Consider the following 122,295-nt stretch of genomic DNA (forward strand, 5'->3'; position numbering starts at 1 on the left):
CGTGTGCGTGACGTGCACGTGCGCGTGCAGCGTTGTAGTATACTAATCTTTATGAGTGACGGCACACCGCTTGCGTAACGTGTGCGTGTGCGGCTCCAACATTTTAGCGCACGCGCACGTGCACGTCACGCACACGCAAGCCGGTGTGCATAGGCCTTAATCAATCACTACTCCGCGAAAGCCTGTGCCCATCAGCGGGCTTAGCATGGTTCCATATTTATCGCCTGTCACTATGCCCGTCACTTTCATACATACTTGTTAGATGGTTCAAACGTGACAGAAGGCTTACCGCGAACCACGTTCGACGTGCTGCCTCCCTGTAACACTTACGTACGAATACACTCTAGCATGGTGACAACCGATAAAAATGCGACCGTGCTACCGCCGCAGGTACCTATCTAAATGCTAAGCTCATAATCAACTCAATTTATTTCAATTTAGCATTCAAGTAATAACAAAACCACTGTTAGACATCCTGTGTTCTGCAATTTCATTTTTCCGCTCAGCTGCGGAAGCTAACCTCTCCTGGGCAAAACATCTCTTTTCTAGAGCTTCCATTTTCCTCTCCTCTAAAGCGACTCTCCTCTCCTCCATTTTTAAGCGCCTTTCCTCTATTTTCACTCTCTTTTCTTCAAGAATGGCCCTCCTTTCGTGCGCGCTTGCCACTCTTAATTCGCTTCTCGCTCTGTCTTTCTGAACAGACACTAATTCCCTAAGATGATTTCGTATATCTGTTAAAACGTCAGTACTGTCATAGTCATTTGTGTTTAGATTAATATCATTATTTTTAACCTTAACGTTGTTTATTACACTTCCTTCCTCTGGCGCGTCTTGTTTGGATTCCGCGTTGGAATTTGACTCGTTCAAAATGGTTTCTATCAAGAAGTGATCTCGATCTAGAAGGTCCAGTGTTTGACCTGAAAATTTAAAGTCAACATTTTAATGTTATGTTTTATTTAACCGGTTAACCCCGGGTTAGTGGAATGGTGCAAGTGGCCCTAAGGGGTTATCCACATTACGTTACGTCAAAGCAAGATGCTGGGAAGATGATCTCAAAAAAAGTGGCCGGCCCAGGATGGATTACACTTGCAAGAGATAGGGAGAAATGGCAACCTTTAGAGGAGGCCTTTGTCGAAAGACAAGCTGTTGCTACAAAACCCAATCGTATGAAAAGACATTAGAAATATTGTTATTACTGTAGAACAGCAATAAAGGCTTATTTATTTATTATTTATAGTTACGTCAAAGCTACACGGGGCGGAGAGGTCATGCCAAATGTGACAGCACGTGTTAATGACTTTAATGAGACATACGACGTGTACAGTCGCCATCAGATATATCGGAGCGGCCGAGGTGCTCAAAAATATCTGAAGACACACTTTAACGCTCTGACAATAGAGGTGTGTTCAGATATTTGCGGGCACCTCGGCCGCTCCGATATATCTGATGGCGACTGTACGTGGAAAAAGCGTGACAAGGGGGGAGGGGGCTCTATTATAATAACTTACCATTTCTATCGACTAGTTCTGATTTCACACCATTGAGAGGGTCGTGAAGGCCGATATCGAAACTTGCTGATTCTATGTCCGTCATGTCCGTCATTTGCGTCTCGTCACATGACGTATCCTCCAGGTATTCTACCCTGAAAAGTGATAATAGTACCTATATTATTAAATGATTCATCCATTTGTTGCGATATGTAAAAATTTAAAAAAACCGGACAAGTGTGAGTCGGACTCGCCCATCGATTGTTCCGTACAATTGTTACCGTACACTTTTTTATTTTTGCAAATTTATAGTTTAGAGATATTGCCCTGTATTTGTAGTGTAAGACGATATTAATTGACAAATTTCATCGTTCTAGGTCAACGGGAAGTACCCTAAAAATTTTTATTCCGCTGAGTGTCGCATTATACGTTTTTTGCGGCATTATATACTTACGGCATACGTTAACGTAGCTGCAAGGGACTTTAGGGAGAGGTTTTAATTTCAACTCCATACGTCTACACATTCCCGAGATAAAGGGTCTTAACAGACAGAGAGAGGGACGGACGGACAACAAAGGTATCCTATAAGGGTTCCGTTTTTCTTTTTGAGGTACGGAACCCTTAGTGTCCGACCAAACACAAAAATCATGTTTCGGCCGAAAGTACAGTCAGCGTCAGAGAGACGTGACCCCCCTAATAGCAGCATAGAAACTGTACAATAATTTCGTCATCACACGTAATGTTTGCGTAGCTGTGTGGTTTCATAAGCGGACTAAATATCCCAAGAAACCGGGTTCGAGACCGATCAAAGTTTTAGAATCTTTTTGGTTTTTTCTTTGTTAGCATACCTGTGTTATTATGTTATTAAGTTCAGAACTATTGAAAACTGAATACGGGTAATATCAAATATTATAGTAGAAATAGGAAAAAATAAAATAATAACAATCTTAAAAACACTGTATTTTATTGGTATTTTATTAACGTTAAGCACAAGTCATAATCATAACACCAGTTTCTTTTTTCGAACTGTCAAAACGATTTGCCGCTGTGGAATTTATATGAAACATTATAAAACCTACTCTTTATTTTATAGTTCTATAAGTTTTATAAAATAGAAAGTGTGGCTAAAAATAACTTAAGTCTACGCTTCATAATTATTGTTCTGGTGCTTTATTTCATGCATGGTTGTGTAATAATTTATTTTAAAAACAGTCAACATCCCTATACTATACCGATATGCGTTTAGTTTGGCAGATATATGTTTGATACTTCTATTTTCCATTATATAAATTGAACATTTATTAACAATAACTTTGCATAAGAGCTGCATTGTAAGCATAATTGTCTTTTAATAGTAAATAAACAACAATATTATAGTGTAAGTTAATTAAAATTGTGGTATGTTACATGGGCTGCGATTAAGTATAGCTGTCTTAATAAGTAATAGCCAGTAATGCAGTTGCATAACAGATAACTATATGTAAATATTGGGTTTGATAAATAATGGTTATGTATAAAACGCGAAGATATTCTAACCTTGCGAGCCATGAACTACGTTTCAGAGAGAAACAGCATGTTATCGGCCAGCGATAACAATATTCATCTCCTGTCACGTTACCACAGTTTTAGGAAACACAACACTTACTACCTATACCTTGTTTTTAGCATTAGAAAAAGGGTTAACAATCTTGACAAATCTTGTTATGTAATAACGCTTCTAACAAAAAGTAACTATTACTTATGAAACCAAAATAATGTAATACCTATATGTCCTTGCTACATATCGTAACGTATTTACTATGACTTATTTTTCAAAAGTGTTTTAAATGTAAAGACACGTTAAGCTTCCTTTTAATGCTAAAAACACAAGGTATAATCTGGAACAATATCAGTAAAACTTTTGCATGCCCATCAAAGAACAATATATTAAAATATTACACTATATTTCACTAGCTGTATTTTTTTCCTAATATTACTGGAGAGGGTAACCGTTATTCTCTTCTATTTGTTTTAGCCTACTTTTCATGCTAGCTACCAAGTTTGAGCATATGTCAGTATTCCTCATATCATAAGTTCCCACGTGCTATAGACTTCTTCATTAAGGTTTCGTTTTGATTTGACCTGATCGGAGTCCCAGTTGAGCAACATTTGACCCCATAAATTTTCAATTGGGTTCAGGTCAGGGCTCTTAGATGGCCAGTCGAAAACTGTAATGTCTGGTTGAGATTCTAACCACTGTTGGACTATCCGTGAGCGATGCACTGCACTATTGTCTTGCACAAAAAAAATTGGCCTTCAGGATATGCGACACGAACTGATGGTAGCATCACGTCCCGTAATATTTCCAGGTATCGTTCAGCTGTTGAGCGAGTTGTAGTAAATGGAGCGTCGGTATGCATTTGCACAATACTACGGTGCCGCTGAGATTCCTCTGTGTAGGCAGAAGGACGAGGGCCTTGCCGATCTTCTTTACGTCACCCGTTCTTTCATACCGCCTTAGCCATTTACGAACCATGCTCCTCTGCAAATAAAAAAAAACACAATTTAAACTGAATAGGTCTACTAACAAAACATGGCCAATGAAATGGAGTAAACTCTAAGTAACTCACCGCTATATTCATTTCTCGTGCAATTTTTTAATACTCTGGTTTTGTTCCCAAAGCACTACAATTTTCGATCACATAAAAAAGTTTAATCGAACCATTTTAAAACTCAGTTGGCACGGTTTCGGACAAGTCGAGAATAAAATGTATAAAACAACGTTACTAATTCGGTACACCTAGAATAGACGTAACGATGACGGTAATGATTTGCGGCGGATGCGAATTATTACAAAGTTACCCTAAATCTCAATTGTAATTTAAAAAATACGAAACGGGATAATCATACCAAATTCAACCTAAACACATATTTAGTTAAAGATGTTGTTACTCACTTTCGGATTCGGATATGAGGGTAGAGAAATAATAATAAATAAAGACAAGACTATATTAAGTATCTATGACTAAGACAAGGACGCATCGACATACGAGTAAGTAACTTCCACCTTTATGATTTGACGATAGTGATTCATATTTTCGCAAGTAATAACATGTGTTCCGTGGCTCAATGGTATAAGTGACGGACTAATGTAAGAACATGTAGTCTCAATGACAGCCGTGAGGTCCGAGGATCGATTCCCAACAACGGTTGGGAGACAAAAGGGAAAAATGACTTTTTGAAATAATATGATGCTTGATACGGCTGTGGCGATGTTGAACTAATGTTTCGACGTTGCCGTGTGAGCTATAGTTTTAAAACCAGGGGGGTCACGTTTCTCTGACGCTGACTGTACATAGACAGCAGATACAAGCAAATTTCGTCCTTATGGTAACCGAAAATGTGGTACCTCTTGATTGAAATCGAGATATATGCTATTGCTTAAGTATATTGATAAGCAGTGGCATATTCATTTAATGAATTGTAAGAGCTGAGATAACAGCAAAGATTAAACAAGGACTCACTCGTATTGTTCCGGTTCATGATCAGAATCTGTTGGGATTTGGAGATAACTGCACTGAAACAAAAAAAAAAGATGCTGAAATGTAAATTCATATCTTTGCCATTATCATTCGTTTTTCTAGGACATGTTTGACATTTATTTTCAACTTTTTTTAAATAAAATCATATCTTATATGTGTATGTACTCTATAATATATTTAGGTATAAGAGCAATAATTTTTTTTTAGTGGAATGTTATACCCTGGATGCCAGCCCTTTAAGCCAAATCTCATAGAAAAAGGGGCAATTTATGATGGCGCCATCATCCAATCCTTTGACAGTTGCCAACCCCAGGAACAGGTGGGTGAGCTCCGGATTGAAGGTCGCACACTCTCACTGCTAGGCCGCCCGCGCTTCTTGTGTGCTATGTGTATCCCTAACTATAGTATTTTAAGTAATAAGATACTTACATCTTTTTCATCGGCAACAGCATTATTTTTGCTTCTATTATTACACAGGTTCTTATAAATGATTTGTTCAACATTGCTCAGAAAGGGTTTTGAACCGCCACTCTTTTTCATTGCTTGGACCTTTTTCTTGATACCACTTTTGAGGTCCTTCCAATACTGGAAATATTAGTTTCATGTAAATAAGCATGTATGTGTATTGTTTGTCTGTTTTTGATCTGTAAGTGTAAAAGTAAATAATGTGAGTCTTGAAACAAGTAAAGAGAAAAAATAAGTTAATACAAATTAAATGATAGGATAAGACCAGGTGGTTTGTGTAGTGTCTAGGTACAGGTGCGTATCCCTCCACATCATACCTGATAAACCACAGCAGCCTGATAAAGCAGGCAGGCAGTTGAAATAACTGATAATGCCTGTATCTAGAGTTATCAACCGAGTTTTCAGTGTTGAGTAGAGTTTGCATTGTGCTTGTCTAGTTTATTCTAGTTTGTTTATTATTTTACATTTATTACTTAAAATTTACCAGATGTTTCAGTACAAGTACAAAATTGTTGAAAACACAAATGGGTCAAAATTCTTTTCGTTGTCTTGTTTTATGTCCCCAAAAAAGTGACAGAATGAAGCTTTTAGTATGAAATGAAATTTAGTTTTTAATTTTTCTCGTGTAAAATAATCTACAGCTAGAAAGACATGCATTGACACTCGACTTTTTTTATTTGATAGAAGACGGAAATACAAGCATGACAGAGTGATCACTAGAGGGCGGAGTACCGGTGGCAAATTTCACACAAAAGGTATGGAGTCGTTTTTATAATTATTATTTTAGGCTTGAATAATAAAATTATTCATTTACCTAATGTACTTAGTATGGTACCTACTCGTAAATTGGAAGTAAGCACTTAACACTATGCACTAAAATTCCGATAAAAGAAAGTTTTCTGGTAATAGATATAGTTAGGAGTATTTTAAGCCTCCAAGGAAGTGAAACCGTGCGAAATAAACTCGAATTGGTTCTAGATAGAAACCCAGATGCTGACGAATTAAGGAATATGATTACAATGGAAAATTATAAACAAGTCCTTAAACATGCAACCATGACATCGGTAGATGTAGAGCGATCGTTTCCACTCATAAATGGATCTTCAATAAATTAAGAAACCGATTCACTCCGAAAAACCAGGAACATGTGGCCATAGTCCAGTCATTTTATAACATGGATACGCACTTAAGTGTAGATTGTGAGGAGGACCTCGAACACATAATTCCAGTCCTCAATTGTAATTGAATGGTCTTGAAAATAATATATCGTTTGGCAGGTATTAACTTCTTAGTCTAGTATTTAGTACCTAATGATAATGTTTTGATAAGAAAACATATTATTATGTATTATAGATATTAACAACATATTACATTATATTTGTATGCTCGTAAGATAATTTCTATAAGTTCCTAAAAATTATTATGCAAAATTAATCATTTATTCGTTATTTATTTAATCATAAGAATACTTAGGCGACTCCATTACATTTAGTGTGAAATTTGCCACCGGTACTCCGCCCTCTAGTGATCACAGTAACAAGACAACAAAAATAATTTTGACCCAAATAAGATAAAGGGACAAAAGATTTTTATTTGCGACGATCACAAAACATGTATACAGTCACCTACAATAATATATTACACAACGAAGGCCACAAATATCAGACACAATCTTATTTGTAGAGCCATAGGAGCATATCACATATTTTTGCGGCCTTTTGAGAGTATCATCATATTATTGCAGGTGACTGTACGAACATAAATAAGAGAATTTAAACCAAAATCTAAGAAAGACACAATGACATTGAACCAATATACCATTATACCGCCTTTAGCTATGGAGAAAAAAAAGTGTACATACCCTATTCCATTCCCTTGGTGATTTATTCATGCCGTTCTCCTGAGCATTCAGCAAATTCGCCAGCTCCTGCCACTTGGCGTCGTGATAATGTTTGCCAAAGGCGGTCCTGTAGTTGACGCCTTTCGCCAAGTTGGGATTGTCACTCATGAACTTCACAAGCAGGTTTAACTGCTTGTAAGTTGCTCTCATCCTTCGGCGGCGCGGTTCCATTGAGTTCTTAAAAAATAAACACTTATTATTTAATTAAATTTTCTACTTGGCGCCGTTCTGTGGAGCAAGAGCTGGGTGTAACAGAATGGAAAGAAGATTATTATTAACTCATGTCGAAAAGTGATCTTTTAACTTACCGAATTTTCAGGTTATTTACCGCGTAAATGTAGTGCACTTTAATATACTTTTTTGAGGTGGAATAATTTACAAGGTATCTAAAAATTGTTTAGTGCGTAAAAGTATTTTGTAATTTATAGTTAACTTTGAACTTAGTTAACTTTTGGCTAAGTTGAATTTACTTGCCTTGCAGTTTGTTTTGTTTGACACTAATGACATGACACAATAGTTGGTTTGTACGCGGAAAAGAAGCGTGAAACGTTGCAAAATGGCCGCGGTTCGCGCATGGTTCGCGCAACGCAATAATCGATCTTAATGTTGCTAGTAACATAAAATTGTTCAGGCAACAAACCATAGAAAGTTTAAAAAAAAGACAGGATCATTCATGGAACAAACTAACGGCATAATGGAGGTAATACAAAATAATCTGTACCTACATGTACAGCAAGCTTTAAAATTGTACAGGACCGCACCTTGGTCCTGTCAACCAAGGCACACCAAGGCCTGTCCGATCGTATGGATGGCGGTCCGCCGTACGTTCATTAAGAACGTAGATATAAGTGAAAGCGAGAAAGAGATATTCTGACCGGACCAAAGTTGCGGTTCGGTACGCCCGTCTGTTAGAGATTTTTTATTGCACACTGGCGGGTGGTTTCTTTCGACGTTTTTTTTTCTAACGAAAAAAAAACTTAGACGTTCCTCCAAAAATGTCGGTAAACTCAAAAATTATGGATTATTTTCTATTTTGGAAATAACTATAATATTAGTATAAGCGCTATTACGTAGAAGTGAATTTACAATTTTATTATGTACAGCCGTAGAAAGAAAATCCGCCAGCAAGATGTCGTATACGACAATCAAACAAGGGATTCTATTCCCAAACGGGGATATTATTCCGAACTCGTATCGGATTTAATAAAAGATGAGAATGAGAAGGGAATTTGTGGCAAAAAAAGGATGAAATTAATTTTACAGGTCAGTTTTCTCACAATTTTGTTTTATTCGTTTAGCTTGACCAACATTCGTGACGTGCCGTGGCAGCCTGCCCGAAACTGGCGACGGAAGATATGTCCGTCGGGCGGGTTTTCACCTTTTATCTCAATTACTTTTAATACTTAACTATGCTTCTGTTTAAAATTTAGGTCATCAGTTCTAGGCTACCTATATCATTTTATAATATATACTAAAATTATACTTCTATGATCCTATAGGTATGTATGATATGCAAAGTAACGATATACAGTGAGCAGCAATAGTTAGTTGCTAAGCGGGCGTGGTGTTCAAAATGATCTTGATGCGACTTTATTGTTAAGAAAATAAGAGCATGTCAAGGTAATTTTGAACACCTCGCCCGCTTAGCAACTTCTGCTGCTGACTTACATCTTCTTCTTCCTCGCGTTATCCCGGCATTTTGCCACGGCTCATAGGAGCCTGGGGTCCGCTTTACAACTAATCCCATGATTTGACGTAGGCACTAGTTTTTACGAAAGCGACTGCCATCTGGCCCCAATTTCACATCGGTGACAGGTGCGACGAATTGTAAAATCACTGTTGCTGACGTCAGAGGCATCCATGGCCTACGATTACCACTTACCATCGGGCGGGCCGTATTCCTGTTTGCCACCATCATCGTGTTATCTAAAAAAACTTTATTATATCGAAAAAAACAGATATTTCTCCTGCGAAGTTTCTGACAATTGTCAAAGATTTAGAAGAATTGTAGGTAATTCTTGACAGGTAATGAGTTAGTTATATGTCGGAATTTCGTGACAATTGTAGTGTTTCTTGTGACAATTGTCATAAACTTAGCAAGAGAAATATCTGTTTTTTTCCGATATCGTAAAGTTTTTTTTTTATAATACAATGATGGTGGCAAACAGGAATACGGCCCGCCCGATGGTAAGCGGTAACCGTAGTTCATGGATGCCTGTGACGTCAGCAACAGTGATTTTACAATTCGTCGCACCTGTCACGTTGGTGAAACAGGGGCCTGACCTTCCAACTCAGAGGGGAAACTAGGCCTTACTGGGATTAGTCCGGTTTCCTCACGATGTTTTCCTTCACCGAAAAGCGACTGGTAAAATATCAAATGATATTTACCAAAACCATAATTTTATTTTTTGATTTTATTTTGCTGACTTACATATGAAAATAAATAAAAAGAAGACATGACTGTTTTCGTGATTGTTTATCGAGACAACTTTAAGCAAGCTTTTAGTTAGAAGCTCATTTCTATATGGCAAAATTAAAGCGACTCAAACATACTACCTACGTCGCTAAAGGGTAATTTGGCCAAATCCCTAACTTCCGTTGATGGCAGGCTAAAACATCCGCTCTGGCGCCCATGTTGGTGTCCCTACCGAAACCACAAAAACCGAGGATGCTGCTGCCTCCAGGAAGGTGGACCACTTACCCAGGAGACGAGACTGTTGTAAGTAAACATAATTATGTAGGTACTCGTACAGTCAGCCAAGAAAGTGGTCTACCACTTTTCGACTCTATTATCTGATTTATATAGTCGAAAAGTGATATTTGTACACTGTACCAACTGTACCAAGATATTTGGCTTCTTTGACCATAAGTCTTAATATCTATACTCTGTCAAGTAATTTCCGTCATTAGAAAAGAGCAACAAATTTAAAAAATGTAGGCGTGAAGATTTGTCGTCCCATAGATGAATTTCGCGCCTTTTTCTACTGATTTTATGGTAGGTACTGCTTTATCCGGTAACTATATTGCTATTTAATTAGCGGTGCCTGACAAAACTATCATAGCAATATTATTGTTGTAATCTAATATTTCTTGTAGGCGCACTGACGCACTAGCTAGCTAGACCACAGCTAGAGCATGGTGTCGGTTCGTAAAGCGTTTAAAAATAATAACTTTGTTTGTATATTTCGTTTTAAATCTGTTTCCGGGCGTTCCTTTCGATTCCAAGCTGATTAGGTGTATATTTTGTAAAGCTTTTATGTAACCCATTCGAAGCCGGGGCGGGTTGCTAGGCATAGAAATAAGAATGTGTATAGGTAATTGAAAACTTAGACCGTTGCTATATATTTGACGCTGACTGTATACTGCGCTGCACGTAGTGATAATGATATATTTTTCTTTATTTTAGCAATTCCCGTTCTCAACATTTGTGCCGAAGCTGCAGTTTCTGAATATCGTACCGCCGAAAGAGATGCCACGATTGGTCAAAATCGAACGATTACGTAGAAAATTCTTGGCTGCTAATATAAAGGTGAGTCTGTTTATTTTCTTTAGTAGAACCATAGTAGAACTACGAGTTGTAATGTGGGTCTGTCTCAGAGCATTTAATAACCGGAGTCACCTTTAAGAGCTTACCCCTCTGCTGAAAACCTTGCACAATCGTGCATACTTACTGTTGTATGGACTGACGTTTGTCTGACATGGTTATTTGTACGTTATGTACAAATAGCCATACATTTGACGTGTCCCTCCCCCGCAAAAAGCTCTCTGTAGGGTAGTACTATTACTTATTCTGTGACCCTAATAGCTTAATGAAGAACGATATTATAAGCTTTTATTTAGTTTCACCTGTCTCGTTGTCGATCTGTAATCAAATCTTGCAAGTTTGATCCACTTCCCGATTTCCGTTTGAGCTGAAATTTTGCATATATACGTAAGTCGGGTGACAATGCAATATTATGCTGTCATCGAGCTGATCTGATGATGGAGACCGGAGGTGGCCATAGGAACTCTGTGATAAAACAAGGAAACCTAATTGTGTTTGAGGTTTTTAGAATTGTCTCGATTAGTTAGTTGCCTGTGGAAAGAAAAGCGATAAAAGCTTGTACCGAAAATGAAACTAATTATAGACTTATTTTTCAGAAAATGCTGCGAGAGCTAGGTATTCAGACATATTGGATGCTGCCGCCCTCAGTGTATCCGATCACTGATCAACAGCATTACGGCCTTCACAGTCCATTCCCGAAGCTACCTCTGGAAATATTTGATAACACTGAATTTGATTGCCGGTGAGACACCAGCCCCATCATTATTTAAGTACTATCTATTAGCTTTTGCCCGCGACTTCGTCAGCGTTATTCTGACTTTATTCTTAGGTGTTCAAAAGATCTTGACGCGTCAAGGTAATTTTGAATACCTCGCCCGCTTAGCAACTTCTGCTGCTGACTGATGTACATAAATTTATATCCTATAAAGAATAAATGGGACATGGCGGTCAGCTACGTCCAACAATCATCACCCAGACCAGGGCTTCAGTCACCACTTATAAACCTATCATAATAGCAATTAACCATACGTGTGGCAGACGCCATTTTCCACATATCAGGACGTATGCCGTTCTCCCGCTGCTGCTAGAGGGCCTACCGCAAACCACGTTCGACGTGTTGCCTCTCTGTCGCACTGGTAAATTCATACGTAAGTATGACAGGGGCAACACTCGGAGTAATTAACAATGGAGCCGCCATTAACAGGCGTTCCCCTCTGTCGAAAATAGGCGGCCAATGGTCAACCTCATGTCAACCATATGTATGGACTGACGTTTATCTGACATGACGTACCTATACATTTGATGTGCCCCTCCCCCGCAAAAAACGGCAGACTATTTTGTACCGAAAATTTTAGATATGGCGTCTCCGTTGGTTATATCCTCCAAGGGGGCAACATGTCGAACGGGGTTCGCGGTAGGTCCTCAGGAAGGAATATCGGCTCGTCTGCCGGTGTGGACTACGAGACATTTTTTGGCTCTCTCTTGACATAAAGTGCCAAAAATAGGTTCTTCACTGCTTTGACATATAATATCACAATGCGAGATCGAGACAAGGATAGGCTACAGTTGGTCAGTATCGTCAGCGAACTTTTGAGGATTTATCATAATGACATGCTCTAGGACTCCAGAGGAGTGGCTTGGTCTCGGACAAATAGAAGGCGAACAACATCCATGCCCGGGACTCGCGTTCATACCCAAAATAGAGGGGAAGGCGAGGACTGGAGGGGATATTATCCACGTGCTCAACAATGTGTATGATGTTAGTACCTTCGTACTTACTACTAGTTAAATTTGTCATTGAGTTATGCCCCAACAGCTTAAGTGAATATCATAATATAAACGGTTAGTTAATAAGTAAGTAAATATGTCATTCTCACTGTATTGCCTAACATCAACATGTACACATCCAATTTATGGCTTATGAATATATAAATTTAAAAAAACTTGGCTGGCGCGATGACCTAAAATGAGTCTTGGCCTCCAACGCAAGAGCACACCACTTTGCTCGGTCCAGAGCGATGTCACGCCTGCCACACACGCACGCACGCACGCACGCACGCACGCACGCACGCACGCATGCACGCACGCACGCGGAGGTGGAGGCAGGTCTCCGTGAGTAAAGCGGGCGTGATATCGCTCTGGACTTTTGAAGCTATTTGAAATACAGCTGTGCAACTTGCGGATGGTTTCCAAAAAATCGGGATTCATCTCAGACATTTTTTGGAACTTCACAAGAAGTTGGAAAGAATTCCGTTTTCCGAAACATTGCTGATGGAATGTTGAACTGGCGCGGTGATCCGCGTCAGCGATTTGGAATTATTGGTAGGTAGTGTTGGTACTTTTTATACTCCACTAGTTTTTACCCGAAACTTTAAATTAGCGCGAAAGCCCTATGCTTATTATGCAGGTTATTGTATAGTAACCGACCGCTTAATTCTGACTTCTTTTTTAAGAGTGTTTCAATGTAATTCACAATGCAGTCAATTTGGGTCATACCTATATTTTTTGCAGTGGGCTAACGTTGCAGTTTACAGTTATGATAAAAAAACGACGACATGGCATGTTATGGTGTTGGACGGAAGTAAACGAACATACGAGTAAGTATTTGCACTATCCGACTAGCATGCAATAGAGCGGGCTGTAAATAGTATATTACATACCTAGCAGTAAAGTAAGAAATGTTTCAGGTCACATTGAATTGCTACAGGCTTTTGAGACGATACAGTATGCCTAGCACGTAAGTGGCGCGACGGTATCTCTATAGCTCCCTCCAGACTATGCGCGTGAATCGCGGGCGAAGCCGCGAACGCGAGTGTGGAGTCGATTTCGCTGTCCGCGAAAATCGACGCCACACTCGCGTTCGCGGCTTCGCGCCGCGATTCGCGCACGAGTGTGGAGGAGGCTATAGTCTGGAGGGGGCTTATCTCGCCCGCAATATAGACTTCTATCTCACGGGCAAAATACTGTCGCGTCATTTCTGTGCCCTAGCAAAAAATATACATTACGCAAGTTCTGAAATATAAGAGGGTCTGTAGTCGGACTACCTACATTTCGTGACCACCTTGTTTATCGCATTCGCGTGTAATAAAATTTAAGTTCGAACTGATGTGTCATAGCTATATAACTATAGATGTAGTTGTAGTTCATACCTAATTGTTTTCCATTGTTTTTTCACGGAATCGCACCAACGTGTCATGCTATTTCAGTCGGTCTCGGTACAAAAAGTATTGAGGTTGACTGAATTAACATGACAAATACGAAAGTTTCCGAGAGAATACGATGGAAAACAATTATGCACTACATGTGTACGGTTGTTTTTCAGTATTCCTCGAATCCGACTGATGTTTAAGGCTGACGACCCCGAGACGTTTTCGATGAGGGTCAAATTCGCTATAGACCTGCGGAATGAGGTCGAAAACGATTTGAGGTTTGAGGAGCTACCGCGAAAACCGAAAATCGCAAATTGCGGGGATCTTTCTCTTTTACTCCAATGAAGGCGTAATTAGAGTGACAGAGAAAGATGCCCGCAATTTGCGAACTTCTATTTTCGCGGTTATAGTCTTGGTAGTTTGTTCTATGGGCAACAGTTAAGATGCTAGGCTGCTAGGTGCTAGCGATTTAGGTATCATCGCCCATATTATTTTTAACACGTTGGCTGCCCGCCATACTCAGTGGCGGATTTGCGGTCTTTGCCGCCTTAGGCCCCAGGTCCTATAGCCGCCCCAGCGAATTTTTGTCACAATTTGCCACCCCTAAATATCTTGCCGCCCTAGGCCGGGTGTACTGGGCTTAGGGAAAATCCGCCACTGACCATACTACTCATGCAGTATTGCTCCCACGCCCACTATACCCTAAAAATGAGCATCAGAGCGGCTAACGCGAAAACCGAAATTCGCAAATTGCGGGGTTCTTTCTCTTTTACTCTAATGAAGGCGTAATTAGAGTGACAGAGAAAAATCCCCGCAGTTTGCGAACTTCGATTTTCGCGGTTATAGCCCTGATCCTACCGGTGAAGGCCATGACCACACACAGAGATTACGTGATCCCACCGGTAATGCTCATGGCAGCCAACGTGCTAAGTTACAATTTGTAAACTTTATCACGAAGACACAGGTCCATCGGCGATGAGTGATGATGATGAGTTGCCAGTGGCGGATTTGCAGTCTTTGCCGCCCTAGGCCCTAGGCCCTGTAGCCGCCCCTTTCAAGGCACCCATAATATTGACTACATTTTGAGTTATTTCTTGTTACCATCAGAGAATTTTTTGTCACAATTTGCCGCCCCTAAATATCTTGCCGCCCTAGGCCCAGGCCTACTGTGCCTTAGGGCAAATCGGCCACTGTGAGTTACTCTTGAAGAGAAGACGTTGCTAATTACTACAACACTGTTAACGTCCACGGGTGGACCTTATGCCTTTTGTAATAAGGTCCACCGATGGACAGTTAACAGAGTGGGTGATGGTACCGAATTAAGGACATATTAGATAAGGGGATCAGCAGGGCGATACGAACTCTTACATGGAAAGATTTAAATACTATTCTTATACCCTAAAAGGAAACTTAAGCACGTGCCGTCTACACTTAAGGCATGGCCATAATGCTCTTTCACATGTGGCCTAAATCGGTTACGGATCTGAAATGCAGGATGTAGGTACAGTCAACGGCAGAGATATGTTTACATTTTTCGCCTTATTACAAAAGAATTTAAGATGCAAGAGTGTAAACATATCTTATACGTCGACTGTACACTTCGCGTAAATAAAAAGGGGTCTCTTATGCTGTCCGCTGTCCTCTACCAATGTATGCTCCATATGCTTTTCTCTCCGACTTAACACTTATAGTTTACTTCAGGTCATACTCTAATAAAACATGGTCTTCTCTTCCCAGAGTGACACAAGCCTACGTCACAATAACATGGCCGCTATAGCGCTATCGCATATTATCATATAGCGCTGTCGCATGATGACGTAGGCATGTGTCAGTCAGGTGACCTAGAAAAGACGGGAAGAGAGTACCAGGCCGCGTAGCCAAGATGTCAATCGCTTACGCTCCGTAGCGATCGAAACGCAACTGTCACTGTCGCGCTAATATAGAAGAGTGATAGAGAGACATAATGCTTTTCAATGTCGAAGCGATAGCGATTGTAACCTTGGCTAGGCCGGCAGGCGGAGTATATTGTTATCATGCTTCAGGTTCTATTTATATTTGGACTGTCTTGCGTTGGACGGGCTGCCGGCCATGCCGCTGGCCTTCATGCCGAAGATCATCAAACTGGTGAGGGTCCATAAGCAAGCCCGAGAGTTGGATGAGGTGCACTTGGAAGAGCTTAAAAATGAGGTAAACGTTTGCTGAACTTCCCAGCAGTGGCGTAGCTTAAACCAATCTAGCCAGGGGGAAGAACCACACCTGCGAAGCCCTTTTCAATATGTTTTTAGGGTTCCGTACCCAAAGGGTAAAACGGGACCCTATTACTAAGACTTCGCTGTCCGTCCGTCTGTCACCAGGCTGTATCTCACGAACCGTGATAGCTAGACAGTTGAAATTTTCACAGATGATGTATTTCTGTTGCCGCTATAACAACAAATACTAAAAACAGAATAAAACAAAGATTTAAATGGGGCTCCCATACAACAAACGTGATTTTTGACCAAAGTTAAGCAACCTCGGGAGTGGTCAGTACTTGGATGGGTGACCGTTATTTTTTTGCTTCTTTTTGTTTTTTTTTTGCATTATGGTACGGAACCCTTCGTGCGCGAGTCCGACTCGCACTTGCCCGGTTTTCTTTGTGTAAATGTTTGGCTTTGCGAGGCCCCCCTAAGTGCGAGGCCGTGACCGAAGGCCCCATTTGCCCACGCCTAGCTACGCCACTGCTTCTCAGTTGATATGTTACTCTTCGAAAGCCGCAAAAATATGTGACACGCTCCTATGGCTCTACAAATAAAATCGTGTCAGAAATTTGTGCGGCCTTCGTTGTGTAACATATTATTGCACGATACATTACATTCGCAAATATTTTAAGTCTAAGTACTTTCAATTTCATAGTGGGGTTAAGTCTGTTTGCCATCGACCATCAAAATGATTTAACAGAAATGCCTATTTTCTGAATAATCTCAAAAGGGTATCGTCTTGGGTCGTCCCATTCGTTTTTCGTCAAGTTCTTAAATTAGTCCTATTCTGCTTTCGTCACCCATTCTACATTCATCGCAATCGTCGGTGGCTTTCCATGTAGAATGCGTGACGAAAGCAGAATAGGACTAATTTATGAACTTGACGAAAAACGAATGGGACGACCCAAGACGATACCCTCAAAAGCTGTATACTTACCCCTCTAATCTTAAGATTGTATGTTCAATGTGCCTTTAGCTTAAGCCCCCTCCAGACTATGCGCGTGAATCGCGGGCGAAGCCGCGAACGCGAGTGTGGAGTCCTGAACGCAGACCTGCGAAATCGACTCCACACTCGCGTTCGCGGCTTCGCCCGCGATTCACGCGCATAGTCTGGAGGGGGCTTTACATTTGATAAATCTGATGGCGACTGCATGCTGGAAAACTATATTGCGCTTTTTGTTATTTCAGGCATTTCTAACGTACAAAAAGATGGAGGGAAAAATGAAAATCATCAACACGATAACGAAGTACAATGACTTGTATAGCTTCATAAATGTGCCGACAAAAGATTACGTAGCTCCTGTCCCTGATTACGGTATGTTAAGCCCCCTCCGGACTATGCGCGTGGGCGCTGTCTGCGAAAATCGACGCCACACTTACGTTCGCGGCTTCGCGGCGCGATTCGCGCACGAGTGTGGAGGAGGCTTTACAAGCTTTAAAGTGGTAACACACTATCGCACCGCACCGCGACCTTGATGCGTCGCACCCATGATTGAGAGCGAGAAACAGACATCTCTTCCTCGCTCTCACTTATGGGTGCGACGCATCAAGGTGGCGGTACGGTATGATAGTGTGTTACCACTATTACAGATGTACCTAGTGCATAATTGTTTTCCTTCGTATTTTCTCGGAAACGTTCGTATTTTCGTGCTACTTCGATCAACCGAAGTATTTTTTGTACAGAGCTAGACTCACTAGACTGACTGTAATAGAAAGACACGTTCGTACGTTTCCGTGAAAATACAAAGGAAATTAGTTATGTACTACATCTGTAATTTAGTTTCACCTGTCCTGTTGTCTGTGTGTGGATCTGTATTACAGAATCTGTAAGTAAAATTTCACCCATTTCCCGGTTTTCGATTGATCTCAAAATTTGCATAGGTACGTATGTAAGTCGACAATGCAATTTTATGGTACTATCGAGCTGATCTGGATCTGATGATGGAGACAGGAGGTGGCCTTGGGAACTCTGTGATAAAACAACGCAACCTAATTGTGAATGGCGTGGTTAGAGATGTCTCGATGAGTATTAGTTGCCTGTGAAAATAAAAGTACAGTCAGCTATAAAAGTTTGTACCAAGAATGAAATTTTATATAGGTAGGTAGTTTCCTTCTTGGTTTTAACATTTATCGGCGTTATATTTATTGTAGCATTGTATTTATATCGGATTATTGTTAGCAATGGCGTAAGCGCAATCGACAATAAGGGCCTTTTTCATAGAAAACGTCACATTTAGGCGCTCCTGCTGCTGACTTTACGCATCTGAATCACAATTTCAGGACGATATCCATGTGTGATGGACGATTTTGACGGCAGAATGAAATATAACCAGTGGTTCTCGCTCTACGTTCTCACGGAGAGTGTCTCCTGCATACATCTAGTCGTCGACGAATGCTTGAAGGTTATCCCTTTCTTACAAATACATTTAAATCAAAATGACAGTTAAGACTAAGTGAGGTTTTTAGCGCGTTTATGAACTAGGGGGTAAAGCGTTAAGGCTCAGCCTTCAACCTCAATTATGTACGTGGTGTGCTGTCCTGCCTAAAATGCGCTTGAATATTTATCAGTAAGATACGTAAGGTTCGCGATACCCTTAAAGGCGCATCAGAGCGTGGAACAGCTCTAATAATGCTAATTAAAAATGCCTAGGTACTCCAGAGCATACAGTCGCTGTTTTCGAAATCGGTCGGGAGTGTTTTCTGTGGGTAGATCTGATATATCTGATATACGCATGTAAGTAAATAAAGTACGAGTGAGTCTCAGCCCGAACTTGGTGTTTGATTTACATCATTAACATGGCGCAGTCGGTAGGTTAATCATTTTTATCATCATGTTGCTTAGTTCTACAGTTTTTACTTACCAGAGGGCACTTTACAGTTTTTATTGGATTGTTTCAAATATTAATTTTCGAGCCATTTCAGGTGGAATCAATGCTGTTCTTCACAAGTAACTATGGAAGAAACGCTAGTTTAGCGGAGTTTGACGCGGCGCAACAACATTGCACATCCATGGTAAAGTTTTAATAATTGTTTTCTGTGTGTGTGTCACTAACAAATAATTCAGTTGTCTTAATGCATGCGTTAGGGGTCATCCATTAATTACGTCACACGAATTTCTAGGTTTTTTGACCCCTCTCCCCCTCCCTGTCACACTTGGTCACATTTGGCAAACCCCTCCCCCTTAGTGTGACGTCACATTTTTTCTACGAAATCGCCAAATCGAATTAAGTAAGTACCTAAGTATTATTCATATTTTATCAAAATATTTTTGACGGTATAAATATTAGTAATTTTATAACCCAAAACTGCTTAGGAAAGAAAATTAAACGAATAAAAACGTTTATCGTTTTAAAAACTTGTTATTTAAATGTATAGCGTATAAAATAATTTAACTAAATTTTCGGTTACTGATGAAGTTAAAGTGACGTCACAAAGTTTGTGTCTCCCCCCTCCCCCATGTCACATTTTCTTGACCCTCTCCCTCCCCCTAAACGTGTGATGTAATTAATGGATGACCCCTTAGCTGCCATTTTAAAGTAAGGACAAATACTTTCATACATTACCCGTCCCTTTCTAATGATACATTCAGGAAAAGACGGGTAGTCTATCTCGCACACGAGGTAGGTCCTATCACGGTGCTAAGCATACATACTGCCACAAGCAGGCGTGGCTCACTCCGCGATTTCGTCGCTTTGCAACAGGTAGCTAAAGCAACTTTTTGGTGGCTAACCATAAGCCGCGCGTGGCGCTGTCGCCACCTAGCGGCCATATCTGTCCTGATCGTAACAGACGCGTTTTGTGAGAGAGTGAGTCTTCTGTACCTAGTACTATTATTTATTCTGTGGCACAAGTCACAACTCACAAACTTAGAGCGGGGGTCGGCCTTAATATTAAATGTTATTACTTGTTCTTAGATGCTGAAATATCTAAACATAACGTGGCTCAACAACACGGCGCATGCTATACGCATGTCATTCAGAGATGTCGGAAAAGGGTAACATTTCCTGTTATTTCGTCGGGTGACAAGCAAAAGTCACTAAGTACTATAAAAAAATTAAAGTAACAATGCACTTCATTACACTTGTAATACGGTTTATTGTCCAATAATTTCAATGGTGTTAGTTAGTGACTTTTGCTTGTCACCCGACGATTTGTTGATAGCGTTATTTTCTTTTGATCACTCGTGCTTGGAAAGGAACTTATGGATATTTTATAGGTGCAGTGTAACACGTGTTCATTACTTGTAGATGTATGTATAATTATTGTATGGGTTTTTCGCGTAAATGTGATAAAAAAGCATTGAGTAGGTATAACACGGGCGATACGGGTCACAAAACCGTGCGTATTTTAGAAAACCGGTTTTTCGGTTTTTGTGAAATTGCAAAACTGGGTTTCCGGTTTTTTCGATGATTTCGATTTTACGTATAATTTGTAAAATAAGCAATTATTTTTAGGTTCAATGTTTTGATATTACGTCTTCCACGACATTTCTATTTACTTTACCAAGACCATATCAATAAATCAATCCAAATCCATCAATAAAGTTTTTAACTATTAAGCAGTAATTCTAAACCGGAATGCCTAAGCAACCTAATCAACCTATTATATGACAACGGTGTTGACATAGTCCTCCTTCTGGAAATACACCACTGATGATGCCCAACTCGCTAAACGAGATAAAATACCGGGATTTGATTTGGTAGCGGCATTATAATACCATAAACAATTAATATAGAACTTCGACATGCGACCGGTCTTCTCTTACTGCCCTGGTCAATGTGATTTCAAATAACATCGATGGCAACAATATCGCCACAACGATTATTCAAATCGGCGGAACGCGGATATGCAGCATATATAAGCCTCCACGTAGCTGCTGGCCTACTCCACGCCTTCCTTACTTGGAACACCCATCCCTTTACATTTGAGACTTGAATAGCCACCATACCGGCTGGGGATAAAGGAAATCTGACGCCAACGAGAAGGCGATCATGGACTGGGCAGATAGGAACAAAACAACACTGTTTTAGGCGTTTCTCACAAAGGCAAAGGAACGTTCAAATCAGCTCGATGGAGAAGTGAACCCGGACCTAGTCTTCACAACAAGAGCAACAGACGGTACCCCAGTGGCCGCCGAGCTGTACATGCTAGCGGATTTTCCACACTCTCAACACCGCCTAGTATTATTTGTCATAGGTCTGAAAAGGTCTGAGTCGTATCCTGCCTAACACCACATCGCGGAAGTTTGCTTATGCTGATGATGCCCTTGTGACACAAAAAGACAGCTTGAAAATTGGAAAAGGACCTGGATCTATTAGATGACCATTTCTCTCAGTGGCGTTTGTGCCCCTGCCCTTCCAAGACCGAGGTGTTCTGCGTTCACCAGTGCATCAAACTAGCCAACAAGGAGCTAAGATTAAAATTCAGAGGCAATCTTCTCCGACACAACTTCCTTCCTAAATATCTCCAAAGCATCCTGGATTGAAGCCTTAATTAATTTCAAGGACCATCAAAGCACTATCTGGAGCATTCCACGAAATCGCCTACCGTTGTCCCGTACAAACGCGAAGTTTCTGAAGATTTAAAGGTATAAGAGTTTCCTTTTCTATGACAAATGGTCAAAAATATGCACAGAAAAATAATCGCCTGCTTTAAATGCCGAGAAAAAAGTCGCAACACTGGAAATAAAATGCGTTTGTACGGGACAGCCCGTGGAATGCTCCATCTGCAAAACTGGGCAAATAGATATAACGTTGGAGACTAAAAAGCTGTTCATTTATACAATTAGTGCGTATAATGTATTGTTTTTTTAATTTGCTCTTCAAAATAATTAAACTATGTTTACAAAAGTGTAAAATCGAAAAACTCGAAAAAGTCGGTTTTATTAAAGTAAAAACCCGGTTTTGACAATTGGCTGTAAACCCGGTTTTTCCGGTTTTTTCGATTTCGGTGAAACCGGGTTTGTGACGCCTAACGGGCGATATGAAAAATGTGTCGATAAAAATACACCGCAAGATTGTATATTTTTCTAATATTTAAAATAACGAAGTACCTATAATTACAAGTAAAGGTATTGAAAGGTTGTTTAAAAAAGTTAGTTATTTAGGTATCTTCCTACTAGTCCTACCACTTTTGAAGTCCTCAAAATTATATTACAGCTGGTTCAATATTTACGAGAAGAAATGGGATTTTTATGGAGTCAGCAAGCTTAGTAGGTTCATGCAACTTGTGAGGTTTCGCATGCAGGTGAGGAGTTGATATTTATTAAATACTTCGCAAACATAGGTTAGAGCTAATCTCTCTAGCTGAATTAGCTAAAGTCTATTTTTTTATTCGGTAGACTAAAATAACATTTCATAGTATGAAATAACACTTCAAGTTCATACTATGAAATGTCATTTTAGTCTACCGAATAAAAAAATAGACTTTAGTAGCATAATTTTTATCGTCATATAAGTCTGATCGAAGGGCTAAGATGACCGGCTCTTTATCATTTGTCACCATGCCTGTCACGTTCTAGCAATTATGTAAGTGCAAATGTCACGCATGACATGACAGGAGATAAAAATGCGACCATGATACCGCTGCAGTTTACGTTAAAATTTGCAGCAGCGGTAGGAATTCCTAGCGGAAGACCCATGTTTGCTTTTGGTTCAAATTAACGCTCAATGATCATGCCTGAATTAGCTATTAAGTTCCGCATCAAGGATAACCTAAATATTTATATCAGGGGTAACTAACCATTACATGGGTATCAGAGTTGGTAACTATAACTGAATTATATTTGCTTATACTTATAAATTTGGGGTAAAATCAGTCTCCTAGTATGTCACAGTGCCCTACAGGATCGCCGGGTTTTTTCTTCAAAGTTAGCCAGGCCTCCGCAGCCTTAAGTTTGGAAATGCAGACTTTTCTTGGTCTAACTCAAGAAGATTCGTTTGTTGCATGCCCCCAACAGTACGCACTCCGCTACAGCATCGAGCAATCAATGGCGATGTTCGTGTATATGTTGGAGACGCCCTGCCTCTGCACGTACTTCTGCGAGGACGACTGGGAGTGGGACTCCACGGACCTGATCAACACGCCGTTCCGGTCGCCGACCGTCACGCTGTTCTACTTCTTTCTGATGCTGAATGCCGATGGACCGTATTATACTACGCCTCCGCCGCAGTTTGAGGTCAGTATGCCCCCTTGCGAGACGCCCTGCCTCTGCACGTACTTCTGCGAGGACGACTGGGAGTGGGACTCGACGGACCTGATCAACACGCCGTTCCGGTCGCCCACCGTCACGCTGTTCTACTTCTTTCTGATGCTGAATGCCGATGGACCGTATTATACTACGCCTCCGCCGCAGTTTGAGGTCAGTATGCCCCCTTGCGAGACGCCCTGCCTCTGCACGTACTTCTGCGAGGACGACTGGGAGTGGGACTTCACGGACCTGATCAACACGCCGTTCCGGTCGCCCACCGTCACGCTGTTCTACTTCTTTCTGATGCTGAATGCCGATGGACCGTATTATACTACGCCTCCGCCGCAGTTTGAGGTTAGTATGCCCCCGTGCGAGACGCCCTGCCTCTGCACTTACTTCTGCGAGTACGACTGGGAGTGGGACTCCACGGACCTGATCAACACGCCGTTCCGGTCGCCCACCGTCACGCTTTTCTACTTCTTTCTGATGCTGAACGCCGATGGACCGTATTATACCACGCCCCCACCGCAGTTTGAGGTTAGTATGCCCCCATATTAATATCAACGTTAAGCTGCAGAAATAACTACATAGAAACTTCTTTGCAGGGGGTAAGTTATCTATACTTTACTTAATTTTCATCATTCTCTACTTTTTACTAAGCTTTTATTTATGTTGCCCTTTTTGTATGTTAGTGTGAGTCAAATTTCGGAAGTTAAATTTGACCCACTTCCCGATTTCCGATTAAGCTGAAATTTTGGCATACATATAAAAACCGGATGACCATGCAATACCCATTATGATGACATGGAGCTGATCTGATGATGGAGACAGGTGGTGGCCATGGGAACTCTGTGATAAAACAACGCAAACTCATTGTGTTTGGGGTTGTTAGAGTAGGTATCTATTAGTTGCCTGTGGAAAGAAAAGTACATAAAGTCAACGATAAAAAGCTTGTACTAAAAATGTTACTTTTACGGACTTAATCAACTATTATTAAAATGGGGATTTGGTTCAAATTAGCGAATTGAACTATTTTGTTTCCCAGATCGTGATCCAACGCTTGTTCCGTGAGATGCTGTACCGCTGTCACTTCATACCGCAAGTGCATCCCAGGATTATGACCGGACTGGTCTTCGATAAGGAGCTGTTCCTCACATCCATTGGTAAAAATATTTCTTTAACTACTTTACCTTAATAAAGATAATTGAATAAAATTCGCGATAGACCCTTCTATACCGTCTGTACCTTACCTTCTTTCATATAACATCGTTTCCTTATGCTTAAAATGCAAACGTACCTATCTTTTCATCAGAAAAGGACTCCATGTGCATAAGGACCCTTTTCTGATGGAAAGCCACCTATTGGGTGGACACTTTCAATTTCTAAATTAATTTTTAATAAGCAAAAACATCTGCAAACGATGCTATTAATAAGTTTAGAATAAATTTTAAAGTGGAAAAATTTAACTCACGGTCTCTGGATCGATACTTCAGCGCTCTGCCAACTGATCCACCAAGACCTCATCCATAGCCAACGAATCTTTCCATTCTTTCCACCATATGGGTCTATAGAACCCTAGCGACATCTACCGCAACTTACACTTCTTAAACCCAAGGCAGTAATTTTTCCACTTTTAGATTTATTGTAAGCTTAACTTTCAATTTCTATTAACTTCCTTCTAGGTTTATTGGAGCCGAATGTCGTAGACTACAGGGAACGCTTGCTGAAAGCTTATCGCAAGTCGATTATACCACTGAACGCCTACTTGCGCCAATATGAATGCTATACGGAATTGTTTAATTTGGATATCGAAGAATATGTTGAGTAAGTATTTTCGGCCCCAAATTCTTCAGTCTTTTTAGGGTTCCGTACCCAAAGGGTAAAACGGGACCCTATTACTAAGACTTCGCTATCCGTCCGTCCGTCCGTCCGTCTGTGACCAGGCGGTATCTCACGAACCGTGATAGCTAGACAGTTGAAATTTTCACAGATGATGTATTTCTGTTGCCGCTATAACAACAAATACTAAAAACAGAATAAAATAAAGATTTAAATGGGGCTCCCATACAACAAACGTGATTTTTGACCAAAGTAAAGAAACGTCGGGAGTGGTCAGTACTTGGACGGGTGACCGTTTTTTTTTTTGCTTTTTTTTTTGTTTTTTTTTTGCATTATGGTACGGAACCCTTCGTGCGGGAGTCCGACTCGCACTTGCCCGGTTTATTTCATTATTCTTTTTAATCATTTCTACGTCAAGGGCGCCAAAAGTTGCCGTAGGTATCATCACGCTCCACGATTGTTGTGCCATTTAGGGTCCTAGCTAAATTGGTGATCGCTATAGTTTTTCAATTTAGCATTAAGGACCCTAGTGTACAGGAGCCATTACCTACTATGGATATACTTCGACCGGCCATTGCTTAAATCCTAGCAAACCCTGTACAAAATGTTTTTTTTTTTATTTGTAGATAAAACGCTTTCTAATCTATTTAAGGTTCAGTTACTTGTCGGTCATCACTGTCATTTTTTTACGAAATAGTCTGTCAATTTTTGCGGGGGAGGGGACGTCAAATGTATTGCTATTTCTACATGATTTAATTGTACCTACGTAACGTACAAATAGCCATCTCAGTCCATACAAAAATTTGCACAATTGAGCAAGTTTTTCGGCAGAGGGGTAAGCTCTTAATGGCCACTCCAGTTATTAAATGCTCTAAGGTCAGTTGAGTTTAATCCTGCAGTTCTGCAATACGTGTTCTAGAAATTACCGGCAGGAGAAGCATTCAGCTTCAGAAATCCGTGAAGAGGTTCAAAGCCATTACGACGCAAAACAAGAATTGATCTGGAGGTTACCGCAATTCATCAACATCGGACCATTCGCTCTCAATGTTGATACATTGAAGGTTTTATAATTATTAATTATACCAGCGCCACATTTGTAGTCGGATTCGAAGTACGGATTTGTTTAGAGTTAGACTTCATGCATGCTCATACTTATTCAATAAATTTTACTCATTTAGTGTGTTTGTTTGTTGGTTGTTTAGTTGTTTGGTTTTTTTCATTAAGTTCTGCCAAAACTGTGTACCTATCATTTAACCGAATCTTTAAGGGAAGTATAGCACGTGATCGATACATACAAAAAAAGAAAACGTTTTTCCACTTCTAATATAATTATTTTCTATTGCCCACGATTTTTTAGAATGATGATGACACAATGTAATACGTACGTTTTCTCCCGAAATGGAAATTGTATGAAAAGAGTTACTTTTTCAGTAGCTATAACTGCTTCCCTCTTAACCTCTAGCCGCCCAGAGACCTATAAAAAGGTCTCCTGTTCCATTCTAATTTGAACTTTGTGTTCACAAAATCAAGATTTCATTTTGCTTGGCAAGGTTTGACGTATGGGCGGCTAGAGGTTATCTGACTCATGTCTTTGGGGTGCTTTGAGCTTGTTATGTTCACTGGAGTCCTAATATTATTACTATTTTTGCACAGCAAATATTAGTTACCAAGAGGTCAGATATAATGAAGGCCTTATTGGCCATGTGGGCGGAAGAGATAAGGTTGGTCGTGGACGACGTAATTCAGGCCTATAAGAACATCATGAGGAAGCTGGGTGAAAAACCGAATACCATTGAACACGTGTTCGAAATCAGGGAGTGGATGGAGGGCATACCGTTCGCTCTGAAGACTCAAGAGGATATTATGAAGAAAGTTCACACGGTAAGATGTGCAAATGTATAGGTGATGGTCATACTAGAAATGGACAATTCTATTTAACCTTCTAACCGCCGTAGACTGATACAAAGCCGGGCTCATTTCGCCGCGGTCTGTAAATAAGATGTGACTACGTATCAATGAAAATTCTATGGCTGTTAAAAAAAGCTTAATGTTGTACCCCAACTTGCATTTTAAATTTTGGAATTTTCATATTATTTCGTCTTAGAATCACGAGCTCTTTCGATCCTAATGCGGAAAAAATGTCTAACAAAAGCTGTCAAAAAGTGACATCCGCTTGTATTAGAATTAGAAGTTAAAAGCTTTTGAGGAACGGGCTCCTCATTCGTTGTTTCCATTGCAGGATTATGAAGTGTTAGACGCGTTTTACACGGCATTGGAAAATGAAGATTTCAGAGCCTTATGGGAAGCTATCGGCTGGCCTCTAAACATCACAAAACAGGTAACTTGCATCATCTCATGAAGCTGTCATTGCACTCTACTGCTATGAAAAGATTTATCTTTCCAAAAATCTGTGCAAGATCCATAGTTGTTCTCACCCGGAAGCAAATGAGGAGTGTCTTTTCAAAAGGACTTATTTCTCTATGGAAACCATGCATATGAAATCAAGCTCTTTTGAAACGACACTCAATTAATGTCGCCAAATACTGCTTCTCTAGTAATAATAGTTCTGCGTTTCTTCGTTTGATTACTTAGGTGGTAGCCACGACTGACTTTCTGGAAGAGGAACAGGAGAAGTTCTGGAAGCTCCACCAGCAGGACGAGCTGACCCTGCAAGATAAGATCGACTTGTTCACTGCCCAGTGTATGCAGCTCACTTTGCAGAATGACTTTTCCAGGGTACGTTTAACGTTTGTTGGAACTCCTGTCTAGTCTCAGAGCTGTTTCCCACTGACGTCCAATTTTTGCGGATACGGTTTTATGCAGGATCCAGTTTTTTGTAGTATGCATGCAGGATCCCGCAAACAGAATCCTCTTGTGAAGATTACTATATAAGCCCCTCTACTACTAAAACGGGATCCTGCAAAAAACCGTACCCGTCAAAAACTGGACGTCAATGGGAAACAGCACTTAGTAGAGAAAAGATCTCCATCACCGGTTGTATGGTGTAATTGTGGCGTTTTTGAAATGCTGAATTTTTTACGATACAGACATGCAGGGCCGTCTTTAACTATACTGGGGCCCTTAGGCACATAAGAATTTGGGGCCCTTTTGGAAAGTAAAGAAAGCGAATTAAACTAAAATTTTTCTACTATGATCTTCTATTTATTATGGGTTAATAAAATATACTGTTACTGTCTGTCCTTCGGGGCCTCTTGAGGATGGGGGCCCTGGGCACGGGCCCCGTGTGCCCTTGGTAAAGACGGTACTGCAGACATGACATGTCTGCGTGTGATATCTGAGAAATGGAAAAGCATCCTCGCTTATCCCTAAGCGCACAAGCGCGGCTCCGATCCTCTCACTTCCTCATCTCCTGAGGGTCTCCTGCGAACCACGTTCTACGTGTTGCCTCTCTGGCGCACTTGTAAATTCGTATGTAAGTGTGACCGGGAGGCAAAACGTTGAACGTGGTTTGCGGTAGGCCCTCTGATTCGCGGAGCATGCGAGGTCTGTAAATCGCAGCCTTTGTTAAGAAATGGTTCAGTTCCCAAGTAAAAGTAAATCGTCAGAAGTCATGAGGATATTATAAATCATAATATTGTACAGGTTCATGAGATTGCGAACGATATCAAGAAGGCTTGGAAGGCAATGAAGGACTCTCAGGACTGGGGTCGGATATTGAACCAGCGACAGAAGCTGTTTGGCGTACCGGTAGTGCCGTACACGGACCTCAACCGATTAGTCAAAGAATTCGAACCCTACAGAAATCTTTGGGTCACTGCTTCAGGTTTGTAATTATATCGTACTTATTACTTGTCTGCTTTATGATGTTAGGTTGGGTTACTTAGCGCCACTTGCACCATCCCACTAACCCGGGGTTAAACGGTTAAACTGTTAACTCAGTGCCAAATTGTACTGGTAACCATGGTAACTCCAGGTTTAACCGGTTAACCCCAGGTTAGTGGAATAGTGCAAGTGGCGCATAGTTAGATAAATACTTAAGGAATAAAGATTTACAAGGTATTTTTGCGAAAAAGCCTTAATAATTTTCTATGCAATTTGTTGTACAGTCAGCAGCAGAAGTTGCTAAGCGAGCGAGTTGTTCAAAATTACCTTGACGCGATCTTATTCCCTTGACAACAATAAAGTAGCGTCAAGATCATTTTGAACAACTCGCCTGCATAGCAACTATTGCTGCTGTCTGTGCATAAACTACTAAAGTAGGTATCTAAGTATCATAGTAATGTCGGTCTAAATTAATAGTTATTTACGATACAAGTGCGGAAAAAGTAGGAAATTCTCAACGAGTGGCTAGTACCTAAGTATTCGCATGTGTATTGTATAACGTTTTACAGTACATATGACCCTTTAAAATTTCGACGTAGTTACGTAATGTGCTTATTACAGCACTTAGTGTCATAATGGAGTACCAGATGTACTGTAATAGTACATTACTACAGAGGCCGGGACGAAAGGGGTTGCCGGCCGAAGACATATAGACGGCCGAGCGAAGCGAGGCCGGATAGGTCTGAGCGCGGGCAACCCCATTTCCCGCCGAGGTATGTATAGTGCTTTTCTCAAACATGCAATGAAATAAATAAAATAAAAAATCCACGAAACCCAAGTTTTATTTATAGAAAAAACTAAAAGTAAAGTACACCCAAAATATAACCAACACGTACCTATTATCATTATCACGCGTATGTTTTACACGAGTCGTGTATTTTTACTACCCGTATATTTTCATGTATCTTTGATTTTTTCGCCTTGTATCCGTCTGACTGTCGTTTTCGTCACATAAGTTTAAAGCCTAACAAGTTCCTTTTTAGCCCTCGCCACGTTGCGGATTTTCGATGGAACTAATTTATTTTAATGGCAATTATTTTGTTTGACATCCGACATTAAAAGTCATTGAATGTCACCGATGTAAACAAATCGAAAATGATTGTAAATATTTCAGGATAATAATAGATTTTGCAATCAAAATGCCCAAAAAAATTCACACCGATGCTAAACAAATAATTTTAAATACATTAAAATACTTGCGACAGAAAAAGGATACGGGATTCAGTAGCATTCCATTAAACAATGTTGTGAAATTATTTGTTGACATGACGGGTACTGATTTTCATAGTGAGTTTGTAATAAACTGGTTAGTTTTGTACTAAATATGAATATTAATTATTAAATTATTATTTTTCTCATTTAAGGCGTCTTTAGTGCTATAATCAAAAATATTTATTATAAGAATGAGCCATTACCACCACGAGTGACTGAATCTGGTAAATATATATACGGAGGTCGAATATTTAGAATCAAATTATGGCGGATAGGTAAATTATTCATACTTAATTATCAACTAAACATGCTCTTTCGATTGGGTTTCGATTGGGAAACATACTTCTACAACTCACATGTACATAATTGTATACCTCACTCGCTCTTGCACGATGCCAATACACACTGTCCCGACTATTCATGACGTACACGTATTGTTGCTATATGTAAGCTGTTTGTAGCGACATTATATCAGGGCTAAAAAAGAACTTGTCAGGCTATACATAGTCTTTCATATTGCTATCATGTTTCACATACATCGTTGCTTTATGCATGGAGTAAATAAGTATAATTTCCACAGTGTTTATTATTATTATTATTTATTTATTTTCAATCATACGAATACGTGTTGACGAATTTGTAGTTACATTCATTTAAAATATGCCACAAAACTGTTTCTAATAAACTGTAAGCCATTTTTCTTAGTTTCTCAAATAATAAAATTGCCATAAGCAACCATATACATACTTCGTCTTTGACTTGGCGGCAGAGGGCGCAAGTTATTTAAAATCAATTCTGCTTACGCTGCCAATTCCAACACCTACGATTACAATTAATATTAATTTCATTATTTCGTCGGAACTCATATTAAAGTCAAAAAATCAACAACGCACCATAAATCCAATAAAACAGAATGAATATTTTTCAACTTTACCTCCATAACAATTTAAAAAATATAACTACGCGTGTTTGAGTAGACCGTTTTACCGCTAACGTTTAGATGAAATATTTTAAATGTTTTTAATTGTGTAGTTAAATTTATAATTTAAAATTATAAAATTATAGAATGTATTATTTATTAAGTTTATGTTGATTTTATACAAATAAAACTGCAAATTATAGCAAACATTTTTTTTTTATAGGCTTAGTGGCAGAGTGTCATTACAAACCATAAAGCAAATACTGCCTCTAGTTTTTTTTAATGGATGAATGCCACGATGCTGTGTCACAAATATCTGTGAAATGAAAATTAAAAAAGAGGACTTTGCCGGCCTAGGCCTGCAAGATGTGTATGAAACTCCATTAACGACCTTTTGTCCTAGCCGCACCTGAAACGTCATACTTCGCAGCCTATTATAAGGAACATAACATCAATATTTCATTGCATGTTTGAGAAAAACCATTTATAGACCGACCGCTTAAATGAGTCCTCGCCTGCGCGGTACGGGGGCGACAGGAAGGACGACTAAGGGTGGCGGGGAAGGTGCGGGCGGCAAGTGTGCGGCGCCCGGTAAGCGGTCGGTCATCTACATAAGGTCACTGATTTAAACTTTCACGATTATTTAACATTATGAAACTACACAACGGGACTTAATCGCGTATTTAAGTTTTAAGATTTACCTCCGACGTTTCGAGGACGGCGGACGGCGGACGGCGTTGTCCCCGTGGTCTCGGAGAAGACTGGCTTAAGTTGACATCAACATCTTCTAGCCGCGCGAGTTTTTCGAACTACCCGCACTTGGTCTTGTTTATCAGTTTGAACGTTTTGCGCACTAGGGATGTCACTCTGTCGACACACAACACTAACGATATTCGATTTGTCGACTGTCGATATTCTTTTCCGCTTACATTTACTAATGACTGGATTCCATGTGGATGAGATCTCCGAGACCACGGGGACAACGCCGTCCTCGAAACGTCGGAAGTAAATCTTAAAACTTAAATACGCGATTAAGTCCCGTTGTGTAGTTTCATTACATAAGGTCACTTGAAAAGTTTCCACCGTGATTTTACAGACTTCCTTAAGGCCAAAGAAGTCTGGTTCGACAATCCGCTGATGTACGTCGACGCTGAATCCATCGAGCCGCTGATCAATGAGTATTATAAGACGATAGTCAAGTGCACTAAGACTTTCGCCGATATGCCCAAAGTTCAACACGTGGCCATTACAATACGGGTGCGTGCTCTGTATAAATTACTTCCCAAATTTCATAGTTCTACTTATAGGTCAACGGGAAGTACCCTATACATTTTGTATTTCTTGAGAGTGTCGACTGTCGAAATATAGATATATTTTTGCGGCATAGGGGCTGTCCATAAATTTACGCCATCGATTTTTGACGATTTTTGACCCCCCCCCCCGTATAATCACCGCCCCCCCCCCCTAATTTGAAATGACGTAATTTATGAATAGCCCCATACGAGTAAACGGTCGTAACTTTATTTTACGTTAACTTAGATGTTTGATTTTTCACAGCTTTAAGGGATCGAAAACCAGCATATGATTATATAACTCGACCTCCACGCGTTGCCTAGAAAAAGGGTCTTGATAGACAGACGGACGGACGGACGGATGGACGGATGGACGGATAGACGGATGAACGGATGGACGGATTGGCGGACGGATGGTTGGACGGACGGACGGACGGACAGCTACGATACTGACGTTATACCTATAAGGCGTAACGCGTGACGTTATACCACTGTACCATGTTTATTGCAAATAAATGAAATCTAATCTAATCTAATCTAATCTAAGGGTTACGTTTTTACCTTTTGAGGTATGGAACCCTAAAAAGGTGACCTATTCAATCCTAGAAGTACTCGTACCTATTTCCAAATGGGTGAATAAACTTTTCCTTGGCACTCGTTGCCATTACATCGATAAATTAATGTATTACAGGATGACATTGATGAATTTAGACCGCTTGTTCCTGTATTGCAAGCCGTGAGGAATCCCGGAATGAAGGAAAGGCATTGGAATGAATTTATGGAGAAAGCGGGTATGTATATATTATCTTTAGCTTGACAGTTCCTTCATTAACCCCTCGAAGGCCAGTGTCAGAAATTTGCTGCTGAATTAAAAACTTTTCAACTGTTTATTACAGTCCAAATTGTCTGGGACGGATACGGGACAAGGCAGTTGAGGGGTTAACCACATATGGCATTACACTTCCCTTTATGACTTTAACTTAGCTTGTTGTTAATCGTTTTAATCTTGGTTTACTTTGATCAAAAAAAAAATTGACCCACTAGGCCAGACCGGTCGTTGTCGATTAGTCCACACGTTATCCATTTTTTTTAAACCCGCGAAAATATGTGAGGTTTCTAAACACCGACCTACCGACTACCGACACCATACCGACAACATCCTACCGACTGCGCCAATGCAGTTAGATGAATAAAAGATCGAGATTCCTAGCCGACTGGTTTATTATTTTCAAAACGTGCATGTACCGACATATTTGTAAGTCTACGTAACAACGCACATTGTCGCTTGTTTATAAAGTCGATTTGAAATTGGATCTTTCCAGCAGTAGTGCCTTATTACATAATAGCATATGCTAGGCGTGACTCACTCCGCGATTAAGTCGCATTGCTACAAGTACAGTCGTCGTCAAAGATATGTTAACATTTTTCGCATTATTACAAAGGCATAAAAATAGTAGTTGCCGCGCACTGGTATGACGCCAGCTCGCGCTTGCGTCACCTTGCGGTCATATCTGTTGTAATAGACGCGTTGTTTTAGAGAGTGAAGTGAACCTTCTGTACCTAGTACTATTATTTATTCTGTGCTGCTATTCTACATCTAGCGATCTTCACCAAGGAGGAATTTTGGCCGAAGGGTGTCAAGTTTCGGCGGTTCCGCGGCCGGCTCCCTGACACTGCGGGTTGCGTAATGCATCGCAGCCATAATGTGTTTTGTAGTGTTTAGTTTTAAATATATTTTTATAATATGTATGCTAGTTTTACGGTATTTATGTATGGGCCACTAGTTGCCTGAAATAAAGATTTTCATTCATTCATTCATTGCCACAAACATGTTGTCTTTACCAGGTATCACGGTAACGATGAACGAGAAGCAAACGTTCTCGATGTGCCTGAGACAGGGCGTGGCCGCGCACGCGGAGCTGATCGCGGAGATCGGAGAGCTCGCCAGCAAGGAGTACGTGATCGAGCAGTCGCTGGATAAGATGCAGGCCGAGTGGGCCACTAAAATCATTGAACTGTCGCCGTATAAGAATACTGGTAGGTCCTTAGTTATTACCTTATTTTTTTATTTTTATTTTATTCAAAACATAATTACTTAAGTAACACACATCACACACACACACACACACACACACACACACACACACACACACACATACACATCGCACACATGAAAGAGATAAGACTCAAACCAAAACTAACAACATTCGCTTACATAATCAAAACCTACTACCGGTGGCAGGACACCAATTAAATAGTGTAAAAACAAAGAAAAAAAAACTGATAAACTTATCACAATCATCATCTTTCTTACCGACTTCCGACTCCTCGCATTGATAAATGAGCTCCTTGCCATCGATCAGACGTATAGGATGTTGGCCGTGTGGGCCTCAAGGGTCTTGCCAAATTCGCGGCGATATATCTGAGACGTCCTAATTGTATTGGCACATTTCTCCAGGAACACACATCATGAAAATTGCTGATGAGACGCTTCAGCTGTTGGATGAACACCAGTTGCAGACACAGCAACTCAGCTTCAGTCCCTTCAAGGCCGCTTTCGAGTTGAGGATTCAGGAGTGGGGTGATAAGCTCAGTCAGACGCAGAGATTCATTGACGAGTGGATTGAATGCCAGAAGTGAGTTGCTTTTCGTAAAGAAATTGTCCTTGAAGTAGCTGATGAGGCGTTTTCGGTGAGGGCGTCAATGTATTTGATTAATTCATAGATATCGTCATTTATACAGGAAAAAATGTAATTGTACTAAATGAAATGAGTTTTAATTGTTGTTGCTTCGTATTATTAACAAATAAATAGGGACGATGACAGCCTATATGCATAAATGCAATATTTCACTGACTTTATCGCAATTTTCTTGTTTTGGATTCTCAGTGACGTTCACTTATCATTTTTTTAGGAGCGTTTCGCGACTTTGACTATTATTTCTGTTTTTTTTTGTATTGCTTTATTGCAATGGGTTCCATACACGTCCCATAAAGACATTTGATACTAAAAAGAGACCTGATCGATTGATATCATCAATGAAAATTTGTCATCAAGCCTACTCTCTTGTTTTAAACAGGGAGTGGATGTATTTGGAGCCGATATTCACTTCAGAAGACATATCTCGCCAATTGCCAATGGAAGCGAAAAAATATAATACTATGGAGAGAATTTGGAGGCGCATCATGGCAGCGGCGCTTGCTTGTAATAAGGTAAGGTTGATTTTATTGACGTGCTGCGATTAAGTACTGTGTCTTAATCAAAATGGTTCACAAGGAGGCAAATCTCCAGAGATGTTTTTTGTGTATTGCGGATAATCAGCGGTATTGAGTGATGTCCAGAAACATGTTTACAGGAATTTCTGGTACAATGACAATGTATGCAGGGACGCTAAGCTACGTATACTAGGACCCGTCTCGGTCCCTGATACAATGCAGATGCATAGTAAAGTCAAAGATTTTTGTGAATTTGTTTACAGATTATGATAATTTGTCCGGACACGCGAATGTACGATAGCGTCGTTGAAGCCCGGCATCTTCTAGCGGTGGTGTCGCGAGGCCTCAACGAATACATGGAGCTGAAACGCGTCCGGTTCCCTCGCTTCTTCTTCCTTAGCGATGACGAGCTGTTGGAGATTCTGTCGCAGTCGCGGAATCCTAAGGCGGTGCAACCGCATTTGAGGAAGTGCTTCGAGAATATTGCCAGGGTCAGTAGTATGATATTGATAGGTTAGGCGATGTTAGTTCTAGACGTAGTAGAAGTAGGCGTGGCTTACTCCGCGATTACGTCGCTTTGCAACAGGTAGCTAAAATTACATCCGTTCTACACCAATTTTGGTGGCTAGCCATAAGCCGCGCGTGGCGCTGTCGCCACCTAGCGGCCATATTTGTCCTGATCGTGACAGATGCGTTTTGTTAGAGAGTGAGTCTTCTACACATAGTAGGTACTATTATTTATTCTGTGGTAGAAGAAACATTGAAGCCCGAAGCTTCAACAAGGGGTCGAATCGCGCTCTTATCCCCTCCGAAAAAAAAGCTTCTGCTTCTCTTCCGAAGGGAGAAAAACCGTATTTGAGGAAATGTTTTGGAATGGGAGCCTATCTGCAATAGTCTGTCCTATTATTTTCTGCCGATTCAATCATAATGTTTGCAGGTCACATTTGAATATGATCTGAAAATCACGCAAATGCACTCGAGTGAAGGCGAAATTGTGGATCTCAAGTATCAATTCTATCCAAGTTCTAATGTTGAGCAGTGGCTGCTGCTCCTTGAGGACACCATGAGGCATACCAGTAAGTGACATTAAGGGACTTGGTTATTTAATATTCTTGACTCTAGAGTTTTCGTAATTTATCACTATTTTGCAATATCATCATCAGCCCTGCCTTTGTACCGCTGCTGGTCATTTCTGATTTTTCAAGACTGTTTGGGCTATTAGTCAATATTAATTGCGCACTTTTCGCGTCAAATGATGGTCCTTACGGCAGTTACTTCAAGTCTCTTTTGGTTGGGCTTATTTTAAAAAGATGATAGGTAATTATTCGGTTTGGGTATCATTTTAGAAATAGAAATAGAGATAGGTACTTTAATTGTTGTAAAACATAAAACTTAAACTATACTACATCTTATTGTAATATATTCAACACCCAATGGATGCCACTCAGCATATGTCGATGACTAAGGTACTTAGCCATGGAGCTGGTTTTCAGGGCAACCAGAGGAAACACAATAAAAAAAAATAGAGCAAAACCAAGTACGTATTTTATTGTATTGATTGAGGTAACATTGAAATCCTTGTCCAGTCCGGTTAACCCTGATAGCCGGTATCGCGGAGCTGTGGACGCTCCCGCGCTCGGAATGGGTGCTGCGTTGGCCAGGACAGGTGGTGATAGCTGGCTCGCAAACCGCCTGGACGGCTGGGGTGGAAACTGCCATCAGCGAATACAGGATGGAACAGTTCTATGATGAGAATTTGAACATGGTAAGTAAATTTGATAATGATGATGATGATATCCTGTTATACCCCATCGAGGGACATAGGGCTCTCAGAAGGAATTTCCATTCTTCGCGGTCCAGCGCGGCCTCCTCCAGCTCCGCCCAGCTGAGGCTAACTGATGCAGCCTCATTTTCCACTGTGCGTCTCCAGGTGGTACGTGGGTGACATTGCCCTCTTTTCCGTGAATTGGAAGGTCAGCCCTTGCTTGGTAAGTAGATTTAGTAGATGATATCTTTTGGTGATACAAGTAAAGGCTAATCCTCCTGACAGCACTTTCCTTTTTAGGGTTTCGTACCCAAAGGGTAAAATCGGGACTCTATTACTAAGACTCTGCTGTCCGTCTGTCCGTCCGTCTGTCGGTCACCAGGCTAAGGGCCAGTTGCACCAACCACGTTTGACAGACTGATCAACGTCAGCCGGCGCGCCCCGGCGCTTTACTATGAAACTTTCCATACATACAAAAGCGAACTCTTTAACGATACGAACAGTTTGGTGCAACCGACCCTAACTCATGAACCGTGACAGTTGAAATTTTCACAGATGACGTATTCCTTCGTATGCGAGTCCGACTTGCACTTGGCCGGTTTTTTTTAAGACAGTCGAGGTGTAAATACCTCAACACGTTACCAGGAATCGCCGAACATTGCGACGTTGTCCATATATGTTGCACTTAGTAAAGGCTGATTTAGACGGCGCGCGAGATCGTATGCGATTTTAGTACTACATTGCGGCCTGTTGGTCACGTCCAATTCGACCGACCGATTAAAACGCACATGTAATGAAACTCACACGCGAGTTCTAGAATCGTCTAAATGAGCCCCTTTTTAGTGTTCCGTACAAAACATTGTTCACGGAACACTTATGGGATCACTTCGGTCTTGCAAATCAGTTAAATGCGTTTTTCTCAGAAGCCATTTGACGTAGATACCTAAAATTTGGAACAGTTATAGCAATTAGCACCACTCATATTGTAAATAAGTCAAAACTGCTTATTTCTTATTTTTAAGAGGGGAAATGCTTCACGCATACCACCCGGCGCGGGGACGGGCCGGGATGGTTATGTGGGACTCCCTGTTGTGGGCTAATGAGACCCCAGGTTTAGCCACTAAAACCCCTCTGGTGCCGCCCCGCTGCTATACGGCGAGGTCCCAGGACCGCCGAAGTACTCTTCCGTAACCTCGCCAGGTCTAAATGAGCCCTAACCTAACCCACAGCTGGACAGCCTCCGTGCCCTAGTCAAGGGCGAGCTGACGTACTTCCAACGAGAGGTGCTCTGCGCCCTGATCGTGATAGAGGTGCACGCCCGAGACGTGACGCGTATGCTCGTCGACGAAAACGTCAAGAATGTTACTGACTTCCAATGGATTTGCCAGCTCAGGTATTACGCTCCGCGATTGTTGTAGTGCCATGCCTTATGGGAAACGGTCGCAGAGATAGTTCAGAGCCGGAAACCGCTACCAACTTTTAGTATGTTGTTGGGCATGGCATTGGGTCTCCAAAACTGCCGGGAGACGGCGGCGCCGGCCATCTACTTCAGCGGAATGACGTCATCAAAATGACTCCCGCTTCGTTGCGAATATTGCATACTGCACCCAAATTATGCATAGCACATACACGTGTGGGGTATTAAATGAAAGCCAATTAAATAAACTATATTTTATTCATACAAAGTGTATCAAAATATGCAACAGTTTAAGAAAAATTTACAAAATAATAAAAATTACGTAAAAAAATATTCGATTATTTGGGTTTTACAACCAAACCAAAAGTCGGACGATAAAGCAATGTACTACAACATTAAAGATGACGTCTCAAGCCATACACTGATATCAATAAAATCAAAATTGAACCAAATATGTGGAAATTATGCATCAAAATGTAGATATTTGCCCATACAAATGCATAAAAGTTTATAAAATCAAAATTGGTCATTTTCAGGATAATCCGCATAAGCTTCTAGTATGTTATTAGCAATATGACCTGGATTCTAAAACTGCCGGGAGACCATCTCTGTTGTTCCTCAGTTACAAATAATGACGTCATATAAATAATCACTGCCGAATTTCGTAAAATGTAAATTATAGCTATACCACGAGTCTCACATACACGTGAGTTACATGTAATGAAAGGTTATTAAATGTATTATGATTCATTTAAACATTGTTTGTAAAAAAAATGTACGGTTTCAGAGCTAGAAACAACGAAATACCACTTTTTATGGAAAAAGTAGATATGTATCAATTTTATAGCTAAACTAAAACCGTCAAAAATTTTTTGCGTATAATATTTGAAAAACTAGTTATTCAACTATATATTACAATTTAAATTTTACATTTCCGACAAAAACTGTGGTAGGTGTGGAAAAAAAACTAAAGCGCCCCAACAATTCTACCTTAATGCGCTCATATTATGCAAGGAATAGTTCTATTTATCGAGTATTAAATGAATGAACATTACATAAAATACATGAAAACGAAATTTTCGAATGGAACCATAATTAAAAAAATAATAATTTACTTGATAAGTAAGCAATATACTGTTTCTTTAAGTACCTAATCTCCTCCTTTCAAAGTCGGTTAAAATGTAGCTTTTGTGACCTGGGCTACAAAAACAAATAAATTGACACCTCATTTATCAAAATCAGTTCAGTTGTTTCATGTAAAAAATACATAATTACATACGTAGATAGCAGCTCCTAAAGTGAAAGTAAAGTTACATGTCAGTAAGTAGGTACATGCCTAATACAAAATGCCTTATCGAGGTAAATGCCATATCAGTTCACTTAATGCGATACATAATTATATATTTAAGCCTCGATTAGCCTCGTACATACATACATCACTGGCTCAGTGACCCAAAGCAAAGAGGATCTTGGCCTCTGGCACAAAAGAGCGTCACTCAGCCCTATTCTGGGTAAGTTGGGTATTCTTATAAAAGTGGAATCTTGATTGGTGCAAGGGTTTCATGGCTGAGCTGAGAAGGCGGGCAGAATTTTCCCTCTGATCCTCCGAAATACAGGTCACCCCTCTGATTATTCGAAGCCTCCATAAGGCATCTTGCTAACTCATCGAGGCGACGCCCGCTAGGCCTGCTAACATCTACGGCCTGAGGGTTTCAACGTTAGATGCCAAGCCACGCCAGCCCATAATAGTAAAGGTCTAATTATTGAATTTTAATTTTTTGACCGACTACGGCAGAATTTGCTATCTATGCGTGCATGTGTAGGTACTGTTTGCATGAAACTACTGAACTGATTTTGATAAATTAGGTGTCAATTTATTTGTGTTTGTAGCTCAGGTCACAAAAGCTACATTTTAACCGACTTTGAAAGGAGGAGATTAGGTACTTAAAGAAACAGTATATTGCTTACTTATCAAGTAAATTATTATTTTTTTAATTATGGTTCCATTCGAAAATGTCGTTTTCATGTATTTTATGTAATGTTCATTCATTTAATACTCGATAAATAGAACTATTCTTTGCATAATATGAGCGCATTAAGGTAGAATTGTTGGGGCGCTTTAGTTTTTTTTCCACAGCTTCCACAGTTTTTGTCGGAAATGTAAAATTTAAATTGTGATATATAGTTGAATAACTAGTTTTTCAAATATTATATGCAAAAAATTTTTGACGGTTTTAGTTTAGCTATAAAATTGATACATATCTACTTTTTCCATAAAAAGTGGTATTTCGTTGTTTCTAGCTCTGAAACCGTACATTTTTTTTACAAACAATGTTTAAGTGAATCATAATACATTTAATAACCTTTCATTACATGTAACTCACGTGTATGTGAGACTCGTGGTATAGCTGTAATTTACATTTTACGAAATTCGGCAGTGATTATTTATATGACGTCATTATTTGTAACTGAGGAACAACAGAGATGGTCTCCCGGCAGTTTTAGAATCCAGGTCATATTGCTAATAACATACTAGAAGCTTATGCGGATTATCCTGAAAATTACCAATTTTGATTTTTTTAACTTTTATGCATTTGTATGGGCAAATATCTACATTTTGATGCATAATTTCCACATATTTGGTTCAATTTTGATTTTATTGATATCAGTGTATGGCTTGAGACGTCATCTTTAATGTTGTAGTACATTGCTTTATCGTCCGACTTTTGGTTTGGTTGCAAAACCCAAATAATCGAATATTTTTTTACGTAATTTTTATTATTTCGTAATTTTTTCTTAAACTGTTGCATATTTTGATACACTTTGTATGAATAAAATATAGTTTATTTAATTGGCTTTCATTTAATACCCCACACGTGTATGTGCTATGCATAATTTGGGTGCAGTATGCAATATTCGCAACGAAGCGGGAGTCATTTTGATGACGTCATTCCGCTGAAGTAGATGGCTGGCGCCGCCGTCTCCCGGCAGTTTTGGAGACCCAATGCTATGCCCAACAACATACTAAAAGTTGGTAGCGGTTTCCGGCTCTGAACTATATTCCCATAAGGCATATGACTATTGCGCTATTTAGAATCCTAGCTAAATTGGTTGTTCAATATTTACGCTATAGAATTTCCAAGAACCCTAAATAGCGTAAAAATCCCATGTACCTAAACATAAACTTGTTCATTAGAACCTAAAGCAGTGCAACGTCTTTTTGCTGCAAATTTGACAGCCGAAGTTGATGGCGTGGTATGGCCCTATACAGCGTCATAAATTCCCTGGGAGGTTTTGACTTGTGTACATGTATAGGAAGATTAAGATAACTTCCAAGTTTGATTTGACCATCACCGAAGTATTTATTATTTCACAGATATTATGAAATAGTAAAACCACCCTACGTATTAGAAGAGGGCGAGTCCACGGAGATCATTCAGGACGAGAATCATCTGAACACGTCACCATATTATCACCAGTTCAGCCAAAACCACGAGGATGTCCGCGCGCTCAACTCTTCGTTCGTCTACGCTAACGAATATCTAGGAAACAGGTTATTATCGGCGAGTTAGGGTCTCCCCAAATATATCAACGCGGATTCGGCAAAAGCCGATAGGAAAAAGCTTTATGTTCGCGCAATAAATAAGAGCGAAAAAGCCGTCGACGTATCGGTCGGCAGGCGCTGGCAGATGCGAGCTGAGCCGAACGACGACGGATAAGATGTAATGTTATTGCCGGTCCCATATTGCGATACCCTCCTCCAATTGAGGGGGGTTTTAAATCTCGAGGCAGAGGTGTAGGGTTGGAGCCGGTGTGGCTATATTTGACGTTCATAAGCGCATTGTAATATGCCTACTTGAATAACCTTTACGACCCATGCTTATATAGCTATATGGCTATTCCTTCTATAGACCGACCGCTTAAGTCCTCGCCTGCGCGGTACGGGGGCGGCGGGGTAGGACGACTAAGGGTGGCGGGGAAGGTGCGGGCGGCATGCGTACGGCGTCCTCGTACGGCGCTGGCGAGGACTCATTTAGGCGGTCGGTATAGACCGACCTATAGAGGTCGAGGTATAATGGAAATAAATATTAAATTTCTTGCTATGTTAATAAATTTGATGATTGTTATCAGTGGGCGTCTCGTGATCACGCCGTTGACTGACCGATGCTACCTGACGTTGATGTGCGCTATGCACTTGAAGTTCGGAGGGGCGCCGGCCGGGCCTGCTGGTACAGGAAAAACTGAGACCACTAAGGTAGGTACACGACAATAAAGACCGTGCGCGTTGGAGGGTCTGCCATCTGGTGGTTTGGATCGGATACATATGTGCACATGTACATTGTCAAAGCAAGTGCTACCGTCTACCGTTCTTGTCGGTACGTTTCCTTGTGCATAGTAGGTTCTGCCGTCTTGTGGGCTACATCGGAAGCATAAACGACACATTTACGCCTCGCGCCAGAAATCTGAGGGCTCCTAATATGCCCCACGTCACGGTCAACTCACCTACTTTTTACGGTTCCGTAGTCAACTTTTAGAAACCCTTGTAGTTTCGCTATGTCCGTCTGTCCGTTGATTTTGTTTTTTTCCACCTCTACGCGTGTTTTTCGTAAATTACAGACTGTTAAGCGTGATGTAGGCAGGCGTGGCCCACTCCGCGATTTCGTCGCGTCACTACAAGTAGGTACATGCGGCCCACACCAATTTTGGTGTCTAGCCATAGTAGTTGCCGCGCACCGCTACAGAACGGACGCCAGCTCGCGCTTACACCACCTTGCGGTCATATCTGTCGTAATAGATGTTTTGTTAGAGAGTGATCCTTCAGTACCTAGTACTATTATTTATTCTGTGATGTAGGTACCAAACATGTCTGCACCATGTTGTTTACAGGATCTGGCTAAAGCATTGGCTGTTCAATGCGTGGTGTTCAATTGTTCAGACCAGCTGGATTACATGGCTATGGGGAAGTTCTTCAAAGGACTGGCGGCGTGAGTAGAGTTGTGCCGTTTAGTTACGAGAACGTTCTCCCTTTTGTATAGGAAATCTTCTCGCTCGAGAATACTTCCGTAGTAAATTGACAACGTTCACGAGAACAGTCATGTCTTCTTTGTATTTATTTTCAGATTTAAGTCAGCAGCAAAAGTTGCTAAGCGGGCGAGGTGTTCAAAATTACCTTGACACGCTCTTATTCTCTTAACGATAAAATCGCGTGTAGGTCATTTTGAACACCTCATCCGCCTAGCAACTTCTGTTGCTGACTGTACAGTGCGTATTCTTAGTCAAAAGTTTATTGAATGGATAAGTTAATTTGTTAGTTTAATAATAGTTATTTGTACAACAAGAGATCAAAGTTTGATATTTCTTCGAGTGCTTATTTTGAGTCCCGTGCAAGCGAAAGATTCTATAATAGATTCACGAGCGTAGCGAGTGAATCTAATTTAGAATCTTGAGCGTAGTAAGGGATTCAAAAGCGCACGAGAAGTAAATAACTTTGATCTCGTGTAGTACACAAAATTTTTCACCCTAAGCAGTGAGAACATACCTAGAGGGACAGAGATAATAGAACCCAAGTATATCGAACTTGTATTAGACCCCGCATGTTGAAATGACATTTGACTATAAAAGTCACTTGAATGACATTTTGTCTCACTCAGCGATTTTGCTCACTCATACTGTCTCACTAAGTGAGCAAAATGCGATTTTGCTCACTGCGTGAGACAAAATGACTCAGTGAGCAAAATCGCATTTTGCTCACTGTTTTTAAGAAGCAAAGTACCCTTGTTCGAGCTGCTGAGGTGAAAAAATAATTTCATATTTCCAGATCTGGAGCTTGGGCTTGTTTTGACGAATTCAACCGTATTGACATCGAAGTGCTATCTGTTGTAGCGCAGCAGGTATTTTTAATATATTTAATTTTATTACATAAACAAAAAACAATCAGTAAACTGCAAAGGGAAACACGTAAAATAGATGGCGCTATATCCAGGGCCGGATTAAGGATGTCGGGGCCCCTAGGCAGTGCGAAGTTCGGGGCCCCCTACAGTCTATTCTGCACACAGCACATTCAGTACAGGGAAATAAAAGTTTGCGTTTTTAATTTCAATCTTCAGGCGTCGGCCGAGCCGATCCAAATCGAACGATGTCTTTTTCGCTCTTATTGCGTAGACATAAAGCTTTATTCTATCGGTTTTTGCCGATTCCGCTTCGCGTCAAGTGTGGGGAGAGCCCTTTAGGCTTCCAATTCCCAATGGAATACCAAAGATGAGAGCTTCAGCGTCACTTTCTTATCTACTTCTAATGGCCAATTTTAAGCGAGGCTAAAAGCTAAGCTCACTAGTGCCGCAAAGTTGATTTTCTCAATAGTTAATATTTTGAGAAGCTGAACAGCCATTGTCCGACCATAAGCCTGCAATAATATTGATAGTACTCGCAGTGTAAGTGTTATGTTAAACGTCAAAACTTCTATGAAATTATGACGTATAAATAACACTTGCACTGCGTATGCTATCAAAATCATTGCAGACTTTTCTTGGTCTAGGTACCTCTATTAATTTACCAGTCAAGCTAACATGTAGATACAGAGTCCGAATTTTTTTGACAATATCGCAAATTGTGAAACCGTGTTAAAAGGCCGGGTATCGATCTTCATCTGGGCCTAAAAGTCCGAAGTGCCCCAGTGAGGCGAGCTTTCATGCGAAGTCAAAGCCGTGCTTCATCAGGCTTCAGGATAAATAGTTCAGCACAGACACGAACCAATGTCCTTTGTATTAAAAAGTGAGACCGCAGGTCGAGCTTGGCGCAGCGACGCCAAAGGCTAAGCTGAAGTAGAGGAGATGTGGAACACAATAAAGAAAACCTCTATTATTACAACTTTACAACAGGTACCTACGCAGAATGCGCCTCGTAAACTTTTACGTATCGGTTCAATTTTATTACAGTATTTCATTAATTTAAAGAATGGATCGAAAAAAAAACAATAACAAAGCATATTCATTATTATAACATAAAAAAATGTACTCATGAATTCTGAGCCTTTTGAGAATTTTATTTGGTGCGCGCTGTGCCGCCGGGGCCCCCTAGCCGAGGCGGGGCCCCCAAGCCGAGGCGGGGCCCCTAGGCAGTTGCCTACTTTGACTTAGGGTTAATCCGGCCCTGGCTATATCACAAGCTATATTGTCCTGTAAGTAGGGGGGCGAGTTTTGAATTTCGATCGCTCGATTTCATCATTCAAAATGCAATAGAAATTTGGAATCTAGTGGTACTATTGATCACTTGTTTTCAATTCTTTTAGTAGAATTAAATGCCTAGTACTGGAGATATTATTGAACGAAATACACGAAATCGAGCGGCCGTAATTAATTAATTTTTTCGTTTCTCTAAATTTGACCATGAGTATATTTTCTGCACAACGCCACTTTAACAAGTAAACAGCTCTCTTAACATCGTAAAGGGGCCCACTGATTAACAGTCAGCGGGACGGTCGCGGCCTGTCAGTTAGAACAAAATTTTGACAGTTTCGAACAACTGACAGGCCGATACCGCGGACAGTTAATCAGTGGGCCCCTTAATAAGGCACCATACAATGTTTACCTATTTTAAATTTGAACCTTGTCGTATAGTAGATTAGGATGACTTTCGTTTGTTTTAGAATGACGCAAAAGAAATGCTACCTTATGTAGTTCCAGAAAGGTTTGAATTAGATTGAAACAGAGTGTACATTATAATGCACATTGGGCTTTACGAGGATGTAAATATGCTATTTCAGGTAATAACAATCCAGAAGGCTCAAATCGCAAAACAAGAGAAGTTCATGTTTGAAGGTGTAGAGCTGCCCCTCAAGATGTCTTGTTCAGTGTTTATAACTATGAACCCAGGCTATGCAGGTGCGATATTTTACTATACCTATGTGACGTTATCTATGAAAAGGGAACCTTATTGTCGATGGCGCATACGTAGTGTATTGAATCCAGAAATGATAGCGCACTTTAAGCACAATCTTAAATACTGGCCGCTTTTGGCTCCCCGATGAAAACAATAAAAATTGTGACACAACATTACAGTAAAAACCAAACTACTTACAAAGTAAGAATACAAGGAAACAAAAACAACTACATTGTTTATACGACAACGGTTTCACTCACTTGAATTTTTAGTCGCTATTAGCGACATGTTTCGGGCCCGTCGGGGGTCCTTCCTCAGGCTCGAGTGCTCGCGGCGACTGCAACTCGTGCACTGACTAAAAATACTATACGCGACTAAAAATTCAAGTCAGTGAAACCGTTGTCGTATAAACAATTTAAAATAAAGTGTGGACATGAAAAAATCTGGTCGGTTTGAATGCGATCTGTCGGCGTTCATTTGTTTTAAAAACAAAAAAAATTATGTCAAACCTTACTGTCAATACTCGATTCTATCAATCTGTTTCGGTATTTTTATAATATATGATGTAATTAAAAGAATGCCGTCCAAAGAACTTGCAATACGAAAAAAAATCGTGAACATGTTTCAAGAAAATCTAGGCATTTCACAAAACGACATTGCTAAGTGTCTGAAAATCAATAAATCGACGGTACAATCGGTACTTTCTAAGTTCAAAAAGGACTTGACTGTGGAACGGAAGCAAGGAAGCGGTAGAAAAAGTGGACCTGTGGACAAAAAAAAGGCAAAGAAGGTAGTCGAGTGTTTTACGAGAAATCCGGGCATATCTATCCGAGATGTTGCAAAAAAGTTGAAAGTGTCCAAATCGTATGTGCAGAAAATTAAACGTTACGAAGGTTTAAAGACATAAAGCTGTAGTCAGACCTAATAGGTCAGAAAAACAAGAAAATTCTGTCAAATCACGCTGTAGAAAATTGTACGACCAGTTTCTGACAAAATATGATTGCCTAGTCATGGATGACGAAACATACGTCAAGGCTGATTTTAATCAGTTACCTGGGCAACAGTTTTATGTGGCAAAAAATAAGGCAACTATTCCTGATGAATATAAAAAAATTAAATTATCAAAATTCCCAAAACGTCACATGATTTGGCAAGCGATATGCTCCTGCGGTAAGAGGAGCAAAGCTTTCGTGGCTTCTGGGACAATCAATGGAGAAGTTTACAAGAAGGAGTGTCTGCAAAAGAGATTGCTGCCTTTCATCCAACAACATACGGGTTCTGTACTGTTTTGGCCGGATTTGGCGACATGCCATTACAGTGCGGTTGTCATGGAGTGGTACAGAAATAATAACGTAACCGTAGTACCAAAACAAGCAAATCCCCCCAATTGCCCAGAACTGAGGCCCATTGAGAAATATTGGGCCATAGTGAAAAAAAATCTAAAAAAGTATAAAACGGATTGTAAAGACGTTAAAACTTTTAAGGCGAAGTGGCAAAAAGCTAGTAAAGAAGTTTCTGATTATGTTGTTCAGCGAATGATGACGAAGGTGAAGTCTAAAGTACGTAATGTCATACACACGCATAAACTTGAGTAACTTTTGTATTGTATTTTTATAGCCTCTGACATGTATTATTAGTAAAAAAAAAGTTACATTAAATTTCGTTTTATTGAGGAAATTACAAAAAAATATGTACGACCAAATTTTTTCGTGTCCACACTTTATGTCTCACGAAAGTTTAATATCGAAAAAAAACTACAATTAAAAACCAAAGACCAATTAGAGTTAGACCAAGAAAAGTCTGCAGCGGTTTTGAAAGCCCACGCGGTGCAAGTGTTATTTACACGTCATAATTTCATAGAGGTTTGACGTTTAAATTGACACTTGCACTTGCGTATATGTTTTAATGCTTAGCGAATCCTGATTTCTAGGCCGTACCGAGTTACCAGATAACCTGAAAGCGTTGTTCCGGCCCATATCCATGATGGTACCGGATTACGCGCTGATTGCGGAGATCTCCCTCTTTTCGTTCGGATTCTATGAAGCCAAGATCTTGGCGGGGAAAATCACAACCACGTTTAGATTGAGTTCTGAACAGCTGTCCGCTCAGGTATGTTATCACTCATCATCATCATCATCATCATCATCATCATGTTATCATTACACCTTCCTTATAAAACTAAGTCCCCCGCCGCGTCTGTCTGTTTGTGTTCATGTATGTTCGCGATAAACTCAAAAACTATTGAACGAACTTTTATAGGGTTTTCAACCAATAAATAGAGTTATTCTTGAGGAAGATTCAGGTGTATAATTGGTTAAGGTTTTGTGTAACGTGAGAAGCCTGGGCAGGCCTTAGTCTTTAAAAACCAATGCGGTCTAAGTAGGCATAATTTTTTTTATAGCCTTTTTTCCCAAAGTTCAAGTCATAATATTTAAGAATTTTTGAGTCCATTTGCTGTAAGCCGAAAAATCAGCAATCTCCTTGATTTGAAATCTTTATAAACCAAGTTTTGTTACGAGACACTAGTGAATTCCGTGGGCGGGGTCATTAAGCATCCTCGCAACTGCTAAGGCCCACTTGCACCATTCCACTAACCCGGGGTTACGCGGTTAAACCGTTAACCTAGTGTCAAATTGTACTGGTAACCATGGCAACTACAGGTTTAACCGGTTAACCCCGGGTTAGTGGAATGGTGCAAGTGGGCCTAAGTGCTAATTTTCAGGACCACTACGATTTCGGCATGCGAGCTGTGAAGACAGTGATCACTGTGGCCGGTAACCTGATCCGCCAGATGCCCAATGGGGACGAGCGGCAGATTGTCCTGCGTTCCTTGAGGGACGTCAACGTGCCTAAATTCCTTGCTGACGACCTGCTTTTGTTTAACGGTACACCTATTTCTCTAATCTGTTACAGAGTAGGTTTATAAGTTTAGGTTTTTTTTATTCGATGTGGCGCGCGCACAGCTCTAGTGAGCAAGGACCGCGCTAAGGATACGGGCGAGCCTTGCTCATATGCATATCTGTCGCCAGTTTTCCCTTAGTCGCCTTATACGACACCCACGGGACGAGATGGGGTGGTGCTATTCTTTTCTGGTGCCGGCACCACACGGCACTCAGTTTAGGTTCCTTTATAAACCTACTAGAGGTAAACACTGTACCTAGGTAATCACTGTGGCTGGTATCCCGATCCGACAAATGCCTTACGGGAAAGAGCAGCAAATCGTTCTTTGAGAGATGTCAACGAGCCCAAATTTCTTGCTAACGATCTGCCTTTGTATAACGGTATATCATACGCGTAAGAATAATGAAAAGCACATGTTAACCGATTCGTTGCGTGTTCCATTTTCGAAAACTTTTGGCTGTGGCGCGGACCAATCATTTCGTGACACGGCAGCCAAGCCATGCGCCATAGAATATGATGACACTCCTCCCGTGTCGTACGCCACACGTAAAAAACATTGATGACACGGCAGGCGTGTCATCAGTACCGAATCGGTTAACTAATAAACTGATCGATATGTTTCCTAGTAATATGAAAAGGACATGTTTCAACAGGCATAATATCGGATTTGTTCCCTCGTGTTGAAATCCCGGTTGTGGACTACGGTATCATGGAACACTCCATAAGGAGTATGCTGCTCAAAAGAGGCTACGATGATCTGTACAGTATGTATTTTGTATTTCTCTCTAAGTTACTGACAAAATAGTCAACAAAAATACATAATCCGATATGGTACCGTTTTTTCCGAAACTTTAAGATTCGAAAAAGACAGCTTAGTATTGGGAGATAAGTACGTAAAAGTTTGCAAGAGTTGCAGAGTTTTGCTAGATGAGATCAGAAAGGGACTTATTCTATGGTTAGTCCCAATAAGGAATGAATGAATGAATGATTGTTTATTTGCGGAATATGGGTTACAATAAGTTGTTACAATATTAGTTATATAGTCCATCATACTCTACTTAATTAAGCATGCAAATATAAAATCTAGATTTCGTGGCTGGAAGTCACACAAAATAAAGATGCCTTATTACTAAAATAAATGTAAATGCTTACATTAAACTACAACTAGCTCCTATTACTAAACTTAGCATTTAAAAACTCGCTTATAGAGTAAATACATAATTCACATAGCCACATATGCAATTTTTTCTTGAATTGCGTTAAAGGAAGATTTTTGACATCGCTAGGAATTTTATTAAATATTTTAACACACATAAAATAAGGCGTGCGAGTTGTTTGTTTCAGGCGTGCTTTAGGTACATTCAATAGGTTTTTTTGCCTTGACATCCGATTGTTGTATGTTATAACATCAACATTTTCATTAAAGTATTGCTTGTTTGTATGGACAAATACGGCAATCTCATAAATATATAGAGAGGGTAGAGACAAAAGCTTGTAGCGCTTAAAGACCGGTTTACACGAGTCAAGAGGCTTTAGTGAAAATATTGCTCTTACACATTTCTTCTGTTTGACAAATGCTTTTGTCATATCAGTGGAGTTTCCCCATATGATCAAACCATAACGAAGAATAGACATGATGTACCCATGGTATGCTACAAGTGCCGCCTCTCGCGATACAGTTTCACGTAGTCTTCGTAGTGGGAAAATGAATTTATTTAATTTCTTACAAACCTGTTCCACATGAGTTTTAAAATCGCCTAATTCATCTAAATGGATTCCCAAGAATTTGACACTTTTTTCTTGATCAACAGGGTCCCCCTTAAAATTAATGTCTAGTATTTTAGCCTTCCCTCTACGAGAAAGAAATTGTATGTGTTTAGTTTTAGTTATATTTATTGATAAGTTATTACTTTCTAACCACTGTATCGTCATATGTAATGTTTGATTAATTTCTTGCTCGTAGTTATTTTCATCTGTGCATGGTATGACAATAGACGTATCGTCTGCAAATAATACAGCCGGATGAGACGTTACTTTAGGGAGATCATTAATATAAAAACAGAACAATAACGGAGAGAGAACCCCCCCCTGCGGGACGCCAAAATTATTACATATATAGCTAGACTTATAGTTAACTAAGGTGTTCCCTTCCTGTTTCACAATTTCAGTACATTGCGTTCTGTGATTCAGATATGATTCCAGCCAGTGATTTACATTACCTCTCACACCGTAAAGATTCAATTTATCTAAGAGCTTTTTGTGTGATACTAGATCGAAGGCCCTGGACATATCCAGGAATAGAACGCTTACAGGTTGCCCTCTATCCACACTATCGAAAACATTTTTTATCAGTGAAAATGCAGCTGTCGACGTTGACTTGTTCCTTCTAAAACCATGTTGGTTTTGATGTAAGAGAGAGTGTTTATTCGCGAAATCGGTAAGTCTCTCCGCCATCACCTTTTCAAAAATTTTAGAAAGAACAGGAACCAGTGCGATTGGCCTGTAGTTGGCAACATCACTTTTCTTACCTTTTTTGTATAAAGGTTTGATGGTTGATTTTTTGAGACTATTTGGGAAAATACCTTCTTCTATCGAAAGGTTTACAATATACGCCAGAGGTTCAGATATTGAATGCGAGCAAAGCTTCAGAATTTTAGAATTTATTTCATCATAGCCTGATGAGTTCGTATTTTTGAGCTTCATTATTATTTTATATATTTCTAATGGGGTCGTGGGATAACAAAACATCGAGGCCGGATAGCGATTTAATTCCCCCATTGATGCTTTATAGTTTGTATGAAAATTATTTGATACATGTATATAATATTCGTTGAATATATTCGCAATATCATTTGGATTAGATATAACCTTTCCGTTGTTTAAAATATGTTTAATATGGTTAGATTGTTCGATTGGAAGACTGATGTCAAGCGTCTTTTATTTATAGACTGACCCCGCCGCCCTTAGTCGTCCTTCCCCGTCGCCCCCGTACCGCGCAGGCGAGGATTCATTTAAGCGTTCGGTCTATAATTATGAATATCCAATAGATCACAATACGAATAAATCTGTAGTGATGGCGGTATTGTTGTCAATCATTCGTAAATACGATTGTATTTGCAGCGTTCATCTTTAAGATAATCCAGTTGTACGAGACCACCGTGGTGCGACACGGGCTTATGTTAGTGGGGCCTGCCGGTGCTGGAAAAACTAAGGTTTGATACTCCTTTTGTACAGTCAATGTCAAATATCATACATACCTTTGTGTCAATTTAAATAAGGGCGTGTTCCGATATATATTATTACTTTGGCCGTCAGCATCACTATCTACGTATATGCCTTCACACACAGGGGAGAAAAACTATAAATTATATTTTTTTACAAAGGAAGTTTTGTAAAAATCCTAAATTATATTTTTTCTATTTCCATCAATATACCTGCTTTTAGGTGGTTAACCAGGCCGACAGTTCAAAAATGACAATCGAATGTCGGTCTTGATCGAAATTTGAACACAGTATGTTTGAAGAGCTACATGTGGGAAATACATCGTAACCCTTAGCCCGGTAAAGAGTTAACGTGCCGGATATGAGTTTGCGAAAATCTTAGTTCTCTAACTAGCCGCATGCATTACGTATAGTAGCGGGCGCTGATGACATTTCCTTAAATTAGGACTCACGGCAAGCCTCCACCGTTCTCGTTTTACTTCCAGTGCTATGAAATACTCCGGGACGCGTTGACTGCGATCAAAGGCAAGCTGGCGCCCGATGGTTTCCCATTCACCCCTGTACACACGTTCGTTGTTAACCCTAAATCCATCACTATGGGCCAGCTCTATGGGGAGTTTGATTTGAACACACATGAATGGTATGCCGATTGATCTACTGGACATATTTCATAAATCTGTAACTCTTCTTTGGTCTTTTGGTGGATCTTTGGTAGTTTGGTTTGGTTTGGTGGGTAGTCTGGTTATCCAAGACTATCCACTATCGTTGATGTGATAGCCTTTAAATGATAATATCTTAAGGCCATCAAATGCACATTCAGTTTTATGCAATAAAGTAAAGTAGTTTACCACACGGTGGATGATAAACGCTCGACGTCGAAGAGGGTACGTATAAACATTGTTTGTTTAAACCTCTACAGAATGTAAAATTGTTCCTACTAACCAGATTTGGTACCACTAGATAGAGTTTCGGGATCACCTACTTACTGTTTCCAGGACCGATGGGATCCTCTCGAGCTTGGTGCGAGCGGGCATAGCGGTGGAGGATATGGACAAGCGCTGGTACATCTTTGACGGTCCCGTTGACGCTGTGTGGATTGAAAACATGAATACCGTACGTAGTTTGAGATTTTTAAGTTTAATATTTGGCCTTTATTTTACCAAGCCAAGAATGTCATAATGTGCGTGTAATGGCGGTATTTTTCCCGTCTTTAAAGGTTCCCGTCATCTACTAAGGCTTCGGACTAGAACTTTCTTCTTTCAAATCCAAATATGTTTGATGAATTATGGCTGATGACGCAGCATGTTTTTTTCTTACTCTCCGTCGACCGTCATCTCATCATTTTCTTCTTGCCTTCAATATGATTCTACAGGTATTAGACGACAATAAAAAGCTCTGCCTCTCAAGCGGCGAGATAATGAAGATGACAGAGAGGCAACGAATGATCTTCGAAGTAGCGGACTTGGCTGTCGCGTCGCCGGCGACGGTGTCTAGGTGTGGCATGGTGTATTTGGACACCAGGGTGGTGGGGCTGCCGCCTTTGGTGAACGCTTGGATGAAGTCCAATCTTCCCCCTGTGAGTATCGTCTTTTGCTTCAGCTGTAATTTAAAAAGCGCATACGACCTCAATACTGATGTAAACTTTCCGAATTTGCTTGTAAAAACTCTTTACAACTTCTTAGAATTTCGTATGTGTTCCGAAATTTTCTCTTCGCAAAATGATAACGTCTAGGAATTTTTCTATAGCTTGAAATCTTTCCACAACTAACACGCGTGTAAACACACATACACAAGGTACGATTATTCCGCTAAAGTGAGATAAAAATAATACCATATTCAATCAAATCTGTCAATGCAAATATTTGACTGATTACCAAGAAGAATGTTGAAGGTCATTATGAATAAAACATTTGCTCTTCTTCAGATTGCCGAAAACATCCGAAAAATATTACCAGGTCTCATCACCACGTACCTGTATCCTTGCTTGGACCTTCTCCGCTCGAAGCTCGTCGAGATAGTAGTATCTATTGACTCTTCGCTGGTGCTGAAGTTTCTGGAGCTGTTGGACTATAGGCTGCGACCGTTGACTGGGAAGGACGACCGGCCGCCGCCGGCCGCGCCGTTCTTGGCCATGATGCGTTAGTTACAAATAAAGTTCTTTTCTAAGGTCTTGCGCTTGCGTAGCTGGAATTCGGTATTGGGTTTACTACTTAGCGCCACTTGCGTCATCCCACTAACCCGGGGTTAACCGGTTAACCGTGAACCCAGTGCCAAATTGTACTGGTAACCATGGTTTAACATTAATTGGTTAATCCCGGGATATTGAATGGTGCAAGTGGCCCTTAAGCACTTAAGCAGGTATACTTCCTTCGCACGAAGTTTTGCGCAAGTAGCTTTTGTCGACTGTTTCCTAGCGCTGAATTTCCTATACCTTGGCTTCTATAGGTACTAGGTTTTAGATTATAACCGTTGGTTAACAAACATGTCAGGCGACTTTTTGATATGAATAAAATAAAGTGCATCAGTGACAATCAAAGGCAGTTTTACTTTGTGATAGTATTAAGATCTTTTGTAACAAGGCCAGGAAACTATATTTTGTCACTTTAAGTACGTACTTACTTTTCAGCAAGACTGGCACCATGTTGGGTAGTATGGGCGGTTATCTGGTCCGTGGGTGCCACGTGTGATCATAATGGCCGCGCCGTGTTCTCGCAGTTCATGCGACAGCTGACGGAGACGAATAACCTGAAGCCACTGTTTCCCAATCAAGGGAGAGTTTATGATTATACGTGAGTATTGTCACTGATTAGATGACTCACTCAGTCATGCGAGCTGAGGACCTTGTGATCTAGCCTACCGAAAGCTGCAGCGGGAGCCCTGATTCTGCTGTTAACTTCAGCATCAATATTGCACTTGGAAGTTATCGTGCTCCCCAGGTAGCGGAACTTGTCAACCTGCTGCAGCTGGTCCTAGCCGAGTCTAATGACACCAGTGTCTGTTGACTGAGCACGTCCAGGGACACTTCAGTCTTCTTGACACTGATATTGAGCCCAAATTTGTGGCAAGACTCGTCGAAACTGGACATGAGGTGTTCCATGCCTGTGCCTTTTAGGTACCAACAAGATCGGCTAAATCAGCCACTTGCGAGCACACCAGCGATAGCAACGGAGTTGACAGCAGTCGCCCTGGCCGAAGTCGGCCGTGGAGTTATTATAATAGCTCACTGTACATGAGTCCTCCTTAGCCCCATCCATACATACGAACTCTGAGCACGGAGCAGGATGCTCAGTTAAAATCACAACTCGTGCTTGGCCTGTATACTTAGTTCTTACTCTAAGAAAATCGTGCTGTGAAAATTGTACTAGGTACAATTTGATGAGAACAAAACTGTAGTGAAAATTGTAGTACAATTTTAAATTTCTCTGATCTTCACTGGCCTGAACATCCAATGATGTTGTCAAGGCTTTGATTCGATTATCCTCTTGTTCCATTGCTGTGTAGTCAGGTGGTCACAGTGTACTTAAGCTTATTATTGTAATTTTAGATTGCACGACGGTGGTTTCACCGACTTAACGGAAGATGGTGAGCCGGCTAATCCTTACTGGTACAATTGGATGGCTAATATGGAGCCGTACGAAGTCGACCCCGAATGGCAGTATGCTGGTAAGTATACAATACAATACAATACAAATACTCTTTATTGCACACCACACACTACAGTATACTTTCTAGATATTGGTGATTCACATAACCCCGGTTAATTCCAGGTGGTCTAGCATAAGTTGCGTTCTCGCGCGCGAGTCCATACTTGACGTCGCTCTTGATGTATGGAGTAGCGCGCGAATGCAACTCATGCTAGATCGCCTGACGTTGTAAAATGTTTTGGAGCACAAAAACCGTGGGTTCAGGGTCCGAGGAAGCGGAAGGTTACGCGCTGCAGTTGATTATCTCCTCGGACCTCGTGTTCGACCTGTAGCCCATAATCAATTCCTGGTTAAAACTGAGATCTGGGAGCTCTCCACAGTAGGTATAGCCATTTATTGTTGACTCTTATTTTCTCCAGACATTGAAGTCCCGACTTTAGACAGTGTACGCAGCGCTGCGATTTTAGGCTACAAGGTAGCGAACTACAACCACGTTATTTGTGTCGGGCCGACCGGTACCGGCAAGACTGTCACCATAACCTCAAAGTTGTCACGGGGACTGCACAAGAAATTCATATGCGAGTTCCTCGTGTTCTCCGCTAGGACCTCTTCTAATCAGACACAGGTAAGAAACATAGATAGATAAGATAGATATAATTTCTTTATTGGAACCCAATCGATATTGAAGATAGAGGCATACAACTGGTGGTCTTAACGGTAAAGAGCGATCTCTTCCAGACAACCTTGGGTTTGCGGAAACAAGTCCAGGACTCCTCCCATCTAGCATTCTACTCACGAGACGTAGAACATTCCACACCGCACTATCACTACACCTTATAAAACGCTCCCACCGCGTCTATCTGCTTGTGTGTATGTATGTTCGCGATAAACTCGAAAACTCCTGAACGGATTTTCATGCGGTTTTCACCTATGAATAGAGTGATTCTTGAGGAAGGTTTAGGTGTATATTTTGTTGAGGTTTTGTGTAACCCCTGCGAAGTCGGGGCGGACCGCTAATGCTTTAGGTACTAACGCGGAATTCGCTAAAGAACTCTAAAAACTGTAGTTTTAGAGCAAAATCGATTAACCCTTTACCAGGCCCCGAAGAACCAGCGTGTCTTAATACGTACTTTATATGCTGTTGCAACCGTATTGAACGCCTTGTAAAAAATGTATTTATGAAAGTCGGAGATCTTCCTCTAAACCAGAAATAAAAATGTGGGTTACGGTTATCCCATCGCCTGTCTAAGTAATGAACTGTCATACTAGATTTTGTCTTATTATATTCTTGATCAGGCCAAGGGATATATTCCACCCACATCTTATATCGGTTATAATAGTCAAGGTTTAACTCCAAATCTCCTACGAACCATTATATCAATCACTGAAAACATTATTTTATGATCTTCATTCATGGCACGCTTCAAAATCCAATAATATATCTTTAGCAGCCATTTAAATCCACTTGACCAGTGATGTTAGTGGTTTGTTTACAAATTCGAACACTTTACTGAATTTAAGAAAAACACAAGCAGATATATAGAACCATTTTTTGTTATTTTCATGATTTTAATGATTGTAAGGTAATATAATCATATATTTTGCTAAATACTCCTGCGTCCTTGTGATATGACCAGAATTAGGATGTGGGATGACTCTATCCCATTGCCTGGCTAGAATTTGCCTGTGTGGGAACTATTCTTCCCATGACCCGATTAGATTTTGGGGCTCTTTGGTTTTTGTTATTTATTTTTAAGTATACAGGCTGTATCAAAAATACGAGTAGGTACCTAATTCGTTTAAGGGCATTCTCGGTACGTATTTATTTTTTGTAAGTATAATAAAATAACTACCGATAATATATCCTGAGGGACGGTACGGTCGACATTTGTCGGGTATGTCGCCGTCTTATATATTAAGCGGTGCCGCGACAGTTTTTAGTAAACATATTTCTTTCGTCACTTCCTGATTGGGATCTATACGAAAGTGACCTTCCGGATGAAGAAATCCACATCTGTCAGACTTCGTTTATAGAAGTCGATGGGAAAATGCTGGGCGGACTGTGCTGCAAAAGCTGTGGTGGTTTCCGCAGAATTTTCAGTGGGCTCATTCGGGTCAGACAGCTACAAGAATTGTACTGTCCATATTGTGGAGAACAATTATTTGATTAGAAAAAAAGGTTTAAGTTTGTTTGTAATGGAGGGCCCGAAGTTATGGTATCAATATTATTTTTTCCGTAGTAAAACTGTAAGCGTTTTTTTTTGTAATAACCTCAGCAACAAGCAATAAAATAATGTTCATGAAAAGAATGGTGTTTTTGTATTTGTCTAACTGCAAACATCGTTTATATTACAAGGCGATCAATCCAAATGGGTCAGTATGGAGATGTCAGAAACTTTGTGAGATAGCGAAATCTGTTCTTAGGAACCATGGCTTCGATTTAATAATAAGGGCATTCAAACGTTTTTTCAATCTTGACCCATTTGGATTGATCAGCCTGTATATATGTAACACAGTCTCACACCTAGACAGGCAATACAAAAATATGGGGATAAATACTTACCTCATTACTTTTTGGTTAAAAGCAACACAATTATTCAATTTTATGATACTATCTACAAGAAGAAATTCTTCAGGGAAAGCCTTTAAAAGGAGATTTTATAGCTAGGTACATGAATTCGCTCTAGGTTGAACACAAAAACTGTTTTATTACTTACGTGAGTTTTTATGACATGACAAGACAATTTACCGGGCCATGGGAAAAATAGCTCCCACACAGTTAAACTCTAATAAGGCCATGGGATAATGTCAACCCACATCCTAATTCTGGTCATACACAATAATGCATGAATATTTAGCAATGTTTACGATTACATTTGCTTTCAACACTCAAAATCTACAAAATATCAAAAAATTGTTCGATCTATGTACTTCTGTTTCATAGAAATTATGGAAAGTGTTCGAATTTCTCCGTAGTTTGCTGAAATTAGCGTTCAAGTGAATTGAAATGGCTGCCAAAGATATATTACGCAATTTAGAAGCGTGTTGTGAATGAAGATCATAAAATAATATTTTCAGGGATTGACAAAATATTTTGTAGGTGGTTTGGAGTTAAAACCTGACTACGGTAACCGATATAAGATGTGGGTGGAATATTTCCCTTGGCCTGGTAAAGGGTTAATCTTATACCTTTAAACAAGCAATTCTTGTTTATTTATTTATTCATATATATATTTCGGCGATCTCGGAAACGGCTCTAACGATTTCGATGAAATTTGCTATATGGGGGTTTTCGGGGGCGATAAATCGATCTAGCTAGGTCTTATCTCTGGGTAAACACGCATTGTTGAGTTTTTATATGTTTTCCGAGCAAAGCTCTGTCTCCCAGACATTAGGTATATATTGTTTGTTCAATTGTTTCCAAGGACGTAATCGACAGTAAACTAGACCGGCGTCGCCGCGGTGTCTACGGTCCACCGCCAACCAAGAGACAAGTATTCTTCATCGATGACCTCAACATGCCCGCACTAGAGGTCTACGGGGCCCAGCCGCCCATCGAATTGATCAGGCAATTCATGGACTTTTCAGGTGATCATTTTGTTCTGATCTTTTTCAGGACGTAATCATAACATAAGCCAACTAGGGCGCTTTCAAAGAATCCAATTTTTTTATCGAGGTGATCGCCGATGTGTAATCAATCTCGATATACCTAATATACGCTCTAAGTTGCCTACGGGGCCGTTCATGCTTAGAACTGACCCGTTTAGGTTGTTATTAGTACAGTCAGAAGCTGACGAGGTGTTCAAAATAATATTGACGCGACTTTATTGTTAAGAGAATGGCTTAGCATCTTCTGCTGCTGACTGTACTCCATCATTAGGAAACCTTCTAAAAATAAATGAGAATAAGAAGAGATTTTCATGTGGTAAATAAACTTGTGTTGCAAAGGCAGGTTCTTTTATTCATCTTCAACTCTTCCAACTCAAGTAACTATTACCCGTTTTGTTAACAGGCTGGTACGACCGCACCGACATCGGTGCGTTCAGGACCATAGTCGACGTGGGGATCGTCGCAGCCATGGGTCCTCCCGGCGGCGGCCGCAACCCCGTCACCATGCGACTGATGAGGCACTTCCACTACATCTCTTTTACAGAAATGGAGTATGAGAGCAAGGTACACTATATCTCTTTTACAGATATGGAGTATGAGAGCAAGGTACACAGTGACTGCTTTTGCTGACACCTCTATTCTTATTAGAGAGAATACTTACTAGAGATATTCTAACATAATCGGCTTACTACTTACATAGATACTGGAATTTCGTAGCATCACTGGGGATTACTAAAGACAGTAAAAGTAATATTTGGGCGAAATTGTTTCTAGAAATAGGTTTTAGTGCACGAATGATCGTCTACTTCACCTAGAAAATGTTATGGGATTATAAAGCGTCCAATGAAATAATCTTTCAAAACGGATTCTTAAAATACTAGGTAATCATTTACCTGGTTAACAAGTTTAATGAGTAGATGCCACGGCATCATGCACCAAACTTCATTCAAGTGAGATACCAATCAGGGTAATACCTAAATTACCATAATAATCGTGAAGTGTAGACCTTACACTCTAACAGGTAACCTGTTACGATTAGATCCAGGAATCACACACTGGACATTTAATTCCGTTAACCGTAGATTTATATTTCAGTACGGAATATTCAAAGTGATCCTAAGCTCTTGGACGTCGAACATCGCCAAAGACGTGGTAGTACGCGAAGCGCCCTTCCTCAAGAGCTCGTTGGACGTGTTTAATTCGCTGGTGGTGGAGCTGCTGCCAACTCCTACGAAGTCGCATTACACCTTCAATTTGAGAGATCTGAGCAAAGTGTTCCAGGGGATGCTTATGTTGGATTCGCGTAAAGTGAAGGTGGGATTTGGTGATTTTATACGCAATCTTATCGTTATCTATGGTAAGAATACCTAATTCATGTGTCGTCTCTAGGGGTAACAATTTTTTTACGTATCACAAAATATTTATATATATTTTATATCATCTTTCTCATTTCCTTTTCACCCTCTTTAGATGACTTCCGGCATAAAAAATATCCTATGTCCTTCTCCGGGCCTTAACCACTTGACCGTCCGACGATAGCATAGTATCCGAAAAAAATATGCTATTAACCGTCCGCGGGAACCTTACTATCCAAAAGGGTGGAAGAAAGAATTGATTTCAGAGCCATATAACGGAATATTTCGGCTTTATTTACTAATTCTCTTGATGCGACAACATAGCCTAACTAAATAGTTACCTCTAAAAAAATTTAGATGGCAGTGTAGTTATAATTTTTGTAGAAAATTGTGAATGCGCTGCGCGGGGCGTGCGTCGCTAAAAAACCCGGACGGTTGACAGGAAAACAGTCTCGCGGGCCGGACGGTTGAGTGGTTAAACTATCTCTATGCCAAATTTAACTAAATCTGTTCAGCGGTTTAAGCGTGCAGAAGAGGTAACAGAGAGACGGACATACTTTCGCATTTATAATATTAATAATATGGATTTTAGTATGGATTGATATTAAACTTTGGTATGCAGGGTGAAGACGAAGTGATAAGATTGTGGTATCACGAGCACCAGCGGGTGTATCAAGATCGGCTGGTGAATAACGAGGATCGCACATGGTTCACCAAGTAAGGCTGCGATTTATTTCACAATTTGACAAATTGTTACAAATTTTCAGTGTTTACGAATCGGGGTCCTTAGTTATTTATTGCTCCGTGACTGTGGCGCCACCCTATTGGGTGTGGGACATATTGCTTGGGGTGGTAATCCACCTACCAGATTTCTTTGTCTAATGTGCACCTTTTGCTTTAATGATAAAGTGAGATGCACTGACATTGGACAAAGAAACTGGATAAATGGAATACCATCCTAAGCAAGATGTTATTTGACAGTTGCCAGTTGCCGCATAGTATAAATAATTATTTTTCACCACGTCATGCGTTGGCCGCGGCGAGATACTCTCGCGCCTATCATGTGCTAGGCCTACAGTATTTTTATTTACTAACAGTTTGCTACAAAAGAAGATTCGTGAGGACTTTAAAAGGAAACCGGCCGAAATCCTCGGTGGAAGGCTGATGCTGTTCGGTGATTTCATGGACCCTGGCGCGGATGATAGGAAGTACGTCGAAATCAACGACCAGGAAGAGGTCAGTCAACTTTTTTACTCAAAACGATTTTACTAAATCAAACTAGGTATTTTATCACATATTTTGATTTGTGTTTTTTAAGGTACGAGTAGACAAGTACTAGTTGTATAAACGGCACCATCTCTCTTACTATATCGTTATCCCATAAGGATAGATCCCATAGGTCTCTAATAGGAGGTGCACGGCGCACTGCTTGCCCTTAGAATTGGTCAAAGATGCTTATAGTTCGTTTTTTTAGCATTAGTAAGAACTCCGCAGAAGCAAGCGTGCAGTTTTTATCAGGCTCGTTAATTGTTAATAATTATTGAATTATCTAATGTAGCATGGTCAATACATATAATTTACTTCAAATTGTTACCGCTAAAAGTGCCAGATTTAGAACCACAAGCGAACTTCTGCGAAGTTCTTTCTGATGCTAAAAAAACGGACTATAGTCTTTGTAAGTTTATAGGCATACTTTTATCATCGAGAAATTATGTCCGGTTGTGCCGTGACGGAGTGGCCTAGGGGTTTATGGCGTTAGCCGCGACAGCTAAAGATGCCGATTCGAATTCGGCCTCTGCCGCTGGATGGCCCCACCAGTAGTAGCGCGCAGACTATTATCATATTCCAAGTTTTGCATTTATTTTTGTTTCGGATCCCTAAAGGAGCCTAGCGTCCGCTCAGCAACTTTTTGAAATGCATTGAGGTTACCATGTTATTACTTATTACCGCTAATGCAAAAAAGGTTGGACGTCAAAATGGCGTTTGTTACGGAAATGCCTGTCCAAAATTTACAATGACATTACTACACAGCTTTTTTTAAAATTATGAATGGGCTTACTCATGGCCACAGACTAGCCGAGGCGTAGACGTGGCCTACGATGGAGCGAGCTCGCCCAGAAGGTGCCTTGTCACTCTTGATTTGAAGGTTGCCGGGTTATAAGAACACGGAAATATAGACGCCGGCAAGGAATTCCATTCCTTGGCAGTGCGCATAAGGAAAGTAGAAGCAAAGCGCTTCTACTTTCCTCGCTTTTTTCTACTTTCGAAGCTTATTTTTCACAGTTGGACGAAATATTATCTAACTACCTAATGGACTATAACCTGTCGACCACGGCTCCGCTGGACCTGGTACTGTTCGATGACGCCGTAGCTCACCTGTGCAGGCTATCCCGTATCATGCGACAACCCATGGCAAACGCTCTGTGCCTTGGTATGGGAGGGTCTGGTGAGTAAGCCTAGTAATATCACAGAATAAATAATAGAACTAAGGTACCTACAGAAGATTCACACTCTAACAAAATGCCTCTGTTACGATTAGGACAGATATGACCGCTAGATGGCGACAGCGCCACGCGCGGCTTAGGCTAGCTACCAAAATTGGTGTAGGACGGATATACTTGTAGCTACCTGTTGCAAAGAGACGAATATGCCTAAACGTACGTGGCCTGTAGGGCTTTCGTAAATCAATTTAAAATGAATTGGTATGAGTACCTCATTTCCAAAATTGAGTTGGTGGTTCGGTCGATGTCGACACACTCTCGGAAACCTCGAAATTGACATCACGCTATCACGCAAATTGCATTAGCCGCAATGTTAGATTTAAAATGGTCATCATAATTTCGAAACGTTTACATCCCCGAAAACTAAGAAAACGACCATACCATAACTAGTTTTATAAAATAGTACATGTCTGCCAATATGGTTTCCAAAATATTCTCCAGTTTCTAGTCTACCCAAATGACTACCTAACATTAGGTAAAATGTTACAAATAAATGATTTCTTCTAGGTCGTCAATCTCTGTCTCGGTTAGCAGCTTTTATGGGGGAACTTATGTGTATCCAGATTGAGATTACCAAGGCTTACGGACAGTCGGAGTGGCGTGAAGACTTGAAACAGACCATGATCAAGGCTGGGGCCGATAATAAAGGCGTCGTGTTTCTGTTCTCAGACGCACAGGTATTACGATACATACGACTCTAAAATGACAATCAGCGAATCACCCCAAATTTTGTATACTGTGTGTCAGTTTCTTAATATACTGTTTGCTACGTAACGCCGCTTCAGCGGACTTATATATTATGTTCCGGAAGGTACTTTAATAGTTACTGTAACTCAAAATTATCCATTTTTTCTTACATATGCTGTAGGTTTTGTTTGAAAGTTTCAGACTCTGTACACTATTCAGTATTGCATGATAACATGCGAAACATAACTACAAATGTTTATCATAATATTTGAAATGTTTTTACCTTCTTCTTCGTTGTCGGTCCCTCATTACTGAGGATCGTAAGCACTTGGTTTTGCAGTTTCTGTGTTTTTACCTTATTGGATATAACCTCTACACGATCATATATTCATACTTCCAGATAAAAATGGAATCCTTCTTAGAAGACCTAAACAACATCCTTAGTTCCGGCGACGTCCCCAACATCTACGAACCCGAGGACTTGGATAAGATCTTCATGTCCGTCCGTCACGCCGTGATGGAGATGAACCTTCCTGCCACCAAGACTAATCTCTTCACTTGCTATCAGAAGAGAGTTCGGAGCAACCTGCACATAGTCATCGTCATGAGTCCTGTCGGAGAGGTAAATCTTGAGTCTTCTGGAGCTAAATGAACAAATCTGTCCACTACCAGGAGGAATCTCTTCACTCGCTATCAGAAGAGAGTTCGGAGCAACCTGCATATAGTTATCGTCCTGAGTCCTGTCGGAGAGGTAAGTCCGAGGTAAGACCAGGAGGAATCTCTTCACTTCCTATCAGAAGAGAGTTCGGAGCAACCTGCATATTGTCATCGTCATGAGCCCTGTCGGAGAGGTAAAAATTAATGGTTGTCGAGCATAGTCGGTACTCGTTAGGGAGCCTGACATCTATTGCCATGGCCATGGCTAGTTGCCTAGCGGCAAACAACTTTAAATAGGGAAGCCATTTCCATAATGGGTCATCTACTAAGTAGGTATGTTAGTAAAATGGTACCTAGAACATTTCTTCTAACTTGTCTCTTGGACAACGGGGCAGAATGACATCAAAAAAGCAGTTGAGCCATTTTTATATTGTGAGACTAGGTCGACTTGGTCTGTGACAAAGTTGTCTGGAAGACTGACTATGCACTTATTTACCAGATATTCCGCGCTAGACTCCGCATGTTCCCGTCCCTAGTCAACTGCTGCACCATCGACTGGTTCAGCGAGTGGCCCAAGACCGCGCTCGAGTCCGTCGCCAATCATTTCTTCCGGAATATGCAGGAGCTGGAGACCACAGAGGAGGTGTACGTGGCTATGGTTGTAAGTATTTCATTATAGACAAATCGAATTTAAACTGTTGTGAGACATACTATTCATTGAATAATTTTACGGTTTGGAGTCACTTGTTTTCTCGGCGCGCGCGTAGTATGCGACGCGACGAGCCGCAGTACGCGATACACGGCCGTCGTTAACGCTGCTCGCACTGTCAGTGCTTGAGAAAGGAGACCTCTCCGAAACATGTCGCGCGAGTGACTAAAATCAAGTGAGTCTAAACCGTAAAATTATTCAATTATAGATAAACTTGAGCCCTCGCTACATTTTTTGCGTCAGTGTTTTTTTGCCACCTAAGCGTAGCGCGTAGGCCTAGCGGTAAGATCGTGCGGCTTGCAATCCGGAGGTCGCGGGTTCAAATTCCGGCTCGTACCAATGAGTTTTCCGCAACTTATGTACGAAATATCATTTGATTTTTACTAGTCGCTTTCGGTGAAGGAAAACATCGTGAGGAAACCGGCCTAATCCCAGTAAGGTTTCCCCTCTGGGTTGGAAGGTCAGATGGCAGTCGCTTTCGTGAAAACTAGTGCCTGCGTTCTTGGGATTAGTTGTCATGCGGACCTCAGGCTCTCAATGCCGGGATAACGCGAAGAAGAAGAAGAGTGGTTTTTTGCCCCATTAAAAATATTTATTGTTTTCAGTCTGTCTGCTGCTTCACTCATCAAAGCGTCGTAGAAGCTAGTGCTAAATTCCTAGCGCAGCTCAATCGACTCAACTACGTCACTCCCATGTCCTACATGGAAATGTTGGGCTGCTTCGCGGAGATGTTTAGGAAAAAACAAAATGATATATTGAAGGAGTCAAATGCTCTTAAAACGGGTAAGTTGTAAAATAATCTCTCAAATTACTTACGAGAGTCCGTTCGGTAAGGAAAAGTCGTGGAATATATGAGGCCCAATACATTCCACGATTCTTCTCTTTCCGAAGTTAGTTCACGATAGTTTGGCTCGATGACTCAAACTGAGTCTTGGCCTCCAATACAAGAGCACGCTATCTTACCCGGTTTCCCGGAGATCTGCCTCCACTTTATCCGCCCACATCGGTGGACGCCGCCCTGGTCATTCTACGTTATCGACTTAGGATGACCAGGATGGCATCCAGTCGGTCGGCCCAAGTTGCGGTCTTTACAGCACGATCTTCACCCATTCTTTCAAGGTGGCCCAGCCAACGGAGCTGCTATGGTCTCACCTATTATTATTCTTGAATAAGTATAGCATGGATTAAATATGCATATCCTCCTAAGGTCTGAACAAGCTGAACCAAACAGAGGTGGAAGTAAAGCAGCTTCAGATAGAGCTGGCAGAATTGAAACCACTCATGGAAATGGCGGCTGAAGAGACCAGAAAAGTCATTGAGCGGATTGCTATAGATACGGTGAGAATAATTTCCAAGTCTGGGTATTTTCTTTATTCATTAGAGTAAAACCGAGGATTTTTTCAAATGATTGGCAATGCTGAACGTTGTACTTGTATCTATTGGGATGTGTATGGTTTAAAACTAGAATCAGGTAAAACCAGGTAGGTAAGCAAGGTTTGATCGCATACCTATCTACTTGATATTTGGGTTAGTAATGGTACTAAAAGTCTAGTTTTGTGTCTCGAACATATTTGTATTGTTTATAGGCTATCGCAGAGGAAGCACGCATCAAGGTAGAGAAAGAACAATTAGTTGCCGAGAAGATGGCAGCAGAAACTACAGCCATGGCTGAAGATGCCCAAAAAGACTTGGGTAAGGCTTTTATTTTTACTTGAATTTTACCTGAATCCTTTTTTTGAGGATAGTAAAATGAAAGCGGTAGTAGACGAATTGTTTAGGTGTGAGACTTTTATCCTGGGGATAAAGGTTCAAATCCTTGCTCAGATCGAGGAGCTTTATTGGAACTGTTTTTCCCTCTATGAAGAAATTTAAGAACTTAACCCGTTGTAGGCTAGCGTGGTGGTTAAACGTAGATACGGGTCGAACCTTGTGGGGATAATATTTTTAATGAAAGGCAGACCAAGTGGAATGTATATCATTACGGTTAATGATGGTTAGAATTAAATTTAATCAAATAAAATTACTATCACCATAGATGTCCTCCTGAGTGGCTAGAATGAGTTGCGTCCTCGCGCGCGAGTCCATACTTGAGTCGTGCTAGATGTATGGCGTCGCGCGCGAGATCGCAACTCATGCTAGCAGGTCTGCTGTGCACAGGCCTCCTCTTGCAACTGGGTCAGTAAAGAGGGATAGTGGAATGAACCAACATAATCATTATACTCCTTCAATTTTAGACGAAGCGTTGCCAGCCCTCCGAGCTGCCGAGAAAGCGCTGCAAGAGTTGAATCGTAACGACGTAGTGGAGGTGAAAGCCATGAAGAAGCCTCCCGCTGGTGTCGTACTTGTCATTGAATCCTTGTGCATGGTCTTCGATATCAAGCCGGTCAAGGTAAGGACACTGAGTCGAGACTTCGACGGGACTTTCAGGCTGTTGTTCAAGGACTTTCAGGCAGTTGTTCAATCAACGGGGAGAAAGCGATAAGTGATATATGTACTATTTTCCAGAGCGAATAATGTTTAGTTAGAAGTACAAACAGCAACACTCCTAACTGTACATCGGTGGACCTTATTACAAAAGGCATAAGATCTACCGATTACAGTTAGCAGTGTGGGCGAGAGTACAAGTATATTTAAATTACTTATTCATCGCTGCGCTGACTAGGTATTCTTCGTCATTGAATACTTATTTCAAAAGTAAAACTTTCTCTGTCAACGAAAAATCTCCCTCATCGGTATTTTCCCGGTGATCGGTCAGTGTATCTCTTCACAGATTACCTTGTATTTTGGGCTAGGTGAGTTGCCTCTGGATCTGGTATAATGACGGTGGCGTCGCGACTTTCTATCCTTCAGACGCGCATGCGATTTTAGTTACATTGCGAACTGTTGGTTACGTCCAATTCAACCGACCAATCAAAACCCGCAATGGTATGAAACTCGTATGCGAGTTCTCGCATCGTCTAAATCAGCCCTTCCTCTGTCACTACTTTCGTCAACTTAGCCAACTACAATTACTTCAGCAAATCTTACTTACCTCGTAGGAACCAGGAGCAAATTTCGGGGAGAAAATCCTCAACTACTGGAAGCCAGGCTCACAGATGTTAGCAGACCCCACCGCTTTCCTGGAATCCCTCATGAAGTTCGATAAGGAATCTATTACAGAAGACATGATCAAAAAGCTGAAGCGCTTCGTCACTAATCCTGACTATGATCCTGCCAAGATTCTGAAGGTTTGTGTGTTTTATCCATTACTTAAACGTACGTAATTACGTTCGCGATTTGCGCGACAGGCGTGGAAAATCAAACGTATTTTCGCATAAAATCCGTTCCGTACCCAAAGGGTAAAACCCTATTACTAAGACTTCGCTGTCCGTCCGTCCGTCCGTCCGTCCGTTTTTGTTTGCTTTTTTTTGTATTTTTTTTTTGCATTATGGTACGGAACCCTTCGTGCGCGATGTGACTAGTCGTATGCCTATTACCTAGTATTGGCCTTATTTTTCATTACAAAACGCAGAAAATAGAAAGAAACACCTTGTAGTACTGATGTCCTCTTCAGACGCATATTTCACTCATAATTCCATCTAATATTCTAACGATTGAAACTTGATGCACGTGATTCTAAGGTTTATTACTTACACATGTTTTTTTATTTTTATTTTAATTAATCCTTATTTCAACTTACAAATGGACGTAGTTTGGCGTAAAAGATCCATCCTCTAAAATTTGTTGACAGAAAGTTCAAATTTTAATAACTGATTTTTGTGGGTTGGATCTTTTACCCTAAACTACGTCCAAATAAACAAAGTAAAAAAAAATCCAAAGTAAAATAATGTTTAAAAATTCGCGCGCGGAGAGTATTCGAACGTTCCCTTTTATTATTGTTTAGTCTGTTCAAACTGACTACACGGCTAACGTCTATGTGTGTGTAAATATCAATGAAAATAGCTTCGTCTTTCTCTAAACTGTGTGAGAGAAAGGGATATGATTTTTGATCTGAAGTAAGAGAAAGTGAACCTTAAAATTTAGGGCATATGGTTTAGTAAAACAATCTGTATCTTATAATCTTTCTTCTAGAATCAAACGTCGTTACTTGCCACAAGGCTAATAGCTTCTTCCTCAGTTCTGGTACCCTGGTACTTTTGGTAAACGTTTTCTTAATAAGTCACCTGTTGTCGGTTGCATGTCATTAATAGGTTTCGAGGGAAACGACCTCTTCCGCAGTTCTGGTATCCTGGTACTTTTGGAATAATGTTTATCTTTATTATGTCGCCGTTATGTCGCCAATATGTCGCTGTTATGACCCTTGCCTCTAGTAATGAATGACTCTATTATGTCGCTGTTGTGTCGCCCTTATGTCGCTAGTATGTCGCTACTATGTCGCCAGTATGTCGCTACTATGTCGCCAGTATGTCGCTACTATGTCGCCAATATGTCGCTACTATGTCGCCAATATGTCGCTACTATGTCGCTACTATGTCGCCAATATGACCCCAGTCATATGTCACTAATAGGTCGCCAATACGTCGCCTATCCCTAATAGGTCGCCAATACGTCGCAACTTGTCGCCGGCATGTCACTATTAGGACGCTAGTATGTCGCAAGACGCTAGTATGTCGCAAGTATGTCACCGTTTAGTCGCCAATGTGTCGCATAGGTCGCCGGTACGTCGCTAAAAAAGGGGTATAAAAGGCGGAGCGGACCGTCGGCTCGGGATCATTCATTCTTCAACCATCGGACTAGCAGTGACTCTGGTTTTCGGGTGTAACGTAATATTGGTAAGTGAAGTTACTCTGCTACTTTTTCTATGTGTTTGTTTTTACTTGGAATTATCCTGGTAAATTTAAACTTAGAATTTGTGTCTGTGTTTGGTTTTGCGGGGACAATATCGTCGTAACGCTAGGCATAGACTATTGTGGAGTTTCTTTACTGCCATGTTTGGGATTTTAGTTTATTGTGAAGTTTCCTACATTGTGTGTTCTAAGTGCCATTACGTTATGCAGGGACAATGTCGTTGCATGGCTGGTGCTTGGAATTGTGTTTGTGTTTGATTTTACGGGAAGAATTTCTCGTAACGTTAAATATGGATGACAGTGTTTAGGGAATTTCACTTTTCAGATAAGTAAGTTTAATGTCGTAGTAATTTAATTATTTTAGTATTTTCTATGGGGTATCTTAACGATTTTAAAGCCAGATCATTGTTTGGACTGACAGTGTGTCCTGCTAATCATTCACTCCGCCTAACGGTGCCAAAGGATTGGATGGTTAGGAGTCTTTTGCTCCAAGTTTGAGAGGACTTGGCATCTCTTTTATATCAACATAAGAGATGAGATATCTCACTAGTCTCAAGGTCCAACTGTTTAGATGGATGTAGGGACGTCACGTGTGCGTCATTGGGAGTGATCCCTGCCTACTGAAGTCGGCAGTAATTGAAACTAGGTCTCCTATTAAATATATTTATATGTTTCGGTGCTCTTGGTCATGCTAGTGCTGGTTGCGGGGTGAGGCTTCTGTCGTGACTGATATTACACTTAGTCTTTGTTGCGGCAGAGTTTCCCTTGTGATTGGTGCGTGCGTGTGCTAGGATACTGATCGATTTATATACACGGAATAGGGCCGGCTTACTTTCTGCATCCTAGCTTGCGAGCGCAGAAGGGGGAGCTACACACTACACGAGCCTATAGGTTGCAATTCTCAGAATCGCTCGCTGAACTTTACAGCTTCTCGTAGGGACTACACTTGCGTATAATCCAAAGTACCAGGTCAATGGTAAGAATGAACTGTGCTTTGGTTATACTAGACTAGGGACAAAGGGTAGGAATAGGGTAGAATCACACACTTTTGTTGTCTATTAACGTCCTTTTTAGTTAGGCTCCATAAATTATACATGGTTGATATATATTTCTAACAGAAGGTTTAAAATTATGGTATTTTTATCCTAAAATATGTGTGTTAAAAGGTAAAGAACTGAGCTGTCTAAATCTTCCTAATTTTTAATTTATACGGGGAAAATTTAATATTTTATTTCTGGTTGTCTGGTGTAGGAGCGAGGTACTGAGTGGTTCAATCAGGTTTTCATGGTATTTCATAATCAATACTTAAATATCAAGCAGGGTTTAGGAGTACAGGCTGGTCTGAGATGGAAGGATCGAAGATTAGTTCTGTTTTAGGGACCCCTTTGGCAAGACAAGAGTAGTCCATTGGGAAAGTTGAGTGAAATAATGCTCTTCTTGATATTTCAGTTTCAATCAATATAATAATTAGTAAATAAACTCGGTGCTTCGTTTATACATCTAGAGAACTAGGAATTCTGTCTAGATTATCAGCTCTGGGGAATGGGATTAAGGGATTAGCATCCCTAGCTTTTTGAATATAAAAAGATAAGTAATCATGATGACGATGGATACTTTGGCACTTCTTTTCATAGTCATCTAGGTGCGCTTAGTTTACGAAGTGCTGGTCATAGCCCTTCCGGCTAAAATGGTAGGGTAGGTGTTCCGACTAACCTTGTTGACTGGACTAGGAGTTCCCAGACCTGTATCGGGCATACGGGGTAGCACGTGTGAATAAATCACACATCGTTTAGAAGTTGATAGTTAACTGTAATTATCCTTGAAATCTTAGGGTGTAAATGAGCTTACCTCAGGAGTGCTACTTCTATGTTATCCCGGGAACTTAATAGGCGTAGCAGGATTTTACCAACAACATTTTTATATATTTAAATCATCTTATATGCTGCAATACTTAAATACATACAGTGTAGTAAACTTACAACTTCATTTATATTAACACTAATAAATTTTATTGAATTATCCCATTTCTATAACTCGATTTTCCTTAAATTGTTTCTTACTTTCATAATTAATGATTTTATTATCATAAATAACTGTTAGTAAAACCTAGGGAATAATAAATAAAACTTGAGTCCAAATTTTAGTTGATACTCATTAAAGAATTTGAGGTTACCGCGGTTCGCGTCGAGGGGTCCTAACTTCTAGCTAGACGATCACATGGCCATATTTTAGGGGTAAAATCTAAAGGGGGTTTATATTATATTATGGTTAAGTAAGTAAGTATTTAAGTAAGTATCGAGGGGGGGAGTGACATTTTGGTGAAACGTGACACAGGATGTAGTTTACCTGGGTTACACCGGTTTGTTAGGTATATCTATGTAAAAGTAGCCTTCTTCAGGCTACATGGTTCCGTGTCCAAAGGATCTAAAATAAAATGCACCTTTTAGGTTCATTTTGGATACCGAGGTTTTAAAAATAAATAATAGAAAATAGCCTTTTAGCCATAAAGGCATTTTGTTGGCGTGAAATTGGAATGGGTACACTTAATTTGGACTCAGCTTTTACTATGGTTATAAATAAAAGTCAGAAAGCATTAATTTTATTATTCAATATTTAGTATGTACACGTAGAAAGGTCTTAAATAAAAGTCATGAAACATTAAGTTTATTATTCCATAATTACTATTTACACATAGAAAAATAAGTAAAAAGGGTTACTTTCCGTAGGAGAAAACAACGTAATTATCTCCGTTGGCTTATTTATTACAACACTATGTACAGTTTACTGATAATTTGTGCGTATCGTAAAACTGTAGCTTCAGCAGGGGTATGCACTTGTGCATCCAACCTAGCACTAATATTCTGACATTCAAAATCGATCGATAACTAGCATCTCGGGCCTCATGATTCTACGTCGACACATCGTTGGCGCGTTCTATCTCGGAAGTGGCGCCATCTCTTGACGAGTTTGGTACTACATTTTTTACTATGCTCGCCGTAATTAGGGATTCTTCTTCACATTCCTGAGTTAAGATGTGTCTTCACTAATATCTATTTTAGAACCATCTTCTTGCGTCTTTGTTTTCTGGAAAATAAAGTAACAAAATTAAAGCCATATAGTATAATTTTAGCACTTAAAACGCTTATTTTAAGCGAATACAATCAGGTTTACTTTTCGCGCCATAGATTCAATTAGTTTCATCGCAGGTACCACTAATAACTATGAAATAAATAAATAAATATTCTAGGGACAATCATTCACATATCAAATTGGCCTCGGGCTAGGCAAAGTTTGTACAGTACAAACTTTGGTACTAGGCGGCGAGTACATACTTGTATAGATAAATACGTACTTAGATCAACAAATGATGTCAATGACCATGGAAACGCAATTATTCTTGGTAGACGCGTTTTTGCCAGGCAGCATTAGAAGGCAGGTCTATTTTAGTTTGGGTTAGGAGGTTATTACTATAGTCTAGAGATAAGATTAGTTTACCTAAGTTAGCCTAGGATGTGGTCAGATAAGATATCTAGTGTGTAAGTAGATATACCTTAGTCGAAAAATCATGGGGGCGTGAAATTGTTCATTTCACGTAGTCTTTCTTGAAATATTAAAGAACAGGGGGCGTATTACTAGGATATACTTTAGTTGTAAAATTATGGGGGCGTGTAATTGTTCATTTACACGCAGGAATACTAAGCCACTGGGGGAGAATTTTGCAACTTTCTTATTCTCCCATCTTAAATGCCTACCACGCACTTGCAACTTCTCTGGGTTTGCGAGGGAACGGTAATCATTCACCACCGGGTAATTTGTCTGTTATTTTGCCTTCTATATCATAAAAAAAATAGCTAGATACTCATATGACATAACATCTAAGTTCCATTTTTGTTACATGTATTGTTTACTGATGAGCTATCATTATAAAAAGCTAGTTAAGTTACAATCAGATAATAGAATACATATATCATTTGACGGTCCTGCATAGGCCTGTCAATCATAGAGTAGAAGTAAGAAACAGATAATTCTATCAGGTTTTATTTGTCTCACGTATGGGTCTGAATGACAATTACACATGTTAGGAATAAGCTTAGTTTGATTGGTGTATGTGTACATCACACATATGTGCTACTATAGAATAAGCATATTATATGTATGTATGAACAATGGTCTGGGCGTGTACGCCTAACAAACAGGTATTTACTACTTATGTTAGGATATTTAGTTTCAGAAAACAGTAATAGTATATCATACAATCACTATTGGAACATAAGTAGAACATACACATATGTATGAGCATTTATCTACATACTTTGCAGTACGTAACCCTAATAATCACAACATTTATCGAGGACAGAGCGGAGTTATGTATAGGTCACTGTTATAGTTATTACCATTATCTATAAGGGCTCCTGTGAGATGCCTTGTGAGTCTCATTGTCAATATCAAAACCACTCAAATAATTTCATGAAAATCAATTGAGAAATGCAACGCGCCAATTAGTCGGACGAACAGTGTGCATACAAATACATTTTGTAGTATGAAGGGTAGCCTGTTGACTTAGGATTACCGTACAGTACTGCTGACGGTACTTTTCAATAGTATTCTGATTGCTATTAAGTAATACATAGTTGGTTAAGCTAGCACGCTAGTACCTAAGCTCTGCAAAACGATTGCTATTTTCTTTCTTGTATCCATTGAAGATTAGAGCGACCTTAGCAGAAAATTCTTGAGATACGGCCATTGAACAGGATTCTTGAAGTATTAAACTCAGAGGTCTTTGGTAGCCTGGAAATAAATAGATAAGTATTAGAAAAAAATAGAAAATGAATAGAATGAGTGGCTCGTGAGTTTATTCATTTTAGACAGTTTTATTGGAAAAAGGTCAACAGTCATTCATTCAAGGGGGCGCGTCATTATTTTATTAATAAACACATTCATGGGCAATATTAGGTTTCACAAAAGTAGACAAGGCAGTACTTAAATTCTTCGAAATAAAAAAATAAAAAAATAAAAAAGTTTGAGAATCTTTGCCTTACAGGGCACATTATCGTAAAGTTAATTCACAAATAAGCTAGATTAAGTTACATAGTTGTCAAAAATTAGAATAACATATGTAAGGCTAATGTCATTTTTCATATCTCCGTTCTTTCACCAGAAACCTCTTCATTCATTTTTTTTTAAATATTAGCGTCAGACATAAGTGAAGAGTTTTTATAGCTTATAAAAACTTTGGTATTTATATAATGAAATAAAATACCTGTCATAATTGGAGACAGTCTGTAGATGTACATCGAAGACAGGCATATTGTTACTGCGGAGCGATGCCCGTTCTCCGGGAATGCTGGAATTGATAAATTATAAAAGTTAGCTAAAGTAGGGTATATTTAAGAAAACCTATTTATATGTGTGATTAAAAATGTTTATTATTTACCACAGGTAGGGTCTTCACAGTCAAGATAAAAATAAAATCAATTAAATTATTATTGAGAGTGATGAAAAATTTTCTAAGTTCGTTTTCCTAGGTACATATGTATATGTTCCAGTAGCTTTCTAGTAGCATAGATGTTATACTTACTAGGGGACTGTAGAAAGTCTCGGAAGAACCCATGAGGGCATCAATGGAATTTGCTCCGCTCGCTGACGTAGAGGTTTTTGGCAAGCCATCATCAGAGTTGGTTTCGGTTACTGAAAATAAGAGCATATATTGTAAGATTTATTGCAAAACGAGGAATGTTTATGACTGCTCTAGGGTTAAGTTCACATAATGTATCAAATTTACCGGAAGACTGCGGGATTATTTTTAAGAGAAAATGCATTTTACTAACGAAATTTTCATTACCACATAAGAAATTCTGTTTATTTTTAGCTGACGTTAACATATAATTATGATTTTTATAATATATTACACTTTCAAATACAAAAGGATAGTATTTCAGAAAAAATTGGTCCGGGTCATGTTTTTTTTTAGAGCGACAACCGTTTTTAAATTCAAAAGCAGTAAGGACGAATCAGAGAGTAGATGTCTAGTAACAGAAAGGTCATACTTACGTTTCACAGTTCTTAGGATTTATCAAAACCAGCAATGGGGTGCTCACAGTGTAATTTCATTTTCTTTTTCTTCAGTAACAATTACACATACCGGGGTTCATTCTAATAGAGTAGTCAGATTGCTGAAAAATCAAATATAGTTTGTAAATCTTATTGCAATAGGAAGCATGTAGAGAAGAACTGATATTACATTAGAAACATAGTATATAAAAAAAAATCAACTTGTCATTTTTACTACAGATTTTTACTTTCATTGCTTTCAGTTTTCAAAAATAAATGTGGTTATGAACAAAGAATAAAAATAAGGCAACTCAGTACATTAGGTACAAACATTACAAGCATAATGAAATAAAATTAGGGAAACCTCAATGTTTGTCTGTCTTCGATGAGACCGAATAGAAAGCAGATTTAATGATAGATAGGTCAATTTGTGGTCAGTTACTTTCCGCTGGTCGATATTCTAATAAGACAAACAGTTTTAAATAGCAGTTATTTGTTTAATGAAAGAACAAGAATAAGATCTTACCTTTGTTTGATGCAACAGTTTCCACATTTAGGCCCATTTCACTCGTTGTATCGACAGCTAGACTCATTACATTACATATCCTTTGTACCAGATAGTTCAAACACTAGGTCATAGTTATGAGCACTATGTTCATAGGAAAATAGACGACGCAAACTGAGAAAAGGTCAGCCATGAGGCGACGAAAGAGAATTTTCACGTTCATTTTGTAGTAATTCTTCAAGGGGCTATATTTTGGAAACCATAGGGCATTCTTGGAGGCATTCTTTACTCGCTAGATCAGTTAAAGCCAGCGTCATGATATTTTACCATAGGAAAAACAAATGTGAATCAAAAGTTATGGCTTCTATTCAAAATGACGTTTCAATTTGGTTTAGAGCATGTTCTAGGCAATTATCATATGTTTTTGGTATTTGATTAGAATATCACTGGTAACTGAGGCAATTTTAATAATTATCATCACGATTAGTTTGCTTGTGTTAAGAATAAATTAATTACGTTTCGAAGAAAAAAAAATAAACATAAATGGCGGATCTTGAGTTGAGAAATGACAGATAAAATTTACCAAAGATAAAATTTCGTTTCACTCTTATTTCACTAACCGGTCGAACGTTTATAATATAGTCTAGAATAGTTTTCCAAATCCAGTTGTTTACGCCATCTATCGGAATATTTCTTTACTAAGTCGTACTTAGAACCCGACCAAATTGTGAAGATTGTGCTTGGTATGTTGCCAGGAGGATAGAACGTGGTTCTTGATTTTGTCGCATTGCACGGGCGCACGCGCACCTGTTTACACTCTCGTGTCGTGTATCGGTTCATGGCTCGCTCGCCAGTTGTCCGCGATTGTAAATTAGTTATTAGATTTGACTATGCGTAAAAACTTGTTTACACGATCGAACTTATTTAAGTGGCTGACGCGCTGTCGCGCCGCGCCGGGGTCGTTTAGGGACGTACCCGTGGGTGGGAGGGAGAAAGAGATATCGCTTTCTTCCTCTTGCTTGTGGGTGCTTCCCTCAGTGACCTTGGTGCGGTGCGATAGTGTGTTGGCTACTTTATTATTGACGATAATTAGAGATAGATTGCTATTATATTTCTTTATAAACACAGATTGATACGGAGTCATCGTCATAGACAAAGAAATAAAATAATTATGACCAATTTGGGATTATTTAAACAAAATCAATTCTAAACATTGTCTCCATCTGTAGGCAAATTTCAGTTTTAATTCTTTCGGATGTTTTTTATCATGAAATATAGATGTCGTTAGTAGTCTCAAAATCTATCTATAGCTCTCATGTTTACGTCAAATTTTGACAATTCAGTCGGGCGGTGAACGCGCAAAATAAACAAAGAGCGATTTTACATGGTATTTACCAATAAGTTATTATTTTGTGAGAAAGTGTAGTATTGTTTGATTCAAAATAGGTGAAAATGAGTGCAATTTGTGATTATTTATGTGCGCGTGTGACGAGATTTGGAGAATTTTGCAATTCTACGCGAGCAAAAAGTTGCTAAACAACTACGACGACTACATCCAAATTTGTGGCGATTGCTGAATGTGACAACGATGACTTGCTACAGCTAGCTAAAGCGTTCATGCAACTGTTCGACCAGGAAACCAGGAGTCATTCAAAAACACAGGAAGAAAGTATCTTATATACCACCGAAACACGTTATCCTGCGTGTTAAAGACAAAGCCTCAATGATTGAACTGCTGATTGCACGGGTCAAGGACAGTGGCAAAAGAAATAAATGGATCTTCAGGGAGTGCACCACGGCCCATTATTCTCATTTTGCAATCACAAGGAACATGAGGTGTATGAGTGCATTTTGTAAACAAAACACGATTAGCGGAAAGAAAATGTAGTTAAAATTATGTGAAAACTGTTATTGTGTGCATTAGTGTAGTGTAATAGTGACTAATAAAATGGTGGAAATAGTGTCCATTTGCAAGGAATGTGCATTCAACAAATAAACACGTGAGTAGAAAAATTTGGCAAGTCTATTTTAACAATTTTTAGGATTTATTAGTATATAAAACGCATTATAGCTTGTTTACATTATATAAAAGGACTAAATTGACGTTCAGATCTTTCAAGTGTTTCAATATGACTATAATCACATGCTTTCTTGATTTTTCTAGACGGAATTCGGCTAGTAACAATAGTAACACGGTTTCAATAAATTCCATGATAATTTGTTCATAGGTACATATATAGGTATTTTCTTTATATGTTATGGTTTTTATGTGATAAATAAAATTCTTTTGTTGGTCATTTTGTGCGTAAAACACTTGAAAAATAAAACAATACAATAAAACACTTTGCTATGATAGTCATTGTTAAATTTGTCATTTCTTGTAACTCTCCGGTGGTCTAGTGGATTTTAAGGTGGACTAATGTGAAAATACCTAAATGAGTATTGGGTTCGAATCCCGGTGAGCAAAATAAATTCTTATTTTTATTTTAGTTTTTTTTTATTGATTTTAATTCATTACACATATTTTACAAGTTTATTCATATATTTAGGATCCTTGTAGAACTTCATTTAATTTAATTTATTTTAGTCTTATGATCTGTTTGTCTTACAAAATTCTTAAAAACTATGTATAAATAAAATTTATTTTGGTTATGTACTTACGAGTAGCGTTATAAAATAAATTGGAGTTATGAATAAACGTATGATGCAGTAGTTTTTTTTATTATTTACACAAATAAATTGTTGCGCAATGTTTAGATAAATATTTACCTACTTACTCTATATCTAAGGTGGGCTTATTACCTACCTAACCTTTATAATGCATTTGTATTTGTATTAGGAACACCTAGGTACTTAGGTTTAAAAAAAAAATTGCCTAGATGTTACATACGTTTTTTTTTAAATCACTCGCGCGACATGTCTCGGAGTGCCTAAACCTCCATTTCTAAACACTAACAGTGCATAAACAATTCAGTAGGTCTCACAATAGTGATTTGAATACCATGTCTAATCATGTTATGATTCGGGATTTTTTTTTATAGGTACTATAAGTCCAATGGTGTGTGCTTTATGGTGTAAATAGGCGTGTTAAAATATTTTCGATACATTATAAATGTCATATAGTTTTTCTTTTGTTTATTTATTTGTGAGCATGTTTGCATTATTTTGGCTGGTATGAGCTAGTTATATAAAGGCAAAGTACAAGTAGAGACAATAATTATGGGTTTAATTGCATTACTGATTATAAATTTATGAATCGCATTATAGTTTTAGGGTCATGTTTTTATGTATAGTTTTGCTTGGTGGCTTTGCTTGGTGATGGGGTAGTGTGATCAGAGTTAACTGACATATAATGTACGGTTATGGACTCCTGATAAATCGATAATTCTACATTACAAGCAGCCGCGTGGACTGCCAGTGTTTGACAGCGAATTTATTAAACGAGTTTCGAGTTCGTCTCTTCTTTGTCTGTGTACTTTCGCGTTGGTTTTGCATAGTAGATTGTCGATGTTGCGCGTTGAACGAATTAGTGAGCGAGAGGTAGGGAAATTAATCGTGAAGCGTCTTTATAAAATTTAACAGCAAAGATGTAAAATTTTCTTTATGTGCGTGTCATAAAAATTTAATACTTAGTCAAGGTACTTTCAACTAGTAATTACTATAAAAAAAAATTATATGAACAGAAAATAAAATAATTAATTTCAAAATTGAGGGATTTTAAAATCATTAGGGAATCCTCTAGAAATGTTGGGCTAGCATGGGGCCAGGACAAAATGAGTAAGTTTTTTTTTTTTCCAAACAAACATATGATCATACATATAATTTTTTTTTTATCTCATTTTGATTACTAATCGGGGCGTTGGCTGTCTGTAGAAATCAGTGTGAAAGTGTAATAGAGGAGGAATGAAAACGTGTGTGCATTGAGTGTTTATAGTTATGAGTTTGTGGTGATTAATGAAAGGAATGTATGATATGAGATGACCGATGCTAAGTGGACGTATGTACTGTTATTGGAAAGATTGGATTGATACAGATAGACAAAAGCTGGAGGGTAATCAAACTAGATTTGTCGGTATTTGCAGGGGAACAAACTGGGGAGGGACGGGGATACTCAATTAGCCAGCAAAAACCTTATCGGTAGGCTAAAATTTCGACCCATTCACATGGGTAGGTTTTTATGGCTAATACTACACAAGGTAATAAGACCCTTACGAAATCCACACACTCATTTTGGATGAGATATATCTGACACTCGACATATTCTGAGGGCCGGGAGCGTCTAAAAGGACGAGGCTCTTTTCAAGAGGTTAATTAGATACAATTATATATGATTATTGTCCTTGGTTAAATAATTTTAGGTTCAAATAAAAATATTTTTACTGTACCATGCTGAGGTACTTACCTACTTATGTCAATTTTAAGTTTGTTTATATATTAAAAAAAAAAAAAACACCCAAACAAACTTAAAGTCGGTATATTTTATTCAAGTATGAGACACGCGCCAAGAAAACGTGATTGAGGGTGATAAGGCAATGAAATTGGTTCGAATTTTGGCGATGGAACTTGAAAGCTTCGTACTTATAAGAATTAAAGGTCTCTTCGTTTTGCTTGAGGAGTTTTTGCTGTCTCAGCAGATGCTCTTCTACGGAAGTGTGCGGCCCAGTTCGGGTAGAGACAGGAGTAATACTCGAGGCGGCCGGGTTGAGCTGGCAAGAACGGGTTAACTCGTAACCTATTAGATTCACAACCTAATATCTTTGGTGGAGCGAGGTGACTGGGGAAAAAGCTGTCACGGGTCATTGACGGAATTCTGATGAGCTGATTTCAGAGTTGAGTCACTAGCGGTCACTTAGTATTGAGACACACACCACGCGTTTAGAAAAGGGGGGATATATCCGACTAATCTAGAGTAGATTGAAGTCTTTTACAAATTACTGTAGTAATTCATAAAACACTTAAATCGGGGGCGAACTGTGACTAGTCGTATGCCTATTACCTAGTATTGGCCTTATTTTTCATTACAAAACGCAGAAAATAGAAAGAAACACCTTGTAGTACTGATGTCCTCTTCAGACGCATATTTCACTCATAATTCCATCTAATATTCTAACGATTGAAACTTGATGCACGTGATTCTAAGGTTTATTACTTACACATGTTTTTTTATTTTTATTTTAATTAATCCTTATTTCAACTTACAAATGGACGTAGTTTGGCGTAAAAGATCCATCCTCTAAAATTTGTTGACAGAAAGTTCAAATTTTAATAACTGATTTTTGTGGGTTGGATCTTTTACCCTAAACTACGTCCAAATAAACAAAGTAAAAAAAATCCAAAGTAAAATAATGTTTAAAAATTCGCGCGCGGAGAGTATTCGAACGTTCCCTTTTATTATTGTTTAGTCTGTTCAAACTGACTACACGGCTAACGTCTATGTGTGTGTAAATATCAATGAAAATAGCTTCGTCTTTCTCTAAACTGTGTGAGAGAAAGGGATATGATTTTTGATCTGAAGTAAGAGAAAGTGAACCTTAAAATTTAGGGCATATGGTTTAGTAAAACAATCTGTATCTTATAATCTTTCTTCTAGAATCAAACGTCGTTACTTGCCACAAGGCTAATAGCTTCTTCCTCAGTTCTGGTACCCTGGTACTTTTGGTAAACGTTTTCTTAATAAGTCACCTGTTGTCGGTTGCATGTCATTAATAGGTTTCGAGGGAAACGACCTCTTCCGCAGTTCTGGTATCCTGGTACTTTTGGAATAATGTTTATCTTTATTATGTCGCCGTTATGTCGCCAATATGTCGCTGTTATGACCCTTGCCTCTAGTAATGAATGACTCTATTATGTCGCTGTTGTGTCGCCCTTATGTCGCTAGTATGTCGCTACTATGTCGCCAGTATGTCGCTACTATGTCGCCAGTATGTCGCTACTATGTCGCCAATATGTCGCTACTATGTCGCCAATATGTCGCTACTATGTCGCTACTATGTCGCCAATATGACCCCAGTCATATGTCACTAATAGGTCGCCAATACGTCGCCTATCCCTAATAGGTCGCCAATACGTCGCAACTTGTCGCCGGCATGTCACTATTAGGACGCTAGTATGTCGCAAGACGCTAGTATGTCGCAAGTATGTCACCGTTTAGTCGCCAATGTGTCGCATAGGTCGCCGGTACGTCGCTAAAAAAGGGGTATAAAAGGCGGAGCGGACCGTCGGCTCGGGATCATTCATTCTTCAACCATCGGACTAGCAGTGACTCTGGTTTTCGGGTGTAACGTAATATTGGTAAGTGAAGTTACTCTGCTACTTTTTCTATGTGTTTGTTTTTACTTGGAATTATCCTGGTAAATTTAAACTTAGAATTTGTGTCTGTGTTTGGTTTTGCGGGGACAATATCGTCGTAACGCTAGGCATAGACTATTGTGGAGTTTCTTTACTGCCATGTTTGGGATTTTAGTTTATTGTGAAGTTTCCTACATTGTGTGTTCTAAGTGCCATTACGTTATGCAGGGACAATGTCGTTGCATGGCTGGTGCTTGGAATTGTGTTTGTGTTTGATTTTACGGGAAGAATTTCTCGTAACGTTAAATATGGATGACAGTGTTTAGGGAATTTCACTTTTCAGATAAGTAAGTTTAATGTCGTAGTAATTTAATTATTTTAGTATTTTCTATGGGGTATCTTAACGATTTTAAAGCCAGATCATTGTTTGGACTGACAGTGTGTCCTGCTAATCATTCACTCCGCCTAACGGTGCCAAAGGATTGGATGGTTAGGAGTCTTTTGCTCCAAGTTTGAGAGGACTTGGCATCTCTTTTATATCAACATAAGAGATGAGATATCTCACTAGTCTCAAGGTCCAACTGTTTAGATGGATGTAGGGACGTCACGTGTGCGTCATTGGGAGTGATCCCTGCCTACTGAAGTCGGCAGTAATTGAAACTAGGTCTCCTATTAAATATATTTATATGTTTCGGTGCTCTTGGTCATGCTAGTGCTGGTTGCGGGGTGAGGCTTCTGTCGTGACTGATATTACACTTAGTCTTTGTTGCGGCAGAGTTTCCCTTGTGATTGGTGCGTGCGTGTGCTAGGATACTGATCGATTTATATACACGGAATAGGGCCGGCTTACTTTCTGCATCCTAGCTTGCGAGCGCAGAAGGGGGAGCTACACACTACACGAGCCTATAGGTTGCAATTCTCAGAATCGCTCGCTGAACTTTACAGCTTCTCGTAGGGACTACACTTGCGTATAATCCAAAGTACCAGGTCAATGGTAAGAATGAACTGTGCTTTGGTTATACTAGACTAGGGACAAAGGGTAGGAATAGGGTAGAATCACACACTTTTGTTGTCTATTAACGTCCTTTTTAGTTAGGCTCCATAAATTATACATGGTTGATATATATTTCTAACAGAAGGTTTAAAATTATGGTATTTTTATCCTAAAATATGTGTGTTAAAAGGTAAAGAACTGAGCTGTCTAAATCTTCCTAATTTTTAATTTATACGGGGAAAATTTAATATTTTATTTCTGGTTGTCTGGTGTAGGAGCGAGGTACTGAGTGGTTCAATCAGGTTTTCATGGTATTTCATAATCAATACTTAAATATCAAGCAGGGTTTAGGAGTACAGGCTGGTCTGAGATGGAAGGATCGAAGATTAGTTCTGTTTTAGGGACCCCTTTGGCAAGACAAGAGTAGTCCATTGGGAAAGTTGAGTGAAATAATGCTCTTCTTGATATTTCAGTTTCAATCAATATAATAATTAGTAAATAAACTCGGTGCTTCGTTTATACATCTAGAGAACTAGGAATTCTGTCTAGATTATCAGCTCTGGGGAATGGGATTAAGGGATTAGCATCCCTAGCTTTTTGAATATAAAAAGATAAGTAATCATGATGACGATGGATACTTTGGCACTTCTTTTCATAGTCATCTAGGTGCGCTTAGTTTACGAAGTGCTGGTCATAGCCCTTCCGGCTAAAATGGTAGGGTAGGTGTTCCGACTAACCTTGTTGACTGGACTAGGAGTTCCCAGACCTGTATCGGGCATACGGGGTAGCACGTGTGAATAAATCACACATCGTTTAGAAGTTGATAGTTAACTGTAATTATCCTTGAAATCTTAGGGTGTAAATGAGCTTACCTCAGGAGTGCTACTTCTATGTTATCCCGGGAACTTAATAGGCGTAGCAGGATTTTACCAACAACATTTTTATATATTTAAATCATCTTATATGCTGCAATACTTAAATACATACAGTGTAGTAAACTTACAACTTCATTTATATTAACACTAATAAATTTTATTGAATTATCCCATTTCTATAACTCGATTTTCCTTAAATTGTTTTTTACTTTCATAATTAATGATTTTATTATCATAAATAACTGTTAGTAAAACCTAGGGAATAATAAATAAAACTTGAGTCCAAATTTTAGTTGATACTCATTAAAGAATTTGAGGTTACCGCGGTTCGCGTCGAGGGGTCCTAACTTCTAGCTAGACGATCACATGGCCATATTTTAGGGGTAAAATCTAAAGGGGGTTTATATTATATTATGGTTAAGTAAGTAAGTATTTAAGTAAGTATCGAGGGGGGGAGTGACAGCGAGTCCGACTCGCACTTGCCCGGTTTTTTAGCTTTAGACCAAGAAAAGTCTGCAGCGATTTTGTGCGTTAGACTGCACGATTGGCTCGAATTCGTAAGTGACACCGCTGAACTAGACTAGCTACTAAAGATCGGTTGCACTAATCCGTCCGTCATCGTAAAAGTGATCGCTAAATAGTGATGTATGGGAAGTCTCATAGAACTCTGCCGCGTGACGTTGATCAGTCTGTTAAAACTGTGGTTGGTACAACTGGCCCTAAGCCAGAAATTATCCAGGTATACGATACATATCTTTGCCATGCATAAAAACTTTAATGATTGCCGTAGGTGTCAAAAGCTTGCCAGTCTCTCTGCATGTGGGTCCACGCCATGTACAAATTTTATCATGTCAACAAAGGTGTGGCTCCCAAGAAGGCTGCTCTGGAGAAAGCTACCAAGGACCTCGCGGAGGTTGAAGGTACACGACAAGCACTCATTTATAATGTATGATAATGATGAGAAACTTTCTGTGGTGCTCTGGTGCTGCACCGTACATTTTGTGGTCACAGTTTCAGAAATTCACAATTTTGTATGGGGATACAAACTATCCACAACGTAAAATGGATCTCTGTGAAATTGTCACGAAATTTTTGAGAATTTTTTCGAATTTTTTGGAAACTTTCCACAACTTATACCTACATCTTTACTCAAATGTCAACTTGTCATAATCATTTTTTTTTTTAATTTATTGAGAAAACCAAACAGTCATATAAACATATCAAAAATACAATACATCAAGATGTACTGCAACAAAAGATACAAGAAAAAAGACCTGGAGGTTCATAAATTATAAATTATGTTAACTGTGTAAGTACAATTATAACTACTGCATATTAATACCAGATAGAAAAAACTGCTATCAGTACTTAGGTACTAAAACAACTTACGTTTAACTATGGTTTTTAGACTAGATATCGAATTTTGAAAGCAATCTATTTCGGAGAGATGTTTATTATAGTAACTAGGAACTCGTCTGAAAAAGGTATGCCTGGAATAGTTCTTGATAGAAAAACTAACATGAAACAGCGATCGAGGGCGTAAGGGGTGATGCGGACAACTGAAAGTAACTAATCTTAGGAGATTAGGACAATTAATAATATTTTTAAGAATTTTAAACAAAAACATAACGTCCAAGTATATCCTACGGTTAAAAAGGGAAGGTACACGAAAATGTTTTGCAGCCAAGGTAGAATTTACAAAATAAGTGCCTGTTCTATCTATAATAATAACTAAAATCATAACCAAAATACAAAATCATGTACCTATGGTTCACAGTCCCATCTCCAGTATCCATTCCGAGACAAGATTTTTTATTAGGCTTTACACATCTCATACAATTTCGGTTTAGGTTCTGTGTTTCAGGGTTGTTATGTTTCTCATTACAGCTATACTAGCAAACGCAAGAGCAAAAATGCTAGCGTTGCTCCAGGGCATTGCTAAGTTGAACGCCTATTTGGAAGAGAAGGAGGACGAAAAGAGAAAGATGGAAGATGATATTAACGCATGCTTAGCCAGAATGGACAGAGCCAACAGGTATACTAGAGTCTGTAATATCTGTTCAAAGTTGAACATGGTATAACAACAATGTTTAGTGAATAACAGGTACCGTAAAATGGGGTGAGTAGGGATAGGGATTGCATGGAGAGTTGGGTTATGAATGGGGAGAGAAGGGATGCCAGGGGGTGAGATGGTTTTTAAAGGCTACTGCTACCTAAATAATGTATTCGTATTACAAATGGAGCTATAGTGATATTCATAAGAAAAAAAATCGATCCAATAATGATCCAAATCACCTTTGTATGAAATCCCATCTCACTCCAATTACGAGGTACTACGGGTTGAGGACGGATTTAGTATTTATCGGTAAAGTTATGAAATGGAACTACCCAAATTCATAAAAAACTAAAATACAAACGCCCGGAACATTTATTATATATACCATTCAGTTTACATATGTAAAAATAAAATGTTATCGAGGTTTGAATGTCAGTTTTCTCCCTCCTCACCCCATTTTACGGTAGTTACAATTAGAAGCACATATAAGGCAAGATTCTAGTTCAAGTTCTTTAGATGTTCCAAATGATGATGTTAAAACAACAAGAGTTTCAAGATAAATTCGAAAACCTCGCCTTCTTTGCTACTTAGCTTCGTAGCGTCCTATCAGGAACTTATTAAACTTTCATGAAATATAATATCTACATAGAATGTGTGCTTTTTTAGATTACTGAACGGGTTATCTAGCGAAAGAGTTCGATGGATTAAAACTATAGCAGATTTGGATGTTGCTCTAGTAAATCTCATAGGAGACATTCTTTTGAGTGCTTGTGAGTTAACGGTTTAATCCTATCTGTAGTATCTATTGTATCTATTCTGATTTGTGAATTAATCGTTGTTGTCAATCTCTTACCTAGTCGATTTACCAGACCACATAATACGCGGTGTTAAAAAGGTACTAGAACGCGTCTAAGTTAGTAAGGTAATAGTGGCAACATCGTCAAAAACCTCAAAGAGTCTGTTCGGAAGGAAAAGAGTTGTGGAATATAAGGGAACCCGTACGGTAGAATGTAGATTCTATGGCTCTTCTCTTTCCGCACAGACTCCAGTGATGCTCTTTGCAGTTGCAGACTTCATTTAGATTGCAATGGTTTGTACATATTTCGCAATGTTTCGCCAGGCGCTGTTGGATACGTAACACCTTTTACTGATGAGTTCCGGAGAGAGCTTCTTGGTCGTTGGATTCAGCACATAGTGGTACGTTTCATTTAACTCTAAGATCTGTATGGTTATTTACCCTAACGTTATAGGTATAGAAGACTGATGTCGCTAATTTCTCATACTAGAACTAAGCCGATATGCTTTTTCTACAACTTCATTTCAACATTTTATTTTCTTTGATGCAATTTAAGTGACACCGTTACAGGATGTAGAAGTACCTCATACGCATGGTGCCACACCGCTGTCTGTTTTGGGCGACGCCGTCGAAATTAGGTGAATATTTCAAATTTACATCATAGACGCCAGGCTGGGTTCATTCAGGCAGACCGAAAAGAAGATGGCGGGACGACTTGGATGCATTCTACCCCAAATGGTGGGAAAATGCCGATGATAGTGGTCAAGTGGAGAAACCGAGGGGAGGCCTTTGCACAGCAGTGGGACACCAAAATGTACTAATAAAAAAAAACAAATTTAAAGTCATGTGCGTATTTCGGAAACTGTTTGTCTTTCTTTAAACTTATTCCCAAAAATATTCCTCCTTCACTATTCCTATGCCAATATCTTATTCTTGTGCCTTCAGAACATGGCAGATGTACGGATTACCTCGGGACCCTCTCTCCGTGGAGTCGGCAGTTTTGATCTCTAACTCTCGACGGTGGCCCCTCATCATCGATCCGCAGACGCAGGCCAACAAGTGGATCAGAGCAATGGTATTACGGGAATTTTGAGAAGTCACAAAACAATACCTTCCATCGCAAATCAGCATAAAAAATAGTACTTAGTGTGCTAATTTCTAAATCCGACCACTGACTAATACGACGATATCGGCCGGTCAGTTGTACGGAACTGTAAAATTTTTGTTCTAACTGACAGGTCGATATCGTCCAGTAGCCTGTTAGTTAGTGGTCGGCTTAGTTGGAATCCCTGACGACATGTCATTAACTTCCCAAACTGAGTCCCAAATCGTAGTGGCTGAAGCTGAAGGGTGTACTGTAATGCTTTTCCTTTGCATTCAGGGAAAAATTGACGGGATCGTAGTCGTCAAGCCAAACGACAGAGATTTATTACGAAATTTTGAGTCGGCACTGCGTTTTGGAAAACCGATTTTATTGGAGAATGTTGGGCAAGAACTAGATCCAGCTTTAGATCCAGTTTTAAAGGTAAAATTCAAGTTTATAATAGCCTAATAGCTACCTAATCGAAGGTTAGCTGGAAGAGATCCCTTATAGGGATAAGTTCGCCTTTGTTCTTCCATTACTGTAATTTATTTTTGTAAATCTGTGTTGTGTACAATAAAGTGATTACTACTACTACTACTACTAATAATACTTAATAGTTCATGTCCAAAATCTTTTGTCTGACAAATTTGTTAATGAAAAAGGCAACAATTTGAAAAATGTAGGCGCAAAGGTTTTATCTCCCATGCAAATTGTAAATTTAGAGTCTATACTGACAAATTGGTTTGCCAGACTATAGATTTCTTATGTCATCAATGTTTCCTTTTATTTAGCGTCAATACTTCCGGCAAGCTGGTCAACTTGTACTAAAGCTGGGTGATTCCCTCATCCCATATATGCCTGGCTTCCGATTATACATCACGACTAAGCTGCCGAATCCTCGTTATACTCCTGAGACTTCTGTCAAAGTGCAGATAGTCAATTTTGCGCTGGTACCGAGGTAAGTAATACGTAGAAAACCTTTAATTGTAGGTACTGCGCGGTTTGAAATTCGTTGTTATGGAAAAATGTTAGGAAAGTGGTGTCGATGTCGTTTTTCTGTTTATTTATCTCCCTCTGCTCAAACTGAAGAAACGTGTCTGTATCTACCGGAAGCTTAGATAATTTAAAAAGTATTAACAAACATTTCCAGTGGTCTAGCAGAACAACTTCTATCTATCGTAGTGGCTCAAGAACGCCCAGACTTGGAAGAGCTGAGGGGTCAGCTGATCGTGACGCGAGCTCAAATGGCCTCTCAGTTGGCTGAGATGCAGTCGGATATTCTGTACGGATTGTCCAATAGCGAAGGGTCACCTGTAGATGATCTACCCTTGATTTTGACCCTAGAAGCTATTAAGATAAAGAGCGCTGAAATCTTGGTTAGTCACTTTTAATAGGACGGCGAATCAACGGCGTTTCCTGCCGTTTCCCTTTCCGTTAGTGTGGCCTCGACATTATAAATAGGTTGTCTTACTACTAAGTGAACCATCTCTCTTTATTCTTCTTGCTATTGATTTTTTTTACCACTAATAAAAACACGCTTAAGCCCTTGATTGTCGGAACCTGGTTCAAGCCTAAAATATATCTGAATATGGAGTATTGCTTTGGAAATTTCTCAAGTCCTTTGACAATTTTATTTTCCTTTGAAAACTTCTACATTGATATGTAATAACCAACAGATAAAAGTAGAAGACATAGAGCGTACGACCATAGAGATCGACGACGCTCGGCAAGGTTACGTGCCCGTGGCCAACCGCGGGCAGATTCTTTTCTTCTGTCTGTCTGGGATGGCGAATGTGGACCCCATGTACCAGTACTCGCTGGAGTGGTTTGTGAAGCTCTTCGTCAGGTCCATGGCGGAGACGGAACCTAACGGTACTTCCGATAACATTTTATTTTTAAAATAGATACCAATGTGCTCACAGTTTGTAAATTGTCAAATGTCTTATCATAAACCCTAAAATAAGATTTTGAAGATAATTTCCATTTTTTGAACTTGTTTGCTCAGAATAGCAGCAGGGGCCCATTTCTCGGACGGTATTAGACTAATAATATTAGTTCACGAACTGTCAAGTCGTATGGGTTACCATGGTAACACACTAATAATATTCGAGAAATGGGCCCCAGATACAAATGTCGAGTGTAGGGGAAGCAGTGACCATTGTAATCGTCAATTGTAGGTAATCGTCCTGATGTACAAGGGGGTGCCCGAGCCTCCCGACTGCCCAAAACGTCTCCGACCTCCCATACCTATCGTTCGTCTTATAATTTCATGATTTTCAATTTCTAATTGCAACCTCAATATTCGTCAATAATTATGTATTAATTCCACAGAGGATATTATTGAGCGAGTGGAAACCATCATAGAGCACTTCACGTTTTTGCTCTACGTCAACGTGTGCAGAAGTTTGTTCGAAAAGCACAAACTTCTGTTTGCTTTCCTGCTCTGTGCCCGAATATTAATGGACAAGGGAGTTATCCGACATATCGAGTTCAACTTTCTGCTGAATGGGGGTAAAATTGAGGAAGTGAGTAAAATTGCAAATGGCGAAAACTAAACACAAGTTACTATATTTTTCAGTAGTAAAACATACCCCTACTACCCTCTAAATAAGTCCTGTATTGGTGTCATAGTACCAAAGTTCAAAGTACCTGCTTATCCATTTATTTACGGTCACTAAAGGTGAATCAATACTCAAATGTCTTGTAAATCTTTAGTTTTTCTTTTTCTATGCCTAAAAAGATTAGAGATAGGCGAGACAGGATTATGGATTGGCTAAAAGAAGGGTCGTTTGCACACGGGAAAGGGATATTTTGTAATTGCGATTTAGTTTTGCAAAGGGATATTGTTTGAGTGTGTTAAGGCCCCAGTTACAGTGGTCCAGGATGGTCCATGACAAGCCATCGCCGTTGTGTACAGAGGGCAATGGTATACAATGGAGGATGTCTGGACATCAGTTGTTTATCGTGGTGCGCAATCGGGAAGTTGTCGGTTTTTTTTAACTTTAAAGGAATCGTGGCAAAGCCATGGCCTGTGGTGTTCATACAGTCGCCCATGGCATGGCTTGGCATGGCACATCGTTGGCCACTATGTACTGGGGCCTTTATCATTCGTCCGCACTGTAACCAATATGTGAAGAGCGTCTCTTTTATTGCCATTTTATATAATGTGATCTTTTTTGCCACTTTTGTGTTATTTCTAGTCAGGATCGCGAGTCCCTTTCATCCAACCTTTAGGAGAAAAAAAGTGTCCTAATATTTCCATATATTTTTCATACTTTCCTTTTCGTTACCGCCATACAAAAAATATGGGGAAATGGTAACACGATACCCCATTAGGATCGAAAGAGCTCGTGACTCTGAGTAGAAATAACACAAAAGTGGCAAAGAATTCACAATATTTAAAAATTGCAAAAAAAAGAAACGCTCTAAAAACAACTTTAATTGTAGGAACGTGAAAATCCGGAACCGAAATGGATCTCGGAACGCATGTGGCTGGATATGCAGCAGTTGGCTTCTGTGCCCACGATGAGGGCCTTCGTTGACGACTTCCCCAACCAGTTGAAGCACTTCAAGGGTTACTACGACGCCATGAACCCGCATAAGTGCGTTTTCTTCTTCTTTCTCGCGTTATTCCGGCATTTTGCCACGGCTCTTGGGGTCCGCTTGACAAACTAATCCCATGATTTGACGTAGGCAACAGTTTTTACGAAAGTGACTGCAACCTGACCTTCCAACCCAGAGGGGAAACTAGGTCTTATTGGGATTAGTCCGGTTTCCTCACGATGTTTTCCTTCACCGAAAAGAAACTGGTAAATATCAAATAATATGTCGTACATAAGTTCTGAAAAACTCGTTGGTACGAGCCGGGGTTTGAACCCGCGACCTCCGGATTGAAAGTCGCACGTTCTTACCGCTAGGCCACCAGCGCTTCCCGCATAAGTGCGTTTTATTGATGATAATTACTTTTGGCAACAAAACAATTACTTCTGTAACACAACTAAATCGTCATTAAAGGCTCGTAAATGTTTAGATCGATATGAGTATATATGGTACTTACCTTGTTTTATTTCAATTCCGACATTTTTTACTGTTGTGATGTCTAAAAATAGATAGGGTAATTCGCCAGTAACTGGCTACTGCTAGTAATTGACTACCCTAAACTAAAAAAAACCGGGCAAGTGCGAGTCGGACTCGCGCACGAAAAGTTCCGTACCATAATGCAAAAAAAAAAAACAAAAAAAAAAGCAAAAAAGAAACGGTCACCCATCCAAGTACTGACCACTCCCGACGTTGCTTAACTTTGGTCAAAAATCACGTTAGTTGTATGGGAGCCCCATTTAAATCTTTATTTTATTCTGTTTTTAGTATTTGTTGTTATAGCGGCAACAGAAATACATCATCTGTGAAAATTTCACCTGTCTAGCTATCACGGTTCGTGAGATACAGCCTGGTGACAGACGGACGGACGGACGGACGGACGGACGGACGGACGGACGGACGGACGGACGGACGGACAGCGAAGTCTTAGTAATAGGGTCCCGTTTTACCCTTTGGGTACGGAACCCTAATTAATTCTATTCACCTATAAATTAAATTTTAGTAGGTATAAGGCTTGAAACCTTATACTAAAATGAATTCTGTTTATAGGTGAATCGAATTCATTTTTAGTTTAGGGTGGCCTATTACTAACAGTGGCCAGTTACTGGCGAATTATCCTATTTGCGCAACAAGTGAGCGATGTTGCTGTTTGCGAGTGCTAATTTTGAGTTACGAGCAGCATATGAAACTTATTTTTACATTTAAGTATTAACCATGCACTTACCTTATTTGGTCTTTTTACGTATAATTATTGACCATGAATTTTCAGGCTTGCGTATCCTAAACCGTTGGACACTCAGCTTGACTCTTTCCAAAAACTGTTGGTGCTGAAATGTCTGAGGCCCGATAAAGTTGTACCCGGGTTACAGGTATGTAGAAGACTTAATTGTCCAGTGATCCAATCGTAGGCTCTTTATAACACACTTCAAATACCAACAAGTTCATATTAATGTACAAGGTTACGCAGTATAGGGACCGTGCGCGTATATCTGAATAGGAACAGAGGACACTTAACGCCAAAGCAAGTGCTGCCCTCTACAAATTATGTACGTTTTCTCATAAGAGATGCATGATAAGCATTGTAGGATCTGCCATCTTGTGGGCTACATTGGAAGCTTAAACTTCTCATTCATACTTCGCGCCAATAGCCTCGGTCCCTACAGTTTATGCAAGTTCCCTATAGAGATGTCATTACGATGACTGAGATTTCCTCTTTTCTAAAACTTATCACACTTTTAAATTTTGCATTTTACTTGTACTGATAAGTTAGTACCTGGCACTAAATCGTGCAGAATGGAAGAAGAGGACAGGGAAGGCCGACCCCAAGTAAATGGGATAAGGTCTGGGAAGAAGAAGACTTGTACTGATAAGTTAATGACGTTTTAACAGGATTACGTAGTGGTGGGACTGGGAGCGCGTTTCGTGGAGCCTCAGCCGGCAGATTTGGCGGCGCTGTACGGCGAATCCGACCCGCTCTCTCCTATCATATTCGTGCTCTCTACTGGCACAGATCCGGCCGCTGGTAAGAGTGACCCGCCTCGGCTTCTAAAGATAAAGATAAAGATCATTTATTACAAGCTTTTATTCAGTTTCACCTGACCGTTGTCTGTCTGTCTGTCTGTCTGTCTGTCTGTAATCAAATCTTGAAAGTTAAATTTGATCCACTTCCCGGTTTCCGATTGAGCTGAAATTTTGCATGCATGTATAAATCGGATGACAATGCAATATTATGGTACCATCGAACTGATCTGATGATGGAGACAGGAGGTGGCCATAGGAACTCTATGATAAAACAACGAAACCTAATTGTGTTTGGGGTTTTTAGGATTGTATCGATGAGTATTAGTTGCCTGTGGAAAGAAAAGTACAGTCAACGATAAAAGCTTGTACCAAAAATGAAATTTTTGCCAAAAACTTATTTGCATTAAACATTATACCAGTTACAAACGTACAAAGGTGTTCAAAATAGGTACTATGGTTTACATATTTAAGCTCATGCAGGTTTCACAAAACCTTAACAAGGTATACACTTAACCCTTCTTGTGTCTAAGCACTGATCAGTGCGCGTGAATTTAAATCCATTGTTTAATATAATAGGTTTAAATTCATTCGCACTGATCTGTGCTTAGACATACGAAGGGTTAAACCTCAAGAATCGCTTTATTGATAGATGAAAACCACATGAATCCGTTCAATAGTTTTTGAGTTTATCGCGAACATAGGTACACAAACACTACATCTTATAAAACTAAAAATGAATTCTATTCACCTATAAACAGAATTAATTTTAGTATATGGTGGCTAGTTATTAAATGCTGGCCAGTTATTGAAATCTTATTCTTTTATAGGTGAATAGAAATTAATAGAATTCGTTTTAGCATAAGGTGGCCAGTTATTAAAAAGTGACCAGTTATTGACGATTTACCCTACTTGTTTACATATGTGATCCTAGTGTAGTGAATTTTCTCTTCTAAGGGTGTTTCATATTAAATTTTTCTTTTAGATTTATTGAAGTTTGCAGATAAGATGAAGATGGGGAAGCGTTTTGACAGCATCTCGCTTGGTCAAGGCCAGGGTCCGATCGCTGAAGCTATGATGAGACAAGGTTGTGACTTTGGGAATTGGGTCTTCTTCCAGGTACTTTTGCTTATAATATTTGCTGTATCTATTTAAAAAAAATATACAGAAAGAAAAAAAAAAACCAACACGTTCACTGAACATTAAACGTCCTATTATACGTACGTAAGGTTTTCGCACACCAAAACGCTCGGCTCATTTTTTGCTAGCTTGATGTCAACCAGCCTCAACCTCCGAGCTTCATATACCTACTTGCTACAAATACAACTAAACTTCAAAAAAAAAAAAACTTCATTCCACACAGAAACACAACTTATAAATAAAATTAAACCTACTTTTTAACTATTCAAACAACCCACCCCACATCGCTCCCGACGCAAAGGTGCCTATCACGCTTGCTGCGTTTCCGCGTCGAACCGCGATGGACAACCTCTGCGCCAGGAACGACTTAGGGTAATTCGCCATAGGTGAAATCTCAAGTTATTGAAAACACGACCTAGTTTTCTGTTGTACGAGTAGGTAATATTATGAAGTTATTACACTAATAAAGTGCAAAATTATGATATTATACTTATCATATGTCCTGCGTTTTTCATCATATCGATTTTCCAATTTTATTCTACAGAAAGAGGTAGGTCTACCAAGATGGTTGCATACCATAAAATTCTCATAGCTTCTATTCCTGTCAAAAATCGCATACTTTTACAAAACTCTGCAAAAGATTTCGTAAATCTACTTTTAACGAGCTATAATATCAATTTCTAGTCGAGCCCGCAGGTAGTCAACATTTAATTAGATAACTAATCAACATAACAGGGAACATTAATAAAGAAATGTTAACACATTTCTTGTTTAGTATAAGGTTTCAATAACTGGCCACCTTATACTAAAATTAATTCTATATAGGTGAATAGAATTCATTTTTGGTTGGGGGTGGCCAGTTACTAAAAGTGGCCAGTTACAGGCGAATTACCCGACTTGCTTGTGTAATCCTTGAATGTTCCCTCTTATACAGAACTGTCACTTGTCTCCATCATGGATGCCGGTGCTCGAGCTGAATGTGGAACACATCTCACCTGAGACGGTGCATAAGGACTTCAGGCTGTGGCTTACGGCCATGCCTTCTCCGCACTTCCCGGTCGCTTTGTTACAAAATGGTGAGTTGAAACCAGCACCACAGATTGTCTTCTACTCAGGGGCGTATTTTGAAATTTGGCGCCCCGGGCATTGGCACGTTTTGCCGCCCCAGAAGTCAAGGAAGAAATAGTACATTATTGTCGAGGCTCGGAAGTAGCTACTTGCAGGCTGAGGATTCGTTTTAAACGGACTCCCAAGGTCGTCCGTTTAATTGAATCCGAAGCCAGCAAGTAGCCGAGTCATATATAGTGCTTTTCTCAAAAATGGTGCAAGAAATATAAATACCACAGAAATATTTTACAAAAGCAACGTTCTTACGTATATATTTTCACAGAAAAACGCCCTTGCCGCCTTTTTATTTTTTTAATAAAAAAATAGAAGTGTATTTTTCTGCCGAAAATACGCCAACCTATTTGAGACAGCTAAACAGTCGCGGTACTAATAATCTGTTTGGCTGTTTAATGGGCCTGTGCCTTCATTTGATATGGCCATTTCAACTTTTAAAAAGTTTGGAACTCTACAAATAATGGAATTTGTATGCAACATTGCAGTCCCAAAATCGAGACTGCAATGTTATTAACTTTTTAATTTTGACCTGACCATAAACTACGCGCTTCGCGACCTATTTTTTAGAAGGCAAAGTCGGCTTTGCCGTCCATTTTTGAGAAAAACAAAATGCAATCCGCCAGGGGCGGCATGCCGCCCCTGGGGGTTGGCGCCCCGGCCCATGGCCCGGATGGCCTTAGGGTAAATACGCTACGTCTTCTACTGTTCTACAAAACTGTCATCATCTTTCTCAGGGTATGATGGCTTTAAAGTTGATGTGGATCATATTTGACCACAATTACATTAATTCAAAAAATTCAAAATGTGGTTCATCTCAGTGCTGATTCCATTGCAGTATTGTCGATCGTTTCGTTAATAAAAATTTGAACTGAAGTTAGCTATCCTCGACATAGGTACACTTTTGTACAGAACTGGGTTGTGGGTTGATGAAATAACATTGCGACTACCTACCTATAATTGTTGATAAAAATACTCCAAGTGTTAAAGTTTATGCTCGAACACCAATTAAACGAAGAGTGCCTCAAACTTGAGACTAGCTACATTTAAGCACCCTTGACGCATTCCTAGTATTACTGCTTTTCGTCTCTTTTACAACCGCCACTCATTTTAACTGTCATATTAACTGTAATTTTAGTTTTATTATGTAATATTGTAGTCATAATGTGTTCTTTTATAATTTAGACGTAATAGTCCATGGCCCCGACGGAAGACCAGCGCTAGCCTTTATAGTTCGTTTTTTTTAGCATTAGAAAGAACTTCGCAGAAGTAAGCTTGTGGTTCCAAATAAGGCACTTTTAGCGGTAGTAATTTGAAGTAAATTATATGTATTGACCGTGCTACATTAGATAATTCAATAATTATTAACAATTAAAGAGCCTGATAAAAACTGTACGCCTACTTCTGTGGAGTTCTTTCTAATGCTAAAAAAAACAAACTATAGGCTAGCACCTGCTGAGTCGGGACCATTTCGTGACCGTGGTAGTATTACCTGTTGTTTTATCTATTAAGTTTTGTCACGAATAAAAACATTCTATTCTATTCTATTCTATTTCCCTCCTTATTCATAAACGTTCACTAAAGTTGTCAAGCCGATAATAATCGTTTGTTCCTTTCCATTTTATCGGCTCGTTAACTTTAGTAAACATTTATGAATAAGGGGGTTCATTTATATCTATTTATTATTGCCAGGATACAAAATGACTGTGGAGCCTCCTCGGGGCATAAAAGCCAACTTACTCAAGGCTTTCATGAATCAGGTCCCAGACTTTGCTGAGTATATGAACTCGGGCGACTCCAAAGTGCCCAACTTTAAGGTTTGATTTCTATTTTGTCCTGTAATGGCATAAAAGACACTAATATCATGTTAGATTGAGAATTGTATAATTCAGAAACGAAAACTCACATGTAAATTCAAAGATTCTGCTATAGATAGGCTAAAAATAGTGTCCTTATTGGATTCTTTCTTTGAGATCTTTACTCTATTAGACTACGATACATATAGCATAAAGGAAACCCAAGATAAAAAAAAAATATTCCGCCATCCACGTACAGTTAAGACTAGTTTTCACATTTTCCGATTAGATATCGGATGTTGGATGACTAGAAGAAAGCAGCTAGTGAGTTCCCTATGGCATCAACTCTTTCTTTTTGGATGTTTTGTTTTATTAGATCAATAAAAAAGAATCAACGTATAATTAAATGTCCCAGGAATACCCAATTGGCGTGAAGTGGCGCAAAATAGGGTAGAGTGGCACTCTCTTGTGTCAGAGGCCAAGATCGTTTTTGGGTCGCTTCGTGGTTGTATTCGATATCCGATATCAGATCGGAAAATGTGAAAAACTTGTTTAAGGCTATAACAAACTTATTAACTGACATTTTTAGACGGGTCTAACGCGAATATGGTCTCGACCACTACCAGTGAAACCTGTGTCGAAACGTCGGTAAATAAAGTTAATTGAATAAAATTCGCGTTAGACCCGTCTATAAATGTAAGTTAATATTAGAGATGCCACGAATGAATACTCGGCAACTATTCGGTATTCGGCCTATTCGGCCACTTTGCCGAATATTCGGTATTCGGCCGAATGTTGCCTACTATTCGGCCGTATACCGAATATCTGTTGCACCTACCTAAAAAGAAAAAAATACACAAAAAACGAATTAAAATCTAGGTATATTTAATATTTAAAACGTACTCTTGGAAAGTAGTTAAATACGAAGGCACGTTTTTGAGCATTTGTTGATTCCAAATTAATTTATTTTTATCATGGGGTCTGATTTGATTGATTCTAACTACATTAATTGATTCTGTTCAACATAAAAATATATCTTAGCAAACATTGTGCTTTGTTAGCGAACAGTTTTCATAATAATTGTAACTCAAAATGTTCGCATTTCATGTCGAATATTCGGTCGCCGAATATCTGGTATTCGGCCGAGAGAGGGGCCGAATATTCGGTATTCGGTATTCGGCCAACACTATTCGGGGCATCTCTAGTTAATATGTGTTCAAAACGCGAAAGTTTTAAAAATGTCACAAACTTATTGGGTTTCAGTGGCTCCTGTTTTCATTGTGCCTGTTCCACGGCGTGGTGCTCGAGCGGCGCAAGTTCGGACCTCTCGGGTTCAACATTCCCTACGAGTTCACCGACGGGGACCTCAAGATTTGCATGTCGCAGTTGCATATGTTCCTCTCAGAGTACAATGAAGTGCCGTTGCGGGTATGTTATGTTTGAGTAGCTAGTAGTCGTTTTTATAATGATGAATGGCTACTGTTCTCCCTGGCTATATTGTCTCCGTAGTGTCTGTTTAATTGGCTACTTTCCTACTAGTCAAATCAGCTTCTTTTTTAGAACTGTCAAAACTCACCTACTTTTTATACTTCCATCCGATTTATTTAATATAAATTATGTTTAAAAATAAGTGCTATCTATGTTTTTCTAATAATTATCTGGTGCTTTATTTCGTGCACGGTGTGTAATAATATATTTTAAGTATAGGAAAGTACCCAATTAAATGTTGAAGCGCTGGGTAGTAAAGAGCAGTTTTTCGACAAAACAAAGTAGGTACTAGCGGGACGAAATCTTCATGATCGTGACTATTCACGGCAAGGTGAATGCTAGGAATGATAAAGAAATAAACTATATATGGTAAATCGTCAATTATTGACCGCTGGCTAATAACTGGTCACCCTAAACTAAAAATGAATTCTATTCACCTATAAACCTGTATAAGGTTTCAATAGCTGGCCACCCTTCAATAGCTAGTCACCTAAAACTAAAATGAGTTCTGTTTATGATGATGATGATGGTATCCTGTTATCCCTCATCAGGGACATAGGGCTCTCAGAAGGGTTCTCCACTGTTGTCGATCCTGCGCTGTCTCTTCAACTTGAAGAGACAGTTCTGTTTATAGGTGAATATAATTCAATTTTAGTTTCGGGTGGCCAGTTACTGAACAGTGGCCAGGAATTGATAAATTACTCTATATGACAAACACGACGACCTTAAAACCTTTCTGCTCTTGTAATAAATTCTGGGAAGATATCGCAAATTTTTAATCTGATTATACACTGTCTCAATTGTTTTTCTTCTATTAGAAACGAACATAATGATCTCTAATTGTTGATTACCAGATGTTGACATACGTCGCCGGTCACATCAACTACGGCGGTCGCGTGACCGACGACTGGGACCGGCGCTGCCTGATGTGCCTCCTCGGAGACTACTACGCCACCGCCGTGCTCAGCGACAGATACTATTTCGACGAGAACGGGTTCTACAAGCAGGTTAGATGATCTGACGTTGCCACTTCTACTGTAGGTCGCGTGACCGACGACTGGGACCGGCGCTGCCTGATGTGCCTCCTCAGAGACTACTACGCCACCGCCGTGCTCAGCGACAGATACTATTTCGACGAGAACGGGTTCTACAAGCAGGTTAGATGATCTGACGTTGCCACTTCTACTGTAGGTCGCGTGACCGACGACTGGGACCGGCGCTGCCTAATGTGCCTCCTCAGAGACTACTACGCCACCGCCGTGCTCAGCGACAGATACTATTTCGACGAGAACGGGTTCTACAAGTAGGTTAGATGACGTTTGGTTACATATTGGGTTTTTAAAACCTAACATGAAATCATTGGGATTGGAAATCAGATTCCCTTTGGGAGCGTAGGTTCGAATCCTACCGACTGCGCCAAATGTATGTAAAGGGCGATATAAAGAAACGCGATGTGATTTCAATGGCGGTTTATTCTAAACTAAAAACATGGTCAAGCGCGAGTGGCATATACCCACATATTTATATCTATAACTTGTTAGTTATGTCTACCTACCTACATGTAGTATTGTGATATACTACAATTAGGCAACATCAGTGGTACAGATAGAAAGGTTCTGCACTGACCCCGCATAGAGTTTTGCAGCACGAGAAGAAGCATGTAATAGCTAAATTGTTTCATGATGGATACCTATCGCAAGCTCGATTTCGTTTGGCTACTTTTGTTATATGTAGGGACAATATGTGGCATAGGTACGCTAAAGATGCCATAGGAGGATATATGCCCACTAGATTATGATCTGCGAGCTATGATGCCCACAGTTATCGATGAGATAACGACAATACCTTCTAGTATAAATATTGACGGACAATTTAGTCTTAGAATCGTTTTTTAGGCTGCGCGCTCCATTGTAGACGATTGCTTTACATCATGCATATTTTGCGGTCAAATGTACGTAATTTTAATGTATACCTAGCAACACGCGTCGGCGACCATCGACGACTATACGAAGTACATCCGCTCGCTGCCTCTCAACGACGACCCATCGTTGTTCGGTCTACACAGCAACGCCAACATCAGCTACGCCATGTCGGAGACTGCTGCTAATCTTAGTATGGATTCGTTTGTGAACACACTTATACTTATCTACTTACATCATTTCGCTGGCCCAATATTACATGGGTCTATGATACATTTTCAAGGTAGTTGAAATTCGACTTAATGTCACTATGAATAATGTTCGAATTTCAGGTCGATAAAAGTGAACCCTGAAATATTGGTCCAGCGATTTGTTACTTACTAAAGTCATAGAGAATTAAGACAAGTAAGGGTCGGTTGCACCGAACTGTTCGTATCGTTAAAGAGTTCGCAAAATTTTTATGTATGGAAATTTTCATAGTAAAGCGCCGGGGCGCGCCGGCTGACGTTGATCAGTCTGTCAAATGTGGTTGATGCAACTGGCCCTAAGTATAGAGTGCTCACTCCATACATCAGTTTTCTTACCAAAACGTTTATTATTTCCGTAGTCGACATCTAGCGTCAAGTAGCGGATTTATCACCAACAGTCTCCTAGCCACTGTAGCAGACAGGATAGATGGCGCTTTCTGGGAGTACTGGAGTAGCCTACATGTCTATTAAATCTAAATAAAGTACATAACATAGGTAGTCACTAACATAGGTTAAGAGTAATAATAAGCTACTAATATATTATGGAAATTTAATTTCTGAAATAAATAATTATTTAATTTAATTTAATTTATCAGTACTTATACTCAGTAGGTAGTAGTAGACGTAGTACCTAGTTCAAATTTGACTGCCAATTTTTTTTGTATGCTGGGCAGCTAGAGGATAAATTGGCTTGATAATCTAATTACATATCGCATGATACAGATACGCTACGCAATTTGCAACCTAGAGCCGCTTCTGGCGAAGGCGGATTGTCAGCTGAAGAGAAGACGGAGCTAGCCGCCAAGGAAATCTTAGGTTCTCTGCCAACGAAACTAGACCTTGGCCATATCGCTGCTACGTGAGTAGAATTTCGATGAAATTTTGACCTGGCCATACACACTAGGGTACATACACTTGCGTTGTTTTACCTGTACAGTTCTTGTGCGCGGTCGAAGCTGGTTAGAAACCTGCGCAGTCTAATGTGCTATGTTTTATCTGTGCAGTTGGCAAAACTGTGCAGGCATACCCTAGTGTGTATATGGCCAGCTTTACGCATAATCGTGACTTTAGTGGCAAATTACAACTAAGTATGGTTCAATAAATAAATGTTTAAATCCTGATTTGTTTGACTTTGTGTGACGTTCTCACTTACCCTTAAAATACATCGTATTTTCACGGAAACGTACGAACGTGTCTTGTTATTTCAGTCAGTTTCGGTACAAAAAGTACTGAAGTAGCATGACAAATACGAAAGATTCCGAGAAAATACGTTCCAACTCTATTGACGTTTGATTTTTGCCATGAGCAATACCGCCGGTATCGTCTTGGGTCGTCCCATTCGTTTTTCGTCACGTTCTTAAATTAGTCCTATTCTGCTTTCGTCACTCATTCTAAATTCGTCACAATCGTCGGTGGCTTTCAATGTAGAATGAGTGACGAAAGCAGAATAGGACTAATTTAAGAACTTGACGAAAAACTAATGGGACGACCCAAGACGATACCATACCGCCCTCTGCTAATTATGCACTACATCTGTATTTTATTATTTATTTATTACAAGCTTTTGCCCGCGATTTCGACCGCACAGAATAAGTTATTCCATGCTAACGGTACCGCCCTTAGGTACAGCTAGCTCCATCTATGATCATTTACTTATGAACATTCTTCAGGATGTGTTTGTGGGTTGCTGTGAAACATTCGGGCTTCTAGCTTTAGTAGTTGACCTCTAGATGGTGTTGTTATCTTCAAAATACATCATAGTACCCGAATAGTATCCTTTAAGAGCTTCCTGAATTTTGTAACTAACGACAGGGATGCAAGAATACGTAGAAGAGATATCTCCATTGTGTGTAACGTATTGCCGCATCTCTGTCGTCAATTACTATGGAAGGCAAGCTCTTTGGTTCCCGATAATTTAAGTCGGAAAAAACAATAATCATGCTGCTAGGGTCTGTGCGGAAAGAGGAGTCGTAGAATGTATAGGTTCATTACATTCCACGACTCTCTTTTCGCACAGACTAACATTGACCATTGTTCTACTAGTTACCATCCATGTTACTATGGAATACGGTACCTACGGATCAAAGAGAATTAAATCAATACGTGTAATCACTATGTCATCCGTGACGGCACTTTTTGTGAACACTATTGCATGTACCTAAATCCCTGTTCTGTCATCAGGTACCCAGTGTCTTACAAGGAATCCCTGAACACAGTACTTATCCAGGAGGCGATTCGATACAACCGCTTGTTGGGAGTCATCACAACTTCCCTAAAGTGAGTACATATTTAATCATTCTCTATCATTTAACAATGAAATGGAAAAAATCTTTTACAGTACATATGGTCCTATTTTCCCGCACTAGTGCGTAAAATAGCACTTTTCGTGCGATGTTAAAAGTTTAAAGGGCCATATGTACTGTAAAACGTTGTACGATACACGTGCGAATAGGTAATTCGCAACTCGTGTCGATTTAATTAATTTATCGCCACTCGTTTCGAATTTCCTCTTTTTCGCACTTGTATCGTAAATAACTATTTTCCGCTTTTGGAAGCTTTTTTCCGCTTTATACCCTAGTCGAAAATATTCTATGTCAACAGCAGACGATTTTAGAATTTTAATGTTAGCAATAAGCTTATCCTCTTGCTTTATTCCTATCTCGCTTCTCTGGACATTTTTTGGTCGCTTGACATAATTATGACGGATCTTACTAAGAATGGTGCTAGTTCAGCGGTGTCACTCACGAATTCGAGCCAATCGCGCAGTCTAACGCAATTAGTTGCGACCGATCGCGCGCGTGATGCGAACTCATCAACCAATCGCGTTGTGGTGACTATACGATTGGCCCGAATTAGTGTGTGTGACACCGCTGTACTCCATTTTTATTGCCCGTAAGGTCCGTCCTTAGATATATGTCAATGGGTCGCACACACAAATAGCTTTATCTTGTAACGTTACTCGTAATAAACTCGGCCATAATATCTGTTGGTGCTTTTCATAATTGCAAAGAATTGTACAAATTAATCTAATGTTATCCTTGGCAGTGATCTCCTGAAGGCCCTCAAGGGTTTGGTGGTGATGTCTCAGGCCCTCGAGAACATGTCCAATAGCCTGGCGATCAACGTGGTGCCTCTCATGTGGAGCTCCAAGGCGTACCCCTCGCTCAAACCGTTGGGTAACTCATACAAGACATATTTCGATTTAAACAGGGTAATTCGTCAATTACCCTGTGTAACTGGCCACTGTTTAGTAACTGGCCTCCTAATACTTAAAATGAATTCTATTCATTTTAATATAAGGTGGCTAAGGTAAACGGCCCCAAGTTCGTGTTAGTACGTTATTTCGTTAGTTTTATTTTCTGGCGCAAATAATAAGGAATTCAAATATCTTTTATTCAAATTATACATATGAAAAAAATCTGTATTATTTAATCTCTTCAATAAAATGATAACCAATATTTTAGTGATTAAACTAAGAGTAATACGACGGTCGAAACTGTTAGACGGCCGCGAATAGCTGTGTTGTATGCGTGCACTTTTTTTAGGCGTAAGGTGCGCGCTCTCACTTGTTAAGCTTATAGGAAGGAAAAGCTAAACCCATTCGAATAAAAGTTTTTGGGAGTGTTTCTGTGGGTTCCTTAGTAATTGATTTGATAAGAAAAAAGATTAAATATATGCATAGAAATAACATAAAATTGCAATAAATCGACTCACGAAATAGCGGTCATTTTATCTTACGTGTGTCTCCTATTTCGTGCCACTAACGAATCAAGGATTTTCTAGATACATTTTGAGTGCTTGTTTTTAAATATAACAATAAAGATAATTAAAAAATAAATTAGAAAACAATTAATGTATTTCATGAAGTTTCGTATGAGCGAAATTCGGTATATGTTTTTTTCACTAGAATTCTCATAAAACGAGATTGAATGTGACCCGAGTTAAACATTTTAAGGTATGTTCCACGTATATTCTCATATTAACTACTAGCACAATTTTATTTATTATTGAAATTTGATTTATTTTTGTGTATGTTTATTTTTAACGTATAGTAAATTATTTTTTGTAAATATTTTTTTTTTATTATTTTTTATTTATTTTATTTTATTTTTTTATTTTTTATTTAAATTAAATAGTTTGACTTAATCAAGTATTAAAGTACCCATATGGTTTACCTAAGTCTTAATTCAACCATTAAAGTCGACGAGTACAAAAAACTCAATTTAACATTTTTTTTTATTATTATTTTTAATTTGACCTTACAATTATTCGTAAGTAGGTAAGACCGTTAAATATTCAAAATGATTATCAGCAAATTATCAATTTATCACCAATTACTCTAAGAAAACTTTATGCCGAAACAGGGGACACGAATTCACGAATTTAGGAGCTGACCTAAATTTGTATCACGAAATGGGAGCCAAATAAGAGGTTCACGAAAAAATTTATATAAAAAAAATTTTCAACTAAAACCCTACAGTTTATACATTAAATTATTAACAAAGAACTAATATAACATATTCAAAAGCTTTCAAGGTATTGATATGCTTAGTAATATTAAAAAAAATACACAAACTCTCAACTCACTCTCAAGAGCCTTAACCTGCCGAAACAGGGGCCCTTTACCTTACTTATTGAAGGGTGGTTGGTGGTTTAATGACAACATTATACTAAAATGAATTTTGTTTATAGGTTAGAATTCATTTTAGTATAAGGTGGCCAGTTATTAAACATTGGCCAGTTACTGACGATTTACCCTAGGTACTTGTGTATAATAATCCTCACATTACAAAATAGTACCTACCACTTTTTTAGATCGCAATACGGTTGCCAAAAATTTCATTAGAAATCTTGAGGATTTTCTCTAGCGACTTCATCGATTCGAATCCTGATTTGACTTTCGCTCGATAGAAAAAAAATCAAAGACGTGTCTAAAACGCACTTTAAAAATTTACAAAAGTTAAAAATATTTTAGTTACATTGGGGACTGTTGGTGCCGCCCAATTCCACCGACCGATCAAAACCCGCAATGTAACGAAACTCGAGCCCTTACCCACTGTTCCAGCGGCATGGGTGAAGGACCTGATTCTCCGCGTGAAGTTCATGCAAGACTGGAGCGACCACGGGATACCGAAGGTGTTCTGGATATCTGGCTTCTACTTCCCGCAGGCGTTCCTCACGGGCGCCCTGCAGAACTATGCCAGGAAACACGTCATCGCCATCGACACCGTCGGCTATAGTTTTGAGGTTAGTTTGTTTTGTTACTCGCATACACAGAGACCACCTGGCATACTTAATTTAGTTTTGTCAAATTAATACCAAGATATTATTTTACTAATCCGCGAAAAGATAACGTACCTACTAGTCAATCAGTGCTAATCCGTTATACTCGCTTGCGTATTTTTTACATGCATTTTTCATGTCAGTCGGGTGACAATGCAATATTATAGCATCGAGCTGACCTGATGATAGAGACATTGGAGACAGTAGGCTGCCTTAACCCACAACTTACCGTGATACTAAAAATACTAAAATGTTGATTCCCCACGTCATGTAACCACGTAATTTATTCTAACGACGCAGATATTGCAATAAAAAGGATTTGAATTTTATTGTAATGTTTCGATTATGTTTCTTTAAGGCATTAGCGACTGCACCCGCGAAGAAATACGACGACGGTTGCTGCGTCCGCGGGCTGTTCTTAGAGGGCGCTCGTTGGAACATGGGCGACATGTCGCTCGAGGAGAGTAGACCCAAGGAGTTGTACACAGGTGATTGATTATAGAAATACGACGACGGTTGCTGCGTCCACGGGCTGTTCCTAGAGGGCGCTCGTTGGAACATGGGCGACATGACGCTCGAGGAGAGTAGACCCAAGGAGTTGTACACAGGTGATTCATTATAGAAATACGCCGACGGTTTCTGCGTCCGCGGCCTGTTCCTAGAGGGCGCTCGTTGGAACATGGGCGACATGTCGCTCGAGGAGAGTAGACCCAAGGAGTTGTACACAGGTGATTCATTATAGAAATACGACGACGGTTGCTGCGTCCACGGGCTGTTCCTAGAGGGCGCTCGTTGGAACATGGGCGACATGTCGCTCGAGGAGAGTAGACCCAAGGAGTTGTACACAGGTGATTCATTATAGAAATACGACGACGGTCTGCGTCCGCGGCCTGTTCCTAGAGGGTGCTCGTTGGAACATGGGCGACATGACGCTCGAGGAGAGTAGACCCAAGGAGCTGTACACAGGTGATTACTTATCGTCTAGCCGCACAGACATCAAAACTTGCCAAGACAATAGTTATTTGTTTTACAAGGGGGCAAAGTTGTTGTTGTTTAACCTCTCGTGCTAATATTGATACCCGAGCAAGCGAAAAATTCCAAAATTGAACCACAAGCTTGGCGGGTAGTTCGAAAAATGTAATCTTGCGAGGGTTTCAACCCACGAGGGTTATACATATTGTACCACCGAGTGTAACACAAAATTTTTAAATACACACCAACACATTTATCATTCAAAATCATTTAAAAGTGGTAAGTATATAAATTCTACCACGCAATAATTTTTCTGTCATCCCTTTAGTCAGATTGATAAAATATCAGGTTTAAATGTAAAATATAGTATAATAATGTGTTATGACAGATATGGCGATAATCTACATGAAACCAGAAGTCGGTCACAAACTAGCGCAGGGCTTATACTGCTGTCCCACCTACAAGACTTTGGTGCGCGCTGGCACACTGTCCACCACGGGGCATTCCACAAACTACGTGATGACGATCGAGCTGCCGACGCACAAGCCACAAGCGCACTGGATCAAGCGCGGCGTCGCGCTCTTCTGCGCACTCGACTTTTAACCTTTTGGACGCCAATGACCGATATATCCGCACCGCAGGTCCAACGCCAAAAACGGATTATTCGGTTACATACCACAGAGCAATATAGACATGCATATGTATAAAGTTCAATTTCAGTTTTGACACTTCGGTGACGTGGCGTCTGACAGCTTTTGTGTTTGACACGGCGTCGAAAAGGTTAAAACCAGTGGCGTAACGTGAACTATTCTAGCCGTGGGCGAAGTCGAATCTGCGATCTTTTCTTTCACTGTGCCCGAAGGGGCCTCGGGCCCTCTTGGGACCCACGCCTAGCTACGCCACTGATTAAAACAAGTATTAAGCGAGGGAGACCGTGTGTGAATTGTAGAAGGCAGCTGAAGCCCCTAGCATAGTTACTTATGGCAATAACATATTTAAAGGTGTTATTATAATTAGTGTTTGTATAATTATGTTAGTGACATATAATATATGATTTTATACAATCGGTCTTTTTATTTAGCTTTTGGGTAAAATTTAGGTCTTTTAAAAATGACCGAATTTGCGAACGTTTATTTCGAAAACTTAGGAGGAAGGACACAAATAACATCTCGCTGTCCTAGCTAGTCTCGCCTGCTCGTGGTCCTCCTGCTGCTTAACGGAAGAGATAGCTACAGAGAAGGAAAACTTGAAACAAACCCGGCTCGGTGCCAGCCGTTATGCACCTGCAACCGAACCGGCTCCGCACGTATTGACTATGTCATTCCTGTGGGTCCAGCCGGCAAGGTCGAGAGAGTGATGTGGGTTTTGGGCATGCCCGCATTACTTACTCGCGTCCCAGGCGACGCAGCGTCCGTGGAGAGGTCACTTCACCCATTCCAGCTTGCTGAGTGGAAAACAACACGGAGAGTGGCAGTTACCGGTTCTAAGTCCAAACAGATAGGCGTTAGTGCGGACGCCAGGGGTCACTCTCGACAGTGGGAGGGTCCATCGCAGGCCCATTGACAAGTTATCGCCCGCTTTAAGCCGGGCAGCCCCCGGTCAGTTAGGTACTTGTCCGTCTCGGTACTGACTTGCTTCTAATGGGTGGTAGGAGCACTAGCATTGCTAGACAGTTGGTTCCGTTAATAACTTCACCTGCTATCAAGAAAACCAACAAACCATGTCAAATTCGCCAATCCATGCGCCTGGGAACATGGAATGTCCGTACAATGAGGACAGGCTTTCCGAACACCAATGAAAGCTTAAACTACGAGCATAACCTTCGTAAAACCGCAGTTATAGATGCAGAATTGTCAAGGCTAAATGTGGAGATAGCTGCATTGCAGGAGACAAGACTGCCAGATGAAGGATCCCTACGTGAATCAAATTACACGTTTTTCTGGAAGGGAAAAGATTCCTCTGCGCCGCGACAGCACGGAGTGGGTTTTGCAATAAATAATAAGCTGCTACACGCCATAGAAACCCCAAGAGGAGTGTCCGAGCGCATCATGGTTTGTCGCATTAACACAAACAGCGGCTTTATTACGTTAATCGCTGCTTACGCCCCAACATTGGCCTCGTCTCCGGACTCAAAAGATCAGTTCTACGGCCAACTAAACGAAACTGTCCGTGAAGTTCGCAAGGGAGACCGCCTACTAATCTTGGGCGACTTTAATGCTCGAGTGGGTCAATCACACACATCTTGGCCAGAGTGCATGGGCTGTCACGGCGTTGGCAACATTAACGAGAATGGGCAGCGCTTACTGGAGTTCTGTTCTCAAAATCTGCTCTGTATCACCAACACTTACTTCAAGGGCAAATTCATGCGCAAAGTCTCATGGAAGCATCCTCGATCCGGGCACTGGCACCAGCTAGACGTCATCCTTACCCGGAAAAAAGATCTTTCTGATATACTCCACACACGTACGTTCCACAGCGCAGATTGTGACACCGACCACTCTCTTGTTATCACTAAGGCCGCCTTTACAGCTAAAAGAATTCATTCATCTCGTACCACTGGTCGTAAGAAGTTAAAGGTGCCAACATCCAGGTCCATAGAAATGGTTGAATCCTACAGTGATCTTGTACGCAAGCATACAGCTTGCTGGAATACAGATATGAATGCCAGTCAGGAGTGGACTAAATTAAAAACTCTTCTTACTGATACCGCAGCAGAGGCATTTGGTTACGCCAAACCATCAAAACACGATTGGTTTCAAGAGAATATTGAACATCTTCAGCCATTTCTGGATGCCAAACGGGATGCAGCACTGCATCATCGCCTTAGTCCTAGCGACAAAACGCGTGACAAATTAGCCCAAACTAAATCTGACCTGCAAAGGAATACCCGCTACTTTGCTAATACGTATTTTCTCGAAGTGTGCAAAAGTATTCAAGCAAGTGCAGCTACGGGTAATTTCGCTGGTGTTTATTCGGGAATAAAGAAAGCTCTCGGTCCTATTCCTTCAAAAACAGCTCTTCTCAAAGAAGTAGACGGCACTGTGATACTTGAACCAGACCGCCAACTTAAACGTTGGGTGGAACACTACACGCAACTTTATTCTGAACCTGTTGGAATACATCAAGATGCAATTCTCTCTTTACCTAAATTGCCAACATGGTATGAACTTGATGATATTCCCACTATTGATGACTTTCACAGTGCTGTCAATCAGCTAAAGAACGGTAAAAGCCCGGGCAGTGATGGTACTCTTGCCGAGATCGTTAAATTGAAATGTATGGCTCCTTTCCTTTTCAATTTTTTCGTGAAGTGTTGGAACGAGGAATACATACCCCAGGATATGCGCGATGCCAACATTATCACGCTCTACAAAGGGAAGGGTGACCGCGGCAATTGTAACTCATACCGCGGTATCTCTTTGTTGAGCATTGTCGGTAAACTGCTCGGCCGTATCATCTTGGCCAGGCTACAGAAACTGGCAAATCGTGTGTATCCTGAGTCCCAGTGTGGTTTTCGTGCAAACCGTTCAACAACTGACATGATTTTCACATTACGTCAGCTTCAAGAGAAATGCAGAGAGCAAAAAACCCCCTTCCTGGCTGCATTTGTCGACTTAAACAAGGCCTTTGATACGGTGAGTAGAGAAGGATTGTACACAGTGCTACAGAGCGTTGGCTGTCCTCCAAAAATTTTACACCTAATTCAACTCTTTCACCTTGATATGAAAGGCTCTGTTGTTTACAACGGTAACACTTCGGCTCCTTTTGAAATGCGTAGGGGAGTAAGACAGGGCTGTGTGTTGGCGCCTACATTGTTTGGAATCTTTTTCTCTGTACTTCTGAAAGTTGCCTTCGGGGACACCACTCAAGGCATACATCTACACACCAGGTCGGATGGTAAACTGTTCAATATCTCACTATTAAAATCCAAAAAATACCGCGAGGATTTGTATGTTGACAGTTTGCTATTTGCCGACGACGCCGCTTTCATTGCTACGTCACCGGAGGAGCTTCAGAGTATGGTAGACAAATTTAATGCGGCTTGCAAACTCTTTGCAATGTCGATTAATGTCAAGAAGACAGTCGTAATGGCTCAAGGCGCAAATCAAGACCCAACAATACAGTTGGATGATTTGCCTCTGGAAGTTGTTGGAAGTTTCTGTTACCTTGGATCAACCGTGACCAATAATCTCTCACTGAATGCAGAGATTAACATTCGTATTGGCAAGGCATCTACGATGTTTGGGAGGCTCAATACAAGAGTATGGGATAATAAACATCTAACCGTAAACACAAAGATGATCGTTTACCAGACATCTATTTTGTCCATACTCTTGTACGGTGCTGAGACTTGGACATCGTATGTCAAACAGGAACGGAAATTGAACAACTTCCATATGCGCTGCCTTCGACGCATTTTAAACATCTCGTGGAAGGATCGAGTCACAAACGAGAAGGTACTTAGTATCGCACGTTTACCCAGTATCACAGCAATCTTGAAACAGAGACGATTACGCTGGCTGGGGCACGTGCACAGGATGGAGCCCTCTCGTTTGCCACGTAAGACTCTCCTGAGCGAAATAGCGCACGCTAAACGACCGGTTGGGCGACCAATGCTTCGTTTTAAGGATAGCGCAAAGCGAGACATGTTGTCCTTCCGGATCGTTCCCACCAACTGGGAAAGGGAGGCTGAAGATCGCGACCACTGGAGGAAAACCCTGGGTGAAGGGGTAGTTGCACACGATAAAGCGTGGTTTAGCCTTCTTCACACTAGGCGAGAACTGAGACACCAACGCGCCGCTCTCCCACCTTCGTCACCGGGCACGGCATTCTCCTGCCAGCTATGCGGTCGCGGCTGCCGCTCTCGCATTGGGCTTAATAGTCATTTGCGGAAGTGCCGCACTCTTAATATAGACGCTGTTTAAACCATCATCTTATTGATGTGACAGGCCAATGATGATTTCGAAAACTTAAAACTGCATAGCGTAATTCGACCATTATTTTAAGCCTATCAGGCAGATCGTAATGTTCCTGTGTAATGTTTTGACGACAGTCACATTAAACCAATATATAGGCAGGATACTGAGGATAGGTTCGTTAGGTTGCTTCAGATGCCCGAAGGGCAAACTGCCCAGAAATAGGAGCCCCGCGTAGCGGAGCTCCGTCGACTCAGGGAACGAGTCAAAGATTTTCACGTTTCACGATATGCCTAGGAATTTCACGATATGCCTGATCTTACGATCGGCCGCCGACATATATAACAAAAGAGTGACCCATGACATGAGATGATATAACAACCATCTACATCTACAAGAAAAAGTTGTTGCAGAAGCCTCAAACAAAAAAGCTGTAATTTAAATGTCGATAGGTACTTCAGCGCTCTGCCAACAGTGCCAAATAAGCCACCAAGACCTCATCCATAGCCAGTGAATTTCTTTCTACCTGGGTCTAAAGGGGCCCACTGATTAACAGTCCGCCGGACGGTATCGGCCTGTCAGTTGTTCGGAACTGTCAACATTTTGTTCTAACTGACAGGCGGATACCGTCCGGCGGACTGTTAGTCAGTGGGCCCCTTATAAGCTGGAGTATCGATCCAGAGGCCATGAGTTCAAGTCTTACCCAAGGCAGTAATTTTTCCACTTTTATATTTATTCTAAGCTCAATAGCATTGTTCGCAGACGTTTCTGCTTGTTTAATTAATTTATATTAAAAATTGAAAAGGTCATCGCTCATGTAACTAGATTAGGTTTCTCGATGCTCAGTGCTTGTAGCCTAGATCACTTATCAACTAGAGTCTAGATGAAGCATGTATGTCAAAGAGAGTCGAGTCGACGACAGGAGATCGCTAGGAGTCCTTTATGTAGCGGACTCTGTGGAGGGTCGTCTATGGCTGTTAGGGATTTTTTCCTTTTTCTCTAGTGTCAGGAAGCTTGGACACTAACTGCATTAGGAGGCGCGATGCGGAAAACGCAGGCCTGACGTTTACGTCACAGGACACAGATTGGAAATAGAGAGATTTAAGTATATTATGCGGGATAAGTGTCTTATCTTATTATCCGTAAGTGTGCCTGGCGTTCACATTCGGGCCTGTTTACACATTTATTATGTAGTGTTTACCTGCTGGTACTGTTTTTTGAGAAAGTGACTTGTATTAAAATCTAATACAGTGCCACAAGGAAGGAGCAAAGCAGCGACGGAATATAGAGTATGTGTCTGACCATGGGGCTTTAATTCCAGGGCTTGATTTTACTCGCTAAACTGAGTTACTTTTACTATGGGACCAACCCTAAAATCGGGGAATTTTTTTTGGCTTTTCCACAGAAAACGTCGACATCTGATCAGCTAAAATGTATGAAAAAGTAAAAACAAATTCGGGATTTCGGGGTTGGTGCCATAATAAAAGTAGCTCAGTTTAGCGAGTAGAATCGAATCTGGATTTAAAGCCCGATGGTCAATAACACCCTGTATAGTTATTCTAGTTCGTTGATTTTTGTTATTTTTGAGGCTCGCAGCAAGCCGTTATGTCGATTCAATTTAAACCTTTATTCATTGATTCAAAATCGGCATTGCGACAATCATAAATGACAAATGCCGCGCGAGAGGCTGCACCGCATTATAATTATAACAATACCAGTTTCGCTTATCCTTTAATTATTATTATAGTAATTGTAAATACATATTTTGAACCGTACTTATTCAACCTTCCGTATCTGTACACCGTGCAACGTTTATCAAATTATTTGCATTGCCTAGGACTGGTCTAAAAAATAAAAAAGTTTGTCGGAAAGTGATTAGAATAAAACTTCCATTGTTAACGTTCCATTGTCAAAGTTTGACGTTTAAAATAACACTTGCACAGCCTGGGCTATCAAAATCGCTGCCAACTTATCTTGGTCTAACTCTAAACAATTTTCCCAAAATAAACGGAACCAAAGCAATTTTGATCTATATTATTTTATCCAGCTTACATCTTGATGTAAAATAATGATGGAGGGATTTTTCTGTCAGTTAAGGTCAGAAATTAAATGAGTGTTGTAACCTTATTGCTAGCTTCTGATACTATTATCATAATAAAAACCAATAGTTATTTATTTAAGTTAAGGTTTATTAAACTAGAAAGGACGAAAATCAGATTGTTATCAAAACTATTAATTAGTAATAGAAAAACTCGAAAATGTACAGAATAAAACAAACGTATTTACTGTTGCACTCTCTATAGTGGCACCAATAAAAGTCTGCAGCGGATTTGATAGCCCACGCAGTGTAAGTGTTATGTATACGTCATAATTTCATACAAGTTTGACGTTTAAAATGATACTGATACTTGCACTGCGTGGGCTATCAAAATCGCTGCGACTTTTTACGGTCTAACTATACGATTTTTTTGCTGTAGGAAAATGAAATACAGAAGACATAAATATGTACGGAGTTGAATAATTATGGCAGACAAATGACGTCATACGTAGGTCACTGAAAACAAATTTCTTACCTAGTCAACTCCCCTATATTAATCAAGGGTTATTTATTTATAGATTATTATTGTAAAAACAGACAACATTAACATGATTTTAATCCATCCATTAAAGTGAAAATATAATTACCCTGTCTTGTATACTTTGCCAGTTAATAGGACGTCGGGAATGAATGAATACCTACGCGGAAGCCCCAACTGTAGGTGAAATTAAAAAGTGCCAACAATGAACTGCAATTACGGCACTTTATTAAGTTTCTGGAGTTTTTGTTTTGTTTAAGCCCGTCGACAAGTTTTCTGACAGTCAATGTAGCGTCACACATTGAGTAGGCCTATTGGCTATTAGGGTGGTCCTTATTTCGTCGAAGTTATGTTTTTCTACGAAGCACCCGCTTAATGTAAAAACATTTTGTATGGAGGGTCCAAATTTTCAAAGTGCGGTAGCGACCCCTAAAATGTACCTATACACCGTGAAATTTTAGTGGTTGTTTTCCCGCAACGAAATGATTCTGCTATCGATATACAGTCGATGTGTAATCTTTTTTTTAAATAATGTTAAGAAATGCCAGATTTATAAATGTGTCGAACGAAACTCGAAAGTGACCTAACACCAGTAGTAGCACTGCAGTAGTACCTACCTAATTCTTTTGAGTGAATGAAACATAATAACCTAAAAAGTAGTTCCATTTATTTTTCCTTCACACATTTTACGTGCAGTTAGTTTGCAGATCCTTAAAAGTAAACATAACAAGTTAAGATCAAGCTTTTAATGACCAAAAACTTAAACAAACACTTAAACTTCCCGATACCGCAATAATTGTTCGAACTGCAATCCGCCACGTTCAATACACAATCACCTCTGCCCTGTGCATGTGCTGGCGTTTGAAACTGCCCGTGGTTAAGCAGCCGCTGTGTTGCGGCGACAATTGTTCGTCCGTGTGGAACTTGGGGGTTTAAAATCCCCCGAAGACGCAGCGACTGTAAATGGTCCGGTTCCGCGTAAAGTCGCCGGGCGGCGTGGGAGTCGTTGTTAGCCCTAGCGTACAGCTGCACCATCGCGACGTACTCTAAATTAGAATATTCGTAATGTCGATCCATTTTACTAGAAATAGCAGTGATGACATTGACAGGATCTGTTATCACATTAGTTTAATAAGCGAAGAGGATGTAATTATTCGATTTACCAAAGTTGACACAAAGTAATGGCAATCATCAAACTAATAAAAAGGTTTTATTTCGACTGTTAATCGTGAAGGAACAGTCTAAGTAAATTTTAATTTCAGTTGTCAAACAGTAAAGCACTCTAGCCTGTTACGCAGTTTAAAAAAGTAACATGTGCTTGTTTATTTGTTTATCTGTTTACAATATCGGGAACTGTCGTCGACTTGCAGTTTTAGTGTGTTACTATTGTTTTTCACTTGTTCGAGTTTAGGTTATTTTTTTGTAATTTTTTTTTTGGAAAACAGTTTATTTGTAAGTTTGTCTATCATAATTCGAAAGTACTACCGATAGCAAATCGCCCTGCCGCGGGAAAACAACCACTAAAATTTCACGGTGTATACTTATTTAAAAATTTCTTCAACTCCCCGCAAAATTCGACAGACATTTTTGTACTCAAATACGACATATAAGGCTACTCCAGTTACTGTATGCTCTAAGTATGCGTGTAAATTTTGTTGGAAACCACCCCTAATGATTTCACGCCGTCATCTGCATGCGACCCATCGTCACAATGGCTCGTGATTGTGCCAATCGGCGCGCGGCAGTAGTCCGCATACTAATCTTATACCGACGTGCCCAATTTGCAAAAACTTGGTGATGTTTGCCACACGTTGACTGGTTGCCACATGTGTATGCAAAGTCTGTGCTATTTCGGTCTTTTCAGGGTTCCGTAGTCAACTATGGAACTCTTAAAATTTCGAGCTTTGCTCCTTGATCGTTAGTGCTAGACTAGAAAGTTAAAATTTGGCATGGATATATAAATCAATCATGCCAATAACGTGGCAAAAATAAAATGTAGAAATAAGTTAAAAATTGAGTACCTCCCTACACGTAAAGTGAGGACATAATTGTAAATCTGTAAAAAATACTTGTCATTCTGAACACCGGTCATTACACATTTACAAAAATAATGATCCCGTACTACTTTTTCTTACAACTAAGTAAATCTATAAAAAGTTACTAGTGTGCAAGAAGTTTTACACAAAGAAAATATGTCGTAAAATTTTAAGGAAAATGTTACCACCAAGAAAACCATGTCGCTAGAAAGATTCGCATAACAAATCTGCAAATATTATTATGTGATGATAAATTTGCTACCATACTTCCGTCTCACCTTCACACTTTGCGGCGAGCACGTGCTTTTAAACAAAGTACCTAGAGGGAAAATAAAATAGTCTTACTGAAACGCGTAAGTTGCAACTGAAGATGAGTGAAACCGTTAGACGTGTGATGTGTGTGTGTGTGGTTATGTTTATACGATAAACATACTAGTGCTCGACATTCTATTGCCCAATAGATGACACCCTGCTGTAACCTCTATTGACAATGACTTAAGTTTCATGATGACATGTACTGGGACCGCGTCGAGCACCAGTAACAGGGGTGCGAAACTCCTGACTTCGATCAAACTCGGCTCCGCTCGGCTCAGCATTGCTCCGAGAAATTATTAGGGTTGGCACCACTTGACTTCCTTTTACGTACACGACCACAGATAAGATAATCACTTGATTTTTGACAACCCTAAATAGCCGAAAGGGATAGTGCCATATATTAGAAAGGGACAGCATGATTCGACCCTGAACCGCTGTCAAAGTTCGTTTTTGTAGGAAGTTTCCTTTCTGTACGGTAGTACTATTCATTATTCTGTGCCAGTACGTTTACCTTATTGTTTATATATTATGATGTGCCTTTCACTATGGCGAATGCAGGGTTCGATTTTACTCGTTAAACTGAGCTACTTTTATTATGAGACCCCGGAATCGCGAAAATATATTGGGTGTTGCATTTTTGCTGATCAGATATCAATGTTTTCTAGTCCTATAGAATAAGTACTTACCTACAAAGTTTTTTTTTATATCGGGGTTGGTGCTATAATAAAAGCACAGTTTTGCGAGCAGAATCGAGTACCCGTGTATTTAAAGCCCCATTGTGAACGACACGCTGTATACTGGCCTCTGTCCGCATAAAAGTCGCTATAAATTTTCAACCCTATTTTGGCCCCTTCTTGGCAGATTTCCATGGAACTACCGAAATACCACACCTTTCGGCACAGAATAAATAATAGTACTAGGTACAGAAGATTCACTCTCTAACAAAACGCATATGTTACGATCAGGACAGATATAGCCGCTAGGTGGCGACAGCGCCACGCTCGGCTTATGGCAAACCCAAAAATTGGGGTCAAACGGATGTACAGTCAAAGAATTTAATTTCGGACCCATTTTGTACCTTGTCACAGTGACAATTGTGTGAGGGCTCTGGCGACTTTCATATTGATTGTCACTGTGACAAGGTACGAAATGGGTCAGAAATTATATTCTTTGACTGTACTTTTAGCTACCTGTAGCAAAGCGACGAAATCGCGGAGTGAGACACGCCTGCTTTCGGTCAGAATTTTGAGCTCGCGATGGTATCCAGCAGCATCCAGGCAGGCAGGGGGCATGGTTATTACCTACCTACCTACGTGAAATACGAATCCCGCGTCTACTATTTTTGGTATCAGTATGATATATGGAGTACTCACTTGTGACGCAGGCCCGTGACGTGTCATTTGACACCCCATTGTGACGCAGTCGGAATAAACACTAGATACTTTCGAATAATGGAAAAACATCTTTGTAGAAGTGGAGTACGAGCACTTAGAATAGAAGAGCACGATTTTTCGAGATAAAAATGTTAATAATATTTAAGTTCACAAAATGTTTTTATAAAAGTACCTACTTAATGCATTCTTTTGTATGTATTACTGAAGTGAATAATACCATATGATATAACAATGTGAGTAGGTACCGATTAATAATTAAAATACCTCGAATAATAACTAAATTAATTGCACTGAACTAATCAACAAATTATAATAATCTTTATCAAAAAATACTTTATATTTTAGACTGGCAGAGGTAAAAGATATGTCATATACTGCATACCAATGTAACCCAGGAATAATTTTAATTTACAAGATAGGTACCTATACCTAAATCTGAGGCTTTGGTTATTTTATTTAGACCATTACCCTTAATCCGAGGTAACGAGAGTACCTAGAGCCTTAATATTCACTAAATTTACGTTTTTCGTAACTTTTATTAGGGTCAATTTTATGATCCGTATCTTCCCTAGGCAGGCATCATATAACTTTATTTTATTCAATTATGTGAATGTGGGTGAATAAATACGATGCAAATATGAACTGTATTCTTATACTTAATAATAATTTTCTGTTGATATTCTAACGAAGATTATCATAAGTTCTTCAAAGGTTATTATGAAAAGTTTTTAAGTAAGTATTATGTACATATTTTTAAACGAATTGTACCTGTAATATCACTTAACTAAATAATTGGTTTACCTATATATAGGTAGCTGGGGCCCAATTTGACTTCAAAATATGACATGGTCAGTATTCACATTTACAAAAACTGGGCAATTATATATGTAGGTTATCATGAAGACTCCCCGCCCGCTATTTGTCCTCTTTTCCCTAATTATGTGCGATTTGGTTGACTTTCTGGTTTTGATTAAACTTTCAGGCCACAGGGCCTACCCGTAATGTTACTTACTAAAAATATACTCGTAGTGACCTGCTGATACAGTTACTAAAAAATCATAGTGCCTGCTGTACAGTCGCCATCATATATATCGGAGCAGCCGAGGTGTTCACAATATCTGAACACGCACTCTAGCGCCCTGACAATAGAGGCGTGTTCAGATATTTGTGAGCACCTCAGCCGCTCCGATATATCTGATGGCGACTGTATTTACCAGCTAGAAATGTTTGGGCGGTCGGCGTGGCGCTGAGACTGTTCAGAGGGCTTACCGCGAACCACTTTCGACGGGTTGCCTCCCTGTCACACTTACGTACGAATTTACAAGTGCGACAGAAAGGTAACACGTCGAACGTGGTTCGCGGTAGGCCCTCAGTACCCCTAGTGTAAATTTCACACGACAGCGCGACGTGACGCATACGTTTGCGATGTCATTTTGTATGGGTTGAGTTTCCGAAACATCCCGCATGGCGCACTGTTCTAAATCCCATACTAAAATAGACAACGCAAACGCGAAGGCTCGTCACGCTATCGAATGAAATTTACACAGGGGTTCGGTAGTTCATAGGTAGGTATTTGCAGTCGGCCAGAAACAGTAAAATGAGGCAATTTTCATTGACATTTTCAGGCAGAAGCTTTCATTAGCGGAGATAGGCATTATTCTAGTAGGTACGGTCGCCATCAGATATATCGGAGCGGCCAAGGCGCTCACAAATATCTAAACACGCTCTCGCCTCTACTGTCAAGGCGATAGAGTGTCTGTTGAGATATTTTTGAGCACCTTGGCCGTTCCGATATATCTGATGGCGACTGTACCTAAATGCTTAACCTTTCGTCTGTCTGAGCACTGATCAGTGCGCACGAATTAGAATCCTTTGTTTAATACAAT

The 122,295-nt window shown here is 39.9% G+C and overlaps 2 protein-coding genes and 1 long non-coding RNA gene across 4 annotated transcripts; 1 reads left to right on the plus strand and 2 right to left on the minus strand.

Annotated features, from left to right (window-relative positions):
- Positions 1–411: 411 nt before the first annotated feature.
- On the minus strand, positions 412–7,874 carry LOC134670509 (uncharacterized). 2 transcript variants are annotated; one of them, XM_063528323.1, is made up of 6 exons: positions 7,682–7,874; positions 7,335–7,550; positions 5,438–5,593; positions 4,991–5,043; positions 1,509–1,642; positions 412–917 (listed from the first exon to the last, which is right to left on the minus strand). In XM_063528323.1, exons 2-6 carry the CDS (start codon positions 7,542–7,544, stop codon positions 445–447), a joined length of 1,026 nt encoding a protein of 341 aa, XP_063384393.1. In that variant the 5' UTR covers positions 7,545–7,550; positions 7,682–7,874; the 3' UTR covers positions 412–444. The 2 variants fall into 2 exon arrangements, with proteins under 2 accessions (XP_063384393.1, XP_063384394.1); XM_063528324.1 differs by lacking the exon at positions 7,682–7,874 and having other exon boundaries at positions 7,335–7,563.
- Positions 7,875–8,385: 511 nt separating this feature from the next.
- LOC134670675 (dynein axonemal heavy chain 1-like) lies at positions 8,386–109,775 on the plus strand. The gene is made up of 86 exons (XM_063528493.1): positions 8,386–8,636; positions 9,982–10,092; positions 10,780–10,902; positions 11,514–11,659; positions 12,538–12,676; positions 13,429–13,514; positions 14,240–14,344; positions 16,109–16,253; positions 17,492–17,618; positions 18,584–18,705; positions 19,226–19,315; positions 20,218–20,297; positions 22,462–22,549; positions 23,262–23,480; positions 24,538–24,655; positions 25,175–25,316; positions 26,251–26,392; positions 26,985–27,212; positions 27,571–27,669; positions 27,924–28,067; positions 28,935–29,115; positions 32,402–32,562; positions 33,289–33,388; positions 34,443–34,634; positions 35,056–35,233; positions 35,676–35,808; positions 36,075–36,302; positions 36,749–36,887; positions 37,398–37,576; positions 38,806–38,969; positions 42,370–42,546; positions 43,125–43,248; positions 43,881–43,978; positions 44,812–44,884; positions 46,756–46,873; positions 48,802–48,980; positions 49,594–49,756; positions 50,426–50,536; positions 52,893–52,984; positions 53,479–53,633; positions 53,989–54,106; positions 54,366–54,569; positions 54,918–55,131; positions 55,620–55,782; positions 56,538–56,656; positions 57,057–57,262; positions 60,063–60,225; positions 60,650–60,810; positions 61,342–61,560; positions 62,224–62,318; positions 62,699–62,837; positions 63,885–64,047; positions 64,610–64,779; positions 65,190–65,411; positions 65,946–66,107; positions 66,761–66,938; positions 67,363–67,493; positions 67,742–67,847; positions 68,390–68,544; positions 69,194–69,382; positions 86,446–86,575; positions 87,543–87,690; positions 88,378–88,481; positions 88,832–88,908; positions 89,078–89,145; positions 89,453–89,582; positions 89,889–90,032; positions 90,383–90,549; positions 90,742–90,967; positions 91,268–91,463; positions 91,923–92,116; positions 93,039–93,193; positions 94,459–94,558; positions 95,079–95,211; positions 96,193–96,326; positions 97,282–97,423; positions 99,159–99,283; positions 100,526–100,690; positions 101,605–101,757; positions 102,727–102,862; positions 103,641–103,776; positions 105,099–105,194; positions 105,963–106,093; positions 107,983–108,164; positions 108,559–108,688; positions 109,561–109,775. Exons 1-86 carry the CDS (start codon positions 8,469–8,471, stop codon positions 109,773–109,775), a joined length of 12,561 nt encoding a protein of 4,186 aa, XP_063384563.1. The 5' UTR covers positions 8,386–8,468.
- On the minus strand, positions 73,762–78,273 carry LOC134670510 (uncharacterized). The gene is made up of 6 exons (XR_010099073.1): positions 77,520–78,273; positions 76,994–77,115; positions 76,521–76,630; positions 76,203–76,286; positions 75,598–75,730; positions 73,762–74,026 (listed from the first exon to the last, which is right to left on the minus strand). It is a non-coding gene; the product is annotated as an uncharacterized LOC134670510 (long non-coding RNA).
- Positions 109,776–122,295: the final 12,520 nt, after the last annotated feature.

This window comes from Cydia fagiglandana, chromosome 14 (assembly GCF_963556715.1).
Source record: "Cydia fagiglandana chromosome 14, ilCydFagi1.1, whole genome shotgun sequence".
NCBI lineage: Eukaryota > Metazoa > Arthropoda > Insecta > Lepidoptera > Tortricidae > Cydia > Cydia fagiglandana.

Bases quoted from the DNA above. Each gene is read 5' to 3' on its own strand.
- LOC134670509 (XM_063528323.1), bottom strand. From the start codon at position 7,544: ATGGAACCGCGCCGCCGAAGGATGAGAGCAACTTACAAGCAGTTAAAC. The intron at 5,044-5,437 runs GTAAGTATCTTA...TTTTTGTTTCAG, and splicing joins CTGTTGCCGATGAAAAAGAT to TGCAGTTATCTCCAAATCCC. The intron at 1,643-4,990 runs GTGAGTCCTTGT...ATCACTTTTCAG, and splicing joins CATGAACCGGAACAATACGA to GGTAGAATACCTGGAGGATA.
- LOC134670675 (XM_063528493.1), top strand. From the start codon at position 8,469: ATGTACAGCCGTAGAAAGAAAATCCGCCAGCAAGATGTCGTATACGAC. The intron at 18,706-19,225 runs GTTATCCCTTTC...GAGCCATTTCAG, and splicing joins TCGTCGACGAATGCTTGAAG to GTGGAATCAATGCTGTTCTT. The intron at 24,656-25,174 runs GTAAAAATATTT...ACTTCCTTCTAG, and splicing joins GCTGTTCCTCACATCCATTG to GTTTATTGGAGCCGAATGTC.